This window comes from Enhydra lutris, unplaced genomic scaffold, assembly GCF_002288905.1.
Source record: "Enhydra lutris kenyoni isolate GAN:26980312 unplaced genomic scaffold, ASM228890v2 scaffoldscaffold3, whole genome shotgun sequence".
NCBI classification, from domain to species: Eukaryota; Metazoa; Chordata; class Mammalia; order Carnivora; family Mustelidae; genus Enhydra; species Enhydra lutris.
The window spans coordinates 50079521-50219575 of NW_019154087.1; the positions used below are offsets into that span (position 1 = coordinate 50079521).

At 37.5% G+C, this 140055-nt stretch overlaps 3 protein-coding genes across 3 annotated transcripts in view; 2 read left to right on the plus strand and 1 right to left on the minus strand.

Annotated features, from left to right (window-relative positions):
* Positions 1–17286: 17286 nt before the first annotated feature.
* Positions 17287–121086, plus strand: LOC111155743 (relaxin/insulin like family peptide receptor 1). The gene is made up of 18 exons (XM_022516122.1): positions 17287–17578; positions 49225–49362; positions 79796–79894; positions 83728–83833; positions 88851–88922; positions 92474–92545; positions 96667–96738; positions 96825–96896; positions 97488–97562; positions 104964–105035; positions 107418–107489; positions 108576–108647; positions 112038–112109; positions 112962–113033; positions 114876–115105; positions 117208–117618; positions 118609–118827; positions 120742–121086. Exons 1-18 carry the CDS (start codon positions 17530–17532, stop codon positions 121041–121043), a joined length of 2277 nt encoding a protein of 758 aa, XP_022371830.1. The 5' UTR covers positions 17287–17529; the 3' UTR covers positions 121044–121086.
* A 7613-nt stretch (positions 121087–128699) lies between these two features.
* On the minus strand, positions 128700–132060 carry LOC111156286 (chromosome unknown C4orf46 homolog). Its single transcript, XM_022517067.1, has 2 exons — positions 131845–132060; positions 128700–130224 (listed from the first exon to the last, which is right to left on the minus strand). The coding sequence occupies exons 1-2, from the start codon at positions 132028–132030 to the stop codon at positions 130069–130071; spliced, it is 342 nt and encodes a 113-aa protein (XP_022372775.1). The 5' UTR covers positions 132031–132060; the 3' UTR covers positions 128700–130068.
* Positions 132061–132537: 477 nt separating this feature from the next.
* The window catches only part of LOC111152885 (electron transfer flavoprotein dehydrogenase), a 32755-nt gene continuing 25237 nt past the window's right edge, over positions 132538–140055 (plus strand). Inside the window, exons 1-3 of the mRNA XM_022511605.1 lie at positions 132538–132755; positions 139015–139155; positions 139566–139795. Of these exons, the coding sequence (XP_022367313.1) occupies positions 132722–132755; positions 139015–139155; positions 139566–139795 (405 nt within the window). The 5' untranslated portion in view covers positions 132538–132721. The remainder of the gene's footprint in view (positions 132756–139014; positions 139156–139565; positions 139796–140055) is intronic.

Consider the following 140055-nt stretch of genomic DNA (forward strand, 5'->3'; position numbering starts at 1 on the left):
AATTAAAATTATTTATGTGATCAACAACTTCTCTTTTATTCCGTAATCCATAACGTGAAATAGGAATGGAGGGACCCATTGTCAAAATTTGCTAAAGGCCAAGCAAACTGGACAACTCAAAAGGCTTTTATTATAAGCAAAATTCTGTGAAATAGAATGTCCTAAGGCATTTAGACTATAAATGTCCACTGAGGAAAAATGAAGTCTGCTTTATGAGGGCAATTTGAATTACAAGAACATTAAGGTCATTAAACAACATTAAAAGGCATTACAACAGTTTTAATATGTTTTAACAGTTTTAAGATGCTACACACTCATTTTCAACAAAATATCTTATTTCTCAGAATTGTAGAAAATTATCTTATTGAATCTAGACATGTTTCCTTAGTTTTAATATTTAAGCCATGCTTACCACTCGCTACAAATAAACTTAGCAGGACAAGAAGAAATCCCACTTTGAACAATGTACTCCAAACTTCCGCTCTCAGACACTCAGGATAACAGTTGAGCTAGATTCTGAAATATTAAATTCAGCTTTTGAGATCCAGGTGTAACAAATACATCAATCTGACAAAAAGGAAAAGCATTTCTATACAATAAACAGTGCAGGTAGGAGGTGGTCTCTGCAATCAAAGACCTTGTAAATGAACACATTTTTAAAGATTCACTTTAAAGGAATACTGTGTGGGACAGCAGTATTTTCTTTTTTTTTTTTTTAAGATTTTATTTATTTATTTGACAGACAGAGATCACAAGTAGGCAGAGAGGCAGGCAGAGAGAGAGGAGGAAGCAGGCTCCCTGCTGAGCAGAGAGTCCGATGCAGGGCTCAATCCCAGGACCCTGGGATCATGACCTGAGCGGAAGGCAGAGGCTTTAACCCACTGAGCCACCCAGGGGCCCAGTATTTTCAAAGTGGCAGCCATGTCCTCATTGATATACCGACTCCTAAGAGCCAAGAACAGAAAAAGGCAAGTTGACATGTGGGCATCAATTCCGTTGGTACAGGCACAAAGCCAGCTACACGAGTTGCAAGGCCCAATGCAAAGTGAAAATGTGGAACTCCGCTTTTTTGAAAAACAGAGCAAACTGCCATTAAAAGTATGAAAATGTAAAACCTTCTCTTTTTTCCTGTGGCCGCTCTCTCCCTTTGTTTGTCTCTCTCTTGACTCGTCACAGTGTTTTTTATTTCCTGTTTAATATTGTTCTAAGTAAAGAGAAATTAAAATTTTATTTTTTTAAAGATTTTATTTATTTATTTATTTATTTATTTGAGAGAGAGGGAGGGAGGGAACGTAAGCAGGGGGAGCAGCAGGCAGCGGGAGGGGAGGAGCAAACCCCCTGCTAAGCAGGGCACCTGATGTGGGGCACCATCCCAGGACCTCTGGACCTTAACAAACTGAGCCACCCAGATACCCTGAGAAATTAAAATTTTAAGTTATTAGCATGAATTTTGTCATCCATCTTTACATCATATAATGCTGGTTTTAAGTGTAGATATAAGAACATTTAACTTGTATGCAAAATCACCAAACTTACAAGATTTGTGTTTTGTAGCTCCTATAGGAATACTTAGTAAAACAGTGGAAACACTGCACAAAACTAACTTAACTGTTTTTATGTCACTTCTTGACACAGCATATTCTGCAATACTCTCCGTCTTTGACTTAAAATCAGGAAGAGCTGAAAGGAAAAGGAAGTATGAGTCTCTGTATTTTTCAACTCTCATTCTATGTCATGTTTTTCCTGGTGAATGGTTAGCTACTACATGGAAGTAACAGGGGTAAGCAAGGATATGCTGCTAGGGTCCCTAGGATATTGGTGTTTCTTAGATGCCATTATCCACTTTTGAAGATTTTACGTATGTATGTATGTATGCATGCGTACATTTGTTTATTTATTTATTTGAGAGAGATAAAGCGGGGAAGGATCAGAGGGAAAGGGACAAGCCGAGTAAACGCTGAGCACAGCGCCCTATGTGGGGCTTGATCCCACAACGCTGAGATCGTGACCTGAGCCAAAATCAAGAGTTGGAGACTAAACCAACCGAGCCACCCAGGCGCCACAGCCATTGCCCACTTTTGGAGCAAGTCCAGTTGGAAAGGAACATGAGTCCCTCAGGGCTTTCAGCACTGCACCTTCTCAGTCACAGGGGTGGCATGCTTCCTCTGTGCTCCCTTGCGTCTCACTCAATTTCCTTTTCCTAAACAATAACCAAATCTTCCTGTTCCCAGTCTCCACTTGACTGGGAGATTAGAGATTAGATTTAGAAATTTCCCCTTTAAAAAAAATTCTCCCTGTGCCAATCCAGGAAATGTTGGGGTTCCAGGGTCCCTGAGGGAAATGTAGGGGAACCGGCTACTCTAGGCCAGAAGAAGGTCTTTGCTTAAGTTTCAAGAGACGGGTTTGGCTTCTGCAAGTCGGGGAGGTCCATAGGATGGCAGGCTCTGTAAGTCCTGGGACCTGTGCCCAGCTCTTAAGCAACATCTCAAAGGGGAAGAAAAGTTCTAATGCCGAAGTTAGAGAGCTTCCTAGGTTCTGAGCCTTACACACCTGGCTTAGAAAGTAAGGATAAATATCCACTACCTGTGACCTTATAAAAGAGCCAGACTCTGAAAACAGCATCACTGCCTTAAGCACCAGGGCTGCAAAGTGGTTGACATCTGCAATCACATACTGAAAAAGCAACGGTAACTACGGTGACCACCCAGGACATCCAGGTTCTGGTATTCCCATGTCATCCAAGGAAGAGAATAAAGTCAGATGGGTGTGGGTATAGACCCAAATTTAATTTATTTAGAAAAATAAAGGAAATTCACAGTCCCTGCATGAGTCTCATAACCACCTCTTAGTTGAGCTCAAGAAAAAATGCATCTCAGTCTCTTTTTTTTTTATTGAGACATGAAATGATTTACATATAACTTTGTTACACACCTTTACAGTTTAAGGTGTACAATGTGTTGATCTGATACATACCTCAATATGATTACCACTGTAGCTTTAGTTAACACTTCGATGTCACATAATTATCATTTTCTTTCTGTGATGAGTACATATAAGATCCAGTCTCTTAGACATTTTGAAGTACATGATACAGTATTATTGACTATAATAACCATGCTGCACATTTGATTTCTAGAACTACTCATCTTCTAGTTTCAAATTGATGCCCTGAAACACCATCTCCTCAAGTCCTCCATCCCCCAGCCCCAGGTAACCACCATTCTACTCTCTACCTCTACACGTTCAGCGTTTTAAGTTTCCATATATAAATACCATAACAATATCTGTCTTTCTATATTTATTTTTACCTTTTCAAATTAGATCTCTTGAACATAAATCCCAGTCACACAATTTCCTATAACTGCAAAATTCTGAAACCTCTTTTAAATAACATAGGTAGATATTCAAATTAAAATTCAGAACTCAGCAAAAACAAACCTCCTTATACACTAGACATTCATAACTATTACTTACATCATTTGCTTCTAAATAGAGAAAATCTGTTCGGCTGGTAACCACAGCCTACTTATGCAGTTGAAATCACTTTTAGTTCAGTGTGAGAAACCATACATTAACTTGGAGATTCTTTAAGAACTATGTATATTTTTTTAATAAAGTAAATCAGTTAATGTAAATTAGTTCAGTAAATATTTCATCAGGATGTAATATGGCATTTTGCAATATTCCTTATTCTTATAACTATCAAAGTCCTTCTGCAAGAGAGTTTCACAATTATATTTGCTTCACTGCACTTAAAATAGCAATGTGATCTACGAGCAGGTGTTTCACTTGGAATTAAAGATACAGGAGGCCTAGGTTTGGTTCCAACAATAGAGCTTGGCTTTAGGTCTTCATAACAGAACTTTCTAAAATCAGTGGCCTCAAATGTGGTATTTAAAGTACAAGATTTCAAGAAAATCTTGTACTTTAAATACCACATTTGAGGTACCATCAAAAGCAAGCACTGTAAAACCAGTTGCTTATACCTATATGTATCTACCCCATTGCTCCCTCCATTACCAATTTAAGAGAACATTTAACGTTCTTAAAATTCCTTCACAGATTCCTAAGACATATTTTCCAAAACAAGCGATTAAAAAGATAAAATAGTTTTTATTTTAAGTCACTGATTGGTCTTCTAGACTACCTTGATTTCTTTTTAGCATCTGGCCCAAAGCCCAATGATAATTTTTAACCACTCAAAAATGTATTTTTCTGGGAATTAAATAAACATACTTTTTCCCTGCAGTCCCCCTGCATTGCTACTGTGGTTTGTTTTCCAAATCGCCAACTTGAAAAGTCACCATAAGAAGAACTCCCATTGTTTTTGTCTAATGATCTGTGCCGATGGGCATTCTTTACTGATGTGGTTTTACCCTTTCAACAGAGCAGGACCTAAACCTGAGGACAAAATTCTTCACTATTTTTTCATGTCTCGAATGAGACAAGAAAAAACTCTCACTCCTTCTAGACCAGTGGTTCTCAAACTTGAATGTGTCTCACAATCACCTGGAAAGCTTGTTAAACCATAGGTCAGTGGCCTCCACCCCTAAATTTCTGATTCAGTAGATGGGGCTGGACAATTTCTGTTTCTAACCAGTTCCCAGACCCACACTAGGAGAACCACTGTTAGAAACTGTTTTAGAGGTCCAATAAGAAATAAAAAGTGTTAAAAAAAAAAAAAAACTTAAAATTCTACTGAAGAAAATGAATAGTCATACATCTGACTCTAAAATTTATCAAGACCTCACAACATTTCTTTAAAAAATTTTAAACTTTTTTAATTTTTTTTTTTTAAAGAGAGAGAGAGAGAGAGAGTGTGTGTGTGTGTGTGTGTGTGTGTATGTGTGTGAGCAGGTTGGGAGGGGCAGAGGGAGAGGGCAAGACAGAATCTTAAGCAGGCTCCACGCGGAGGGCAGAGCCCAACATGGGGCTTGATCTCGCAACCCTGAGAACATGACCTGAGCTGAAATCAAGTGTTGGACACCTTAAGCAACTGAGCCACTCAGGCAGCCCAAACTCACAATATTTCTTAAAAGAATTTTAAATAAGTAATAATATTGTAAATATCTATTCTTTCAAATCTAAAATGTGTCTAACATTATTATATTGTATCTGTTTTTAAGTTTAAGCACAGCTATTAATTTTATTTTAGTTTTTATACGTTTTCCAAAGAACATGTATCTTTCATTTCAGAATAATAGAAAGTTAAAGACACTGTATAACCCTTGAAAAACAACTTAATTAAAGTAAAATTTTCTAAAGTCATACATGATTATATGGGTGTGGCTTACTACCAATTATTTGTACCTCTTTTAAAGACAAAGCCACCTTTTTTTCACTTCCAGTTTGTACAACATATTATTGTATCATCATTTATGAGATAATGTAAGAAACAGCATTTAATCAAAAAATCAACTTACCTTAAATCCTAAATCCAAAATGCACATACCATGTTAGAGAATAAAAAAGAGTAGCCCTTGAAATAAATTAGTGTCCCACATCAGTTTCCTAAATCTTGTGGTGTAAATTCATGTCCAAAGGAAATACTTTCCATTCATTAGAGATCTGAAACTTCAAAATATTAAACATGTTTGCCTGAGAACTTAATTTTAATTGACATTAGGCCCTGTATATTTGTTATGTTAATTTGAAGCACTTTTTTTAAATTAGTGTGTTTGTTGACAGCCTCTCACTGCTCAGCTCTCTGAACACTGACTCCTCTGCTGTACACTGATTGGTGCAGATAAAGAGAATTTTGTGGTGACAAAGATAACTTCAAGGTGACAAGGTTACTTCTCAGAACTTTGGGTTGTTTTTCCTATTGTGACATTTAATAATAAAACATGGTCTTAATTAAACCCTTCTCAAAAACTCATTTTAACCATGCTAAGACACCAATTCTACCAGCCTTTCAAAAGGAAATACATTTGAACTATGGCATGGAGACTTACAAAGAGCAAATCCTAATTACCATATAAAGTTAATTTGGGCAAAATTAACAAAGATGAGTAAATTGCTGGAGTTAAAGAATGGATACTACTTACTCTAAAGAAAGAAAAAAAGATAAATTCAAAAACAATCATCAAAGATATTCAAGTAAATAAAGTTTGCCATCAATTGACTAATTTGATGAAACACACCTGAATTCATTGCCTCTCCAACCCTACTCTTCCTAATGTTTTAATGCATCACTGTTTTCCCAAGCTTTCTCTTCCAGGAAGTCACCAGGGATCAGATTCCAGACACGCATGACTATCAGGAACAGTCTAAGCTGCCCCAGCTGCTGGCTAGTAAGTGTCTCAGAGGCAAGATGTCCAGCACACAAGGTGGGCTCATTTAGCATACACACTCAGAGCCTCATTCTCATCCCACTTGCCCTCCTTTCCTCTTTCATTCATTGTTAGTACTCAATAACTGTTAGTACCTTCATATTTAAGGGCCTCCTTTTTCTTAGTGTTTCCATTTTGAATTTTCATGATTCTACTCAGCTCGTCCATAATTTGTCCCTTTGTGCCATGATTAAAGCTGCTGTTCCTCTAGTACCTCCTCTCCACCTCCCCCTTGGTTCCAACACGTACCCATGTCCCACAGTATTCCACCCAGAAAAGTTCTTATTTTCCTATGGCAAATCTGGTGAGATATTTGAACCTTATCAATGTATGACTATTTGATATGTTTGCAGATTGACAAGTTGTGGAGAAAACCCAATTTCACATTTCAAAAAGTAAATAGCAGCCTATTAACAGTACAGGAATGAGGAGCTGCCATAAAATGTCTAAATTAAGATTTTTACCTCCAGACCCAAGTTTGATTAATTTCTGGAAGATACAATAGCTAAGAAATTCCTTATAGCTATTTCCTGATGAGTTAACATGGGTAACAGCCAGTTATCTGGCACATTAATTAGAAATCCCGGGAACTCAGATTTGACCTCAAGTAATTCTAAAAGAAGATTCAATAAAAACTAGGAGACACATTTTTGTTTTCACAACTAGAATTTCTTATTCCAACACCTTCTTATTTCAGTCACACAGCCTGAAGAGTGTTATCTCACCAGGAGGAGATTAATATGACAAAACTGATCTGTCTTCCCATAGCAAAATCATAAACTTAATTGCATGGTAATATACTGCTTTTTTAATATTTGCCTTTATGACTATTGTGATAACAGTAGTCACTTTTCATGGTCTTCATAAGTTCATGTATACCAATTCATAAAACCCGACAATATTCCCATGCAATGTACATTAGTTACTGTTTATTTACCATCTGTCTTTACCTCTGTCAATCTTTCTTTTTCTCAGTCCTCACCCCAACCCCTGCCCCATTTTCCTCTTACTTATACTCACTAACTCTGAACATGTTCTAAACATGTTCAGCCTTGGTGCTATTTCCTTCTATACTTACTGGTAGAGAAAAATTCTGGATTGTGGTAGACTATGTACCTGCCCACCGATCTTACTCATCCTGCATCCTCAAATAATGTGCTCTATACTACCTTCTAATCATCAAAATAAATGCATAATCTAGTCTCAGACAATTCAAGGCCCTGTTCCCTAGACACAATGCTTAATTTATGGATCTGAAAAGATAAGAACCAGAAGTTAACAGTAACCATTATGCCAACCATATAGACAAAATCTATCTAAAGTAATAAAGCCGAGAGAAGCAGAAGCAAAAAAAAAAAAAAAAAGTTAGAGAAAGGAGGAAGATACCTATAGAAATAGACAAAGAGACTTGAAGAGCTTGGCTGAGTTGGATTTCTGTCATTTGCCCTCCAAGGAGTCCTGACTAATACTAAAATGGGAAATGGTTTGTCACAAATAAGAGAAGCTAAAATGTGGGCATAACTGAGTTGATAAGGGGTGAAAAGCAATAAAGATTCTTCCATCCCATATTGGGAAGTTGACAACTTAGTTATTCAACAAAAAGGGTCCTGATTAAACTACCACCTGTCATGTCTTAGGACCAGCTCATGGCCCGCCACCTTCTCTTTTTCCTACTGTTGTGAAAATTAGTTATCCAGAGACACTATTGTCAGTTTTGGTCCCTGAGTGACCACAATGTGAGAAATAAAGTTCCATAGGGGTTGTTTTTTACCGCAACTTAACTCAGCATATGCTAGCTGATTCAGAGATTGGTAACTAGACATGGTGTGCTGTCATAACAACAAAAAGAGAATATGTAACATTGGCTTAAAAACCAAGTGACATACAGGAAAGAAACTGTTGTAGAAGCTGTAAGGATAGTTATCTGTTTTACATAGTGACAAAGCATTTGGTAATATTGTCACTAGTGGTAACCCAGCAAGCAGTGTACTAGTGAAGTTATAATCCTACAAGAGATCATAGAAATTTAGTATCTGCTGTTGCTGTTGCTGGTTGCCATTGTCTGTGTCTCACAAGATTTTACAAAAACCACATGAGCTTAGCAAAGAATTAGCCGGTTTGGAAAAAGAAGAAAGAAAGGGAGGGAGGGAGGGAGGGAGGGAGAAAGAAAAAAGAAAGAAAGAAAGAAAGAGAAAGAAAGAAAGAAAGGAAGAAAGAAAGAAAAAGAAAAAAAGAAAGAAAGAAAGAGAGGAAGGAAGGAAGGGAGGGAGGAAGGAGAAATGACAGAGCAATATATCTTTTTTTTTTAAGATTTTATTTATTTGACAGAGGGAAAGAGATCACAAGTAGGCAGAGAGGCAGGCAGAGAGAGAAGGGGAAGCAGGCTCCCCTCTGAGCAGAGAGTCTGATGCGGGACTCGATCCCAGGACCCTGAGATCATGACCTGAGCCAAAGGCTGAGGCTTAACCCACTGAGCCACCTAGGCACCCCAGGAGAAATGAAACAGAATCCAGAAATTTAGCACTTGAAGGCCTGAAAGAACTGTGTGCTTCTCAATCACAAGTAAAAAATAAAACTGAAAAATTCTCTCAGCACCAAACGAAAAAAAAAAATTCTCTTAGCAACAAAGGCCAATCAAAATCAGCCTTATAGTAAGGATCAAATTAATGTTACGGCCATTACATCCATTGTTAAAAATCTCTGAGGGGAAACTTCTTTTTTTTTTTTTTTTAGGATTTTGTTCATTTATTTGAGAGAGCATAAGCTGGGGGAGGGAAAGGGAAAAGGGGGAGGGGTAAGAAGGAAGGCCAGAGGGGAGAGAGAGAAGCAGACTCACTGCTTGGAAAGGGCTCAGCAGGGGGCTCAGCACAGGGACTCCATCCCAGGACCCCAAGATCATGACCTCAGCTGAAGTCAGATGCTTAACAGACTAAGCCACCCAAGTGCCCCTAAAGGCACTGAAATTTCTAAGAGTAAGGACCTAACTAAGATTGTGGTTCTGTAAATCCTTTCAGTTGGACCAAATGGCTCAGGGAAAAGTGGCTGTCCCAACAAAACTTAATAGACTCAAGTTAGTTGCAGTTAAGTCATTAAATACAGAGAGATACAGAGGCATGGGGACAAAAAAAAAGTAACATGATATATCAGGGAATTATGTCCACAAAACTTTTCTGAGAAGAGAACTATAGAGGTGGCCATCAACACATGAAACTGATTGGTATCAAATAAATAACACAGCTAAGTCCTTGAGAGAGATGTAGTGCTATAAGGACTATCAACCTGAGCTTAAAAAAATAAAAATAAGTAAATAAAAAATCTGAATGCAAAAAGGAAGCTGTGAACTCCTCTCAGCCCCCACCTCTAGACACTGAAGGGCATGTTTTTCAATGTCAGTATATGTGGAAAATCAGATAATGCAAAGGAAGGACGCTCCAGAGTGCAGACCAAGGCCACATGAACAATGGACAGGGGAGCCCCTCCCAGGGAGCAGACTCAGCCTAATTAAGGAACGTTCCCCATCCTCAGGGTAAGAAGCCCCATCCCAATGAAATCCCACTAGGATTTCAGAATTGCTACACAAAACTATCTTCAGGGTTTCTCTTCACCTTCTGCTTTCCAGTAAGAATGTTTATTGCAATTATCTTGTCCCTATTCCACCATCACGTATTGGGGAAATACAGCTTGTCTTTTTAGTTCATGGATGTTTAGTCAAGAGAAGCCACTGCTAGACATCATGTGAGAAGTACCCACAATATATCCCTCAGAGACTCTGACCTGAGGGCTTGATATTGTGACTGGATTCAACTGCTGGAACGTCTGCCTTAGAAAAAAGATTAGTACATTATACTTACAGGTAATCGGAAAGGCAGATCGAAGTTGTCATCAGTGCTGTTCATCAAAAATATTGCTGCTCTCCTCCTTCCAGGCACACGGTTGAATGGTTCTTCCCATACCAATTTTGAAATAAGGCCAATAGAATGTGAGCAGATATGATGTGTATCACTTTCAGGTAGAATCTTTAAAAGCCAGTGTGCAATTTACCATGTTACCTTTTTCCTACCCTAATGATCATGGATTCATGTGTCAATAAGGAACCTCCATCAGCCTGAAACCTGAAAGTCTGCAGTGATTAGAGCCTCCTACTGACCCATGATGGTCATGAAGAGTGAAAAACAAATTTCTGTTGATTTGAGCAACTGAGATTTTTGCAGTTACGTTTTATCACAGTATATAATCTAGTGCATATTGACTGAGAGAACTTCTAAAAGGAAAAAAAAAAACCTGTGTTAAGAAAGACCTTTTCTATAAAGATCTCTATAGGTCATATGATGATTTTTTTTTTTCACAGCACTGTAAAATCTAATTACATACCCAAACCAAAAGTTAGGGCCCTGACTAGGAAGAAGAATACCTAGAAAGAGCTAAAGAAATAAGGAAACCCTGACTTCTCAACCTTTCTCCAAGATGCCCCACAGGACAACATCTGCGTTACAGAGGTAACAATGGCCCCCTTCATCAAGAGCCAATCCCTGGAATGCATCCTGGCATTAATGGCAGATTAGCTCTGCCACACGAACGCACGAGTTATTCTACTTGCCTTGAAGGAGAAGCCAAAGTAGCAGCCTTTAAAATAAAGTTGGGGACTCCAGCACATGCTAAAAGGGAGACTTACAAAGGCAGTGTGTAGAGTCATTGACCAAGACTCTAAATTAATTTTTGATTAATAGCTGAGTGCCTCAAAGTCAAAGGCACTAGCAGTCCACCAGGGTTGTAAAGGACCTGAGCTGCCAGAGAGACTCTGAGCCTAGACCAAATCAGTAGTTCCTAAATTACAGTCAACAGATAGGGTCTTGGAGAAGTCTTTCCTTTTATTTGCAAAGACAAATGTCATCATTTTTATGAAACTAAATATATTTAGTTTAAAAGATTGTTTTATGTTTGAACATTCTATCTTCTCCAATTTTGTGGTAGTCAAATGTCCTTACATTTATAAAATGGTGGCCCAAAAAGTGATAAGTAAAGCTTTTGTTTTTCTTCATTTTTGTACTTGACCAAACTGTTTGGTAACCTTATGTTGTTCCTTTTGTTGTTATTAAAATTCTATTTAATTATAAAATGATCATTTTTCTTTGACCTTCAGATCTAAGAACTTCTGATGGAATCATAAAGAAACCTCTTGCACCATCTTCTAGAGCTGCACTGTCCAGTAGAGCTGCACATGTAGCCACTAGCTACATGAGGCTACATGTGGCTACTGAGCACTTGAAAGGTGGCTAGTCCAAATTGAGATGTGCTGCATGTGTAAGATACATATCCCAGATTTCAAAGACAATAAAAACAAAGGAACAAAATATCTATTAATAATTTTTGTACTGATCACATGTTGAAATGGTAATATATAGAATATATTGAGTTAAATAAAATGTATTCTCAAAATTAACTTTACCTGTTTCTTTTTACTTCTTTTAATGTGGCTACTAGAAAATGTTCAATTTCATGCATGGCTTATTTTGTACTCCTATTAGACATTCCTGTTTTCACGTCAAAGTCTGAAAAAAATAAAATAATATAAAGTCAAAGTCTGTTCAGAATCAACCATGATTAAAACTGTTATCTTTCTGGCAGTGGCTGGTGTTAGCAGCCTTTGCAGTCACACCAAACCCTAGTGGCTGACTTACATCTGTTACACAACAGCTGTATCTGCCTGGCTAAAGTCTGTCCTTTCTCATCTTCTGCATCACGTGGTCATGAGACCAGTCTTCTTTATTTGTCTTCTTTTGATTTTATCAATTGCTCAGAAATTGATATCAACTTTTTTTTAAGATTTTATTTATTTATTTATTTGACAGACAGAGATCACAAGTAGGCAGAGAGGCAGGCAGAGATAGAGGAGGAAGCAGGTTCCCCGCTGAGCAGAGAGCCCTATGCAGGGCTCAATCCCAGGACCCTGGGACCATGACCCGAGCCGAAGGCAGAGGCTTTAATCCGCTGAGCCACCCGGCGCCCCGAAGTTGATATCAACTTTTAATCCTACTTTTAGTTACCTAGTCAACCTAATGTCTGACACTCAGCAGCTGATTACCCCATAACTTTATGATACCATTTCTTCTTATATTTTGGGCTAGAAACATCCAGAACCACCATTTGCACATGTTTACACACACTTGTCTTCGAAGTGAAATGTTGCCTCTATTACTCTCTGTCAGCCCATGACCTTCTCTGCCTTCCACACTCACTACCCAAATTTTCTTCCCTAAAGAAGCTTCCCTAGTTGACTCCACCTAGTTCTATCTTCCTTGATGCCCTCTTATACCTTCTTTACTACCTTATGGTCAATGGCACCAATTTACATTCACTGAGAAATTTGGTAAAATTAAATTTTAGGTAAATCATATATATATGCATTGCATGCTAAATTACAAGTTTTTTTGAAGCAGAGTATTGTGTTTCATAAAACGACAGCGCTATAATTAATCTAAAAGATCAACTATTGGGGTAACCGACTGGCTGTCAATAGAACATGTGACTCTTGATCTCGGGGTAGTGAGTTCAAGCCCCGCTTTGGGTGCAGAGATTACTTAAAAATTAAAAAAAGTAAAATTAAACAAATAAATGAAAGATCAACTATTTATTTCACAAGTGAAACAACTGAGGACCAGAGGCATTTAAGTGACTTATCAGAGGTTACATGTGTAATCAGTGGCAAAATTGGGACTGGAACTGCCTGCCCATCTTCTACTGGTACTACTGGAACAAGCCACCTTTACTTTTCTAATCTACTTTTCCTTCCAGCATGTCGGAGATGCCTCTCGCATAAACGAGGTGGTCTCAGGTGGGCCATGTAGAGGCATCAGCGGCAGACCGGTAGGATAGTGTGTTCAAGAGAGAACAATGGGATTGTGAAGTTAGGGCTAAGAGCATTAAATCTCCTGCAAGGTCGACCCCCATGGAGTCAAGGGTTAGAGTGAGCCAGGGTTAGAGGCAAGGCTTCTCTGTCAGTAGAGGAGCTGATGTTCAAGCTGGGATCCTAAAGCAACTGAGGGCGATCGCAGATGAGCAAGCGCAATGCGCATGTGCGGAAGAAGGCAGGAAACCGCAGGCGCAGGGAGCCCACAGTCTGTTGTAAATGAAACAACAGCTTCAGTTTTGAGATCCCATCCACTGGCTCAATCAACAAACGACGTTTTCCCTTTAATACTGTTGGTATTGAACCACAGAGGCTCATTCCAGAGAGAATGAGCCTGAAACTTGAATGTCGTTGATTACAATAGTTTGGGGGAACTAAGTAAGGCAAGGTTAATAGTAGTAGGTTCTGTACGTAGTTTTCACCTAACAAAAGCCAGCAACTGATATTCTGCATAAGATCATGATCAATAGATAGATAAAAAGACAGATACAGATAACCCTGTCCTCACCTTCCTCACATTATCAACTTTACAGAGGATTGTTCAAGTCTGTTGCATACCTATTATATCCCTCAAAGACAACACATGAATCCAAATGGGACTTGGTTGATTATCTGCTAACTGACATAATAGCTTCTGATCACTTCCATCTAGGGTGAAATGGTTTAGATTCTGTATAAAATGTCTTTTGAAATACCTGTAGCTATTCATGGTTCTGTCCCAGTGCATATTTTGCTTGATATCATTCTCCAGAAGTCATTTCACTTCAGAATTGTGCAATTAATGCTAAATTGAGATGGCTAAAATTGTCTTGGTATGACTTAGAGATGATGAATATCTCAAGAGTGTTGCCTGACTGACAGCTGTCAGTTAGGAATGGATCCATAGGATGAACAATTTGAGCGTACACATTTTAGCCCTGGGATTGTACTTATTCTTAATTCATGAGTTGTTTACTATTGCCTGAATAGCTCTACATCCTGAGTCTCTGACTGAGATTTTACCAACCTCTTTCAGTTAGACTTTCCCAGGTCTGAAATCAAACATTCAAAGGCGGTTTCCAGGATTGGAAATGACGGTAGCAAATAGGCTGAGACGTGTAGACAAAAAGCCCTTAAGTGTCATGATCTAATTTTAAAATATGATGCTGAAGAATGTACTAGTGTATTTCAGTGAATGGAAACACCACAGATTAGAAACTTGAATCTATATAGTGCACACAGATTGATGATGCTTGTCTGGCTCGATTCATTAAGTTGTCCTAAGAAGTAATTTTCAAATGGAAAGTTTTGTTATTATTCAGAGAGCCTAAGTAAGATTTTTCGAAGAGATTCCAAGGTAAGAAAGGGTGTTAACTATTGCCTGAGTCAGCACCAAATCTAATGTGGAAAACCATGAAGTACTCAGCCAAAGAGAGGCAATGACGTCACAGAGTCTACCAGGCCCCTAGTAAACGTTTATAATTGAACAATATAAACAGGAAGAGAAGGCTAGAAACATACACCCTCTGTGTGCATTTAAAACACTGTAATGTATGTCCTCAACCTGCAGAACAACAAAATGAGGAAACACATTTTCATTAAATTTTAAATGAGAAGAATTCTATTTTGATTATTTAGTAAAAATCAATACTCAAATATTGTCCAGGCCAAGTCTTTTGCTACGATGCAACTGGTGTCCACCAGGAGCAAGTTTGCCCCCCAGGGGACATTTAACTATGTTTAGTGACATTTTTAATTGTCCCAACTAGGGAGTGCTATTGACATCTAGTGGGTAGAGGCCAGGGATGCTGCTAAGTATTCTACCAATGCAAAAGACAGCACCTCACAATGAAGAATTTTCTGGCCCAAAATACCAATACTGCCTGCTCCAGTGTGTGGTAGAGGCACTCTATGTTCACTCCTGGGTTTTCCATCAATATACCTATACGAGATTCTTATTCCAGATTCACTGTCTTGGCTTAAAATAAGAAAGAAGTGATATTCTTTAAAAAAAAAAAAAAAGAAGAAGAAGTCTGAAATTGTTCCTTCAGAAAAATAACTATTTTAGTAAAAGGTAATATAGTCTCAGTAAAATGAGAAGTTATTTTGAAGTTTTACATGGATAATTTGAGATTAAAGATACAACAAATGTATATTTTGTTGAAGACTACTTCCTGGCAATCGGCCTACTGATTGTATATATCTGCAATAATCAGCTCAGGCAAAATGCTCAAAGCTAACAAAATAACCTCAGGATAACTTTGAAAACTCAGTGTCAAGAGCTAAACTTTATGCTGGACAATTCTCAAAGCAAGTTCCTCAGCTTTATAGTTCAGAAGTTGCCTATGGATTCCCCCTTCGGATATTGCTCTTGATATGTCCCTCAGAATCCTTTTAGGAAACACTATTTCTAAAATAAATAAAAGGGGCACCTGGGTGGCTCAGTGGGTTAAAGCCTCTGCCAGCGGCTCCGGTCATGATCCCAGGGTCCTGGGATAGAACCCCACAATGGGCTCTCTGCTCAGCAGGGAACCTGCTTCCCCTCCTCTCTCTCTCTGCCTGCCTCTCTGCCTACTTATGATCTCTGTATGTCAAATAAAATAAAATAAAATAAAATAAATAATCATTAACCACTTAAAACATTTCAAGTATTATTACAAAGAATAAGCACTTAATAAACACTTAATGAGAATTAAATGAGTGTTCAAATTCAGTTAACCATAAACATTTCTACTAAAATAACAATGTCTTCATTAAATAAATCTACTGACATACAAAGGACTTGTAAAGTCCAATACCTTTTTTTTTCCTTTCGTGGTATTAATTACCTCTACAGGAAAAAAGAAAAGTAGTGTTAATATAAACCTTGAGCCACGATTTAGAAATTGGCTTTTTTTTCTTTTTTTTTAAGATTTTTTTATTTATTTATTTGGCAGACAGAGATCACAAGTAGGCAGAGAAGCAGGCAGAGAGGGGGGGAAGCAGGCTCCCTGCTGAGCAGAGAGCCCGATGTGGGGCTCGTGGAACTCAACCCCAGGACCCTGAGATCATGACCTGAGCTGAAAGCAGAGGCTTTAACCCACTGAGCCACCCAGGTGCCCGTAGAAATAGGCTTCTTATGTTGAAGTCAATGATATAGAGATATGTAATTTAAATAGATTCTACATGTAGAGTGATTAGGAGGCATTAACCTCACAAGACAATTTCTCCCGGGAACGTGCTGTACAGTTGTTTTAAAAATAAATTATTACACACTACAAAATAAGAATGACATAGCCTGGTTAAAAGAGAAAGCATTGCATGGAAATGTTCTTTACATTTGCAAGCTTTTTTTTCTCTGCTGATTAAAGTCATCATCATATGAATGGCAGCCATTCAGTAATCACCTATTATGTACTAGAACCAGACATTCAGATTGCTCAGGGCTGGACATCACTGCTACCTTGCTGAATAGATATTTTCCCCCAGAAAACCAAAGCTCAGCCAAGAGCAGGCACCTACACAACTAACAATTTGAATCAGACTATGATTCAAACCCAGGAAGGCTTTACTCCACAACCAATGACCTATTGTGGTCTCCACTTGTAGTAAAACTCACAAGCTCAAGAAAATTTAAGATTTGTTTTTTATTCCTTTGTATTTATTCTTTGCACAATATCCTATCATTCCAGTGCCTAAACTCAGATCACAAAAGATTGCTATAGCTACATTTTTTTAATTCTTGCCTTATAGTTAATTACACAATGGCATTTTGCCCCTTGTACTTCTGTTCTTTTCTCAGTCCCAAGTCACTGAGGGAAAAAAAATTTTTTTCGTTTGTAATATATCTCCTGGTTTCTTTCTAGTAGTGTGACTTTGATCAGCTCAGACATTTGTCAGTTCACACACACCGTCATTTGTAGACTGTTGCCGGACATAGAAAAAAAGATGTTTAGAGTCAACAAGAAGAGCTTGTATGTTCTCTGTCTGAAACTTTTGCTCACTGCTCAGCTTTGTCTGTGTTCACGCTGGGGTGTGTGTGTCTGCTGTGGCAGGGCAGAGCGGGGTAGTGGGGGGGGTGTAAAGAAGGATACTAAGACTTTTAGAGGAGGAGGGTGGGAGGAGAGATTCTGAGAAACAGAAAGGAAGAAAGAAAAGAAAAGGGAATGGAAAGAGAGGGAGAGGAAATGAGAGAGGAAGGAGGGAGGACTGCTTTGTAGCTGCTAAGATTGCAGACAGAAATAGCACACAACCACCGTGAGCTGTGTGCAACTCAGAAACCAAGACCAAATTGTACTCACTTTTATTAATCAGTTGCTCACAAAGAAGGAAATGACATCTGGTCCTGTCTTCTTCTACATCTTAATTTTGGGTAAATACTGTAAGTATGCTCACTACTTAATTTTATATACCTTAATAATATTGTATGAATTAATCACAATTACAAATGTTTATTACTTACATTTATGCTTTTAATATAAACTGTTTTTTTCTGATAAAATTGTAATCTTACTTCAGAATTATTCTTAAGTCATTTCTGGTATTTATATTGGAAACTGGAATATATTGGCAGAGGCAGTAATTAAGCAAGATTAACATGACATACAAACCTATGCTTCCTAACAACCAATTTGTTTAAGCAACAATTATTTTATAAATAATTTGATACTATTTCAAGAGAAGTAGTCTTTAAAGAGATTGTGTTCAAGTAAGATCCCCATGTGAAATATCTGGTAAAGTCTACATTTATTCTGGTTTATGTGTAGTTTTAATGCTTCGTGGCCCCAGTCTTTGTGATTTGATATCATAGGTGTGCCTTCTCACTGAGAAATGCATTCATAAAACTCCTTTTTTATTTAAAAAAGATCTCTCACTTTTCCTTGAAAGAAGAGCAGAGAAAAGCACAAAGCAATGAAAAGCACAGACCAGGAGCCCAAATGGGCATTTTTTGTTATAATGACGATTCTTGCTCTCTCTTTGTGTGCTATAGTTTACTTTTCAGGAAAAAAAAAATGTAAATCAAGAGAGTCATTTTGCATTCAACCTTACTTAAATGGTATTATGTAAGTAGAAATAAAATGTTTATATTTCCTAGATAATAACTGATGAGAAAGCCAAAACATATTAAGAAGGAAAACTTTCTGTGGATCTGTAATACCTTCTGATGCTGGGAGGGATTAAGCTTTAACAAATTTAGAATTCACATGCATATTTACATCCCTTGATCTCTTAAAAGTTTGCAGAAGTCGGTTTTTACTAAGATAGTCTATTGACAATGCCTCCAAGTAAATTTCCCTCTGAACTCTCCCAGTTCTGATGCCATGTCCTGCATCAAAGTGATTTTTCTTTTTTCCTCTCCTCCCTTGACCTCCAGTATGCTTTACTTTAATGGTCATATGGGAGAGACAGCTTCAAAACCAAGGCAACAATTCAGAATCCTGAAGAAACATTCTAGCTCCTAGCTTTCTCTGCCTCTAATCTTGGTAACTATGATTTCATTTTTCATTCCAGTTTTATTTAGAAATAATTGACATACATCATTGGAGAAGTTTAAGTCAAAAAGAATGATGGTTTGATTTATATATATCGTGAAATGATTATACAACAGGCTCAGCTAACATCTGTCTTCTTATATAGATACAATATAAAGGAAAAGAGAAAAGAATAAAGGGGAACAAATTGTTTCCTTGTGATCAGAACTCAGGATTTACTCTCTTGAGACCTGTCCTGTACATCAATCACACTGAAGTGGTGGCTGTCATCATCTTGTTGGACATGACGTCCTTAGCACTTACTTCTCTTGTAGCTGGAAGCTTATATCTTTTGACCACCTTCCTTCACTTCTGCCAGCCTCCACCCCTCCCCCATTATTTCTGGTAACCACAAGTGTTATCTTTTTTTTCCATGAATTTATTTTGAGACTTTCCTTTTTTTTTTTTAAGGTTCCACATATAAGTGAGATCATACAGTATTTGTCTTTCACTGTCTGCCTTATTTCACTAAGCATAATGCCTTCAAGGTCCCTCCATGTGTCATAAATACTAGAATTTTCTCGTTTTTATCACTGAATAATATCCCATAGTGTTTGTGTATATACACACACATATGTATATGTATATATGCTTATATATATGCCACCACTTCTTTATTCCCTCAACCATGGATGGACATGTAGGTTGTTTCCATGTCTTGGCTATTGTAAATAATGCTGCTATGAATACCAGGGTGCATATTAACAAGTGCATCATATTAACGAGTTAGGGTTTTCATTACCTTTAGATATATTTCCAGAAGCGCAGTTGCTGGATCATGTAATAGTTCTATTCTTAATTTTTTGAGGATACTTCCATAGTGGCTATGCCAGTTTGCAATTCCACCAACAGCGTTCAGGGATTCTCTTTTCTCCACATCCATGCAGGCTTTCTTATCTCTTGTCCTTTTAATGACAGCCATTCCAAAAGGTATGAGGTGGTATCTCATTGTTGTTTTGATTCACATTTTCCTGGCATAGGACTAGTGATGTTGAGCATCTTTTCATGTACCTATTGGCCCTACGTATGTCTTCTTTGGAGAAATATCTATTCAGGTCCTTTGCCCATTTTTTAATTGGGTTATTTGGCTTTTTGCTATTGAGCTATGTGAGTTCTTGTTATGTTTTGGATATTAAGCCCAGGTCAGATATACAATTTGCAAATCTTTTTCCCATTCTGAATGTTTTCTTCTCATTTTGTTGATGGTTCTCTTTGCTGTGCAGAAGCTTGTTAGTTTGGTGTAGTTCCACTTGTTTCTCTTTTATTGTCTTGTTTGTGCTTCAGGTGCCATACCCAAAAAATCATTACCAAAATCCATACCCAAGAGCTTTGTTTCTATGTTTTTTCCTAGAAGTTTCATGGTTTCAGTCCTACATTTAAGACCCATTACCCATTTTCTTAAGTAGAGGATCAAAATCCAAATTGCAAACCATCACTAAAAATTGAATGTTTCTCATTACAATCCAAGCATTTAAGCTACCAGAGTTTTTAATATTTGTAGCCAAAACACTCGTAAATCAATAACATTTTACTGTTTCCTATTCCATTTCAGTGAAATGAATAGGTTAAATAAACTAAAGGAATACTTCCAAGTTAAGCATTCTAATATGGAAAATGGAATTCTAATATGAGGAATTCAAGGATATGTAAAAAGTGCTCATAGCAGGTTGAAAAGCAACTTTAGCTAATGTGTTACTAGCCAATTCAGCTGAGTAAAAGAAAGTTCCCTGTTTACATATTCTCTTTTGTTAAAAAAAATTACTTTCATGAATAGAAAATAAAAAGTAAATGATAATGATGATGATGTCAAAACCTTCCAACTTTTTAAAATTTAAGTTATCTTGTGATTTAAAAAAATTTTTTTTTGACATTGTAGTGTGAGTAAGTACTTAAAGAGTCCAATTTCTCATCCTTCCACACCATCTGCAAAAGATAAAGGTACAAACATCTGATGCAGAGTTTGGCAAGCAGGATTCCTGGCTATAGGGTGTCAAAGGAGTGGGGAGGGTAGAAGGGCATTTGGCAGGAACCTCCAATTAACAACCAACACCCATAATTCACTTCCTACTTTATCTCACCATTCAGCTCCACCAAGAGGATTTTCTATGCCCAAAGCAAAAGAAGTCAACAACTATGTAGGGACAAATCTTAAATCTCTGTAACTACCGTATGTTGGTTATTGTTTGTTTGTGTTTGTTTGTTTGTTTGTTTTTTAATCCACTCTCCTACTGCCTGAGAAAGGCTATGGGATCTCCTAGAAGACTGCTTGCTCAGGGTGCTTTGGAGCACCCCCACGTATTGGTCCTAAGATTTGCAGCAATGACTTACCTTCGCGAGCCTTAGTTTGTAAAATTGCAATAAAATTTTTCACCCTACCTACACCCCAGAGCCCTTATGTTTGCTTTTTTAATACATAAATTACCTCCTTGAATCCTTAGAACAACTCTATTATGTAGAATGAAACACACAACGAAGGCAAGACCCAAGGACATTCAGTACCTTGTCACAAGATTCAGGCTCTTAAATAACAAGACTTGAGATTTGAATGCTTTTAAAGCCTATACTCTTTCCACTAGACCATGAACACTCTGAGAGATCGTGTGTGTAAAGACAATAGCAATTATTAGTTATCTTTTCAACCAAAAGTACTTATTGAATGCCAGTTACCTTAATAAGCATGAGACTTAAGGGTGACTACAGCATGATCCGTGCTCTGAAAGGGAGAATGGAGAAGACAGAAAGTTAATCTAGGATTACCAGTGAGACAAGGGCAAAAACCTAAGTGTACACAGGTTGGGGCAACATTAAGATTTAGAAAAGGTTTTCTTTCACCCTTGAGACTTTCTAATTCTCCAAAAATTCCTCTGTCTGTAGTCTAGTTAGCTATATTGTGCCAGTGTTGATTTATTAGTTTTGATAATGTACTGTGGTTATGTAATATTTTACCATTAGGGGAAGTTGGGTAAAGAGTACATAGGACCTCTCTGTGCTATTTTTGCAACTTCTTGGGAGTCTATAATATTTCAAAATTAAGAGTTAAAAAACAATCCCCAAGAAGAATTGTATCTGAAATCCTTATCAGCAAATGCTTTACTTATTACCTAAATAGTATCATTAAACAAAAACAATCATTTTACTTAATACTTCAGAGAGACAGGGAACCAGTGAGGAAATAGGAAACAGAAGAAGCCCAAACATAAACTTGATCCACTGCAGTGTTTGCCAAGAACTGATCCAGCTGGGAAAGTCCTCACTTTTAGATTCCAAATGGATATTCACAAGACCATCTGGGCTTCTTCTTAGGTCTTACAACAGGTATATCTTCTAGCAATTTTTCTCTAACCATTAAGAAGGAGAAAGGAAGAGGTTTCCCCAGAACAGACCATCAGGATATGAAAAAAAGAGAATACTGACCTATTTACCCACCTCCAAAAGATGAGAGAATAAACTCTCCAATATGCAGATTACAGAATTATCTATTATTCCACTCAATATTTTTGAAGGTTACTAATACTTTTGTATTGTTCTTTCTTTGAGTTTGGAATCATATTTTTAAATTTTAAATAGAAAATTAATAAGTCTGTGCAAATACATCATCATTATCTGCATAAAGGGAAACAAAGTACTGCATTTGTGAACAAATAGTTTTCCGAACATAATTTCACACTTTAGGACAAACTTATTAAACTGAAATGTACTTGGAATTGGGTGATCTACTTAGGTTGCCTTTTTTAAATTTTTTGTTTTGTCTGAAAAATTATAAACAAAATATACCATTTTGATTTCAAGCACTATGATTGTGGTTATAATTGTAGTTGTTATATTTACCATTTAATGAGAGCTTTCCATGGACCATGAACTATGTACTAAGTGCTTTATAAACACTATCTGATTTTATGCCCATAAAAGCCCAAAGAGATATTCTCATTTTGCAAAAGAGGAAACAGAAAATGAGAAATACTGAGTAGCACGTCTGGGATCATTTCCTAGTAATTGTTGCAAAAGAGATTTCATTCCAAGCCTATCTCCTTGAAAAGCCTGTGTTAGTAAAACATGATTTTTGTTCTAATATTTTCTAATACTATGATATCTTAGAATTAAAATAGTCCTTAAAAGATTGATCTATTGGGGAGGGTATGTGCTATGGTGAGTGCTGGGAAGTGTGTTAACCTGGCGATTCACAGACCTGTATCTCTGGGGCTAATAATACATTATATGTTAATAAAAAATTAAAAATTTTTTGGGGTGCCTGGGTGGCTCAATGGGTTAAGCCTCTGCCTTCGGCTCGGGTCATGATCTCAGGGTCCTGGAATCGGCAGGGAGCCTGCTTTCCCCCACCCCCGCCTGCCTCTCTGCCTACTTGTGATCTCTCTCTCTCTCTCTGTCAAATAAATAAATAAAATATTTTTTTTAATTAAAAATTTTTCAAAAAAGAAAAAAACACAAAGTTTGCACAACCTGGGGTAAGGTCCTCCCCATCCCAGGGAAGCTCAAGAAACCCATGCCTGGTATATATGGGTCTCCTTCTATGAGCTGGTTCCATCTGCTCTACAGATTATCTGCCAGCGTACACCAACAGAAGAACTAGGATACATATGTAAGTAATTTGAATGTATAGAAAATTAAATTCAACCTGTATTGACCCCAGGATTTTGCTTAGAATGCACTTTTATTTTCAGAACTTGACACAGAACTATACACATAAAAGTACCAATAAAGGGGCGCCTGGGTGACTCAGTGGGTTAAATACTCTGCCTTCGGCTCAGGTCATGATCTCAGGGTCCTGGGATCGAGCCCCGGGATGGAGCCCCGCATGGGGCTCTCTGCTCAGCAGGAAGCCTGCTTCCTCCTCTCTCTCTGCCTGACTCTCTGCCTACTTGTGATCTCTGTCTGTCAAATAGATAAATAAAATCTTAAAAAAAAAAAAAGTACCAATAAATATTTACTCAATTCCTAAGTTAGCCTACCTCTCCGTCCTCCTGGATATATTCTCCCCTCCTTATCCCCACAACTCCAGCAACTCTATTTCTTGTCCTGCATGTAGGGGATCAGGTACTTTCTTATTCTCTTCAATTTTATATTTTCACCCATTACTCTGATCAGAACAACCAAAAGCTTTTTCCTTCTTTGGAGATAAACAGGAATCAACAAGTCATTGATATTTTAAATTTGGCTTTTATTGTCTATCACAGTAATGCCAAAAGCCAAGCTAAGAAGAAAAAAAAAAAATAGTATCAAGTGAGATCTCCTGTTACTCGTGTTAGAAATTGGTATTTTCCAGGGGGCACCTGGCTGGCTCATTGAGTTAAGCATCTGACTCTTGATTTCAGCTCAGGTCATGATCTCAGGGTTGTGAGATCAAGCCTCATGTGGGGCTCCATGCTGGTCGTTCAGCCTGCTTATTTAAGATTCTCTCTCCTGCTCTTTTTTCCACCTCCCCAAGACTCCCCTCCCCGATGCACACATTCTCTCAAAAGAAGAAAGAAACAGTTGTATTTTATAATAATTTGGCTGTTTGATTTTTTTTTGCTAAGTTGATTCATTTTATAATTATTTCAGTATTACCTAAATTAACTAGAGTCACCTTATTTCTTAAATCTTCTATAATAATAAATATATCTTTTTTTAAGTAATCAGTACTCTCAAAAAAAAAAAAAAAAACCCCTCTGAGAATTAGTCTTTGTGAGGACTCTTGGGGATTTTGCACCTGCTGCTGTACAACATGTGGAGTCCTTGCTTCTGGCAATTGTCCCGGCTCCTCTCTCCACTCTCTGTCTCCATCATTCCTCCTCAATTTCCCCTCAATATTGTCCCTGGAACTCAAGTTCTCCTTCCGTAGTGGAGAACAACACAGTTCTCTGGCCTCAGCTCCTGTCTCCAAACTGAACTCCAGGTCCATCTCTAGTCAAGGCACTCAGTTGAACCAAACGCCACCCATATTATCAGCTACAAAAAAGGACAGCAGATAATCTTAAAAGTTCTTTAGCGGTAAGATTCACCCTTTTTAAAAGGCAGCTAAGAGTTAAAATATTTATTTTGTTTTTATTGGAGAACTGAATATGCATTTGAACTGAGAGGTTGTACAATTGCATGAGCTAATTCATTAAAACATCTAATTATGTTGCTGTCCCTTAACCATCATTTCTCCTAATTAATATACTTAGAGAAAAATACTCTTTTCTGTTTCCAGCATCTGAGTCTCCAGTGAATCGCTATCTAGTTAGTTTCATCTTATGTCTCTCAAATACTTTTTTAATTGACGTTTCATAAAATTAGGCTTTCGAGTTCAATAGAAAGTCAAAGTTTCTAGAGTAGCAAGTTCTCATTCTTTTTTTTTTTAAAGACTTTATTTATTTATCTGACACACGGAGATCATAAGTAGGCAGAGAGGCAGGCAGAGAGAGGGAGGGAAGCAGGCTCCCCGCTAAGCAGAGAGCCTGATGCAGGGCTCGATCCCAGGACCCTGAGATCATAACCTGAGCGGAAGGCAGAGGCTTAACCCACTGAGCCACCCAGGTTCCCCCGCAAGTACTCATTCTTTACATAAAAAGACACTGAGGTCATATAGCTGTGTTCCCTTTTGTTGCCCGGTGTATTATTCTTTACTCACTCTTACCATATGGTTTCACTTACTTGTGGAGCATAAGGAATAACATGAAGGACATGGGGAGATGGAGAGTTAAAGTGAGATGGGGGAAATCAGAGGGGGAGACAAACCATGAGAGACTGTGGACTCTGAGAAATAAACTGAGGGTTTTGGAGGTGAGGGGGGTGGGGGGTTGGGTGAACCTGGTGGTGGGTATTAAGGAGGGCATATATTGCATGGAGCACTGGATGTGGTGCATAAACAATGAATTTCATAAGCATGAAAAGAAATGAAATAAAAAACAAATTTAAAAATAAAAAGTATATTTTTTAAAAATGGGCCTCCAAATTTCATATGTAGGACAAGAAGTGCAGGAAATATGAGAGGCATAGAACATCACCTTAAAGTAGAGAGAAACTACGCTGAGGTTATTAAAATAAATTACTTATCCACCAAAATCCTGGCCTCCAAGATTAAGACTTTGCCAATACACTGAGCTTAGTATAATCATTATTCACTTACCTGCCTAGAGATAAACCTCTTAATTCATTCTCACAGCCAGGTAGAGAATGGACAGAGAGAGAAGGGTCTGATCACATCTCTCCAAGTCCATGCCTGCAGTCAGACCCTAAGGAACTTCAATGACAGTGGCTTTTATCAATCTCGGAGTAGATTAAGATCCAGCGGACACTTTCATTATCTGTATTCCCTCTCCAGTCCATGCTCCCATGTTCTTCCTCAGACAACTAAATTGTTTTTAAAGATTTATTTACTTATTTTGGAGAGAGCGAGAAAGCAGAAGCATGGGGAAGGGCAGAGGGAGAAGAAGAGAAGCAGACTCCCCACTGAGAGTGGATCCCAACTCAGGGTTTAATCTCCAACCTGAGATCATGACCTGAAACCATGAGTCAGACGTTTAACCGACTGAGTCACCTAGCACCCCACAACTAAATTGTCTTCAAAGATACAGCCCAGGGCACCTGGGTGGCTCAGTGGATTAAGCCTCTGCCTTCAGCTCAGGTCATGGTCTCCGGGTCCTGGGATCGAGTCCCGCATCAGACTCTCTGCTCAGCAGGAAGCCTGCTTCACCCTCTCTCTGCCTGCCTCTCTGCCTACTTGTGATCTCTATCTGTCAAATAAATAAATAAAATCTTAAGAAAAAAGAAAAAAGATATAACCCTTTCCATTGTATGCCCTGTAGATACTGAATCTGACCCTTGGAGCCGTCCCTCTAAGATGCGGTAATCAGAGGATTGCTATGCAGGTGTCCACTGAAGCTGTGGTGGGAGAAACTTTGTCAACTCCTCAGGAGTAATTTATAAACTATTAGAATCTTCCAGACATTTCTAGTTTCCAGAAAGATGCTTTCTTTTCTCTAGGTACACCCAAATAACTTGGACATCAAATACCTATAATACCTATAAACTTAACCTCTTCCATCCCCTCTCCCCCCACAAAAAAGAATACTGTGACTTCTGACTTCTATCTTTCTGTCTGTGCTGAGGTGCCAGAGAGGGCAGATACAGTCGAGACAGTGTTCATGTTGAATAGAGTCCCCTGAATTGCTTTTTTCATCGCTCACCCCACCTCAGCACACACAATTTCCTGAGATGGAATAACATGTTTTCCGACTTCACAGAGATTGAAAGGACACTTAGAGAAGCAATGTGAGGCATCTTCGCTGTTGTGCGAAGCTACCCAAAGGCATTAGCAATTTATGATTTGGTAGCAAATAAGTCTCACACTGGTAGTAAGCTACCTGCTACCATGCCAGTCTGATTTCCTCTTTATGGGTGGGGTGAGATGGTCTTTGCATTGAGATGAAGTGGGTGTGTGAAAATTGAATGCGTCTCCCTGACCATTTAATAGGCTGCCTCCCTCAGGCTTCGATCCTGCCGTGTGTTCACTTTCTCCTCCTTTTCATCTCTTTCACCTACAGTCTGCTTAGTGCCAACTGGAATCAGCGGCATTTCCTTGCCTGGCCTCCAAGATGCCCAGATATTGCTTTCCTATTCTAATCTACCACTTCCTTTTCCCCCCTCACCACCACCTGATTTCTCCTTTTTCGTCTCTATTCCTCAGCCGCACCACACCTCTTGACGTAACACACACGAAGAGAAACTCCAGCCTCTCGGTCCCCAATCTTACAACCAGAATTCTTATTTCTGCTTACCTCTAATCCTTGAGATCCTTTCCTCATGAGTTAGGAAGTTCATAGAGGATAGTTTCCTATTAAACACACTTTCTGCGGGTAACATATGCCCCCATTTTGCAGTTACCTGCTCTCAGGGACTTTATGGCTAATATTTGCCGCATTCAGTAAGGCGGTTCCAACATCTAATCATCACAGCGTAAGGGAGCTATCACCCTGCGGGTTCCTTTAGGTGTTGCCATTCAAGCAAATAAATCTTACTTTATAGATTTGAAATGAAATGTTAGCAAAACGTGCTGTTGGACACAAAGTGACACATTTTGAACAAAATTTATAAATGTACATGCCTGGATCTCCTGAGAGACATCCCATAAGCTACCGCACAAAGCTGTTTTGAAAGCTTGTATCCAGGTTTCATGACGCAGGTATAAATTAATGAAAATAACTGATTACATTCTCAGGTGCATCAGGCACCAGCTTCTGAGAGCACAATTGGTGCTGCCATGACGTACACCCAGAGAACCTCTGGTCCTTGTCTTTCCTTTTCAGCCTCTTCTCTCCTCCAACTCACCCTCGGCCTTCTGATATTTTAATAGGCTTTTCCCAGAGCAGGCTAGAAATATCTTTCAAGATATGCCATTTTTACTTTCCTAGTTGTGGCTGATTTGTTGGAAACTGCAAAACTGCTTCATGGTTTATAAATGTTTCTCCTTTCTCACCCATTTCCAGCTTAGACAAGAAGACATCATCATGGGGCGCCTGGGTGGCTCAGTGGGTTAAGCCGCTGCCTTCAGCTCAGGTCATGATCCCAGGTCCTGGGTTCAAGCCCCACATCAGGCTTTCTGCTCAGCAGGGAGCCTGCTTCCTCCTCTCTCTCTGCCTGCCTCTCTGCCTACTTGTGATTTCTCTCTGTCAAATAAATAAATAAAAATCTTAAAAAAAAAAAAAAAGAAGAAGACATCATCATTCATGCTTTCTGTTAGATTCTCTTAACCTCCACTTAACCTCCCTCTTTGTGTTAAAATCAAGAGAGGTGACTAGTTTAGCTAAGTTAAATTTAGATTTTTATTTCTCCCCTTCCGCCTGTAACCCTCGCCCTTGATCTTGAAAGCTCCCTGGAAAGAAGGATTGTTTTTGTTTGTTGAAATTCAATAACTTTTCTCAGCAACGGAGCATTCATCCCCAGAGTTGACCTGAAAGAATATAGCAAATCATTTGTCCATCAAATCCATTTTAATGGAAAAAAAATCTATACAAATCTTTTTGTAGTGCTGCTGGCTCTTGGCATCTCTTTCAAAGTTTCTATGTTGGTAATATATAGCGGGTTCAATATTATTCTCATGGTCCATTATAGTCATTACCTGGGAGGAGCGGCACAAAGAAATTAAATAGACTTATTCCCTTTCTTCTAGGAGTTCACAATCTATGACAACTTTAATGTCTGTCTTATAAGATAGATCCGAATAGGCACAGGCTAGAATTATTAACTTAAAGATGTGAAGAGATAGATCAAGACCAAACATTTTGTCATGATTAAATTCCCTTGACATTTTGCCTTTGGTACAGCTCTAATGAATACCTGAATAGATAACTAAGGAATGAATGTGGTACTGACCAAGAAAAATGGAACTTAACAAAGCAGTGTGTCATGAAGGAGTCCAAGGAAGAATGATGCTACGTCGCATGGAATAAAAATAAGGGGTGTGTGCAGACCGAGAATAAGTGTTGAGAGAGAAGAGAATTCAGTGAAACTCCCAGCAGTCCATGAAGGAGAGGCAGCAGAAGGAACAAGCTGAGGCAGGATGTGTTGGTGATGGTTTTAGTGTAACCTTTATAAAGCTGTTATATGTGATCCAGTCTCGGAATGGGTTCACATTTAATGATGCTCATATAGAACAAGGGCATTCACTTTTACTCATGCCTCTGAAAAGATTTAAAGAATCATCCACTGTATATGGTCTACACAAGTCTTATTGAAGTAGAATGTAATCTCTTCTCTAGATTTCTCTTCCTCCAGATTTCTCTCTTTGATGCAAGACCATGTAGACCCCTCCTGCCTCCTTTCCCCCATCACTCAGCCCTCACTCCTGATACAACACGCTCCTCTGCCACACGGTCTCTTTGCACACAAAATCCATTTTCGATTCTGACCACTTTTTTCAGGAAAATTCATCTCTTAGTATTGGGGGCTTTTTTTCGCCCTCAGGAAGTAGAGGGTAGGGGAAGAGTTCAGAGAAGAAGGTTAAAAGGCAACGCCAACATTATTGGTCATGAAATTTAAGGATTCAGGAGAAGGTGTAAACTATTACACACATATAGACACACACACAAACACACAGAGTAATAGCTTTGCCCCGCCATTAATATTAAGTATATCAAAACCAGATGGGGGTATAATATACAAACTTTCATTTTTAAGGCACAAATCTCAGATGTGCAAAGTTGAAATTTTGTGTCCGTGACGAAACTCAGAGCTCATGACTCTCACCAAAAAAAAAAAAAAAAAAAAAGATAGACATTTAAATTTGCTAATTCAAAGCAGCTTCGTTTAAGAATTGGCAACTTTATCTTTTAAGTACAATCTTAATCCCTTAAGAATTGTTACCCAGTCCACCCACAAATTTCCCCCTCTGCCCAGTAGCAGGTGGGTTCAGAGGAAGCTTCTGAAACATGGAAGTGGAGGGCAGGTGGAAGGATGAACATCTGCAGCAACTTTGCCAGCTCCATGTGAGGTTTGGCTCCTCTGTCGGGTGTTGGCACCAGCACTCACCAAAACGTTCAAACACTTCCTTATTCTCCAGCTGGCAGGGCCGGATAATCCACATGCTTCTCTCCCGGCAATAACGCCTCTCTCCATTGACTGTCTGCTCATAACCAACCTTCTCCGGAGAGCATAGGAAACCCTCAAATGGCCTTCACCTGTCAGAAGCCCAGAGAGATTCGGGGCTGAGTCAGCCCCTGTTTTAGCTTACCTCGCCACCACAGCTCCCCACCCCCCTAGCATCACATAGGACCCATGGCTTCTGCTAGAGACGAGCCCTTTCCTTGTGCTGCAAATTAGGATTTGGGACAAGAATCACCTCTGTTTGGGCAACCCCCAAACTCTCTCGGTGATTTCTACCTCCCCTCTTCCCCAAAGGAATTTTAGATTCCACACTGACAAGGTGTTTCATGCTCACATCTTGTTCCCACCAAGTTCAAGAAAACAGCTTTGAGAGTATCACACATGCTTACCCATCTCTATAGGTTGGGGAAACATTCAGTTCTCTGAGTCCTTCAGTATTTGGTCTTGACTGTCAAAACCAAGATGGTAGCATTCAAAGAAATGAATAAAAAGGAAAAATATGCTCTCTCAAGTATCTGGCTTTTGCAGTTCAAAGACATGACTTTTAAGTTTTGGAATTTAGGCAAGAACTTGACTATTCCAGAAAGGCCCTTCTGGGCTCTACCTTCTTTGAGCAATAAAGGACAGTCCAATTGCCTTGTATTAGTGGCAGAAGGTAAAAAATGAATAACTAAGAAAGAAGAATATTTGGATATGTGATAAAAGCATGCAGCATTTGATAAGCAGGAATTATATACACAAAACCATAGTAATTTGAAAAACTAATTACAATGCCATATTTTAGTAAAATAGGAAATCTTTGAGAATTTGCAAAATATTTAATGTCAAATATTTACCTAGATTTCCCAATAGTGGTAAGTGGATAAAGTGAATATACATGTTTATTCTCACTTTTGAGCAAATTCTAAAGGAAAATCAGATTATTCACAATTTAAATAATGGCAAATAGTGTTATTCACTTTATCAAAGGAATATCTTCACTTGGTGTTTGTTTTTTTTTTTTTTTAAGTCACATGAAAATGTACCTATTCTACCTGGATTCTAACCCAAATATTATGACTACATCCTATATTCTTGCTGGTACCATTTCTTCCCACCTTTTCATTCTGTTGTCCAAGCCAGTTCCTCTTATTATACTTAGACCTATCTTTTGCATAATTTTTATTTTTAATCTCTTTGCCCTACATTTTACTATATGTTTTCCTTTCCTGTTTTTCTAACCAACACTGATCATAATATTATCGATGAAAACGCCAAAATATAAAAGTATTATTTGAATTGTGAAAAATCCCAAATCATTGTGTTTACCTATTAACTTTCTTCTAATAGAGTGTGTGGAACAATAGAGTTTGTGCTCAACACTAGGAAGGAACCAAGAGGAGTTTGCATGGTTCTCTCAACACCAGAAGCTACACTATCACAAACGCTCTTCTCCTGTCGGTCCCCAGGAACCTACACTACTTTTAAACTTATTCTGGGGAAGTTGCTGCAAACGTTTAATATATATTATAATGTGCCATATTCTATGTACTTAGATACATAAAATGTGCCAGACCAAAGTTACCATCTTCTGATTATTAACATGAAGTATTTATATTACTGAAGTTGTAACTAGAATCAGTTACATTATTGAAGTTCTGGTTGAAGATAAACACTTGAAGGTATTGTCTAATTAAATCCTCACATGAATCCTGGAGGGTAAATATGTGCTCATCTCCCCACATGAGGGACATGTGTGTCCACATGTGGGACTGACGCAGATTGAAGAATTTGCTAAGATCACTGGCTCCTAAGTACTTAATTTAGAATTTGAACTCAGGTATATCTGACACCCAAGTTTGAGTTCTTTCCACCCCTCATATAAACACCCAAATCATAAGACATAATTATTGCATATTGTCTCTCATTTTATAAAACAAACATTTTTATTCCCAATTATAGATGAGCAAACTGATCAAGCAAGTTGAACTCAGTTCAGATCCACCACTGACTGTCTCCTGGGGAAAAGGAGAAGTCACTGGCAGGCACAGATAGAGTGTGGGCAAGGCCACAGAGGCAGGAAAGGGTATGGTATGTGCAGGAAATGATGAGAAGTTGGGATGGTTTAAGAATAGTGCAGAAGCAAACGCTTGCAGATAAAGTTACAGACGATCATTAGAACCAGATTATAAAGTCTTTGTAAGCCGCTCTCAAGAATGGACTCTGGACTATAGTACATAAGAGATTGTAGCAGAAGTTATGCACAGAATGCTATAATGAGATGGATTGTTTTGGAAGTTACTCTGGCAACTTACCAAAAATGATCTAGAATGTGAAACACTGAAAACAATCCCTAAAAGAAGTGTCCACTGCACTCAAGTCACTAGAGAGGCAGAGGCTATGACCAAGTGAAGTCTGCTGCTGCTGTTTACATTGTTTTCATAGAACCTTAATATACTTTTAATATATTTTCTCCCTGACTTGTACCTATAAAATACACAAAATATGTGTGGAATACAAGATAAAGTTTTTGTCTACTACCCTGATTATGATATGACTGGCTTTTTTGACATTGTACTCCACAAATATCCAATAATTATCCCTACTTCTAGCTCCCAAAAAAGTCTTTTGATCCACTCTGTGCCTGTATTTACATGTTTCCTATTTTTCTTGTGTTATTTTCTCACTGTTTTCTTTAATAGCATAAAGCTTTTGGATCCAAATTAAAAATAAGGCAAAAGACAAAACACAATAGAAACATTGTAAGAAACGTACATGCAATAATGGACAATGTGTTTATTTGAATCCAATGGAAGGTACTATCTAGAAGTACAATCTCTACTCCTTAATGAATAAGTAACTTTGCCACACAAAGCTGTTACTAAGAAAGTGTCAGTAAACAAACTTAAGGGATTTTACTCAGAACTCACAATACACAGTAGTGGGAAAACAGAATCTATTTAAATAATGTAAAATAACATTCATAGGGCCAAGGCATATCTGTAAGATATAATTTTATTCTTTGTTTTAATATATTTGTGTTTTAATGAGTAATACTACACATGATAAGTTTGAAGCACAAAGGTACAATTCATTATTTTATTTCTTAGAGTTTCCTTGATGAAGGTCACAGTAAGAATGGGGTGAAATGGTGCTGAAAGTTTAGGGCACATTACTGATCAGGCATCAGAGATGCCCTCAACCTTCAGCACATTTCTAGTCTCCCTAAAAACTGCATATCCATGGTCATGCTATTTAGAAAAGTAGCTTGCCCAGGACCTTTTCAAAATAAGAGTATATTTTATTATTCCTGCAAGCATTGAGCTAAAGGAGATAGAGTGAATTGGCCAGTTAGCTCAGTTGGTTAGATCGTGGTACTAAAAGGGATACACAGCTGAAAATGAGCTTCTTTTGCAGATATTGTAAACATTATATAAAAACCATTGCTAACAGCTTCTGTGACTAGAAATGTTATAATCACTAGTCACAGAAAACTAAAAAATAGTTTCTATATATTTATGAAAAAACAAGAGATTCACTTTCAGCTGGACAAACCTTTCCACTGGATAAATTACTCTCTGGTATAAATTAAATGCATATTTGGAAACTACATTAACTCTTGAAAATGACATAGTCAGAAAACCGCATACATTCTGGAGTTGGAATATCTGTGTACTACGTAGGGTTTACAGTGGTGAGCTGAAGGAATGCCACACATCGAGAACGCACAAAGTTTTCTTTACGGTTTTCCTAAGAGTAAGTTCCATGCCAATTTGTCAATCTAGGGACACGTAGTTTTTGGATTTTTGTTCACTTGATTAATACAGATGTATATATTCTAGATTCAAGTTTTAAAATCCAACCTCTCTTTGGGATTTTTACCATCATTTGGTGACAGACTACAGTTGTGATAAAAACAGTATTATTCCACCACTAGCTATACCAAAGAGCTAGTTGAATTTCAAATATTTCTCCTTGCAGCTCTTTCTTCCCTTAATTTTCTGCTCCTTTCATCGTTTCTTCCCCTTTCCTATACACACACACACACACACACACATCAGTCTAGTCATTCCATAGATAGAAATTGTGGTCCCTACAGTTGCTATGAGTCTGGTAAAAGAGGTAATGTCCTTTGAAGAAACAAAGATTTGGTGGCTACGCAAGGATCAGGCCCAGGATGTGTTTGGGACATTTACAGAAATTGGGTCCTAACTAGCTAAAGCCAGAGCCTGGAAAAAGAGCCACAGACATCTTTATAGTACCACAATTTTAAAATACTATTCTAAATGTTTCAAATACATGGACAATTATTCATTCTCCCTTTCCTTTGACTAATTTTTTTTTTTTTTTAGTTCCTACAATAACCAATACAAGCATCAGAAATCAATGGCATACAAAACAAAAAAGATGCCTTGCCTATGGGAATTTACATTCTAGGGATGATATTCAAATAGTAAAAAGAGGGCCTTTGGGTGGCTCAGTGGGCTAAGCATCTGCTTTTGGCTCAGGTCATGATCCCAGGGTCCTAGGAACATGTCCCCACATTGGGCTCCCTGCTCAGAGGGGAGTCTGCTTCTCCCTCTGCTCCGCCCCCTTGCTCATGCCCTCCCTCTCTCTCTCTCTATCTCCTTTGCTCTGTGCATGTGCAGAAATAAATAAATAAATATTTTTTTAAAAAGATAAACAATAAATAAAATGTCCCTGATAGTATAAGTGTTGTGAAGAAGAGGAAGGGGGAAAAACCAGTATTATAAGGTAGTAACTAGCAAGGAAGGTGAAGAGACTTGAGTTAGAGTGATCCCAGTTCCTGCAAGGCAGGGATATTTATGCTGAAACCTGAGCTATGAGCAATAGTCAGGAAAGACCCAGGGAAGAACAATCCAGGCATCCAGGTGGATAGAACAGCTAACTCAAAGACTCTAAAGTAGGAACAAACAGCCCATCCAGAGGACAGTCAATATGGCTGAAATTAATTGAAGCAGGAAAAGTGTAAAAAAACCAAATCAGGAAATAGGAGTGGCTCACTCACGTAAGGTCAAAAGAGGAGGGTAAAGAGTTTGGATTTTTTTTTTTTTAAGATTTTTTTATTTATTTATTTTCGAGGGAGAGAGAGAGAGAGAACAGGCAGACAGAATGGCAGCAGAGGCAAAGGGAGAAGCAGGCTCCCCGCCGAGCAAGGAGCCCGATGTGGGACTCCATCCCGGACGCTGGGATCATGACCTGAGCTGAGGGCAGCGGCTTAACCAACTGAGCCACCCAGGCATCCCAAGAGTTTGGATTTTTCTCCTAAGAATAATGGGGTAACATCATCAGTTTTGAAAAAGGGTATTTTTGTGATATGATTTCTTTTTGAAAGATCCCTCTGGGTAATATATGGAGAACAGGTTAAAGAGAAGCAGGAAGTCCAGGTGAGAGACAACTGCAGCTAAGGAAAGACAGTGGCAGACCCTATGAGGGGAAAAAAGAAGCTGAGATGAGGAGACATTGGCACATTCAGGATAGCTTTGAAGAGAAAGTCCCCAGCCCTTGCTAAAGGATCAGTAAAGGAAGGTGAGGGACACAGAGAAGAAGAATCCTTTATCCCTAAAATATGAGAGAAGGCAAAAGGAATTAAAAGAGTCAAAGATATGCTGAGGGAATTTTCTTTTAAAGGAAAGAAGAATATGTAGGAAAATTGCCATGTAAAGTACAGATTCTCTGCTTACTCATTCAATTCTGGAGGCATGATGCTTTCCCTTACCTGCCACAGATGAGCATCCAACCCATTTATCGGTCTAATGAGCTGGTACAGATGGGCAGGTCAACAGGCAGCCACTCAGAGGGAGCCCAGCTGGCAACAGCCATACTAGAGTATGACCAAAGAAGAGAAGATGAATCCTTTCTCACTACCTAACCTGGTGACCTGAATTAGTAACCAGCTCCCAGTATAGGCTTCAGCTTAATTTGAGATGGCAGCATGGACAGAAATAGGCAGTCAGGTAGTCAACAACACAAACAGATACCCACAGAGAGCCACTTCGTTAGAAACCAGTTGTGAAAGGTTTGAGAGTGGGGTGCCCTACAAAAGATTAAAGAGAGTATTAACTAATTCCTGATAGACATCAATAAGAAAATAAAGGTATCAAAATGTCTACTGGTTATCAGGAGGTCTTAGCGTCAAAGCGGGGTACATGTGACTCTTAGCATCTCGACCAATATTGTAAGCCCATAATGCTTACAATTTCATGGATCCATGATTGATTGGATGGAAGGGATTCTATTAAATATATTCTCAGCACAGTTGTTAGTTACAATAGAAATAATCTGGAAACTAAAAACAATGGACTTAGAAAGAAGGGAAATTTGCACATAGTACACATGACTTCTGTGAAAGGCAGTGAAGAACAATTTCACATCCATTAGCTTCATCTAATCATGCCAAAAAACCTGGAAGGGAGACATTACTTGTACCCGTGTTCTAGAAGAGGAAACTGAGAAGTTACAAAACCTGCACCAAATTCACAATGGCACAACTAGGAACTTCCAAGAATAACTCCCCCCACCCAGCAGCAGTCACACTTAGCCTGGGCTGAGAACACGCAGCGCCCGTGAGGGGAGCAAGCCTTGAGGACTGCCGTTGTCTGAGGTTGTGGTAATTCTAAGGAAGGGCACAAGCAGGAAAATAGTCAGATTTAAATAAGCCTCTTTGATTTTGCTAAATAATAAGTAGGTATATGGAAAAGCATTAAAATTAAGTCCATGACGGATGTTTTAACAAAATAGCCACCATGGGAATTCTAAAAAGGAAGCAGTGGTTACTCGACCCAGCCGGCAGACACGCAGTTAGTCAACAGTCAGTAGTGCCTGGAGTAGCCCTGCAATGATATTCAGAGTCTTGCCTTTTATATTTCTCCCTCGGAGGTAATAGCCCCACTGCGTACGTTGAGACATCCATGTCATACCCAATTAAACCCTGTCCAACTCCCATGGTATATACATATGCCTTTGAAATTGTCCTTTGGGTTAAAGATGGGAAAGAAACTACAGACTCGGAGTCGTAAACACACAGATGATACGGAATGACAAATCTTATAAACAATATGTCTGGCATTTAAAGTTGTTTATGTCTCACAGCCATAATTCTCAGAAAACCTAAAGCATACATACATCTCTCTCTCTCTCTCTCTCTCTCTCTCTCTCTCTCTCTCACACACACACACACATATGGTGTCCAGGTAATTTCATATAATTGTATGTGTATGTGCTCAAATACCAGCCAGAAGGGAGGTTAGAGATTCTTCAAATAACAAACATTTTTAAGTCTGGGAACTTGACCAAGCTTTTCAGCTATAGTAAGTTTAAAAGATTAAGATATTTACCAAACTATTTCAAATTTTGGAAAAATTTTAAACCTATATAAAGATGACAAAAGCAGTAAATGAACACCCCTATACCTTTCACCTGGATTCACCCATTGTTAACATTGTCTCACACTTGCTTTCTATCTCTCATCAAACATACAAACTTAAACATGTTTTTCTTGCTGAATGATTTGAGAGTAATTTGCAGACATCATGATCCTTCTCTTCTACTAAATACTTTAGGCTGTATCTCCTAAGAATTATGTTCTCTTATCCCCCAAGCAATGATTACATTCAGAAAAATCTAACACTGATAAAATCAGACTATCTAACATAAAGTCCATATTCATATTTCAATGATAATCTTATTATGACCTTTATAGAAAAAAATTATTTTTTTCCTAATCCAGGCTCCAATCCAGGATCACACCTTGCATTCAACAGCCACAGCTCTGTCTTTAATCTGAAGACAATGACGTGAGTTTTGAAGAACGTTGTTCTGTAGAACATTCCTTAGTTTGGGCTTGTCTGACTCAAGGGTGTGCTTTTATAAATACCTAAAATAATACCTTTTTTTTTTTTTTTTCAAACACAAGACTGTTAAAGAAGTTGTCATAGAAATATACCAGAGGAAAGCTACGTGCTATGCTTGGGGGATCATCTCCTGTTAAAATGTCTCCTCGTATTGCATCATTTTGTCTTTAAAATAGGGCTTGCAGAACTCCATTTCCATATCTCACTTGTTCTTTTCGTTGTTCTCCACCAATTTTCAAACAAAAACATCACACTTATCTATCCTGACTGACTTTCAAAGTCATTTCTTTTTTTTTATTTTAAGATTTTATTTATGCGACAGAGATAGAGAAAGAGCATGAGCAGGGTATAAGGAGAAGCAGGCTCCCTGCTGAACAGGGAGCCCAAGGCAGGGCTGTATCCCAGGAACCCAGGATATTGATCCCAGGACCCCTGGGATCATGACCTGAGCCAAAGGCAGATGCTTAACTGACTGAGCCACCCCAGCTCAAAGTTACTTCTGGAGCCTTAATCTAAGCCTACACTTTGCCTTCATCTGTTGGCAATGATTTTCATTTTCCTAGGTTCCTTTACCTAGAGATGCACTCGTAGTTCTCATGCTCCCCTCCAGGGTAGGGAGTCTACATCGCTATTTTCATCAATCCCCTCTGCATCAGAAATGCATTTGAGGTGCCCCAAAGAGAAAGATCAAGCAACAATGGCTTAAACAAATAAGGATTTATTTTTCTCACATGAACACCATCCAGAAGTAAGTGCCTGCTGACACTGGATCAGCTGCTCGGCCATACCATTAGAATCCCAAGCTCTTTGTTTCACTCCACCATCTTTTGTGCATTGGTTATTGTGTTAAATGATTATTTCCTAAGGCATGCCAAGATGGCTACTGTAGCACGACATTAAGTCCATGTTCAAAGATGACATGAAACTCCATCTTTCCCCTTTAATCAGGAAGGCAATAGATTTTCCAGAAATTCTGCCAAGAAAACTTCTACTTCTTAGATCTCATTGGTAGGAATTTGGTCACATAGCCTGCCTAACAGCCAAGGCAGCACGGAATGCGGGAACTAGGACTACCATTATTGTTGAGTCCTGCCATCTAATTTTCCAGTACTGAATACATTGTCACCACCAAAAAAAAAAAAAAAAAAAAAAAATGGGGAGGGGGGATTCCAATATGAAAGGGAAGGGGGAAATAGATAATGAGTAGACAACTAGAAATTCCTCTATCTCCTCCCAATCACCGTTTAACTGGATCCATTCTTTACTTCTCAATTTCATTCTATATTTCTTCTTAATTTTTCTTCATTTATCTTCTCTTCCTAGTACTTCCCCTTGAAAAATGAATTTTCAAACATTTTTGTTAACATTTTATCTTCCACCCAGAATCAAATAATATTACAACAGCTGGTACTGTCTTCTCTCTCAACATGTGGGGAAACCTGAAATCCAACAAGAGGAAGTGATTTGTCCACATTTGCCCATCAATTTGGAGACATACCCAAGAATAAAACATAACTCCACTGAACATCAGAACTGATATTAAGTATCAGAATAAACGGTGCATATTTGTCCACTTGGTTCTGTTCTGTTCCTCTTGCCTATATCTTGACCACTTAAATATAAAGTTCTCCACAAGGATTCATCAATTCAGTTGTTTATTTCTGGAAACTTCTCTAAGAGGAAAGATCATGAGAATTGTGTTTCCCTTTTTCTTTTTAATTTTTTATTTACTCTCTAAATATGAAGAAAGGAGAAACCAGGGTAAGAAGTCATTGTCTTCATTGGTAATCATTGTGCCATATGAACCATGAGTTTGAATTTATAAAACTGCCATCTCCAACACACCTGCCAAAAAACAATAGGAAAATGTCTACTTAGATGCATTATGTTCAACTTTGACCTTGTGGGGAAATATCCAGGGTAACAAAAACATAAAACACCCTGATGAAGTACTCTCTCTTCCTTGTACTGGAAAGATTTCAAAAAGAGACAGATCTCCCAGAATAGAACTCAAAGAGGAAGTCAGTCAGAAGGGATAATTGACCTTGATCATGAAGGGTAAGATTTAGAAAAAGAAGATATATAGGGATGCTATCATAAGCCACAAAAAGGAAGGCTGAAATATGAATGACTTTTCCAGGGGCTCACAAGCAGGTCAATATGGGGGATGCGTTGAGGCACTGTGTTAAGAATACATGCTCTGAAGGGAGTCAAACCTGAGTCTGCATCCGTTCTGCCACTTACCCCTTCTTTGATCCCACACAACTTACTCCTCTACGCCTTACCTTCTAAACTGCAAGGTCATGGTAATATTAGTAATTACTTCATGGGATTGTCATGAGGATAAAATGAAGCAAGGCATATGAAGTGCTTAGCCTTGTGCCTCACACAGTGTAAGTACTCAGAAGCATGAAAGAAAGAACTGCAGATCGGAGAGAAAGATTAAAGTAATGGATTAATGGTTTAAAAAACTAAATTATGATGAGTTGCGACCTCTTTGACTATAAGGCTAAAAGTGTAATCAAAAGGAAACCACTAAAAATTTATTACCTGGACATGATATAATACAGACTGGAATCTGTTGAGACAGTAGGAATGGAAATATGGTGCTGAATGGAAGAGCTATTAAGAAATACAACTGCCCTTGATTTAGGGTCTCTATTTCTTGGCTGCTCCACTAGCGTAATCAATAAAACTGACTGCTGTCCTACCAGTGAGTAGGAATAAAATGTGCTGGTTGGATAGTCAAGACAACAGTTTTGTCATGATTTGAGAAATATGCTAGAAATGCATAAATAGAGAACTCAGAAACCTTGGGAAATATGTGTTGGGAAATATGTCCATCCATTCAATAAATTCTTACTGAATACTTATTATGGCAGAGTACTAAGCCCTAAGAAATGTTTATAATAACATCTCACCCAGTTGAAAATCACTTATGCTGGAACCTCAAAAATTTTCATTCTTAAAAACCATTTAAAAAACAAAAGGAGAAGAAGGAAATCTTGTCCTTTCTAGGCCCTTGTTCCATCTTTTTGCGACTTCTTCAATTTCCTTCATAAGTGTTCTGTAGCCTCTGGTGGGAGGGGCTTCGGTCCACTGCCGGATCCTTCACACGGGAAACCACACCACGCTTGCTTTGTTCCTGGTTCTCCATCTCCGTCGTATCTGTTGTGGAGGCATCTGCTCCCCCACGGTATCCTGCAATCTGCTTCACATGGGTCAGTCTGCCTCTTTCTCCTTTCCCTCAAGAGACCTCTCCCAGTCGACTGGCTCATTCCTGGCAACTTCTGTCTGCTCTGGCGAGTGCTGTAAATTTCAGGATGCCCTTCCACTCCAGTCCAGGATTTCATAAAGTAAGACAATGTAAAAAGGAGCCCTCGGGTCTCTATCCTGAAACACATGTCCATTTTATTTTACTGAGGCTAACCCATGTGGTGGGGGGGTGGTGAAAAGTTTCATAGAAGTTTGTGATCTCTTTACTCACCCAGGGCATAATTTCCTACTATTTTTATATCTTCCCTCCAGATTATTTGGTCCCAGCCCAAGAGAATGGAGGTTCCATCCAATCCATTCCCTCCTGTCTTCTGATGAATCCTTATATCTTTGGGAGGCAAGAAAATTACCTCATCATATGCTAAATCTGTCAAGGTTCTACCAGAGAAAAAGAAGCAATAGGATATATACTTTTTTATTTTTATATATTTCTCTCTCTCTCTCTCTCTCTCTCTGTGTGTGTGTGTGTGTGTGTGTATGTATATACACATATACATACATACATATATAAGGTGATTTTTATGTTCATATTATTTGCATATATGCTCATATATATGTATGTGTGTATGCATATACATGTATAGATTGATAGATATAGAATGATTTATTGCAATGAATTGGCTTACTCAGTTGTGGGCTCTGTCTGGTCAAGTCTGAAATTCACCAGGCTAGAAACTCTTGGGAAGGAGCTGACACTGTGGTCCACAGGTGGAATTTCTTTTTCCTCAGAGAAACTCAATTTCTGCTCTTAAAGTCTTCAACTGATTGGATGAGGCCCACCCACATTATCAAGGATAATTTCCTTTACTTAAAGTAATTGTGGATGTTAATTCCATTTACAAAATGCCTTCGCAGTAATGCCTAGATTAGTACTGGAATGAAAAACTGGGTACTACAGCCTAGCCAAGTTAACACATAAAACTAACCATCACATATGCATTCTCAATCTGTGGTTTATGTATAAATTTGATGTTCTAAATTCTCCACACAAATCAGCTTTGGAGCATAAAGAAAAAGAAGTGTCTCTCCTCAAAATTCTGGCTCTTGCAAGGGTGCCTGTGTGGCTCTGTCAATTGAGCACCCCAGTCTTGGTTTTGGCTAGGTCACGATCTCAGGGTCATGGGATCAAGCCCCAAGACCGGCTCTGCACTTAGCATTGAGTCTGCCTGAGATTATTTCTCTCCCTTTTCTTCTGTCCCTCATGCCATGATCTCTCTCTCTCGCAAATAAGTAAATAAATGTTAAAAAAAAAAAATTGTTGCCTCTTGCAATGGAAATCCAGGCTTTCAATAATAATGTTTCAACTAAAACTTTATAAGTCAATTCCAGTAGGAATGTATTTCTTGGTTCTCAGCAATGAATATCGCTGAAATAAGTGAAGAGCCCATGCAACAAAAAATTTCAGGAAAGGAAGAAACCTCAACCATTTTTTTCAAACTTTATCCCACCAAGCTCTAAGACCCCCACAAATAAGCTAAGACTCTCTTTTCTTTCTCCAAATTTTTATTTAAATTCTACTTAGTTAACATATAGTGAAATATTAGTTTCAGGTATAGAATTTAGAGATTCATCACTTACATACAATGCCCGGTGCTCATCATAACAAGCCCTCCTCAGTCGCCATCACCCATTTGGTGCATCCTCCTCCAAGTCCCCCCACCTTTCCTTGGCAACCATTAGTTTGTTCTCTACAGTTAGGAGTCTGTTTCTTGGTTTGCCTCTCTTTTTTTTTCCCCTACATACATTTTTTTCTGTTTCTTAAATTCTACATGAATGAAATCATATGGTATTTTCTTTCTCTGACTTATTTTGCTGAACATAGTAATACTCCCTAGCTCCATCCACATTGTTGTAAACGGCAAGATTTCACTCTTTTATATGGCTGAGTAATAGTCCGTTGTGTATATATGCCACTTCTTCTTTATCCATTCATCAGTCGATGGACATTTGGGCTCTTTCCATAATTTGGCTATTGTTGATAATGCTGCTATAAACATCAGGGCGCATGTACCTCTTTGAATCAATATTTTTGTATCCTTTGGGTAAATACCTAGTGGTGCAATTGCTAGATTGTAGGTTACTTCTGTTTTTAACTTTTTGAGGAAACTTCATACTATTTTCCAGAGTGGCTGCAGCAGTTTGCATTCCCACCAGCAGCGCGAGAAGGTTCCCCTTTCTCTGCATGCTCACCAACCCCCATCATTTCCTGTATTGCTAATTTTAGCTGTTCTGGCAAGTGTGAGGTGATATCTCATTGTAGTTCTGAGTTGTATTTCTCTGATGATTAGTGATGTTCAGCATCTTTTCATATATCTGCTGGCCATCTTAATGTCCTCTTTGGAAAAATGTCTATTCATGTCTTCTGCCATTTTTTTTAATTGGTTTATTTGTTTTTTGGGTGTTGAGTTTGAGAAGTTCTTTATATTTTTTGGATACTAAACCTTTATCAGATATGTCATTTGCATAACCTTCTCCCATTCTATAGGTCACCATTACATTTTTTGATTTTTTTATTTGTTATGCTGAAGTTTTTACCTTGGTAAAGTTCCAATGGTTCACATTTGCTTTTGTTTCTCTTGACTCAGGAGACATATCTAGTAAAAAGTTGCTATGTAAACCAAAATTTTTGAAAATAAGATGAAATTTATTGGAAAGATATTAAAGACATGAGCTTAATAAAAATATAATATATTTTGCTTAGTTTTTCTAGGTTCTTTTATCTTGGTTTTTATGGGAAGTTATCTTTAACAGTATGTTCTTAGGTTCTCCTAGGCTAATGATATAGAGAGGATATGAGTGAAATAGAGCATGAACTATTAAGCTGGTAAGAATGAATAGATAATGCTAATGAAAATTCTGTCCATCTCCAGTTAATTCAATTCACCACATATCATTCAGGTCTCATTCATTTATTCATTCATTCATTCATTCAAAATATTGGTTGCCATCTTATACTACCATGCTCAGCACAAGAAGTATGGCCACGATTTAAAACACAGTCTCTCCACCCCCAGAATGCTGACAGAAGAGACATACATGGACAAGGATTACAATATAGTGCAACAGGGGCTGTTGAAATGGGATATGTACAGGATGCTGAGAAAACAGAGGAGTATACAATCCAGCCTGGAGAACAAATAGAAGCTTTCAGAGGAAGGTGATACATGAATCCTAAAGAAAATATAGGGTATTGGCAAGTAAATAAGGAAAACACACTGCCTACTTTTTTAAAGATTTTATTTATTTATTTGACAGAGAGAAACACAGCAAGAGAGGGAACACAAGCAAAGGGAGTGGGAGAAGGAGAAGCAGGTTTCTCACTGGGCAGGGAGCCTAGCATGGGGCTCAATCCCAGTACTCTGGGATCATGACCTGAGCTGAAGGCAGACACTTAACGACTGAGCCACCGGCACTCCAACACACTGCCTATTTACTGCCATTTTCTTGGTAGGAAACAGCAATGTGCATGACACATTTGGGGACTGCAAACAGTCTGTCCTTGGGTCAGTTTTGTGTGAGGCCTTAAGTCAGACTGGAATCAGGATAGGCAGCAATAAATCATAATTCTTTGTTGTTGTTGTTGGAAGAATGGTGTGTTTGTTTTAGTTGGGAGAATGGTATTTTATTTTTTATTCAAGTATGATTAACATACAGTGTTATATTACTGTCAGGTGTTCAAAATAATGATTCAACAATTCTACATATTACTCAGTGCTCGTCATGACAAGTGTAATCTTTTTTTTTTTTTTTAAGAGAGAGAGCACACATTCATGGTGGGGTGGCGGGGGAGAGTGGGAAGAAAGAGCAGAAGGAGAGGGAAAAAGAGAATCCCAAGCAGGGTCCACACCCAGCACAGAGCCTTGGCGCAGGGCGCAATCTCACGACCCAGAGATCATGACCTGAGCCGAAATCAAAAGTCAGACACTAAACTGACTGAGCCACCTAGGCGCCCCACAAAATTGTGTTCTTAATCCCTGCCACCTAGAGAAAGGCATAATTCTTGGGAAACAAAATTTAATTTATCTGGAGCAGTGTAAGTTATGAGAAAGTCATAATAAAATGTTTAAAATGAGAAACTGGGCAGGGGCGCCTGGGTGGCTTAGTTGGTTAGGCGATTGCCTTCGGCTCAGGTCATGATCCTGGAGTCCCCAGATCAAGTTCAGCATCCGGCCCCCAGCTCCGCAGGGAGTCTTCTTCTCCCTCTGACCTTCTCCCCTCTCATGCTCTCTCTCTCTCTCTCAAATAAATAAAATAAAAAATCTTTAAAAATAAAATAAAATAAAATGAGAAACTGGGCAGAGGCAATATCTTTGAGAGCTGTTGAGCACCTGGATTTTGTCAGGACAAATGATTTTTGGGGGGAGGCTATTTTTTTCAACTTTATTGAGGTATAGATTAAAATTTTTTTCAAGAATTTTTTTCTGTGTATACAGAATGCACACATTTCAAATTCTCAAATTTGAAGTCCAAAATGTCCTTTTAAATAATACCTTCTTTTAAACATCTGTTTCGTTATTCATAGATTCATGGAACTAGTTCAAGAGGCCTGAAAATGTTTTGTGGCTGATTTTTTTTCTACTTTTGGCAGAATATACTTAAATCATCTATCCAGTTTTTTAGAACCTTCAGAGACCATCTTAGTAACCCAATCCATTGTTTAATAATCCTTGTAGTTAATAAATTATTCCTTCTAACTACTATGAAAGTCCTCCCTGGCATTAGTGGACATAATAAGGTGCAGCCGCTTTCCCAATTGTCAAAACAACATCAATCCAAAGATACAACAGCTACACTGGTCCCTCTGGCAATGTCCATCTACTTCTAAAATCTCTTAAAATCAACTGGAAAGTCTCCACTAGAAGATGAACGGCCACTGAGTATTAATCAAGTAATCGATTGCCTGTTCTGCAAGTGAGCTCATGTATTAGTAGTCTGCAAGCATGGAGTGCTTTCCCATTGATTCTTCAACAATGCTGAGTCCTGGGTTTCTCAACCTGGGCACTACTGACATTAGGACAGATAAATCTTTGTTTGTGGGAGACTTCCTGCGCATTGTGAGATATTTACCAGCATCCCTGGACTTTATTAGATGCCAACAGTAGCCTCCCCCAAGTCATGATGATAAAAAATAAAAATTTGATTCATTTGATCCCTGGGGTACAGTGAACAAATCATTCTTTTTTTTTTTAAGATTTTATTTATTTATTTGACAGACAGAGATTACAAGTAGGCAGAGAGGCAGGCAGAGAGAGAGGAGGAAGCAGGCTCCCTGCCGAGCAGAGAGCCCGATGTGGGGCTCGATCCCAGGACTCTGAGATCATGACCTGAGCCGAAGGCAGAGGCTTTAACCCACTGAGCCACCCAGGCGCCCCTGAACAAATCATTCTTGATTGAGAACCACTGACCCCATGCTACCTTGTTTCAAAAGGTCTAAAAAGAGCTAACTACTATTATAAATGAGATGTTTGATCTATGGCTAAGAAACCAAATTTTCACACATTTGAATTGACTGTGAATAACTTCAGAATATTTTTATTATTAAAGGAGTACTCACTTTATGGGGTCGAGCCCCGCATCAGGCTCTCTGCTCTGCAGGGAGCCTGCTTCCCCCTCTCTCTCTCTGCCTGCCTCTCTGCCTACTTGTGATCTCTGTCTGTCAAATAAATAAATAAAATCTTAAAAAAAAAAAGATATTTAAAAAAGGAGTACTCACTTTAAAAAAACAAGTCCAAATTTTCTTGAAGATGTAAACTGCAAAGTAAAATCTCCTGTTTGTCCTGCAATTATTGGTCCCATTTCCCAAAGATGACCACTGTTGACAGTTTGCTGTGAATACATCAACATTTAATAAACACAAATATTATATAGCCTTTATTTTATATAAATAAGATCAAACTATACAGACTATTGTTCAACATACATATGTGAATATATAGTTCTGAAATTACCTCATGTATTTAACAATCCTCTGCTATGACTTATATTTTTGTTTTGTCTTCAAATATCTTAAATAGTTGTTGGCAGTCATCATTTAAGATAGAAATTATTTTTTAAAATAAATGGACTGGGGGCATCTGGGTGGCTTTGTCAGTTAAGCACCTGCTTTCAGCTCAGGTCATGATCTCAGGTTCCAAAATAGCAGCATGAAATCACAGGCAGGTATGTCTAGTTAAAACATCTTCAAACAGTAACTATGGCTCAAGGCTGACAATTCATCAAAGAATTTTTCTGAAACCCTTGATTTTTATTTTTTTTAAGCAAGCTATATATCCAATGTGGGGCTCGAACCCATGAACCCTAGATCAAAAGTCTCATGCTCTACCAACTGATCCAGCCAGGTGTCTCTGAAACCCTTGAATTTTAAATTTTGTTCTTAAGAAATTAATACAGATATCAAAAGTCAGTATCAACACAGATTAACCTTATTTTATATATACTTGAAGTCTCTGAAGTGTGTGGTGTTTTACCAGTGACATCCCATGGTTTACAAATCCTTTGACTTCATTTAAATATGTTGAAAAAATATTGATAATTTTAAAATAACTTCACAAGTGAGAAAACTATTTACAACATAACTCATTATTACATAGATTTAACTATTTCCTCCTTCAAATGATATGCTCTGAAACAACTAAGTACAGTCAAAACCTGACATAGCTAGATTTCTTCTCTATAAAAAATGTCACTTGTCATTATTAAAATGTTCTGCTGCATGTTACAAAGAAAATACACACCTTTATTCTTTTCATGTCTTGGTGACAGATTACAAATACTTTTTTGAAAAAGTAAATGTTATTGACAGTTCAAACTATTCTGTTCTTACTTCTCATAATTGACAGTATTCTAGAAAGTTCCAAGCATGTACAAACTTGATAAGAATAATAAGCAACAGAATTACATTTGGAGTCTCCAATAATCCTTAAAGTTTATATAAATCAGAGGTTTTTAAGTGGTATAGTTAACTTATATCCACAGAAAACCCACATGTGGATATTTATAGCAACTTCATTCATAATTGTCAAAATTTGGAAGCAACCAAGACGTCCTTCCGTGGGTATATTCAGACAAAGGAATATTATTCAGTACTAAAGAGACATAGAGGACCTTAAATGCAAGTTACTAAAGCCATAAAAGTCATAGGAAGACATAAAAAGTCATAATAGAGAACCCTTAAGTGCATGTTACTAAGTGAGAAAAGCCCATACGGAAAGGGCAGGAAATTCATTTCATTCAATGAGGTTTGCACAAAATCTTGCACAGAGCCTCACACATAGGAATTATCTAATCCATGAGTGAGCAGGGTCATGTACTTTCCTGATGTTCTCTATGTCTTCTTCCTCTAGTACCAGACCAATCTTGATTCTGGGTAAGAACTCAATAAATTCCTAATTTTTTAAATGACTGGCTGAGGGATTTTTGAAAAAGAAGAAGGGAATTGAATAAAACTGTAAAATATGGCAGACATTTCATGGGAAAAGGATTGAGGTGGGAGAAGGAAGAAGAGGAGGGTGGGGCTGGGGGATGGACATTCCACTTGGGAAACAGCAGGAAAAATGAGAAAAGGCAAAGAAAGGAGAATCCTGGCATCTTCTGCGGACATGGGAAAGAACGTCCCAATAGCATGGAGGTTCTTGGAAAATAGTTGGCGTCAGGCTAGTAAGCAATGTGGGGCTCCCATATAGAGGGCTGTACCTGCCAGAATGAGACTACAAGTTTTAGGATACCGGAGGAAACCGCTCTTTTACATGGTTTTGTATTAACCTTCTCTCCTCGTTCCTCATCAGTGGTTCCCGGGAGTGGGCAGGATGTCAAGTGCTCCCTCGGCTATTTCCCCTGTGGGAATATCACCAAGTGCCTGCCTCAGCTGCTTCATTGCAACGGTGTGGACGACTGTGGCAACCAGGCGGATGAGGACAACTGCGGTGAGTGAAGCACCCATAGTCACTGCAGGACCCTGGGCGGAAGCACCGAAGGTGAAGTCGCTGAGACCTCTCATAACGAGAAGCGAGAAAGGGAAAGAGAAAAACTAAATCGAATTACAAAATAGGTGTCACTTAATGAAATCATCCCTTTCTTTTATTAGCTTAAAATATCCATTCTTTTCCATGTAGTAGTCTCACAGCCAGAATTTCAGGAAAGTGGTGACTGTGCACAATGGTTAGGGGTTTTAACCCGCAAACTGGTCCAGTTAGCGTCTTCCCGGCAGAAGGGTGTAGAAACTGAGAATACCGGCTCTGGAGCCAGACTTCCGGGTTTGAACCCGGGTACAACAAGAACCAATGATACAGTCTTGAGAATGTTTTTTAGCCTCTGTTTGCCTCCGTTTCCTCGGGTTAGAAAAGGGTTTGGAAACTGATCCTACATCAAGAGAATTTGGTAAGATTGGTAAGAGAATTTGGGAAGATTATATATAAGGCATACAGCAGGTGCTAATTAAGTGTTCACAGCTATTGCCCTTTGTTATCTTTTGTTTACCACAGTTCTGAAGGACAAATGAGACCTCCTAGAAAAGAACAAACCATAAGTCCAGTTTACTTATTACTTAACCAACGATCATATTTATAATCTCCTAAGACCAACAAGTAGGGCTTGAGGCCAGCTAGAATATCTGGAAAACTTGGCTTTCGGTAAGAATTTTGTTCAAATTTCTGAACCCTCAAAAGCACAAATTAATAAAAGAACTTCGGTTGGCTGGATTTGACTCACCAGGAAAATGAGCTTTGGTTAATAATGTAAAATAATGAGATTTCTCACTCATGGAGAAATAAGGTGCTGTTTTTGGAGGATAAAGACATGCATAATAATTTTAAGTGCTGCATAAATAATACACTGAAGGGGACTCGATGTTTTCATTCCTACAAGTAGTAGAGACTTTTTAAGGCACCACTTTGAAGGAGTTAAACTTCTCACTTTGGAACATTGTCTCTAGGTGGTGGAGGTTAACTCAAAACACACTTTCTGAACTGGTGAGCTTAAGCTAAAATTGCCTTTGATTTGGGTGGCTATACATATGTGTTTTCTTTTTTGAAAAAATATGTATTTTTTAAACACATAAATATAAAATATATATAAATATATATTATAGATAAGAATATTAATATAAAATATATGTAAGTATATATTTTAATATATAATATAAAATACATATCCTATCTTGTTAAAATATCTGAATACTGAACAAATTTAAGAAAAATAAAAAAGGAGTGTTCTGCCCATTGCCAGACACTTTCCTCTCAAGCTTGGAGCAGTTCAGATAGAGAGACTGGATTAAGAGCTTGCCACCAGTGGAAATGTTGGAAAAAACTTGGAGGGACAGGAAATTTGCCACCAAAAGTAGTTTCTCAGTGAAATAAAGCTTGGGAGCTCTTGCTTTAGTGTCAAATTTTAAGAAACCAAGTAACAAAAGTAACAATCCTCAGAGTAATAATACTTAGTTACTCAAGTTTTTCAGGATTTACCATCCAACAAATTCAGATAGAGGCACTATGACATTGGAGTGTGAAGATCAGGTTCAGGAGATCTGGGTTTCATTTCTCCATATGAAGAGGGTCAAAAGGGCTGTTTTCGTCTCTGTGAAATGAGAATGATAAAAGTATCTGTGTCCACCCAGTCTTGGAAAGATTCAGTGAGATCTTGTATATACGATGCTCAGCCCAGGCCTTTACACATAATCAGCATTCAGTAAATGTTAAGTTGTGTATCAGCGAGCTGTTATTATTACATACTTAGTGACATAAGAAGTAATCATTTATTTAGCTGGCCATTCTGTGGGTCAACAACCCGAGCTGCGTGCAGAGGCGATTAGCCCCACAGTTCTCAGCTCAGTTGGACTTCTCATGCATCTGCGGTTATCTGTGGATCAGCTTTGTCGTCATGCCTGGGACCTTGGCTGAGATAACCAAAGTCACTCAGCTCCAGAGTAGTTCTCCCGCAGGCTAAGCCAAGCTTGTTCTCGCGATAGAGACATGGCACCCAGCAGTGAACTGGAAGAATACAAGCACTCCTGACTCTTAGTTTCAAAAATGGCACACTCGCCCCCACGTCCTTGCCAAAGCCAGTCACAAGGTCAGCCACGTTTCAAGGGGTGAAATGGATGCCTCCCCCTGCTGAGAAAAGCTGCAAAGTCACACTGCCAGGGTCTTGGGCAGAAGGAGGGCAGCAACTTCTGCAAATTCTACTACACGTGTTCTTATCATCACCCCCCATCCCCCCCACACCGCAAGCACTGGTACTAACTCTCAGCGACTCAGAAGCCCCACCTGATGACTTTAGGAAGTCCTGTTAGTTAAACAATTTAAGTATTTCTAGGAATAACCATAGTTTGTCTACTTACTTATTAAAACAGCAGCTCATATTTGAAGGAATTATATTTGCTTTTGTAGTTATATGTTTATATAAGTAGATGTGTGTGTGTGCATGTGTGGGTGGGGGGGTGCGCATACATCCTATTGATTATGGGATAGTCAGGAGGTGGATGAGATTTCCCACATCTCCTGAAAATGTAATTATAGTTTATTTGCATGGCGGGGGTGTTAACTGTGTAGATTTGTATATTTGCATCTTAATTATGTTAGTTATCCTGATTAATTATCCTGGCGAATTTTTTTTAAGATTTATTTATTTGACAGAGAGAGATCACAAGTAGGCAGAGAGGCAGGCAGAGAGAGAGAGAGAGAGAGGGAAGCAGGCTCCCTGCTGAGCAGAGAGCCCGATGCGGGACTCGATCCCAGGACCCTAAGATCATGACCTGAGCAGAAGGCAGCGGCTTAACCCACTGAGCCACCCAGGCATCCCAATCCTGGCGAATTTTTAATAGAGAGAATATAACAGGGAAAATATTAAGGCCTATTTCTTTATACATACAATTTGAATTCTGATGACAAGCTTGGGCTTAACACTTATGAAAACAATATCAATCAGAATAAAAATCGGGTTGGAGACGTATCTATACATCATGATTTCTTCTTTTTCCACTTCTTTGACTTTTTCTTCCTCCCAGTGTTTTTTTAACTCTCTGAAGATCTAAGGGCCATGCTCTCTCCTTCCATCTCATCATATCCATGTGTCTCCCCACTTCTATTCTGCCCCCCCAAACTGTCCCCATCCCTTTTTTCACTCTCTCTCAACTTCCCTTTCTATTTCATGCTCCTCTTTTCCTCTATTCTTTTCTATCTCAAACCAAGTTCATCACAATATTCGTAAATTAGGCTTTAATTATCATTTAGCTCACTTCATTGAGTTTATAAACTGGTTGTTAAAAAGATTTTAATATCTTTACCTCCAAAGAAAAAACCCCAAGCAGATGCTTTTATTCTTATTTAAGATTTTATTTATTTATTTGACACAGAGAGAGAGAGAGACAGAGAAAGCAAGTAGGGGAAGGCAGGGAAGAAGCAGACTCCCCACTGAGCAAGGAGCCTGATATGGGACTTGATCCCAGGACCCTAGGATCATAACCTGAGAAGGCAGCTGCTTAATCAACGAGCCACCCAGATGCTCTGCTTTTAATTTCTATGTAGTACTCAATTAGTTACCTGCTACTCCTACTGCCCCTTTGGGCTGTGTATCCCAGAATAGTGGCTTATATTTTATGGTCAGTAGACTCTGAGGTTCAAGAAAATCTTCAGAGGGTTTTGTGAATTCCCTGGAAACTATAAAATGCTGTATATTTGTGCACATGTAGACTTTCAATGAAAACAGTGTCCATAACATCAGCTTTGCAAAAGGTTTTAGTTTTTAAAAAGCAAAAAAGCTTCCTAATCTCTGCCATTGACTAAAACAGATTCTCCCCAAAAACTATTTAATCCTGAGTTGGATTCAATTTCCCCCAATTAGCACTCCAGATTCACTCATGTAAAATTATTGTATTGTCAGTAGTTTACAAAAATAATCACTACAACAATAACGAATATTCTTTACCTTCTTTGATTTCTCTTTAAATAGAAATAGAAGGGCACCTGGGTGGCTCAGTGGGTTAGAGCCTCTACCTTCTGCTCAGGTCATGATCTCAGGGTCCTGGAATCGAGCCCGCATCAGGTTCTCTGCTCCGCAGGGAGCCTGCTTCCCTCTCTCTCTCTGCCTGCCTCTCTGCCTACTTGTGATCTCTGTATGTCAAATAAACAAATAAAATCTTTTAAAAAATAAACAAATAAAAAATAAAAAAAATAAATAAATAGAAACAGAATTGCTGAAAGATTCTCAACCAGGCATCAGAAATTTCATGCTCAGATCCTAGAAGTGCCTCTTTCTATCTGTTATTACCTGGGCATATCCTTTTTTGGCTCAGTCCCATTTTCCTTATTTGTGAAATCGGAATAATGTAAATTTGTTGTGAAAAGTAAGTGAATTGCATATATATATGCAATTCATTTACATTATATATATATAATGTAAATGAATTTACAGACCAATTTCCTGCAAATCAGATTATTGATCCCTATATTCAGTAGTTACTCTGGAGTTTACATCTTTTTAATTCAATCCCAGGAATTGTTTATATTTGATTAGACTTGAAAACAGGGAAATCCTGGTCTGTGAGTATGAAGGGGAGTATAAAGCAAGTTAAGTCAAAATAGTATAAACAATCTGTTCTGAAAGTTTTGCTAATTTGTTGTCTTAAGGACCTCTGACATGACCAGAGAATTCATTCATAAAAATAAAATATTCAGGTCACAGATGAAATAACTCAAGTTCTAGCTATAGGTGTATATAAAGACCTTAATCTTGGCATATGAAAATGAACAGCATTTTGTTTAATCAAAAATACTAATTACCAAAAATACAAGTGACATTTGAAAAGAAATTAATATTAAAATGTTTTTATTAGACCAAAAAGAGTATGCTATTTTAAAACCTCCTTTATTCACCATTGGCAACATTTGAAAACCCTTAAGTCCAGTTTTGGAAATATGGGTGAAATCATAATCTCTTCTTATGAAACATATCTATGTAACAAATGCTATGTTAAACTATTCCCGATATTATGTCAGAAATATATCTCTCTGGAAATTCATCTAGACCAGCAGATCTCCCAGTGTTGTTCTGGACCAAACCCCTCAGCATTAGCCATGAAGTTGTTAGGAATGTAAGTTCTCAGACCCCAGCGCAACTTGATTGAATCAGAAACTCTGCCAGTGGCTCAACGATGTTTCTGCAAGTTCTTCAAGTCATTCCGATGCACACTAACCACATTTTGAGAACCACTGACCTACACCCAAGTGAGCAGAAAATAAGGAATGCATATGAAATAGTAGCATCAGTAGAAATAAACTAGAATCAAGGTTTCCATACACTATGCCAGCGTGCTCACTTGCTAACAAACTCCAATATCATCATTACCAAATGTGTTCATTTCCATAAGAAACTCTAACACTGTTTTGGTTGTAGTCATTTAGAAATACCAAAAAAAGGGGCACCTGGGTGGCTCAATGGGTTAAGCCTCTGCCTTCAGCCCAGGTCATGATCTCAAGGTCTTGGGATTGAGCACTGCATCAGGCTCTCTGCTCAGCGGGGAACCTGTTTCCCCCTCTCTCTCCGCCTGATGCTCTGCCTGCTTGTGATCTCTCTCTCTGTCAAATAAATACATAAAATATTAAAAAAAAAAAAAAAGAAATACCAAAAAAAAAAAAAATTGAACTCTGGTCAAAATCTCAACAACAGTCAGCTGACATGCTGTTGCTGTCCATGAGTGAGTAGGCTGAAACATTCCACAAAAGGTAACAGAATTTTACCACCACCTTTAGGACTCTGGTGATAAAAATGATGAAATGCAGTTATTTCTGTTGCATCTTATTACTGAATTCCTTTCACCACCTGTGGGTTTGTTTTTTTTTCTCCTCATTTTATAGTATTTGTGTTCCCCGGCTATTAGTTTTTAAGATATTCGTGTTTATATTCTGTTTAATGCTAATTAAATTAAGTGAGAAAGTTGGTTTTCAGAATATGTAAAACTCATGCATATTTGAATAAACAGCATTAAGTATATTTATGATCACATAAAATATAGTATCTTAACATATAAGTAAAAGAAAAATCCACAGCCAAAAATTATTTTCAGGGGGATCATTTATGACTTAACAGTATATTGTCAAATAAAAAATCTTCTTGTAATGGAAGGGGGTGACTTTTCCTTAATTAGATCTTTTAAAATATATCCAAAAATATGCCTCTAAACTATTTGACATTGACACCAATGATAATTATTAAAGAGGAAAAGTAAGTCCAATGAAAATAGTAGTAATAAAATCTAGCAGTCACCAAAAAAAAAAAAAAAAAAAAAAAAAGGCACCACTAAATAAATTAAACTGATTCCCCACATATTGAGCTGGAATATGAACTAAATATATTTAGGGAAAAAAATACAACATTCATATTATCACAGGCATTTTAAAGAAGCACTCTGATTTGACTATTGAATTCCCAGTTTTCTTTTAAAAAATAATTTCTCGATAACGGAATAGTTTACTAAATAGAAAAATAAAATTAAATGTCTCAGTATAAAAAGTATAACACATCTACTCAATGAACATTTTTCATGGACACAATGTGAACAAAAGAAATAGATTTAAAATTTTCCATTGCATTCACAAAAATCCCTTTCTTCCTAAAATATTTGGGCAATACAAAAATTTTTTTTAATATTTTATTTTTATTTATAACAGAGAGAGATAGCAAGGGAAAAAACACAAGCACGGGGGAGCTGGAGAGGGAAAAGCAGGCTCCCCACCGAGCAGGGAGATATGTGGAGATAGATCCCAGGACCCCGGGATCGTGACCTGAGCCAAAGGCAGCTGCTTAATAACCAAGCCAACCAAGCACCAGCACCCTCCCCCCTTTTCCTCTGTCTCTTGTTTGATATATCTTTCAAAGAAATATTTACTATTTTTTAGAGCTCCTGGACACAGGGAACAAAACATTTGTCATACATTTGTAAAAATCAATTGCACCATTTTTATAATAACTTTGAGCCTGACTGATAAGCTTCAACATGGAAATGAATAATTTTTCCCCTGAGTTATACCATTTGATATAATTCTCATACAATTTTCATATGCTTTTGCCACGTATCACTAACCCATTTTTCTTCTTAGAACTGTCACAGATGCAATCAAACAGGCTAGAGACCAAAAAAAAAAAAAAAAAAAAATGTCTTAAGGAATCATTAGAGCAGTATTTGTTGCAAGAATGACAAACCAAAAAAAGAGGGACCTTTCACTTTTTCAGCTAAAACTCTGATACTTGGGAGAATACATCTGGGTAAATACTGAGGGAATTGGATTACAAAAAGGTGAGGACCCTCACTGAGAAATCATTTATGTCCATTTTAAGCGGAGTGCTAACTCAGTAGTAAAAATTAAATATTAAAGTAGAATAAAATTCTCAGATACTATAGCATTTATTCACTACCTCTACATTCTTATTTAAAAAGCACTCTGCATTTCCAGATTAGAAAGTTGCTTGCTTTCCTTCTTTTGTATTATAAGCAGATGGTCATACAAAGAGGATTCCCCACTGAAGTTATGTCCACCCACCTCATCCCCCTGTTGGAGCCCAGTTGAATTACTCTACCATGAAGACCTGAGGTCTGATGCCGCCCCTCTGTAGACTCCTTCTTTGACCATTCCTCACTTTAGCAGAGGACAAGGATGTCTACAGGAAAAAGGATGAAGACATTTGCTATTCTCTTTCCATGTTAGTGTTTCTATAATCCACAGGGGAAATAGAAATTTCTTCTAATACATTTTGAGTGTTATAGTAAGCTAGTAACTACTAAAAATTTATGTCCACCTACAACCTCAAAATGTGACCCTATTTGGAAATAAGGTCTTTGCAGACATAATGAAGGTAAAGAGTTTCTGGTTTCCCCCAGCTTCTGCTGCCTAGGGAAAAGTAAGGGCAAGAAGACCCTTCCATTCTCTCCCTCTCTGGTACAGGTATCTTGTGCAGATGTGGAACAGCAAATCCCACCCTTCTTTTTTTGTTTTTCCAAATCTCAACCCTCAAATATAGGCCTTTGAAAATTGAATGCTTAGAATTTGACTCCTTTTGTTATCTGAAAACTTCTGCTTGTCCTTTCCCCCAAGGTAATAAAAGTGGAAAAATTTAGCTGCCTGCCGTAGGAAAAAGGACAGAGAATGCAAAAAATTCAAGGGAAGGAAAACTTTGTTAATACCCCAAAATATTTTCCTGTCACTGGCTTGGTGCTTCCTAACCTATGAGAATTAGATATACAGTAATTTATTTATGAGTGTGATGGTGATGACATATATTTTAAAATTTTTAAAAGATTTTAAGAATGTTTAAAGTGTATTCAAGGACTCCTTTAATTTTTAATTGGGCCTGAATTGAAAATTCTGGAACATCAAATATTCCTTCATTTCCTAAATACAGCTCTTCATCCAGTTGTCAAAATGATGGCAATGCCAGGCATGTAGAACTTAGCTCATTTTAGAATATTCCATTTAAAGTTGGTGGCTAACCTTTTTTAAGGTTAAAAACGCAAGAGAAAAAGTGACATGGGTCATGAGTATGTGTTAATACATAACCATGCATTGTATGTTCAAGAATACCTGGTTTTCATTTCTCATTCTCAAAATAACATTGGAAACACCTAAGTAGCTGAACCTTTGACTTATTTTTTTAAGCTTTTATTTAAATTCTAGTTAGTTAGCACACAGTGTGGTATTAGTTTCAGGTATACAACACCTGCAATTCAACACTTCCATACAATACCCGGTGCCCATCACAGCAAGTGCCCTCCTGAATCCCTGTCATCTATTTCACCCATCCCCCCCCCCCCCCCCCCCTCCCCTCTGGGAACCATCAATTTGTTCTTTAGAGTCAAGAGTCTATTTCTTGGTTTGCCCCTCTCTCTTTTTTTATCCCCCCTTTGCTCAACAAACCTCAATTTTTTTTTTTAAGATTTTATTTATTTGTCAGAGAAAGAGAACAGAAAGAGCACAAGCAAGGGGAGCGGCAGGCAAAAGAGGAAGCAGGTTCCCTGCGGAGCAAGAAGCCCAATGCAGGACTTGATCCCAGTGAAAGGGTCCGTAGACAAAAGGACGAGATTGATATAAAGCGAAAGTTAAGCAGGGCTTTATTTCGCGCCAAGCATCGAGAATCAAACTGACTGGCCAGGGCCATCTCTTGCAAAGAGGCGACCCCTCCCAGCCTCACAGACTAACTTTTATAGAGTAAAGGCCATGTGGTTGAGCCTGGGCACACACAGGTGGCCAATTGAATTACATTCTACCCCATGATAGTCATCTAATTCAGCCTATGACCTTGGCTAGAATTGGCGCTTTTGTCTGGCGCCCAAAAGGCCGGGGCTCACACTCCCTGGCGGGTAATACGTGCACTTTTACTTGATTGGACGTCTCCACCTGGCCGGACACGTCCTTGTATCTGGGCTCCGTTATTTTTGCCCAGCCTGACATGTCCTGGTATCTGTGCTCCGTTATTGGGGCTATTTGGCCGTATTTCACCAGTTCTGTTTCTAAGCGCTTTCCTCTTGGGGGAAGGGGCAGGTTCAATCTAAGTTTACTGCATAAACAACAAAATGGCTCGCTCTGGCTAAGTAGGCCCTTACACCGAGGGACCTGAGCTGAAGGCAGACACTTAACTGACTGAGCCACCCAGCTGTCCTGACAAACCTCAATTTAACTTCAAGTTTGTTTATCCAACAATGCTTAGCACTGTTTTGGTTAGCTTCACCAAGACTTCCATCTCAGGACACTTCCTAGTAGATAGGCCACAAAGGACAGTTTCTTCAAGGGCATTAATTTCCTTTAAAATAGACCGAGGATAACGTCACACCCCTTAATTTCTTCAGAATTGCCTCCAAAGACATTAAGGCCCTACAAAGAGGTTAATGCATTCTGTCCAGCAAACTACTGTTGTCACATAGTTAGCTGGGAGAACTGCTCTGCCTGGCCAGCCAGCATCCAAAGGTTTATTCTAATGGCCCAGGGCACATTTACACTGGGGATCATTACTTTCTGAGAAAAAGATTCTCCTTATGTCCCAAGAATGGATGCTGAGGATTGAGTAAATGTCTAAGAATCCAGAATGCTCTACTTTATGTAAATCCAGGCTTTAAAATTATTCATTCATTCATCAATCAGCAGGTATGCTCTGTAACCCATAGTACTTACTCCTTCATTTTTTTTTAAGATTTTATTTATTTATTTGACAGACAGAAATCACAAGTAGGCAGAGAGGCAGGCAGAGAGAGAGAGAAAGAGAAGGAAGCAGATCCCCACCAAGCAGAGAGCCCAATGCTGGGCTCCATTCCAGGACCCTGGGATCATGACCTGAGCCGAGGGCAGAGGTTTTAGCCCACTGAGCCACCCAGGTGCCCCACGCCTTCATTTTAATAAAAGAGGAAGACTGTTCAGAGCAGCATCCTTATATCCTCCTTTTGCTGGCCTCCTCTCAGACTCAAGTTCCTTAACTTTTGATTATTCAAAATCCAAATATCAAAGGTACCCAGGAGTGGCTCCTGCAAATCTGTGGGAACTCTGGGAAGCCAGCTCTCAGAACTAACTGCAGCACTTCCCCAGGGGCTGGTGAGAGGCGTGAGAGTTCTGAGCTCCACCCCCTGAAATGCTGACCTTGTAAGTGAGTCCAGAAATCTGCATTGTTAACAAACACAGTAGATGAACATCACACTCATTAACATTTTGAAATGATTCACTTCCCAATGTACAGACAATTTTATTGCCGTATTTGGAACACCTAGAAAGTGATTAATGAGTGCAGAGCAGTGGTTTTCAAACTTCAGCAGATCAGGCTTATTAAAACCTACAGGGCTCGGCCCCATCTCCAGTTTTGGATTCAATGCTTCCGGAATGAGGCTCAAGAATTTCCCTTTCTTCCAAGTCCCTAAGTGATGCTGATGCTGCTGGTCCTGGAACTACATTTTGAAAACCAGTGATCTAGGCATACTCTTTCTTGTGCAAATGTAAAAACAAACACTTTCCAAAATGTATGGCATCTAATAACAAGAATTCAACAAAATTCAAGATATTTCTTTAATGCCTGCCTTCTCCTTTCCTCATGCCAACACGCACTATTAATCCTAAATGCAGATATAGGACACAGCATTTCCAAACATATTTCACCACAGAGCTCTCTTCTCATGGAGAATCCCAGGGAATTATTTAAGGGAAGCCTAACACAACACCATAGCAAATTAATGCATTCAAGAAACTTGGACCTGGGGCTTGCCCAGCTGGTATGTGACTCTTGATCTTGGGGTCATGAGTTCAAGCCCCACGTTGGGGATGGAGCCTACTTAAAATAAATAAAAACATATTTTCAAAAAGAGAAGAAAGAAAAGAAACTTGGACCTTTTGATTAGCATCCAGACTTCATCCCCTGAACCCCCACCCCTGTCCTGCACCCCATGCCAGTGCCAGGAGAATCTGAGAGTATGGGCAGGGGAGGTGCCTTTGTTGGGAATTCTAACTAATGTGTAATCTACTTTTCCATAAAACTAAATTATAACAAATACTTGGTGCAAGTGAAATAATGTTTTACTATTTCCTATACCACATTTTAAATATGTTAAAAGTACCTCTATAGTCACTGAAGTATATTTAAAAATGTGTTAAGTTTATAAGATTATTTCCTACTATACTCTCATAAGGAGATCAAGTACACATATAAATAAGCATAGTATGAAGCAGATTACAGTTAGTGTAATAAGACAGATAAAAGCAAAGTGCCCTTAAATGAGGGACCATTTGCATTAATCTCAGTATTAACAGTCAGCAACTTTGCTAAAAGAAAAAAAGTATGCTTCCTCTGATGGACAGGATTTTTCTGTTATTAAACCTAGCAGTGCTCCACTGCATATGGGAAGGGTTCTAGCTGACTGGGGTGAATTTCCTAATGCAGTTCTCCCAAAACTTGCTCTAAGACTCACCTGGAACACCTATGGAAAATACTGACCCCTAGACCCCATATTGACCAGATAAATCAGAATGTCCAGTAGAAGAGCCTGGAAAACTGTGTTTTCAGTAAATGCCCCAGTTCCCAAGTTTTATTGTAGAAGAAGAGACTGGGTTTTCTCTGGGTGTGTTTGAGGATAGAACCTCATTCATTCATTCATTCATTCACTCAGCAAATATCTACTGAGCCCAGGCAGCATGTGCCACCAGATTTTTCTTGGTCTGTATCGTTAATTTTTATCCACACTATGTTCAATAACAAATATTCAACGGAGTAAATGGATCAAATTGGTTTTATTTAACGATTCATGAATCAAGCAGCATCCAAACTTGTAGGTAGAAAGAAGCTCTGTTGAGCTGTAGAAAAAGAAATGTTTCTAGGGGCGCCTGGGTGGCTCCGTCGTTAAGCATCTGCCTTTGGCTCAGGTCATGATCCCCGGGTCTTGGGATCGAGCCCCATAACCAGACCTGTTTCCAGCCCTGTGTCCAGCCCCATATCCACACCCACATCCAGCCCCACATCCAGCCCCACATCAGGCTGCCTGCTCAGTGGGGAGTCCATTTCTCCCTGCCCCCAACCCCAGGTCCCTCTCCCTCTCCCCCCTGCCACTCTCCCTCTTCCTCTGACCCTCTCCCTCTGCCGCTCTCCTCTGCTCCTGTTTTCTCTCTTTCTCAACTAAATAAATAAAATCTTAAATCTTAAAAAGGAAAAAAAAAGAAAAGAAAAGAAAATGTTTCTAAAGGCATAGAGGGAACAAAAAAAAGGAAATTATTAACAAAGAATTCATTGTTTTAGGCAAGGGTGCCCTCCTAAGAGAAACAGAAGGGGTTTATCAGCAGATTACCCCCTAGTGCTGACCCGGAAATTTCAGGTTGGCTGGTTCAAGGTCACATTCCTGGGGAGTTCAGACTGCATTTAGGTTAAGTATTAAGTCTTCCATTTGCTGATGGGGGGATTAGCACCAGTGATACCATTTGGGGCCTGGTGTCTCCTTTTTAACACTAGCACCATTACATCATTTTTTTAGTAGAAAAATCACTTTTTTGTAAACATATATATCTGTCATCAATGCTACTCATGCAGCAATACCAACACATAGGGACCCATAACCCCTACCACAGTGTTCTTTGGGGACAGTGTTCATTACACTACCCTGCAATACCTCAAGAGAAATCAGAGAATCAAACTTCAGTGGGATCATTACTCAAGTATGAAAAACCATTCTGCTCACTGCCCCAGACATCCTTAAAAATGAAGGAATTAAAATATAGAAACACATAGACCAAAAGCTGTTTTCTTAAAAATGTTAAATTTCCAACTTTGCAATTTTGGCTACAGTTCCTATGTTCTATGTTCCTGCCTTCTGGTGGGAGGAAGTAATGGGTGGGAAGAAGCAAATGCTTTAGGAAGGCGGAAAGGAAGGTAAAAGCTAATTACTAAAAAGCTTGTGTGTTTGAAGATGTTGCTGTTGAAAAAGAGATCTCCCCGGAAAAGATATGTACTATCTTGGGGAAGTATAAGCAGTTTTGTCCTGTTTCTTTCTGCATTCTAAAATTCCCAACATGTATCCTGATATCACCCCTCTTCTCCTCTTTTTTCTTTTTTTTTTTTCACTCTGTGTGTACATATATGTGTTTATGTTGTGTTGAGGTACAATAAGGTAGAAAGGGAGAGAAGAGGAATAGGATTAAGAAAAAGAAAAGAGGGGCTCCTGGGTTGCTCAGTCAGTTAAATGTCCAGCTCTTGGTTTCTGCTCAGATCATGATCTCAGGGTAATTGGATTGAGGCCTGCCTAGGGCTCCGCACTCAGAGGGCAGTCTGTTTGAGATTCTCTCTATCCCTATCCCTGCCCTTCCCTGCCCCCACTCCCACCTCTCTCTCTCTCTCTCTCCCTCTTCTCTCTCTAGAATAAATAAATAAATCTCTTTTTTTCAAGATTTTATTTATTTATTTGTCAGAGAGAGAGTGAGAGAGCAAAAGCAAGGGGAGCAGCAGGGGCAGAGGGAGAAACAGGTTCCCCACTAAACAGTGAGCCCAATGTGGGGCTTGATCCCATCCCAACAGGATCATGACCTGGGCTGAAGGCAGATGTTAACTAACTGAGCCACCCAGGCACCCCAAATAAATAAATCTAAAAAGAAAGAAAGGAATGAAGGAAGAAAGAAAAGAAGGAAACGGGAAAAGAGAAACATAAATAACTACACAGTGTGAATTTGTTTGACCAAAATGTTGCAACCAAGGCCATATACAGTGAACCTCTTAAAATAGAGAGCAGTGGTGAGGGACAAAGGATTAGCCCAGGGCCCCAAACCCGGGATTTTAAGCACTGCACTATCAGTTAATGGTAAAAAAAAAAAAAAAAACCCAGCACATTGAAATAGTTCATTTGTTAAAGTTCAGTTCAATACAGGGCTTGCTAAGAACCAGAGGGAACGAGGGGCATATGGGTGGCTCAGTGGGTTAAAGCCTCTGACTTAGGCTCAGGTCCTGATCTCAGGGTCCTGGGATTGAGCCCCGAATCAGGCTCCCTGCTTAGCAGGGAGCCTGCTTCCTCCTCTCTCTCTGCTTACTTGTGATCTCTGTCAAATAAATAAATAAAATCTTTAAAAAAAAAAAAAAAGAACCAGAGGGAACGAAAATCAACATCTACTGGCACTGGCCCAACCCCCTGATCTCCTAAATTTCCTCACAGCAGTGTAACACTAACCACAGAAACAGCCCTGTGTTCTGGAATGCTGTCACCTCACCTGATTTCCATGGCTGTTTTCTGAGGTCTGGGTCACATGTCAGGAACATGAACATGAACATGGGGTGTGTACATCCTCCTCCTACAAAGCCAATAAGGCGCTGGCAGGCTGCAAGGAGAAAGTCTTCAGACCTTTGCAAACCACTGTGTCTCTTGCTCTGTAGATACACAACAAAGTTGCTTATAAAAATAATTTCTGCCTCAACATATCCAGAACCAAATGATTTATCTTACTTGTTTTATCCATAACATTTATAAATGTGTAAAAAAAATCATGTGAAAATTAATTTGTTTTTAAATTAATTTTTAGTAATATTTTAATGATTTACAATGCTTTCACTGATTCCGTAAGTAACAATAGCAATGGATGTAGATTCCAGTTGATAACTATTTCTGGTTGTTATTTTAATGAATTTTTGTATAGTTCATACAATTCTGATGTAAGAGCCTCGATGAAGGAAATAAAATAGAAAACAGAAAAATAGGTAATAAACTGTAATAACTAGGTATTTAAAGCCGACATCACACAAAAGTTGGAATTCTATAGGTAGATTACCAACTGATAAATCATGTATTTGGCCTAGAAAAGAGAATATGAAAATAATTTTATTATTTTAACTCCTTAGTAATTTTTAATAATCTGTTACACTTCAACTTCTTAGAAGCAATTTTCCATCTGTAAATGGGATGACAATAATGATCAAAGAGGGTTATGTGGACAAAATAAAGCACCTAAGGTAATTGCTAAGTACAAGTTTTCTCAGTGCTAAGTGCTAATACTCAATTTCTCTGTTAAAATGGGGGAATCAAGAGATACCCGAGTGGCTCAGTCAATTAAGCGTCTCCCTTCAGCTCAGGTTATGATCCCAGGATCCTGGAATCAACTTCTGCAATGGGCTCCTTGCTCAGCTAGGAGCCTGCTTCTCCTTCTGCCTGCTGTTCCCCCTGTTTGCACTCTCTGTCTCTCTCTCTGACAAATAAATAAGTAAAATCCTTTTTAAATTAAAAATAAACAAATAAATAAAATGGGGGAATCAACTCTCTCACAGAATTTTCCTTTTTTATGCCCAAAGATATGAACCAAGTTTTTAAAAGTAAAAACTTGCCAAAAAGCCAACAAACAAGCCAGACCAGGAAAAGGGGATAAGACAATGTCACAAACCAAAACCTGACAGCCAAGGAAACAAATAGAAAATTCGGCACTTAATCTTAGCCAAAAGGCTGAGAAGCAATACAAATAGTTCTAAAGCCCAGAAGAGTAGTATGTTTTGTAAGGCTCCTGACCCTGTCCCCAGAACCCACATGAGAGATGCAGAAAAATGTTGAAAGGTGTCATCGTTTCTGTAGCAAAACCACAAAAGTCAACTACACCAAAGCTCATAGTTTCAGAAAAAATGCACTACTTTGGCGTCACTCATGAGGTTCCACTTAAGCTCCCCAAATGCTGTAAATGTCCAGTCACACTTAAACCATATTTTAATCCAATAATTCAAACAGTCTCTGTATCTATCAGGGTTTAACGCATAAAACAGTTCCCATTATAGATATGTTAAACAGAAATCGTATACTTAGAAAATTCCCAGTAAGTCTATAAGAGTGGGCATCAGCAAGTCTCCCATTTGCTCCCAAGCAAAATCTTTTGGTATGTCAATCTTCATTTTCCAAGTCCAACTTGTGCCTGGCTTCTATGGTGTGTTTATAATAGGCTGGGAGTCAAAGAAGAATGCTCAAAATGTGGGACCTGGAGAGACATCACAAGTTGTTTACCTCAAGTAAAATAGCTAACGTGTCTCCAGCTACAGTCAAACTCAGGGGACAGAGGATGGGAGCTGCTTATGCTGACGAGAGACGTTGCATGGGGTTGGGATTTAGAGTATTCAAATTCAACTCAACACATTTAAATGCCCCTTTACAGTTCACAGGGTCTCTCTCCTTACAAATCAGTGTCCTGATGTTCACTTAAAGGAGATAACAACACATGAATTGGGCTTCTACTGTAACATTGGTAACCCATTGCATCAGATTCTATCTGATTTGAGGTTACATCAACTCTGAGATCACAAGAGATAAGATTATCTTGGAGTGGTCATAGAAGATCCCTGATTCTTTGAACTTTTTCGAACTAATAGTGTTAAACTCTGGGCTTCTCATTTCCTTGCATTAATCTCTCCAGGACATCTCTATAGCTCTCTTATTACAAAACCCTTGAAATTCCCCAGTTTCATTCTAATGATTTATCATAACAACCACTGTGCCAGAGTGTAGCCTTCTAAGAAGCATGTCATGAAGAAGCCATAAGTGATCTTTTTTTTTTTTTTTTTTTTACAGAGAGAGATCACAAGTAGGCAGAGAGGCAGGCAGAGAGAGAGAGAGAGGGAAGCAGGCTCCCTGCGGAGCAGAGAGCCTGATGCGGGACTCGATCCCAGGACCCTGAGATCATGACCTGAGCCGAAGGCAGTGGCTTAACCCACTGAGCCACCCAGGCACCCCCATAAGTGATCATTTAAGTAACTTCTTTGTCACAGTGTGCCATAACATTTCAGAGTCCTATTTTCTGATAGTAACAGTATTGCCTTTATCTTCAAAACCAACCAGGTCAGATCATCAATTCAATGTTTCCATCCTTGAGAGTCTGTTATCTGCAATCCCCTCTGGGAGAAGGAAACAGAAACCACTCTAGATTGGGGTTTGCAGGGGGAGCCCTTAAGAAAAAGAGATCTCATACAAGGAAGAAGATGTTCATAGAGTTGTTATAAAGGCTATAGAAGCAGGAGTCAGGAATGGGGGAAAAAACCACGATCATTGCAAGTTCAAGATCAGGAAGCATCTGCTGCTGTTGCCACTAGTCACTAGTGTGTCACTAGTGCTAGTCATCTCTTTACCTGTGAAAAATGAACACTGAACCTGGCTTCAGTAACCGTGCCAACTCATGCTAGATAACCACAGGACTGGTATCTCAAACTTCCAGTCTCACTTGCATGCATCCAAATGGTAGAAACTTATCTGTAACAAGAACCCTAGCTGCTCGAGTTCTGGAAAACATAGATTTGAGTTACCAACTTCTAAAGAACATGAAAGCATTCTAAACCCACTATAGAAAGAGGAGGAGCAAACTGCACAAAATCCACCCTGGTCTCAATAACTTGTCTCTATTTGTCTATACAAGCTCAATCTTTCCAATTTCCTCCCTTCTTCCCGTTTCTCTGCCTGAAATGTCATCCTCATGACGTGAGAGGCTGGGGAGGCACCTTGAACTGGTTCCTTGGTATTTGATGGCTGGTATTTGCTGTTTGTAAGATGTTGTTCCTGGCCACCTAGTTACTGGTACCAAGCTGGGATCTCATGCTGAAGTCTGTGGTTGATAAACTTAAGGGCCATCACTTATGTCCCTCTGAATTGAGATACCATTCTATTACTTTGCTACCTTTATTTTGAAGTCAGACAAATCAGACCAAAAAATCAGACAAAATAAAGAGTTTTAAATAAATAATTATATACTTAACAAATTATTTTATATAATAATTATATATTATTAAAATATATATTATAATTATATATTAACTATAATATATAATATAATATAATTCTATATTACAACTATATATTAATAAATAAAATTAATAAATAAAGTCAGACAAAATAAAGAGTTTTTAGACAAAAGAGTTTTAAAACTAATGAAACATGCTAAAGGAAGGAGAATATTTTAAAAACAATATTTAAATAATCTCTCCAATTTTTCACTTTTCCTGGGATTTCTTTATAAAAGGAAGTCTAATTTTACAAGTATAAATAGCATTTATGGTACTGTGCATTTCCTTTTCCAAAGATGATCTTCATGGAGGCGTTAATGAGTGTGAAAAAATAAGAAAATTACCAGGAGAAGAGGGGAAATCATACGAATTATATTTCATCAGACATGAGCAAATTCCCAGAAATTTAACCTTTCAGTTTCAGGCAGTGTGATAGATTGTGGAGACCACTCACCAATCCAGATAATTTAGAAGGAGTAACAAGATTATATAGAAAAATATAATGAGTTGCATTTTAGAAATGTTGAATTTGAGATGCCCGTAGTAAACCAAGCACGTATTATCACAGTAGAAAAAGTGCAGGCTGGAGCTATAATTTGGAAGTCCTCTGATCAGAGCTGGAACCATGGATATGATCTAGACAATGTCATCAAATCCATGCAACTGTACAAAGTTCTAATATCTGCATTCAAGTCTCAGATTTGAATTACACATCTATGGTAGAAATAATTTATAAAATCAGTGCTAGATTTGGGACACCTGTGTGGCTCAAGTCAGTTAAGCATCTGCCTTCCGCTCAGGTCATAATTCCAGGATCTTGGGACCAAACCCAGAATTGGACTCTTTGCTCAGCAGGGAGCCTGCTTCTCCCTTTCCTCCCCACTCCTGCTCGTTCTATCTTTGTCGCTATCTCTGTCTCTCTCTCTCTCTCTCTCTCTCTCTCTCAAATGAATAAGTGAAATCTTAAGAAAAAAAAATCAAAACTAGATTTAACACTAGTTTATAAAAACAGGATAAACTTTATAGTTTTTATCATCCACTCATATGTTTATGCATCCTTAAAGAGTCCTGGCAACATTACCAAAAAATTTTAGAACCTCTGGAAAGGATCACATTTGACTCTCCCAGTAAGGTGAAGGCTTGTGCCATCTGCAAAGACCTCCAGAGAAGCTGTCCCTACACCCCCATTCATAGTCTATTTTATCATGTGATTGGTTTCATTTTCCCTTATGTATAAAAATAACTAAAAGGTCATAAGGAATTCTGTGAACAAAAATTATTTTCTTTCTTTCTCTCAAAAGAAAGACTTTTACTATTTTGAGGGTTTTTAAATGATACAGGAGTTTAATATCAAAATCGGAAAATCTAGATGAGAAAATATGTAAGCATTCAGAGGAGAATTTGTCTTTTTTTAATTTTTTTTACTTTTTTATTTTTTAATTTATTTATTCATTTATTTATTTTTATTGACATATAATATATTATTTGCTTCAGGGGTACAGATCTGTGAATTATCAGTCTTACAAAATTCACAACACTCACCATAGCACATACCCTCCCCAATGTCCATAACCCAGCCTCCCTATCCCTCCCACCCAACCCCAGCAACCCTCAGTTTGTTTCCTGAGATTAAGAATCTCTTAGGGTTTTTATCCCTCCCTGGTCCCATCATGTTTCATTTTTTTCCTCCCCTAACCCCCACGAACCCCCACCCTGCCTCTCAAATTCCTCAAATCAGAGAGACCATATGATAACTGTCTTTCTCTGATTGACTAATTTCACTTAGCATAATACCCTCTAGTTCCATCCAAGTCGTTGCAAATGGCAAGATTTCATTTTTTGAAATATATATATATATATATATCACTTCTTCTTTATCCAGTTATCTGTTGATGGACATCTAGGTTCTTTCCATAGTTTGGCTACTGTGGACATTGCTGTTATAAACATTCAAGTGCTTGTGCCCCTTTGGATCACTACATTTGTATCTTTAGGGTAAATACCTAGTAGTGTGATTGCTGGGTCATACAGTTGCTCTATTTTCAACTTTTTGAGGACCTTCCATGCTGTTTTCCTGAGTGGCTGCACCAGCTTGCATCCTCACCAATATTTTTCATGTCCTGACTTGTTAATTTTAACCATTTGACTGGTGTGAGGTGGTACCTCACTGTGATTTTGATTTGTATTTCCCTGATGCCAAGTGATGTGGAGCACTTTTTCATGTGTCTGTTGGTCATTGGGATGTCTTCTTTGCAGAAATGTCTGTTCATGTCTTCTGCCCATTTCTTGATTTGATTATTTGTTCCTTGGATGTTGAGTTTGATAAGTTCTTTATAGATTTTGGACACTAGCCTTTTATCTGATATGTCATTTGCAAATATCTTCTCCCATTCTGTTGGTTGTCTTTTGGTTTTGTTGACCATTTCCTTTGCTGGGCAAAAGCTTTTGACCTTGATGAAGTCCCAATAATTCATTTTTGCCCTTGCTTGCCTTGCCTTTGGCAATGTTTCTAGGAAGAAGTTGCTGTGGCTCAGGTCGAAGAGGTTGCTACCTGTGTCCTCCTCAAGGAATTTGATGGATTCCAGTCTCACATTGAGGTCTTTCATCCATTTTGAATCTATTTTTATGTGTGATATAAGGAAATGGTCCAGTTTCATTCTTCTGGATGTGGCTGTCAAATTTTCCCAACACCATTTGTTAAAGAGACTGTCTTTTTTCCCATTGGACATTCTTTCCTGCTTTGTCAAAGATTAGTGGACCATAGAGTTGAGGGTCTATTTTTGTACTCTCTATTCTGCTCCACTGATCTATTTGTCTGTTTTTGTGCCAGAACCATACTGTCTTGATGACAACAGCTTTGTAATAGAGTTTGAAGTCTGGAATTGTGATGCCGTCAACTTTGGTTTTCTTTTTCAACATTCCTCTGGCTATTCAGGGTCTTTCTGGTTCCATATAAATTTTAGGATTATTTGTTCCTTTTCTTTGAAAAAAAATTGATGGTATTTTGATAAGGATTGCACTAAATGTGTAGATTGTTCTAGGTAGCATAGACGTTTTCACAGTATTTGTTCTTCCAATCCATGAGCATGGAACATTTTTTCCATTTCTTTGTGTCTTCTTCAATTTCTTTCATGAGTATTTTATAGTTTTCTGAGTACAGATTCTTTGCATCTTTGGTTAGGTTTATTCCTAAGTATCTTATGTATTTGGGTACAATTGTAAATGGGATCAACTCCTTAATTTCTCTTTCTTCTGTCTTGCTGTGTTGTATAGAAATGCAATTGATTTCTGTGCATTGATTTTATATCCTGACACTTTACTGAATTCCTGTATGAGTTCTAGCAGTTTTGGAGTACAGTCTTTTGGGTTTTCCACATAAAGTATCATATCATCTGCAAAGAGTGAGAGTTTGACTTCTTCTTTGCTGAGTCAGATGCCTTTTATTTCTTTTTGTTGTCTGATTGCTAAGGCTAGGACTTCTAGTACTACGTTGAATACCAGTGATGATCGTGGACATCCGTGCCATGTTCCTGACCTTAGGGAAAAAGCTCTCAGTTTTTCCCCATTGATAATGATATTCACTGTGGGTTTTTCATAGATGGCTTTGATGATATTGAGGTTTGTACCCTCTATTCCTACACTTTGAAGAGTTTTGATCAAGAAAGGATGCTGTACTTTGTCAAATGCTTTTTCAGCTTCTATTGAGAGGATCATATGGTTCTTGTTCTTTCTTTTATTAATGTATTGTATCACATTGATTGATTTGTGGATGTTGAACCAACCTTGCAGCCCAGGAATAAATCCCACTTGTTCATGGTAAATAATCCTTTTATTGTACTGTTGGATCTAATTGGCTAGTATTTTGATGAGAATTTTTGCATCCGTGTTCATCAAGGATATTGGTCTGTAATTCTCCTTTTTGATGGGATCTTTGGTTTAGGGATCAAGTTCATGCTGGCTCATACAATGAGTTAGGAAGTTTTCCTTCCATTTCTATTTTTTGGAACAGTTTCAGGAGAACAGGTATTGGTTTTTCTTTAAATGTTTGGTAGACTTCCCCTGGGATGCCCTGGGCTCTTTTTTGTTGGGAGATTTTTGATGACTGTTTCAATCTCCTTACTGGTTATGAGTCTATTCAGATTTTCTATGTCTTCCTGGTTCAGTTGTGGTAGTTTATATGTCTCTAGGGATGCATCCATTTTTCCCAGATCATCAAATTTTCTGGTATATAGTTGCTCATAATATGTACTTATAATTGTTTGTATTTCTCTGGTGTTGGTTATGATCTCTTCTCTTTCATTCATGATTTTATTAATTTGGGTCCTTTCTCTTTTCTTTTTGATAAGTCTGGCCAAGAGTTTATCAATCTTATTAATTCTTTCAAAGAACCAGCTCCTAGTTTCATTGATTTGTTCTACTCTCCTTTTGGTTTTGATTTCATTGATTTCTGCTCTGATCTTTAGGATTTCTCTTCTCCTGCTGGGTTTAGGCTTTCTTTGCTGTTCTTTCTCCAACTCCTTTAGGTGTAGGGTTATACTGTGTACTTAAGACCTTTCTTATTTCTTGAGAAATGTTTGTATTGCTGTATACTTTCCTCTCAGGACCACCTTTGCTGTGTCCCAAACATTTTGAACAGTTGTGTTTTCTCATCATCTGTTTCCATGATTTTTTTCAACTCTTCTTTAATTTCCTGGTTAACCCATTCATTCTTTAGTAGGATGCTCTTTAGCCTCCATGTATTTGAGTTCTTTCCAAATTTCCTCTTGTGATTGGGTTCTAGCTTCAGAGCATTGTGGTCTGAGAATATGCAGGGAATGATCCTAATCTTTTGGTACTGGTTGAGACCTGATTTGTGACCCAGGATGTGATCTATTCTGGAGAATGTTCCATGTGGACTAGAGAAGAATGTGTATTCTGTTGCTTTGGGATGGAATGTTCTGAATACATCTGTGATGTCCACCTGGTCCAGTGTGTCATTTAAAGCCTTTATTTCCTTGTTGATCTTTTACTTAGATGATCTGTTCATTTCAGTAAGAGGGTGTTAAAGTCCCCTACCATTATTATTTTATTGTCAATGCATTTCTTTGATTTTGTTATTAATTGATTTATATAATTGGCTGCTCCCGTGTTAGGGGATAGATATTAAAAATTATTAGAACTTCTTGTTGGACAGACCCTTTAGGTATGATATAGTATCTTTCCTCACCTCTTATTATAGTCTTTGGCCTAAAATCTACTTTACCTGTTATAAGGATTGCCACATCAGCTTTCTTTTGATGTTCATGAGTGTGGTAAATTGTTTTCCATCCCCTCACTTTAAATCTGGAGGTATCTTTGGGTCTAAAATGAGTTTCTTGCAGACAGCAATCGATGGGTCTTATTTTTTCTATCCATTCTGATACCCTGTTTTTGGGTTTTTTTGTTTGTTTGTTTGTTTGTTTGTTTGATTGGGGCATTTAGACCATTTACATTCAGGGTAACTATTGAGAGAGATGAATTTAGTGCTATTCTATTGCCTGTAAGGTGACTGTTACTGTATATAACCTCTGTTTCTTTCTGGTCTGTTACTTTTAGGCTCTCTCTTTGCTTAAAGGACCCCTTTCAATATTTCCTGTAGGACTATAAAAAAATTAAGAATTCTTTTAATTTTTGTTTGTCCTGGAAGCTTTTTATCTCTCCTTTCATTTTCAATGATGTCCTACCTGAATATAGTATTCCTGACTGCATATTTTTCTCATTTAGTGCTCTGAATATATCATGCCAGTCCTTTCTGGCCTGCCAGGTCTCTGTGGATAGGTCTGCTCCCAATATAATAGTTCTACAGTTTTATGTTACAGATCTCTTGTCCCAAACTATTTTCAGGATTTTCTCTTTGTCACTGAGACTTTTAAGTTTTACTATTAGATGACGGGGTCTTGACCCATTTTTCTTGATTTAAGGGGGATTCTCTGTGTCTCCTGGATTTTGATGCCTATTCCCTTTACCAAATTACAGAAATTCTCTACTATAATTTGCTCCAATATACCTTCTGCCCCTCTTTCTCTTTCTTCTTCTTCAGGGATCCCAATTATTCTAATATTGTTTCATCTTATGGTATCATTTATCTCTCTAGTTCTCCCCTAATAGTCTAGTAGTTGTTTATCTCTCTTCTTCTCAGGTACTTTATGCCCCATCCTTTGGTCTATATCACTAATTCTCTCTTCTGCCTCATTTATCCTAGCAGTAAGAGCCTCCGTTTTTTTTTTTTTTAAGATTTTATTTATTTGACAGAGAGATCACAAGTAGGAAGAGAGGCAGGCAGAGAGAGGGGTGAAGCAGGCTTCCCACTGAGCAGAGAGCCTGATGTGGGGCTCGATCCCAGGACCCTGAGACCACGACCTGAACCGAAGGCAGAGGCTTAACCCACTGAGCCACCCAGGCACCCTAAGAGCCTCCATTTTTTATTGCACCTCATTAAAAGCTTTTTTGATTTCAACTTGGTTAGATTTTAGTTCTTTTATTTCTCTGGAAAGGGACTTTATTTCTCCAGAAAGGAATTCTCTCTAGTATCTTCCATGCTCTTTTTGAGCCTACCTAGCACCTTGATAATTGTCATTCTGAACTCTAGTTCTGACATCTTGTTAATGTCTATATTGAATAGGTCCCTAGCCATCAGTACTTCCTCTTGTTCTTTTTTTTTTTTTGAGGTGAGTTTTTCCACCTTGTCACTTTATCCAGATAAGAGTAGATGAGAGAACAAAATACTAAAAAGGTAACAATGACCCCAGAAAAATATACAATATCCAAATCAGAAGAGACCCAAAACTGAGGGGAGAAGAAAGGAGAAAAAAAAAAAATAGTGAATAGAACAGTGTCATACATAGACTGGTGAATAGAACAGGGCCACACACTTGATTTTGGGTGTATTTTGGTCTCTTAGAAGAAACTGCCTCCCCAAACTTTAAAGAAAGAAAAACTTATATATATATATTCAAAAATAAGGATAAACATGATGAAGGGATGGAATAGGAGTGTAAAGATGAAATTTTTTTTTAAATTCTATAAAAGGAATCGATAAGAAGTTGGTTGAAAAAAAGAAGAAAAAAAGAGGGAAGAATGTGATAGGCTGGAGACTAAAACAAAGCCGTGTGCTTGATTTAGAGTATATTTTGATCTATTAGAAGAAACTGTATTCCAACATTTTACAGGAAAAAAAACCTATATGTATACAAAAAATAAGGTTAAATACAATGAAGGGACAGACTATGACTATAACAATGAAAATTTTAAAAGATTGTATTTATTTATTTATTTTATATCTTTTCAGCGTAACAGTATTCATTGGTTTTTGCACCATACCCAGGGCTCCATGCAATACGTGCCCTCCTTAATACCCACCACTTGGCTCCCCCAACCTCCCACCCCCTGCCCCTTCAAAACCCTCAGGTTGTTTTTCAGAGTCCATAGTCTCTCATGGTTCACCACCCCTTCCAATTTCCCTCAATTCCCTTCTCCTCTCCATCTCCCCATGTCCTCCATGTTATTTGTTATGCTCCACAAATAAGTGAAACCATATGATAACTGACTCTCTCTGCTTGACTTGTTTCACTAAGCATGATCTCTTCCAGTCCCGTCCATGTTGCTACAAAAGTTGGGTATTCATCCTTTCTGATGGAGGCATAATACTCCATAGTGTATATGGACCACATCTTCCTTATCCATTCATCCGTTGAAGGGCATCTTGGTTCTTTCCACAGTTTGGCGACTGTGGCCATTGCTGCTATAAACATTGGGGTACAGATGGCCCTTCTTTTCACTACATCTGTATCTTTGGGGTAAATACTCAGTAGTGCAATTGCAGGTTCATAGAGAAGCTCTATTTTTAATTTCTTGAGGAATCTCCACACTGTTCTCCAAAATGGCTGCACCAACTTGCATTCCCACCAACAGTGTAAGAGGGTTCCCCTTTCTCCACATCCTCTCCAACACACGTTGTTTCCTGTCTTGCTAATTTTGGCCATTCTAACTGGTGTAAGGTGGTATCTCAATGTGGTTTTAATTTGAATCTCCCTGATGGCTAGTGATGATGAACATTTTTTCATGTGTCTGATAGCCATTTGTATGTCTTCATTGGAGAAGTGTCTGTTCATATCTTCTGCCCATTTTTTGATATGATTGTCTGTTTTGTGTGTGTTGAGTTTGAGGAGTTCTTTATAGATCCTGGATATCAACCTTTTGTCTGTACTGTCATTTGCAAATATCTTCTCCCATTCTGTGGGTTGCCTCTTTGTTTTGTTGACTGTTTCCTTTGCTGTGCAGAAGATTTTGATCTTGATAAAGTCCCAAAAGTTCATTTTTGCTTTTGTTTCCTTTGCCTTTGGAGACATATCTTGAAAGAAGTTGCTGTGGCTGATATCAAAGAGGTTACTGCCTATGTTCTCCTCTAGGATTCTGATGGATTCCTGTCTCACGTTGAGGTCTTTTATCCATTTTGAGTTTATCTTTGTGTATGGTGTAAGAGAATGGTCGAGTTTCATTCTTCTACATATAGCTGTCCAGTTTTCCCAGCACCATTTATTGAAGAGACTGTCTTTTTTCCGCTGTATATTTTTTCCTGCTTTGTCGAAGATTATTTGACCATAGAGTTGAGGGCCCATATCTGGGCTCTCTACTCTGTTCCACTGGTCTATGTGTCTGTTTTTATGCCAGTACCATGCTGTCTTGGTGATCACAGCTTTTGTAGTAAAGCTTGAAATCAGGTAACATGATGCCGCCAGTTTTATTTTTGTTTTTCAACATTTCCTTAGCAATTTGGGGTCTCTTCTGATTCCATACAAATTTTAGGATTATTTGATCCAGCTCTTTGAAAAATACCAGTGGAATTTTGATCGGAATGGCATTAAAAGTATAGATTGCTCTAGGCAGTATAGACATTTTAACAATGTTTATTCTTCTAATCCAAGATCATGGAATGGTCTACCATCTTTTTGTGTCTTCTTCAATTTCTTTCATGAGTGTTCTGTATTTCCTTGAGTACAGATCCTTTACCTCTTTGGTCTCTACACCTTAAAGAACTGGAGAATCAACAACAAATCAAATCAACTCCACACATAAGAAGGGAAATAATCAAGATTAGAGCAGAGATCAATGAGGTAGAAACTAGAAATACAGTAGAATGTATCAATGAAACTAGAAGCTGGTTTTTTGAAAGAATCAATAAGATCGATAAACCATTGGCCACACTAATCCAAAAGAAAAGAGAGAAAGCTCAAATTAATAAAATTATGCATGAAAAGGGAGAGATCACAACTAACACCAAGGAAGTAGAAACAATCATCAGAAGTTATTATCAACAGTTATATGCCAATAAGTTAAGCAACCTAGATGAAATGGATGCATTCCTGGAAAACTATAAACTCCCAAAAATGAACCAGGAAGAAATTGACAACCTGAATAGACCAATATCTAGTAACAAGATTGAAGCAGTGATCAAAAACCTCTCAAAAAGCATGAGCCCAGGACCTGACAAATTCCCTGGGGAATTCTACCAAACTTTCAAAGAAGAAATAACACCTATTCTCCTGAAGCTGTTTCAAAAAATTGAAGCAGAAGGAAAACTTCCAGACTCTTTCTATGAAGCCAGCATTACTCTGATCCCCAAACCAGGCAAAGACCCTACCAAAAAGGAGAATTTCAGACCAATATCACTGATGAATATGGATGCTAAGATTCTCAACAAGACCCTAGCAAACAGGATCCAACAGTACATTAAAAAGATTATCCACCATGACCAGGTGGGATTCATCCCTGGGTTACAAGGATGGCTCAACTTTCACAAATCAATCAATGTGATAGAACAAATCAATAAGAGAAGAGAAAAGAAACACATCGTCCTCTCAATTGATGCAGAAAAAGCATTTGACAAAATCCAGCATCCGTTCCTGATTAAAACGCTTCAAAGTATAGGGATAAAGGGAATATTCCTGAACTTCATAAAATCGATCTATGAAAGACCCACAGCAAATATCATTCTCAATGGGAAAAAGCTTGCAGCCTTCAGGAACACGACAAGGATGCCCACTCTTATCACTCTCGTTCAACATAGTATTAGAAGTCCTAGCAACAGCTATCAGACAACAAAGAGAAATAAAAGGTATCCAAATTGGCAATGAAGAAGTCAAACTCCCTCTCTTCGCAGATGATATGATTCTTTATATGGAAAACCCAAAAGACTCCACCTCCAAACTACTAGAACTCATACAGCAATTCAGTAACGTGGCAGGATACAAAGTCAATGTACAGAAATCAGTGGCTTTCTTATACACTAACAATGAAAATACAGAAAGGGAAATTAGAGAATCGATTCCATTTACTATAGCACCAAGAACCATAAGATACCTGAGAATAAACCTAACCAAAGAGGTAAAAGATTTTTTTAAAAGGAATTGATAAGATAAAATAGTTAAAACATTAAAATAGGAACGTGGGGAAAAAATTTTAAATAGAAGAAGAAAAAAATAAAAAATTTAAAAAATTCAACTTTGAAAGACTAAGGAATCATGGGGAAAAGGCCATGAATTCTATGTGCTGTATTCCCGTAACTCTGAAGTTTTGCAGTTCTCATTGATTGGTGAACTTGGTCTTGGCTGGATGTTCTTATTGATCTTCTCGGGGAGGGGCCTGTTGCAGTGATTCTCAAATTTCTTTGCCCAAGGAGGAATTGCACTGCCCTTGCCAGGGGCCAGGCTAAGTAATATGCTCAGATTTTGCTCTTGGTAGCTTTTATTCCCTGAATGCTTTCCATACAGCTTTGGAGGAGGACAATGAAAATGGTAGCCTCTCAATCTCTGACCCAGAGGAGCCCATAGCTTGGGGTCCCACTCCTCAGTGCATCCTCAGAGAAAAGCAGTCAATCCCTTCTGTCTCCCAGGTCTCCAGCAGCACTCGGTGCTCACCCAGCCTGTGACCGAGCGTTTCTATCTCTGGCATACAGCCCCATTTGGAGTTTTCAAACCCAGCAGATTCCTGCAGCGTGCTCCCACACCACTCCTCCCACAGGAGGAAGGAAGTGGTCTCCCTGGATCTGCCACTTGTATGGTCTCTGCTTAAATAGCAGTGGCCTGACTTTGCCTCAGATCAGGATTTAAGGTAACCTCGAGCTGAGAGCCCACTCCTCAGCTCTGTCTCTGCAGCTGGATTCCCTGCTTTGATACCTGGGAGCTCTGCCACACTCAGACACCCCTGGTGTTTTTGTGACCCCACGCGTCATGAAACCACACTGTCCCCACAAGGGCTGCACCCCCGGCTTAGCCTCTGGAGTGACATCCCTCCGTGGAGTAGACTTCTAAAAGTTCTGATTTTGTGCTCCGCTGCTGCTCCACCGCTTCCCAGGAGCCAGCCCCTCCCCCTGCAGTTTATCTTCCTGTATATCTCCTCTCCCCATGTCCTACCTTTCAGAAAGTGGTTGCTTTTCTGTTCCTAGAATTGCCGCTCTTCTTCTCTTCGATCTCCTATTGAGTTTGTAGGTGTTCAGAATGGTTTGATAACTATCTATCTGAACTCCTGGGACTTGATGATATTTAGGTCTCATACTCCTCCACCAACTTGCTCCTTTCCCCCCTCCTCCCCCAGAGGAGAATTCCTCTTAAAACCATCCCTGACACCATAGTGCCCTTTAAAAAGGGGGGGGGGATGCAATCATGCTGAGCATGTTATTTTTTTTCTTCTTTTCTTTAACAGTCATGACTGTCTCTCCATGTCAACACACCTCCAACATCAATTTAAATGACAAAAGAAGATTGAAGGAATCATAACTAATATTCTAGGAACAGTGTGCTGTATTTCAATACTTAAGAAAGTACTGTTTCTTTAAATGTGGTTCAAATACTACTTGCAGAAGACTCACCTACAGAAGAGGCACCTACAGTGCCCATAGTGGAGACTTGGGGACCCATCTCAGACCTATAAAATCAGGACCTCTAGGTGGGGGAGCCAGAAATTTATATTTGTCAACAAGCTCCCAGATGATGTTTATCTTACTAAGTCTGAGAATCTCTTGTTTCTTTTAAAGAGAAGAACTATTTTTCCCAACACACCAGATTTTTTTCTGTTTTCTTAAACTTTCCTGCTCTCTGATTTTTATTTTAGGAGACAACAATGGATGGTCTTTGCAATTTGACAAGTATTTCGCCAGTTACTACAGAATCACTTCCCCATATCCCTTTGAGACACAAACATCGGAATGCTGTAAGTAATCAAAAGGATTGAGTCTCCTTTTCCATGAGTTCATAAAAAGATACCATGTTTTTAAAAGTTGGATCCAACATATTTATTTGAAAAGGTTAGCTATAGTCTTCTAACAGCAAACTCTATTAGAGATGCAGCCTTAATTTGGGGATTTTATTTAAAAGTGACTCAAGGATCTTAGGTATAAAAGCAACATATCACACTAGATATTGTGAACAAAATTAATGTCCATCAGCCAGGATTACTACTTTATGTCCCTTTTTCACAATCATAGGCTCTGATACAAAGGAAATTGTAGAAAAGGAAGAGCAGAGGAGCTGTTTGCATTTTAACGTCTGCAAGTAAAAAAGCTTCTGGAGTCTAAACTACTTCAGAACTACAAAAAATCCTCATTAATTATAACCTGCTATGCTTAGTCACACACTGAAAACCTCCAAAAACACTGAAGGGGTGGTAGGAGGGTACAACCTCAGGACTGACTGTGATACTTTAGAACAGGAAGACCTTGTAAACAACTCCTTTTAATAAATTTTGTTTATTCTAATAAATTATGGAAATGTAATTTTGTGCCTTGGAGCTATAATTTTGGTCCTACTTTTACAAAACTTTGGTTAAATAGTGAAGGAGAGGGGGGCCTTTACTAAATTTTTCCTTTATGTTCTATCACAAACTGTAAAATCAAGCTTTTTAAAAAAAGGTTTAATTTTTGTGTCTTCAATATTCAAATGAGATTAATAAAAAATACTAACAGTCCCCAATTTAAAGAAGTGTACATCCATCCTGTAAACACACAGGCTACTCAGCAATCTGTCTCAGCCTCACATTTTCTCACAGAGACCAAATTATTTGATCCCTAAAACCTTCTGGGAAAGAAAAAATGTAACAGGTGTAATTTACCTGCTAATACAATGCAAAAAAATTAAAGAATTATGCCATGTTATCTCAAAACACAGGGTTTTTTTCTTGTTTTATTGTATTGCCTTTTCTTTTCTTATCTCAAATTTTAAAATTAAGAAATTTTCATTTCTTAAATTTTAATTGAATCTTTCTATATCTCCTTATTCCTAAATGGATTTTATGCAGTTTACAATAAAAATCTGGCTGCTAACAGACTTAAGTCGTTAATATAACATATAAGATAAAAATTCAACAGTGAATGGAAAAGAGAATGGGAAGAAAAATTATGTAAGGAAATCCTCACTGAGAAAAGTTCAGTATCTGTGTCCAAAGCTTAGTTCTGAATTTTGTAGTCATCAGGCTAAAGAAGGAAGATAATGGGTTACATAACTTTTATAGTCTGGCTTGTAAAGCAAAGACAAACAAATGAGGGAAAAAACAGATCAAGTCAGCAAGAGAGATAACTTTTTGCCTAATTCTGAACTCTGGGAGAAGTGTGTCCTTAAGTATAACTACATAGGAAGAATGGAGCTACACAGTAAATGATACACCAAAAAAAAATTTTATCAGTTTTTAGTAAAAAATAAATATATAATTTTCAATTAGAGTTCTTATAAAGATAGTTCAGGATGTGGTGGTAATAAAAAACTAAATGTCTTTTGCAAGCATAAAAGCAGTATGAAACAGAATGGAAAGAGTAGTGTAAATTTGGGGATGAAACTTTAAGTTCCTTTTGTACTACCTTATGTAAATGATTATTATAAGGATTTATTGGAAATTAAACTGAGAATGGCTTATAATAATTTTTGGCTGGGTGAAAGAGTGTGAGGAATTGGCTTTTATAAAGTCACCTCTCAAGAACAATATCTTGGAAAATATATCTATCATTAACCAGTGTATTATTAAAGTTTAAACTTGAGGGATATGGAAAGTACAAAGATTTAGAATTATTTGTTTACTCAACCATAATTTCACCACTCAGAGGCTACCGGCATTAACTTGGTGGTGCATTATTCATCTTTTTTATTTTAACATTGTTGAAATTTCCTGTACAAACCATTTTAATCATATTTTCACTTAGCATTTTAGCCCAATCAGGTATCCATGCTGTTACAAGCTGTTTTTGAAAATACTATAGAATATATTTTTAAGTGAAATAATGTGCTTAATCATTCTTTTGATGTTGGATATTTAGGTGTTATTTTTTCATTTTTCCTTATTACAGGTAACCCTGTTAATCAACATACATGAATTATCTTAACTCTATCAATATAAACAGAAAAAACACATTGGAAGTAATGTTAATTTCACTCCCTCCATTTTTACCCTTCCTAGTCTTACTCTCAAACCCTTCATCCTCTCTCCCAATCCACACCCTTCCTTCCCCACAACACTCATGTTAGACGTGGCTTATAACTTGGAGACAGAATCAGTTTTCAGCTTCAGAGATCCATAGCCAAAATGGTTACTTACAACCATAAAACTGTTTAAAAGTTCTTGGCGGAGACTCTGTTTACAAAAAACACAAATCCTAAGTTATGATTTTGATCTCTTATAACCCTGAAAAATAGGAGAGTTATCTGGGAGGAGAGGAAGAACACCTGTCACCCCATAGCTGAGCAAAGGGATATTTACTAGGTCAAAGTCTTCCATTTACTACCCAACTGTGCTCATTAACATTCATCCACCAGCTTTGTCATAGAAATCTCTTCTTTGCCATTAGACAATTTTCTGCTCTGTGGAAGCTTGACTGTAAAATCATATACTGGAAGCCTACCAGCAGAAAATTCTCATAGAAAGTTTTGTTTGTTCTGTGATGTTTTAAAATATTTTGAGTTGGCAATTCTCATTTTTCAAATAGGTAATTATCAACAGAACATTGTATTTCTGGCTTCTTTGAGAAAGTTGGTTGACTTGGCTACACATGTTCCTATCCTAATATGGCAACAGGAGAAGCAGGTCCACTGGGACATCTGGATAAGGCCAACACCTATTTTGCCAGTGCCCTGTAGACTTGAGTCTGTAACCTCTGCTATTCAGGTCAGGGTTTCAAAGTAAATGTAGAGGGAAAGCACTTCTCGTAACTCTTGTTCATCAACTATTCCCCACAGAGGCAGGAATCACACTCTATTATACTGAATAACAATCTTATTCTACTATTGAGCTATATGAACACATCATTGCAAGTCTCTAGTAGACTTTAGAACTATGGGATCACATCTTTAAGACTATGACTGCAGCCCCACAAGATGGCCAAGGGCAAATATCCAATTCTCCCTCTCCCCAACATTAGCAGTGAGAATAGAATGGTTGGCTATGCATAAAAAAAGTTCACTCCCATAAATGACTTTTTAGACATCCTTACATCCCTACATAAGCCAAAAGAAGATCATTTAAAAAAAAAAAAAAATCCTTTAAAGAACTCCTGAATTTTCCAGGAAAAAAAACAAAAAAAGAATTCTACCAACACTATGGTTCATGTTTAGTTCTCTTTCTCATCAGCTAAAAATAACTTAGTCTTCCATTAAGAGTTTGATTATGCTATTAATACTTTAGTCTTAAATAGCAGCTTTAATATGGACATTAAAGCCCATCACACACTATCATGTCACCTCTGAACATAACCACTCACCTTGGGTGAGTAAAAGCAGATGACGTCACTCATTTTGCAACAAATGGAAAAGAGCAGTCTGCTATTTACAGAAATGCATGGGCTGGTAAATGTGTCTGTTTTATCTTAATTTTGTAGCATCATTTTAACATTAAATTAAAAGCAAACTTTGTAACCTTAATTTAAAGCATTGCCCATATTGCTTGGGTAAAACATACTTTTGTACTAAATAATTTTCTCATAGCTTTTCATTTCTTTCTTTTCATTACCTTCCTCTTCCTGGTCCCTCACTATCCCCATTCCTTACAACTTCCTTCTTATTCAGTGGTCGGTTCTGTGCCCATGCAATGTCTTTGCCGAGGTTTAGAGGTTGACTGTGATGAGACCAATTTACGAGCTGTTCCATCAGTTTCTTCAAATGTGACTGTAATGTAAGTAGAAAAGAATGGCTTCATCCTGACAGCCAGAATAGCACCTGTAAAACTGTATCATAATTAAGGCCTTGTCATTATTAATGCATTTTTATTCAAAGATGATGTCAGTGTTCTCGGTCAATTATAATGATTGCTGCTATTTATTTTACATTTATTAAATGCTAGGTTCCACTTTAAATGATTCTACATATTAATTTACTTAGTCCCTCATAATAATCCTATGGCGTATTTAGATATATTAACTTATGTAAACCCTCATAATAATCCCATTTAATATTTAGTATTATCATATTTTATCTAAACAGAAGATGTCATCATTTGTGTGCTACTAAAGAAAGACTGCCAGTTAAACTATTATATAGAGCTTTCTTATTACAAGAACTGACATTTATTGAAAGAGCTCTTTTAGACTTTGTTGGAAACACTCTTATCTCTAAATAAAAAAAGAAGACAAGTGAAATAAATGGGATAAAATATTCCCAGGACTTACTTCACATTTAAAATCTAACTCTTCTGAATCACATTTGGCTCAGAGATGTTGATGTCTCCTCCCGCAAATAACTCAAACTTCTGTATGTAAAAGAAACTTATCCTCATAATAAGTGGTTTGTTGATCCAGTACTAATTTGAATTCAGCAAACTTTAGCAACACAGTCACACACATTTGACTAAAACTTTTCAAAAGAAATCAGTGGAGGGAAGATATTTTAATCTGATGTTTCTGCTGAGTTTTTTGTTTCATCCAGATGTTTTAGTGCCATATGGCTCTGACTTTTGAGTACATGAAGACAGAATAGGAGTAATTCTTAAGTTTACAAATATGGGCAAGTCCTGCCTTTGCCAACCCAAACCACATAACATGGCAACTCATATGCTTGATGTATAAGGAGCAGAGAGAGCTAGAGCTCAATTTCTGTCAGCCAGGATGCCATTAAATTAACAAAATCTGGGAGGGTTTACTCAATCAATGGTGACCTGCAGAATTTATCCAAACTGGTAATGAGCTAAAAACATCAAACAGGTTAGACCACAAAGACTTGTTTTCCCCAAGGGAGCTGACAGTCCCACCTGAACTAAGGCTGGCATTCTAGCCTATCCTCAAGTCACCATAGCTCTTTTACATACTAATTAGCCTTAATAGAAAACAATAATAATATTTTACTAGAATAAAATAATAATCTGAGGTTCTGTGGAGAGTTTCCATGATTTAAATCATGACTGGACCTGCTTGGTGTAAAAATTGAGATGATTTCATTCTATTTTCTTTTTTTTTTTTTTTAAGATTTTATTTATTTATTTGACAGAGATCACAAGTAGGCAGAGAGGTAGGCAGAGAAAGAGAGGGGGAAGCAGGCTCCCTGATGAGCAGAGAGCCCGATGCGGGGCTCGACCCCAGGACTCTGGGATCACGACCTAAGCCGAAGGCAGAGGCTTAGCCCTCTGAGCCACCCAGGTGCCCCAGATTTCATTCTATTTTCAAAGAGAAACATTTATCACCCCCACTGTTCGTATCATATTACCAGAAAGTCAGTCAAAGAATACCCTTAGGCTGCCAGTCTCATTTTTCCCTTTCATACAAGTAAGAACTGAATCTGTTCTTCCACAAATTAACTAACCTTTGCATAAGAAAGGAAGAGAGGGAGAGAACTGGAGGAATGAAAGAAGATAGGAAATGACTAACCAGAGAGCACATGTCTTTAAAGAATACCCAAAGGCATTCTGATTCGAATTAAAATGTACTGGCTTCGGAACATTCATACATACATTCATAAAGAGGTGTGTGCAGTCCGGGCCACCAGCTTTCAGTCCTTGGTATAGAGAAAAAAACTGGGATGGGATAGCTCCTCATGACGATGGGCTACAGGAAAGCAAGGGAGAAGGAAATGTCCAAGATGATTTCAGGCTTTCCAAGTAATAGAGTGCTAGGAGGATGGGGGACTTGGTGACAGGAAGTGGGAAAGATTAGGACTCCAATCTTCGATGCCTTTTCCAACTTTGGGTTAACAGATCAGTCAATAGAAATTCTCAACAGGCATTCGGAGATGTAGAAATAAAGCTCAGGAGTCTATGTCTGTAACACTTTATTTTTTGTTAAAAAAATAGCAATTTCTTGTGCTTTGGTTTGAGCAGTTTGATTCAGGCTGTCCATTTCTACTTTACTCTGCAGTAAACGTTAACTCCAACTCAGCATCACAATCCCCCCAGTCTTCGTTCAATTCCACAGAGAAAGGAACTGTAGGCTTTACAGCAAATACATTAAAAGAGTAAATATCAAATTTTATTACAGAGCCCATTCCATATTTTGAATTGGAACTCTCATAGGGAAATGTTGGAAATAGACTAAATCATATATAAGTATCAAAGAAACCAATAATCCCAGTAATATTTATTGAAGTGGGAATTTTTAAGACCTTTCACATAAATGCAACTGAACAAAAGAGACGGATAAATATGATGATTTATGTCTTGTTTGGGCTTCCTAAACATTAGTTTTAACTGTGTGAGTGTTGACTGAAAGATCCTCGAATTTAATCACTAAACTACACAATCTAATTGTAAGAACTTTATCAAAACTATAGCTAACTTTGGCAATAATAATTAAACTAGGTAGTTTCTCTCTTTTGCACACACACACCACTTTGTAAAGAGTCGGACTTGGAATATTACATTTTAAAACACAAAAATTTGTCATATTAAGAAGTTTTTTTGGCTTGTCCTGTTCAGTAAGAATAACACTTCCATTTCAACAGGGTATTATGAAAATACGGAGAATGCTATTTGTTAAAATATTTGACATCATTTAGAAAGAAGTCACCTATAAATCCTAGGCACGATCAATAAAAAACCAACTTTCTAAGAAACATAACTTAGGAATCCTTAAATGAGCCTTCCTTCCCTCCAGTGTAACCTTTCCACTCATGTGCAATTCGCCTCTTCTTCCTGGATTCTCTCATAGAATCCCACTCGTGTCTCTTTGAAGCACATCATTCTTCCTTGTTCTATAGTGATTGGAGTCTTAATCTTCTTTACCAGAAAAAGGGAAGTGCCAGAAGCTCAATGGAGTTTTTCTATATATCCTCCAAAGTTCCTAACAGATACCATAAACCCTGAACACTGTTTTTGAAATGAAGTCACATGAAAATAAATAAAAAATAAAACAAGATGATAGCCTTTTTAGCCCTAGGCTATAAAACTAAAGTTATCATCCAAAGAAACCCTCTGTTTATAGACAAAATAGATTCTTTGTCACCCAAATAGAGTATAAGCTTCTTAAGAGCAGTGATATTATCCTTCTTTCCCAAAGTACAAATGGAAGGCATTCAACATACATTGAGAAAATGAATGAATGCCTGAATGAATGAACATATTTTTGAAAACACACTAAGCTTTTATCAATATTTTTAAATCAAACTCAAATATTCAACCGTTTGTTTTTATACAACAGAAACATGTACTACACAATGTAAAGCAGAATTGAAGATCCAAGCCAAGTGAGAAGGATTAGGAGGACAGGAATTCTCAATTAGCTAACATAAGAAATGAAAGAACGTTTAGAGAAAGCCCGGCAGCTACGAAAGATTTCAAGAGAAAGTTCGTAGTTAATCAGCCTTTGGCATTCATTCATTAAAAAACCACTAATGACTGTTATGTACAGTCCAGAACTTAAGTTTTCCTTTTTCTTTTCATTACTACCCTCCAAGCTCTTTTAGATATTTTTTTTCTATTTGTCCCCTCCTGTGAAATTTTAATATTATACATATACTCTTCTATATCTGTTTATGTATACCTGTTCTTCATCCATTTAAAAAGGTAAAATAAGATTTTTTTCTCCCTCCTTAAGAACCAGTTTTCACACCTCAGAGCAATAACATCCCCATCGATAATACATGGTCTCCTAGACTCTAGAATAACATTTCTCAAATTAGATTCCAAAGATGTGTTCTGAGGGAGTCTGAGAAACTATTTTGCTTTAAGAAGTCTTCACTATCAAATTTAAGCAACTCTGGTCCAAACCAATATAACAACTAACACTGGTAGTGCCTACTGTATGATGCTGTTGTAACCGAGTCCTTTTTGCCCGTCAGGCATCTCCAAGTGTTTATCCCACAGTGGTCAACCTAGAGACAATGTAATCTATTGCTCACTTAACAAGAAACATCTGCTCCATCGTATTATATAAAGACAGTAACAATTGCATCATATTATTACAGGTCATCCAGTAGAAATCGATGCTTTCACAGTTAAAGAGATTGACAAGGAAATATTGTGTATGGTTCTTGCAAGGGACTCCAGCAGCAACAGTTTGGGTGTTTGTCCATTTGGCTTGGTTTTTTGCTTCTTTAAGTTTGTTCCTACTGCCTTACACTGCTTTTCTTTAAGACATTAAAGGTTTAGGTCATTTCCAGTACAACCACAATTATGTGCACCTAGTTTGTGCCAAACTGCATATTAAATTGTGATTCAAGGGGAAATCTTTCTATACAATTTCCTAGAAATTGAAATGAAATCACTTATTGAATAAAGAAGGTTCAGTTGTACTTACCAAATGACAGTTGCCTTCAAATTAATTTTAAAAGGAAGTAAAAGTAGTGGAATGTGAGCAATGAAATATTGAAGAATATAAAATTACTTAAGCTCTTATATGTTCTTTACACAGAGAACAGTATTTTTATTGTCACTTCAAAATCAAGATGGTTTCTGGTGTCTGTTAAATAAAAAGAAAAAAGGAAAATGAACTGATAATTATTTTCCCAGTTACATTATTTTGTGTTTTGTTAGAATTACAATGTTGTAGCCTAAATTTAAGACAAATATCTTTAATAATACAAAACTAAGTTAGACTTAGTTCAAATAGTACTATGGATGTGAGAGTAACACCATGAAATAAAATGTTTCCTGAAAGGTGGTACTACACTAAATCAAGCTTGTAATTATTTACAGTGTTCTGTAAACTGCTGTAGTTTAAAAGTAAAGAAAGAAACACTTTAAGAACCAAAATTTACATTTATTTCAGGTCACTTCAGTGGAACTTAATACGAAAGCTTCCTCCTGATGGCTTCAAGAAGTACCATAATCTTCAAAAACTGTAAGAAAAAATTTAATTCCCCGTGTTAAAATTAACACATCATTTTGGCCTGTCTTTTCCCACCTCTGCATAGAACAACACTATATCACCGCTTAAGTCCAATCCGTCCTCGGAAAATTATTTAGCTGGTAGCTAGAGACTACCAGGTAACTTTTTTTTGAGGAGTTCTAGAAGTCGTTCTAGAAAAATCACACTTGCTCCCAAAGAAACTGGAGCATGCAAGATATGAGTTCTCCTGGCACACACTAGCCTGTGAAGAATTTTCTTCCATATGTTTGCAAATTTGTTCTCCACCTAAGAGAGCAAGTCATGGTGGTTGGAAACCCCAGAGCATGTTGTTTGGGGGACTTAATTCCATTTTCATATCTGCCATGCAGTTTTTTATTTTCGATTCATGTAGTATCTGACATGCTAGATTCACATCAGTTCAGCACTTTCATGTATACTCCAAAAATCCATAATGGTGCAGTTTGTGCTTACCTGTGATTCAGTCCAACTCTGTGACTAAATCTTATCATACTTGAACTGTTGGGTTTAAATATCCTCAGCCTGAATCATGGTCTTTAGAAAACATCTGAGAATTCCTAGATTCATTTTCATACCTATGTCAGTTTTAGTTCTGGTCTTACACTGAAGAAACCTCACACATAGTTGTATATGTATCTGTACGTTCTTCTTTTTATATGTATCTTATGTATCTTCTACGTATGTGTCTGTACAGAAATAGAACAAAATCAGAATAAAAATTTATCTATTCCATTCGATGAAATGTACTCAAAACCCAGATAATCTGCAAAAAAGTATGTTTCATATTTAAAAATAAAAATGTCACTAAAAATGACATTCAAAATTACTGGATGTTTAACAATCAAGAGAAGAGCTTTTCAAAATTAGGCCTTACGTAAGTATTTCAAGAGAATGCTTCTGTATTCTATTTTCTGATTTTTGGAGGCTGAAGAATTTTTCTGATCTGTAGCACCACCTTATGTCCACATGTTTAAAAGGAGTTAATTCTCCAATTTTAAACATCAAAATTCAGGTTTATATAACACAGTAGTTTATCATTTTTACATAATAAACATTGAACTAATTTTTTAAGATTTTATTTTTAAGTAATCTCTACACAACGTGGGGCTCACACCCACAACCCCAAGATCAAGAGTCATGTGCTCTACTGACTAAGCCAGCCAGGCGTCCCAAATTACTTCTTGAACAGCCAATTTGTTCTAACGAATAGATCAAAATAGCTTAATTACAAAAAAAAATTCTACTTGATTATTAGAGATATAGCTTTGCTCAAACTTCATGCAATACAGTCTATTAATCATTAATCATGAAAATACTTAGAAACAAATATATACATGCGTAAGCTTCTCTGCATATTAGCATTCCCTATTTTGTAATTGAAATCACAATATGTTCTGTGAAATTGTTAAGTGCATAGTAAATTTAATAACATTTTTATAATCAAATTTAGGTTTTCTTACATGTTGGAGAAATAGGGAATCCCCATTAGTCAAATTTCTAATTAACTAAGAATTTGTTCATACTGAGAGTGCCTGGTTAAGTGTCTCTTTTTTTTTTTTTTTTAAGATTTTATTTATTTATTTGAGAGAGAGGGCATGAGAGGGGGAAGGGTCAGAGGGAGAAGCAGACTCCCCGCTGAGCAAGAAGCTTGATGCAGGGTTTGATTCTGGGGCTCCAGATCATGACCTGAGTTGAAGGCAGAGCAGACACTTAACTGACTGTCTGACTCTTGATTTTGGTTTGTCACGATCTCAAGGTTGTAAGCTCAAGCCCAAGGTGGGCTCTGCGCTCATCCAGGAGTCTGCTGGAGATTCTCTCTCCTTCCCTCTGCCCCGTACCCTGTGCTCTCTGTCTGTCTTTCTCTCTAAAATAAACACATAAATCTCTTAAAAAATGTGTTCAGGGATGCCTGGGTGGCTCAGTTGGTTGGACGACTGCCTTCGGCTCAGGTCATGATCATGGAGTCCTCGGATCGAGTCCCGCATCGGGCTCCCAGCTCCATGGGGAGTCTGCTTCTCTCTCTGACCTTCTCTTCGCTAGTGCTCTCTCTCACTGTCTCTCTCTCTCTCTCTCAAATAAATAAATAAAATCTTTAAAAAAAAATGTGTTCATATTGGTTTCTACCTTATTCCTCCTTGTATTTATAAAAATATATATATAAACTTCAAAACTCCCTAAAGGACAATGGTGACCTGTATTCAGTACAAGAAGTCAGGCTTGAAGCCCTTATTTGTCATTTCCTACAACCTGGGGCCAGTACATGCAGAGGGACAAAGCTTTGCAAGGGTGCATTTGATGCAATTGCTTGCGTTCTGGTATCTGTTTCCTTTGACCTCCAGTTAACCCGAGGCCAATCATCCTGGATGACTTGTTAACTATTTAAGATTGCATTCTTGTCTTGACGTGCCAGTCTAATTTATATTCTTCTGGTCCTGAGTCTTTTTACTTCTTTTTTTTCTTTTGCCATAAATACTCCTTCTAAGCTTCATCAAACACTTTTGGAGCAAGGCTTGGGGTGTCAAATTAATAAAATTAAAGCTAACTTGTTGGGTAGATTTGTGATTAACATGGAATATAATCCAGGACCTTAAAGATGTCACATACTTGTACTTTTGCCAGCGTTATGCTAAACGCCGATCTTTCTATTATAGCAGGAAATGTTAAAAAGTCTGATTTCTGGGCCTGTTGGATTACTGAGTGCCTTACTATGCCTTAAAGTTTTACTTAAGGAAGATTCAAATATTAAATTTTTAACTATTACATATTCATCTTTATAACTAGAATTTCGAAGTAAAATTTGCCTAATCATAAATGAAGTTAACAGCAAAAGAAAATGACATGATATCTAGTTTCACTCAATTATCGTTAGGTCTACCTTTTTTTAATTAAAAAAAGAGGCTTAGGGGTAACTGGGTGGCTCAGTCAGTTAAGTGGCTGCCTTCACTTAGGTTGTGATACCTGGGTCCTGGGATCTAGTCTGTGTGGGGCTCCCTGCTCAGTGGGGAGTCTGCTTCTCCCTCTGCCTGCCGCTCCCTCTGCTTGTGCTCTCTCTCTGTCAAATAAATAAATAAGATCTTTTAAAAAATAAATTCATGGGGCACCTGGGTGGCTCAGAGGGTTAAGCCTCTGCCTTCAGCTCAGGTCATGATCTCAGGGTCTTGGGATCGAGCCCCGCATCGGGCTCTCTGATCAGCAGGGAGCCTGCTTCCTCCTCTCTCTCTCTGCCTGCCTCTCTGCCTACCTGTGATCTCTGTCAAATAAATAAATAAAATCTTTTTTAAAAAAATAAAAATAAAAAAATAAATTCATAAAAAATAAAAAATAATTAAAATAAATAAAAAATGTTTATTATGGTAAAACAAGTAGTATGTAAAATGCACCATCTTAACCAATTACAAGGGTGTATTCAGTGATCCATTAAGTGCATTCCCATTGTGCTAGGAGAACCACCACCCACCCAAAGAGCTCTTTAGGACTTGCAAAACTGAAACTGTGTCATTTTTTTTTTATAATTATCTTCACAGGTGTCTGCAAAACAACAAGATTAGATCCATACCCATCTATGCATTCCGAGGACTCTACAGTCTTACTAAACTGTAAGTACTTGCACAATCAGTTCACCAGTCCTGCAGTTTGTCCATTGCGCAGCAGCTCTCCTGCCCACAGCAAGGGAAGGGTGGGCGCAGCCCTGTCCCTGAGGGGTTCCAGCTCAGACAGGACCATGCTTGAGTCCTGACTCCAGTAGTCCTTATTTCTTCTCATCTTCATCAATACTTCTTATTGTCTGGGAGTTTGTTGCTTGGGGATTTTTTTTTTTTTAACAGCCATCTTAATGGGAATGAAATGGTATTTCATTATAGTTAAAAGCAAAGCTTTTTAAAGACCTGACGGAAGTAAAAAAAAAAAAAAAAAAAGCAAAGCTTTTTAAAATTGGCTTTCTCAAAGTTCATTTCATTGAGTTTTAACTAAGCAGCTGAACCTAACCTCCTGTAAGAATTAATAGCATGGAAATATAACCAAAAATCTCTTAAATCAACAACTTCCTGTATTTTTTTCTTTTTTTTTCTTTTAATTATTTTTTTATTAACATATAATAATTTGTTTCAGGGTACAGGTCTGTGATTCATGTCTTAAACAATTCACAGCCCTCACCATAGCACATAACCTCCCCAGTGTTCATCAGCCAGCCACCCCATCCCTCCTACCTCCCCTCCCTTCCAGCAACCCTCAGTTTGTTTCCTGAGATTAAGATGCTCTTATGGTTTATCTCCCTCTTGGGTTTCAAATGAAACAACTTCCTATATTTCTATTTCTGCCCCCCTTGCCTTCTGTCTTATACCACCTTTTTAAAATCCTAATCCAAGAAACTCATTCCAGCCAGATTCCTAGTTTGTGGCATGAGGGTTTGGGATTGAGGAAAGGCTGTCTAATGATTTTACTAGCAAAATGAAAGAAGGGCCTTGGAGACTCAAAGTCTTAAAAGTAACCACTTTTGACAAATCCTCTTTCCCTTCTATCCCATCCCTGTTCTTTACTGTCTTGGCAAATCACCCAAAGTCAATACTGGATTAATTCCCAGTAGACTCCTGACTATCTTTCTCTCTAATCCTCCATGAATCTGTTTAAAATTTAGTAAACCACATCTGCTTGGTTTAATGTTCAGTGGATGTGAACAATAGTCCAGGCTTGGTTTAGAGTTCCACGGATGTGAAGAATAGTACCACAAATTTTAAAGGGTTCGCCATCTCCTTCCATAGTTATTCATAGCACTGGAATATTGTTTGGATATTAAAGATGTCACACACTTCTAGATTATCAGCGATAATCATTAGATTCCTGCTTTTCATTCATCCATAAATATTCATTGGCCATTGCAGTGTGTAAATTTTTCAGCCAGACACCATGGGGAGGTGGCATAGGAAGATAAGTCGGACAGGCTTAGGAATTCCAGCAGCTTACACCCTAAAGTTTCAGGCAAAGGGCTATGCTACCACTAGAGAGAGGCATGCCTCTTGCACTCTGGAAGCTTATAATCTAGGGTGGGGAAACAAAACCAGTTTTGTGATAAATCAGTTATATGCAAAATAATTAGAAAATGATAAAAGAGGTTACTTAATTAAATCCTAAACCTGTGTTGTTCAGACCAAAACTGCTATTAAGATTCACTGAAAGGGGTGTCTGGGCAGCTCAGTCAGTTAAGCATCTGATTCTTCGCTTTGGCAAAGGTCATGATCTCAGGTCATGGGATTGATCCTGGCATCATCGGGCTCTGCACTCAGAGCAGAGTCTGCTCAAGATTCTCTCCCTTTCCCTATGCCCCTCCTCCTGATTGTGCATGCACTTGCTCTCTCTCTCTCTCTAAAATAAATAAATTAAATAAATCTTTAAAAAAAAGATTCACTGAAATGAGTGACCATTTGGGATCTAGAGTAGTGAGGGATGACTCGGGAAAACAGACAGGACTGGGCTAAACAGATGAGTATAAGATGTGGGAGGGAGTCAAATGCCTTGTATCTAGGGGATTGCTATTGGCTTTTAAAGGAGACCCCTGAGGCACATGCACCCCAATGTTTATATCATCACTATTCACAATAGTCAAAATATGGAAAGAGCCCAAATGTCTATCAAAGGATGCGTGGATAAAGAAAGTGTTAATACACACACACACACACACACACACACACACATAATGGATTATTACTGAACCATCAGAAAGAATGAGATCTTGCCATTTGCAATGACATGCATGAAACTAGAGAGTATTATGCTGAGGGAAATAAGTCAGTCAGAGAAAGAAAAGTGCCATATGATTTCACTCATACGTGGAATTTACAAAACAAAACAGATGAACAGAGGAAAAGGGAGGGGAAAATAAAATAAGATAAAATCAGAGAGGGAGGCAAATCACAAGACACTCTTAACCATAGGGAACTGAGGGTGGCTGGAGGGGAGGGGGTGAGTGGGTGATGGGTGTTAAGGAGGGCAATGGTTGGGATGAACACTGGGTGTTATATGCAAGTGATGAATCATTAAATTCTACCCCCTGAAACTAATATTACACTGTATGTTGACTAACTTGAATTAAAATAAGATCTTGAAAGGAAAAAAAAAGTAAATAAATAATGAATAAATATAAATAGATAGATAGATAGATAGATAGCCCTGAGGTGGTCATGAGGAAGTGTTGTAGCTATTCTTTACCCTTCCTGTGACTAAATGGGGCTCCAGGTTTACAAGGGAGGGAAAGAAGTGGCTCTAATACAGGACGTCATCTCTTGTTATCCCTAAGCAAAAGTCAAACCTGGTAGGGACAGGGGAGACTACCGGCAGGAGAAATTTTATAACATGTCAACTCTAAAAATTGTCAGGAAAGAGAGAAATCAGTGTGGTCCATGTATCCGCTGGAAGTAAAATTTCAACTAAAACTTGCATATGAATCATAGGCAGAGAGGAAAAAGAAGAGAAGTCAGAATGGTAGGCATGAACAGAGGTGCTGTTGTCAGAAACAATATGCGCTGAGTGCTTATGACATGCGTTGCCTCAAACGTTACCTCAAACATTACCACAACCTAATAAAGTAGACACTAAAATTACTTCCATGTTAGAGTTGGGAAAACTGAGGCTTTCAGAAGTTAACTGCTTCATTAAGGTCACACTATTAATAAGTAGCAAAGCCAGGACTTGAACTGACAGCAGAGAGAGCAGCACATTGCTTGCTAAAGAGACTGAGGTAGAAATAAACATGGCGAGAGGGCGGGAGCAACGTAACAGAACAGAGTTGGTTCACTCTGCAGTAGGGTTAGAAGTAAAGTTGGGTAGGTAAAGTGGGGTCAAACTCTTTGGTAAGGCATGCAATGTCCTTTTTTTCTAGAACAGACCCCCGCCTGCCTCCCAGATTCACTCCCTGTCTCTCTTCCCAGCCCCTTCATGGTGAGGCTGCACTGAGATACCTGGTGATCCCTTCCCTTGTTACTCTCTCCTTCAGACTTCTTGCTTTTGCATAAGCGATCTCCTCCGCCTATATGAACTCCTACCCATTCTTTGCTTTGCAAATGACATCTTCATCCAAATCTCTGTCCATCCAGTTGTGCCCTTTTAGTAAAGGCTTCTGTGTCCTGACTCCTCTGTGCCCTGCAGTCCCCACCCCCAACAAAGCTAAGTGCTGTCCACGCAATGTCAGAACAACCATACCTTGTGCACATCTCTCTTTTCCCACATTGCTATAATAACCTGTTTGTATTCTGCCTTCCCTCTAGACTCAAAGCCCCTCAAAGAAAGGGATGATACACCTAGCACAGTGCCACAGAGTAGGTGTGCAAAACAATTTGATTAGTAAAGGCATAGGTGAATGAATAGAGTGTGATTGATTGATTGATTGATTGATTATAGGGGAACTAAAAGCTACACATGAAAAGGTAAGTGACCAAGTCCTTTTAGAGACCCCAAAGAAGGAAAAAGTTGTGATAAGAATAGCATATAAGAAAATCTAAGATGGATGACTATTGTTTTTCCTTTCCTTATTATAAGATATCAAGAAAGTAACACATTTGGGGCACCTGGATGGCTCAGTCAGTAGATCATGCAACTCTTGATCTCAGAATTTTAAGTTCGAGTCCCACATTGGGTGTAGACGTTACTGAAAAATAAAATCTTAAAAAAAAAAAATTCAAGGAAAAAGAAGGTAACACATTTCTTGTGGTCATTTCTCTTTTCTCAGGTATCTCAGCCATAACAGAATAACTTTCTTGAAGCCGGGTGTTTTTGAAGATCTCCACAGACTAGAATGGCTGTATGTTTAATTTACACGGCATTTTATAGAATTGGTTTTTATATTCTAAATATATAAATGAATCAATTTTTTCTTCTGGCTGGCAGGATAATTGAAGATAATCACCTCAGTCGAATTTCCCCACTAACATTTTATGGACTAAATTCTCTTATTCTCTTGTAAGTACTAAAAATTAAAGCAAATATTTCAATTGAAGGAAAAGACATGAATAAAAATTCTGCTTTAAGTTTAACAGTATTAAATATGGAATTGTTAAAGCCCCAAAAAGGCCTTTACAACTACAAACCATCTCTTAATCGTATTCTAATGGCTATTTTATAGTTTTAATAATCTTATAAGGTCTTCTGTCTTCTAGGATATCAGCCCATCAAAAATAAATATAGCCTAATTTCCATATTTTATTGAAATATTCTCAAGTACACCATTACTGCCCATATTAATCTTGATAAAGAAAAATAACATTAATTGAAAATCAATTTCTTCTCACTACCCACTTTTGATGGGAACAGGCTTTCCTTCAGTTACTAACTTTGCTGCTTCTTCCATATGACAACTATCATTTGTCGAATTTTATTACTAACAAGCAATCACTTAAATATAACAAGACTGACAGAGGGAAAAAAAGAGAGAAGACAACTAACGTAATAGATTTTTGTGGTTTTATAAAGAATAATGATAATACCATGTTTGACTTAAGATGAGAGAAGAACCAGAAAAATGTGACTTCTTTTCTTCCTTTTCTTTTTCAGAGCATTGATGAATAATGTCCTCACCCATTTGCCAGACAAACCTCTTTGTCAGCACATGCCAAGACTGCATTGGCTGTAAGTTGATGAACCTTTCTTTACATAAGTTATCTAACTTCCCTGGTTTTGCCTAGTACACTTTGGATATTAGGTTTTTAAAAAATGATATGTTGTTAATGTCATATCACATTTCCTCAAATAACTTTAGTATGATTTTGTTATTAAACGTGCCCATTATCCAAATTAACTCTTCTAGACTCTTGCCAAGATGAAACACCTCACACGCACACACACAAAAATTGGAGGCAGGAAGAAGAAAGACAGAAGGGATGTCACAGTAGCTGTAGAACATCTCTTCCTTCCTTCTGTCATCTATTTTCACCTATTGATTTGGTACAGAAAGACTAAGTCACTTTAGTCTCATTTCTAAATTCTGCCTAATGAGAATATGATACTTAGAATTTATTTTTGAAGTCTAATCACAATAGAATATGTCTCATGGAAATGTTTACACAGTAACTTTGCTTATGGTAATAAGTATCATTCTACCTGTTCAGAACTCAATTACCCAGTAAATTTGCCTACTTAACATGCAGGTAAAAAATGAAGAAACAAGTAACCAAAATAACTATTTAAAAGTTCAGTAAACCACATGTACAGTATTATATGAAAACTTTCTCTTTCATTTTGTAGGAAATTCTCAGAAGCTTTTTTTGTTGCTTGATTTCTAAACTCACAGCAGAGTAGAAGAGCCAGATTAAAAGTTGAGGGGAAAAGGACACCTGGGTGGCTTAGTTAAGCATCTGCCTTTGGCTCAGGTCCTGATCCCAGAGTCCTGGGGTAGAGTCCCACATTGGGCTCCTTCCTCAGCGGGGATTCTGCTTCTCCCTCTGCCTATTGCTCCCCCTACTCTCTCCCTCTACCCTCGGCTCAAGTCATGATCTTAGGGTCCTGGGATTGAGCCTCTACTTGTGATCTCTGTCTGTCAAACAAATAAGTAAAATCTTTACAAAAATAAAAAATAAATTTTAAAAAATTAGAGTGAAAAGATAAGTTCAGAACATTAGTGTGAAGTGACAACAATCGACCTGATAATAAAGCAGGAGTGAGAAGTGCTATAAAAAGCAGACATAATAACTCAAACACACTAGTTTGGAACCATTTAGAAGAAGACAAACATCCCCAGAATCATTACTGAGTCCAAAGGGCATTTTGGTATGACAGCATAGTACCCTCCCTTGTTGACAAGGTAAAGTATTCAAAAAAAGGGTAATTTAAGTTCAATATCCTTTGTTGTAATTAAATTTTATTTCAAATGAAGACATTAAACAGTTATTACATCCTCAGTAATCCAAGCTTAGTAATAAAGCAAAATTGATTAATATTTACATAAGTAAATTAGCAATTAAAAACTCATGTGCTGAGACCAGAAGCAAATGTAGGAGATATTATGCAATACATTAATAAGCATTTCTTGTGCTTTTAAAAAGGCATCCTAATATACATCTCAGATAAAACTTTATTTTTTAAAAGATTTTTAGGTATTTGAGAGAGATAGAGCATGTGGGGTGGGAGGGATGGGATGGTGAGGGGGTGGGTAGTGTAGGGGAGGGCGCTCACAGGGAGAAGCAGAGCAAGGAGCCCCATAGAGTGCCAGATCCCAGGACCTCAGGATCATGACCTGAGGCGAAGCCAGATGCTTAACTGACTGAGCCACCTAGGCACCCCTCAGATAAATCTTTAAATGATTAAGATTTATTACTAAAGGGGCACCTGTGTGGCTCAGTCTGGTAAACATCCAACTTTTTTTTTTTAATATTTATTTATTCAGAGAGAGAAAAAGCATGTGTGCAAATGGAGGGAGGGGCAGTGAGAGAGGGAGAGAGAATCCCAAGCAGACTGTCCACTGAATTGGCTGCCCCACTATGCGGCTCGATCCCACCACCATGAGATCACCACCTGAACCGAAATCAAGAGTCAGAATCTTAATCAGTTGAGCCACTCAGGCACCCTAGGTTAAGCATCCAACTCTTGGTTTCAGCTCAGGTCATGATCTCAGGGTCTTGAGATCGAACCCCAGATTGGGATCTGTTCTCAGTGTGGGGTCTGCTCAAGATTCTACTTTTCCCTTCCCTCTCCCTCTACTGCTCCCCCTGCTCCCGCATGCCAGTGCGCGCTCTCTCTCTCTCTCTCTCTCTCTGTCTCAGAATACAATAAATAAATAAATTTAATATAAAAAAAGATTTATTAGTAAAAAAGTGGACATTTACAATTTCATCACTAGTTACTATCTTTAAATTTTAGCTATCCAAACAAGTCATTTCATATGCATTCCTGACAGTATTATCCCAATGTTAATGCTAATAATAATAATTTTTGCTTTATAAATATTCATTTCTGCTAAAACTAATCACAATACTTTTATCTTGCACATGAACTTTTATTTAGCAAAGTATAAACTGAAAAATCTGTTTCATGTGTTGGTAAAGAAAAAATTATTTAACTGATTTACTGGGAAAATATGCATAAAATAAAAGACATATGACAGCCCCGGATAATATGCTTACCAGATATGCGACAGACAGCAGATTAAAATCTTTACTATCATTGTTTCAAAGCAAAAAATAAAAATTGTAAACACCACAATAAAAGTTTGGAAATTCAAAAAGTTGGAAATATAATTAATAAATAAACCACATGAACAGATGGGGCAATAGCCAAAGGTGAACCAAAAATCAAGACAGTAAATTAAACTTATTTTGAATGGAGATGAAGTAGGTTTATAATTATAGGTGGGAGAAGCTAATATGAAGAATTTGAAACTATAGAAAATGATGAAGATACATTATGGAGCAAGGTGCTGGAAGACGTGGGCCCAGATGGAAAAATAAAATGTGATGCACACACAGCATTTAGAATGAATGGACTAACTCTACTTCAATCAACACAGCTCAGTTTTAAGAACATAATATGAATTCTAAAGAAAAAGTTACCAAAGAGTACATATATCATGATTCTATTCCAACAAGATGCTTAGGATATGGAAAGCCACAAAACAACATTGATTCCTTTGTATGGATGAGAAGGAACTTTATCATCTACAAAATAATATTGAAAAAATAGACTTTAGAAAAGGGACTATAACCAGGGATAAAGAGGATATCACACAATGATAAAGGGGTATGTTCATCAAGAAGACATACTAATCTTAGATGAATAAACAGTTTCAAAATAAATAAAGTGATAACCATAGAACTATAAAGAAAAATAACTTGGAGTCAAAAGACATCACTTAAAACCAACAAATCCACCGTATGTAGGTATCTGATATTCCTAAGATGAACATTATAAAAAACTTACAACTGATCAAAATCATATGGTGGGAGAAAAGTAGAGGAGCATAAAGAAATACAATATATACTCATTTTATCATTGCTTATAAGATAAATTATAACAGGAAATTAATAAGTATTGTTATTCTCTAAAAAAGAGAAGATATGGTGTATTGGGTATGTTATAATTACAAAGATAACCAATTCTAAAGATAACCTTTCTAAAGATTAAAAGAAAGTTTTTTTAATTTATTGAGAGTTTTTTAACCTATAAAAACCATATAGTAATATTTTTAAATAGCAGACTAAAGTCAGATATGTTAGTCATATCAGTACACTTAAGCAGGCTTAACTTAACTTTTTAAAAAGAAAAGAGATCATCAAGTTGGCACACAAACCAAAGCCTAATTCAGCGCTATTTACACAGAAAAAACGAAACAAAACAAAACAAAACTATAACTAAGTGATTAAGAAAGATAAAAAACAAAAGGCTGGTCTACAATATTCCATGTAGATGCAAAATAAAACAAAACAAAAAACAGACATCATATTTTTTTCATCTAAGTAGGTAAAATTCTAGCCAGTTTGCAATAAACAACACTAAGAAGAACATTCAAATGCTATAGTGTGAAATTCCTCACAAAAGATATTACATTATAAATATATATGCACCAAATAATTCGTGTAGTAACCAAAAGGGATATGAAGAACTAAATAGCATAACTAATGACCCAACTCCAATTTATGTATATCAAACTGCAGTGTCCCTTTTCAATAACAGAACTGATCTATTTGGGACAGCAGTGTCTCCAGCAAAAATACAATATTCCCAGACTTTCCTGCATCTTCATATAACCACATGACCAAGCTCCACTAAAGAAGGTGGAAGAAGTATAGTGTGGAACTTCTGGGAAACCTCCCTGAGGTAAAATAGGCAGGCTCTTCCTTTCTTTCTTTATCCAGAAAACATGGATACGATGGCTCAAGCTTTAGCATCATCCTGGACCATGAAGACAAGGGCATGTAAAAAGTGAACATGAAACAACTTCATAAAAATACCATGCTGTCCCCAGACTACTGAACTGTAGTTATGTATTTATGCTCTTATGGTTGGGTGTGTGCTAGACGTACCTGCACCTAATTCTAACAAATATAAACCTGAAAGCAAACAAGAGCCAAAGAACATTCACCAAAACTGACCATGTGTTTTAGGACATATACATACTTAAGTCAAACTCAAGAAAATAGACGGAGGAACTAGCTTGAAACAGGACAAGGTTCATCCTCTTCTTGAGACTAGGAGACCAGGTGTATGTACAGGTAAGTGTGTAGATGTTGAGTAGAAGGTCAGGGGCTTTTCCCTGCCTCATCCCCTCAATTTCCTCCTTGAAATAGGAGCCAGAAATCTTTCATAAGTATGGGGAGGATGCAGAGGTTAAGCAGATTTGCATGTTTAGAATGCCGCTAGGGGTAGGTGAGGAAGCTAAGAAACAGGCAAGATTATTGGTATTGTTATTGTTGTTCTTCAGCTCAAAGAACCAGATTTTCAAGTTTATGCCTCAAACCGGGTTCCTGTGTATCAAGGACTAAAACCTCTCATTTTAGGAAGAAAGCCAAAACAAATTCCCAAATAAAGGTTAAAAATGAACTCAAGGGGCGCCTAGGTGGCTCAGTGGTTTAAGCCTCTGCCTTCGGCTCAGGTCATGATCCCGGGTCCTGGGATCGAGCCCCGCGTCGGGCTCTCTGCCCCGCGTCGGGCTCTCTGCTCGGTGGGGAGCCTGCTTCCCTTCCTCTCTCTCTGCCTGCTCTCTGCCTACTTGTGTTCTCTCTCTGTCAAATAAATAAATAAAAATCTTAAAAAAAAAAAAAATGAACTCAAAATTAAACTAAACTGACAATTTAATCAAAAGTCTCTAACTGATGTCTCGAGGTGTGCCTCTTACTGCTTTTTACAAATTAGTAAACTAATACTAACAAATATTTTTGTCAGCTTAATAAAAAAAAGATGCCATAATAGTAGGTAACAAGAAAAATATATCGACTCACCCAAGGATACTTTGTGAGGCTTAAGGAAGTATCACCACCTGGTGGTAGTTTCATGGTAACAGCAATTAAAAAGGAAAGAAGTGGACGGTCTCTGTCACTGACAGTATATATTGAGAGACCAGAAGCTTTGACCAAAACTAATGACCAAAAAAAGAAGTACTATAAGTACTTAGTTTCCAATTTAATAGGAGAGTAGAATTTTTTCTTTCAAAGGATGATCTAGAATCAAGATTTAAGACTTAATACAATATTCCATATAGTACGGAAATCCTGTCTACAAAAATTCTTCAGTTATGATGTATTGCTTCTGTACATATCTGTAGCAATAATAAGCTATTCTCTGGACACTAGATTTTGAGCTGAAATTTGAAATATTTTGTGACCTTCATCCAGTAAATCTAATGTTGCAACCTGATACAACGTAGAAAAACCTTAGGATATCTTCTACAGCCTGACTTCAAATAGAGCTCTCCTATTTTGCACTTTTCTTATACGAATACACCCTTTTACTCAATTGACTTGATTTCTAGGCCCCTTACACCCTGGTCTTCCAGATTATTCGATATGTCTTGATTTGTCCAAGTCTATTTTTATTGCAATGCCCAAAATAGAAGTATCCCAAATACAGCCTAGCCAGCAGAATATAGGTACTTCTTTTAGTGTTACCCATTTTGCCTGGCAGATTTTAATACCTGTGTCACACTTCAGTTCGTATACTTTAGTTGCAATTGTTCTTGAATGGCTCCATATTATTGGTTACCAGGAAACTAAGTATTGGGGTAGACCGAACAGATTTAAAGACCTACTCCTGAAAGTATATCCCTAAGCTCCGCTAACGCTCTGATCTACAAACCTCCACCATAAACCTAACAATAAGATAAAAGACATACAATAAAAGAATGCCTTCATGATCACCATAAAGAAGAGACACTCAAACATACATTTTTGGCATGTTTTACTTCTCAGACCAAACTCCTGCTGGTGACAGCATCACACAGCAAGAGAGCGTAAGCAGGGTCTATGTGCATCTCTCTGAACTGGAAGTTGGAAAGCCAAAGACAGCATAGTCTGCGTGGCAATATAATAAAGCAAACAGTGGTGTTCTTGGCGGTAAAAGGTTATTGAGAATTTTCCTAGGGTGTGTTTAGGCAAGGGAGGTAGAGGTGAAATTCTGTTTGGGCAGCAGAAGCTTCTGCAGCAATAATAGAATCTTCTGCAGACATAGCAAATAGGGTCACAACACTTAGAGAAATGCCATTGGTAACTCTAGACAGATGGTTTTTGGTTGTTGTTGGTTTTTTTTTAAAGATTTTATTTATTTATTTGACATACAGAGATCACAAGTAGGCAAAGAGACAGGCAAGGGGTGGGGGGAGGGGAACTGGGCTCCCTGATGATCAGAGAGCCCAATGCAGGGCTCGATCCCAGGACCCTGAGATCATGACCTGAAGCAAAGGCAGAGGATTAACCCACTGAGCCACTCAGGTGCCCCTGTTGTTGTTTTTTAAGGAGATGGGAGTTTTTTAAATATATCACAAGGGGGTGCTGTAGACAGATGTTTAACACATATCACTACTAAATATCTGGTAAGGAAGTGGATATTTATCATAAAAAATTTTTTTTAATTTTTCTTAAAGATTTTATTTATTTATTTGACAGACAGAGATCACAAGTAGGCAGAGAGGCAGGAGGAAGCAGGCTCCCTGCCAAGCAGAGAGCCGGATTCTGGGCTTGATCCCATAACCCTGAGATCATGACCTGAGCTGAAGGCAGAAGCTTTAACCCACTGAGCCACCCAGGTGCCCCTATCATAACAAATTTTTTAATTTGACTTCTCATTCGCTTCACATTTCTCAAGGTAACATATGTACTCATATGAACATATGATACAGATATAACAAAACATTTTTACTATGAACACAAAAAAAGAAGCATTACATATATGTATTATTTTAGCTCTCATGTAAGTGGCTACATGTGGGACTCTATATGAAATAAACAGTATGTGAAAAAAGATATTTTATTAGAAAGCGAATAGTTCTTGACCAATTTATTTCTATGATTAAAATTTAGCTTTATTGTTTTTGTTTTTATGTTTCAGGGACTTTGAAGGCAACCATATCCATAATTTAAGAAATTTGACTTTTATTTCCTGCAGTAATTTAACTGTTTTGTAAGTAGAGTTTTACCCTTTTGAAGTGATATCATATCTCTTTACAAACAAATTTAATCATTTATGTGAACATAAGTTAGCATAAACATGCACAGTAATTATGACAAATGTTCACTTATGACTTAAAGTTTTCTGAAACCAAAAATTTTGCATTGGCAAAATTATTGAAGTTCACACCAAGCTTGATCAAGATTCACAACATGCATGGATCATCACAACCCTTCTGTAGTATATGAGACCTGTCTTTCTCAAACTTAAGTAATACCCATTTTAAAGGAAAATTTTCATTGACCACCTCAAATCTCTCCTTGGATCTCAGTTTGAGAAACACTAAATTAGTCTTAATCTGTAAGAATGTTTGCCCTTTGCAAATTACAACTGTAAAGATGGTGGAAAAAATTTAATTACAACCAAAATTTTTTTTTAATGTGGCAGAATGTCTACACTCCTGAAGATATAATTGAAGACACCAGGATAAATTTTAGAATGTTATTGAGTATAATTTCTCCTATGTATTTCTGTTCTATTTTAAAGACACACTGCTTTTTCCATGGAAAAGCATGATGGAAGGATGATGGAGCTTCTTTCAGTATAAAAACACAATTGCCTCATTTACGGGTTATTTTTTCAGAATAGTGTTTTTCCAACTGTGGGTTGAAACTCACAAGTGGGTGATGAAAGCAATACGGTATCTTCTGACTAGCTTATCTAATGAAACAAAGCTGAATTGAACTAAATTGAATTGAATTGAATTGAATTGAAATATCAGAAAGCAATTCAGATGGTTAAACGTACTGTTTCTTAAATCTTGGGTTCTGTGGATGTATGTTAAGCCCAATGTTTTTAAGAGCAGTTACCATGGGCAAAGTTTGAAATCCACCAAAGTAGAATCTGTCTAGAAACCACCCCAGAATCCATCTTGAAATCCATGCTAGAAACCATAATACTAGGACCTCTGTGTATAGGCAATGCAATAGCTATCCCTGATACAAAAAAAATTTTTTTTCTAGTATCATCCTGCATTCCAATGGGTTCAAGCCCCTGAGATGTCTGAATTCTTGCACGATGAGCTCAGCAGTCTTCAGGTGCAGGATGCCTCATGTCAGTCACGCAAAATAGTTCTTACTAACTGCTGGAAAGAAACCAAGTGGCACCTGAAGGACATAGACCAAAACTTGCAGCTTCTTTGCTGTTCTACTTTTATATGTTTTTAAAGAAGCCTCTGTGTGAGGAAATCATCTGTGAGTTTCCTCTTGGCAGTTGCTTGTGCTTTCCTGGTCTAGAGATACTGGCTGGAGGTGGTAATGTTTGGAGAACTGAGAGAAAATAAATGCTTCAGGATGGAACAAGGCCAACCTCTGAGCACATCACACATTTAAAGAATTGAAAACATTTTGAGACCTTTTTTAAGATCTTATTTATTTGTCAGAGAGAGAGAGAGAGAGAGCACAAGCGGGGGCGGGGCAGGGGGGTAGCGGGTAGCAGGCAGAGAGAGAAGAAGGCTCCCCACTGGGCAAAGATTCCATATAGGACTGGATTCCAGGACCCAGGATCATGACCTGAACAGAAGGCAGAGGCTTAACCAACTGAGCCACCCAAGCATCAGGCTTTTAAAACTTTTCCATGAGTTACTCCTTTATGCTGGCTCATAATACATGAGATCAGTGCAGAAATGAACTCGTCAAGAATTACATACAGTCTGTGGAGCTCCTGGGTGGCTCAGTCAGTTAAGCATCTGCCTTTGGCTCAGGTCATGATCTCAGGTTCCTGGGACTGAGCCCAGATTAGGGTCGCTGCTGAGCTGGGAGCCTGCTTCTCCCTCTCCCACTCCTCCTGCTTGGGCTGTCTCTCTCTGTGTCAAATAAATAAATAAATCTTAAAAAAAAAAAAAAAAAAAAGGAATTACGTACATCCTGGTTCAACATCTAAAACTAGAGATCTCCTGAATTGGTCCAGTTTAGATTAGACATCGTTAGAAAACTCCCCCCCAAGTTTCATCGCCTACCAGATGAATGAGTGCTACTGTGCACCTGCGCCCAGGGTGTTCTGTTAGCGAGAGAAGCTAGGCAGATTAAATGTGCTCTCTGTTGCAAGAAATCAGTCTGTAGTCTCAAGAGTTCACTTTTCACTATTTCCCTTGCAGAGTTCTTCCCTACTTTACTTAAAATTTTGAATAATATTTTATTTTTATCATCATTAAAGATTTGAGAAATTTAAAACTAAAATCAGACTGGATAAGTTTCTGTACTACAAAATACTTGATGTGAAAATGCACTATATATAATTATATTTTTTTTTCAGGCTATTAGTCTTCTTTCCAAAAACTCATTTATCACTTACCTCAAGGAGCCACAACATATTTTTTTTTCTTTTTACTTTCAGGGTAATGAGGAAAAACAAAATTAATCACCTAAATGAAAATACTTTTGCACCTCTCCAGAAGCTAGATGAGTTGTAAGTTTGATAAGACTTTTCCTTCTACTGTTTTAGTTCATACTTGTTACACATATATGCTTCTGTACATTTGAGAAATATTTATCTCTTTTCTAACCATTATTTATATATACTTCGAGCCATAAATGACCTCAGATAGCTTACAAAAATATACATAAATATATATGTATATATGTATATATGTATATATATAAAATAACTATTTGAAGAAAATGAGATAAAGGAAACATAGCTACAAGGAAATAATAAAGTCAGGGTAAAATTAATAAATAAAATATATCCTACATCACTCTGTCCCACTGCTAGAGAAGAACAGCACATTGTTTTTATGTTCCTTAGAGAGTTAGGATTCAGAGAACATAAGATAAAAGACATACTTTGCTAATTCCAGAAATAAAAGATAATGTTGGATCCACAAAGATATTAGATGTCCTTGGATAACGTCCCGACCTATAATAATGGAAGAGAGACATAAGTTAAATCAACTGTTTACACTGTCCTTCTTTTTTAAATCAATGACTCAGTTCCAAAGGGCATTAAAACAACTCTCTTATAAACCAAAGCTTTGTGGCCTAAGCACATAGTAGCTGATTGTCAGAATAAAATATATGTTGAGGGATGGATGAAGTACATGTCCTTCAGACAATTATTTTATATTTTACTATTAATTTCCTCTATTGGATTTTGCTAAAGTTTGCAAACTACAGTCAACCCTTGAATAACTTGGGGTAGAACTGTGCAAAAATTAAGTCTCCAAATCATATTCCTACTCTAATGCAAAAGGAAGAAGGGAATGAAGGGAAGAGGAAAAGAGGCACAACATTTATATCAATTAAATTAAATTAGAAAATTGAAACAAGATCAAATACCATCAAGCATTTGCCTCTGAAGAAGTGATGAAATGGGATAAATTATTTTTATATTTTCCCACTACACTTGCTTTTCTAAAACTTTTAGACTTCTGGTAATTAATGTACCTCACTAATAGCACTGTTAAAAAGTTGTATAATCATTTCCTAACAAATTACAGAACAATGAATAAAGTCTTAAGAAACTAATATGACATGGTTGCAATTGTTTCCCTAGGGATTTAGGAAGTAATAAGATTGAAAACCTCCCACCGCAACTATTTAAAGATCTGAAGGAGCTCTCACAACTGTAAGACTGATACTAATTTTGTCATTTCACTTGTTTTAATGTCTTTTATTTTTTTAATTTTAATATATATAACTCAAAATTTAACATTTTAACCATTTTTAAACGTGCAGTTCAGTGACATTAAGTACAATCTTGCTGTACTACCATCACCACCTTCCCTCTCCAGAACTTTTTCATCCTCCCAAACTGAAACTCCATACCTATTAAACAATATCTCCCCATCACCTCCCCTGACCAACATCTCTGTTCTGTATCTATTAATGTGACTATTCTAGGTACCCCATATAGATGGAATCATTTAATAGTTGACCTTTTGTGACTGGCTTATTTCACTTAGCATAATGTCCTCAAGGTGCATACATTTTGTAGCATGTGTCAGAATTTCTGGATATTATTCTGAATAATAGCATTAATTCATAACAATATTGTTCTAAATAGTAATTTATTGTATATGTATGTATATAGATACATATGTATATATATACATATATATGACATATACATATGTATACATATGTATAGAGAATATGTATAGAGAAAAATCCATTTCTGAAATTTGTTATTTTACAAATTCTTTGTAATTTCTTTGTAAAATTTCTTTGAAAATATAATATGCACATATATATACATACACATATATATACATATACATATATATGCTGCTATGAATATGGGTGTATAAATATCCGTTTGAGACCATTCTTTCAAATCTTTTCAGTATATAGCCCAGAAATAAAATTGCTGGATCATAAAATAATTCCATTTTAATTTTTTTAGGAAGCGGCACGCTGATTCCCAAGCACCTACACCATTTTCATTCCCATTAGCAGTGCACAAGTATTCCAATTTCTCTACATCTTCAACAACAGTTGTTCTTTTCTCTTTTTGGGGTAATATTTATCCTAACAGATGTGAAATGTCATTGTGGTTTTGATTTGCATTTCCCTAATGGTTAGTGATGTTGAACATCTTTTCATGGGCTTATCGGCCATGTATCTTCTTTGGGGAAGTGTCTATTCAAGTCTTTTGCCTTTTTTTTTAAATTGGGTTTGTTTTTGTTGTTGAATTGTAGGAATTCTTTATATATTTTAGATAGCAAATCCTTTTCAGTTATATGATTTGCAAATATTTTCTTCTATTCTGTAAATTGCCCTTACACTGTGTTGATAGTCTCCTTTGACATACGAAAGTTTTTAATTTACATGTAGTCAAATTTTTCTATTTTGTTGTTGTCATTGCCTATGCTTTTGGTGTGGTATACAAGAAATCATTGCTTAATCCAGTGCCCTGAAGTTTTTCCTTTATGTTTTTTTATTCTTCTAAGAGTTTTCTAGTCCTAACTTCTATATTTAGGTCTTTGATCCATTTTGAGTTGATTTTATACATGAGGTAAGATAAGTTCTAAGTTCGTTCTTTTGTATGTGGGAGCAATCTGGTTTTCCCAGCTCCATTTGTTGAAAAGACTGTCCTTTTCCCCATTGAATTGTCGTGGCACCACATATACAAAGGTTTATTCCTGTGCTGTCTATCCTATTCTACTGGTCTCTATACTCCTCTTTATAACAGTACCACCCTGTTTTGATCACCATGGCTTTGTAATAAGTTTTGAAAATGGAAAATGTGAAGCCTCCAACTTTGTTCTCCTTTTTCAAAATTCTTTTAGCTATTCAAGCTCCCTTAAGATTCCAAGCAAATTTCAGAATGGATTTTTCTCTCTATGCCAAAAAATATTAGGATTATGATAAAGATTGCACAGAATCAGTGGGTCACTTTGGGGAGTATTGACTTTTTTTAAAATATGTGTTTATTTATTTTAGAAAGAGAGCACAGGAGCGGAGGGGAGGGCAGAGGGAGAAGGAGAGAATCTTAAGCAGACTCTGAGCTTAGTATGGAGCCAGACACGGGGCTCAATCCCATAAGGCCAAGATCACACCCTGAGATCAAGACCTGAGCCAAAACCAAGAGTCGGATGCTTAATCAACAAACCAACTGTGCCACCCGGGTGGCCCAGGGGAGTTTGACATCTTGACAACACTAAGTCTTCTAATCCATAAACATACAACGTCTTTCCATTTAATGGTGTCTTTTTAAATTTCTTTTGGCAACATTTTCTTTTCAAACACAAGTCTTTCACTTCCTTGGTTAAGTTTATTCCTTAATATTTGATTCTGTTGATGCAATTGTAAATGGAATTATGTTTCGAATTTTCTTTTTGGCTTGTTCATTGTTAGTGTATAAAAACTCATTCAGTTTTTGTGTAGTGGTTTTATATTTGGCAACTTTGCTGCATTTAGTTATAAGTTCTAACAGCTGTGTGTGTGTGTGTGTGTGTGAGAGAGAGAGAGAGAGAAATCTTTAGGGTTTTCTACACATAGTATCATGTCATATGTGAACAGAGATAATTTTACTTCTCCCTTTCGAATTTGAATGCCTTTTTTTTCCTGGCCTAATTTCTCTGGCTAGACTTCCAGTACTATGTTGAATAGAAGCAAAAGTGGTCCTCCTGGTCTTATTACTGATTTGGGAGGAAAAGCTTTTAGTCTTTCACCATTGAGGTTGATGGTAGTTGTGTGCTTTCCATATATGGCTTGTGTTGTGTCCAGATAGTTTCCTTCTAGCCTTAGACTGTTAAGTCCACTTTGTTTCTTTAATACAACTGAACTTTCCTTTTCATTCTTCCTCTCTTTCCTTCTACAATCACTGCCTCCCAGAAGATCCCCCATTTAACTAAGAATCTAACCTAGAATAAATTTCTCAAAGAGAATATGCCCTGAGAAGCTCCCTTTAATCAATGATTCTTATCTCAAGGTGTTGTTTGTTTGTTTGTTTGTTTGTTAACAAAGACTCAGAAAATTTTTCCATCAAAATTGAGCTGCACTGTCTCTCTGATCTCTCTCTCTCTCTTTGTTCCCGGCTATCGCCTTTTGCTTTCCATTTCACGCCTCACAAATCATTAACACAAATGTCACTCTTTGGCATAAGATTTATTGTAAAAACCATTCAGGGTGATTCCATTAATTCAAATTTGACAAAATGAGATGGTTTTTCATTCAACTAAATGGGATCCTAGGCAAAAGGTGAGGTATGTGTGGTTTCTTGCCGAGACCTCTACTGCTTCCGTGGTAGAGCCATTTCTTGACAAGTCCACTTTTGTTCTTATATTGTCTCAGTTCCCCATCACTAACAAAATCATAGTGCTAATTAAAAGCCAGGCACAATTCTAGGTGTTTTATCTCCATTAATTCATTTAAATATTTAGTGAACTCTGTAAGGCAAGTGCTGTTCCTACACTTTTTTGTTAATGTTTAAAAGTAATCCAGTCAACAGATACACTTTCTCTTAAGAAGTCTCTAGAAATGACCTATTGCTGCCTTTTTTTTAAAAAAACAGGAATCTTTCCTACAACCCAATCCAGAAAATTCAAGCAGATCAATTTGATTATCTTGTCAAACTCAAGTCTCTGTAAGTATATACCTATGGGGATAATTTTATGATGAAATTGTTATTTATACACTAATAACTAATAAAGTCTATAAAATTAGATTTGTAGAATCTTTCAAATCAGAAGCTTTATTCCCAGGATATGAGTTAAACACTGCAGAACCGTATGGGTACTCACTAGGCTATAAACAGATAGTTTTACCTTACATATTTATAAACTAAAAATCAGATAATGATTTTATATTTTTCTATAATCACCAGGAGCTTATATTGGATTGTTTGCTTTGATTCTCTGACGGCAACTCTGCATATTCATTTCTCCATTAGTACTGGTATCTAAAAATTTATTATAGCCACTTTTATCCCAAAGATGCAATATTCTGGATTATGTAAATCAGTACTCACACCACACACACACACACACACACACAAATCTGTTATGGTCTAAGAATTGCCTTTAAAAGATAAGTTCAGTTCATTTAATTTAAATGTACCCTCAGTAAAATGACATCTTATTAGAAAAAATATATTATTTAAAAATTATTAGAAAAATTTCAAATCTCTCTGCTTTTGTAATATTGTCTGAAAGATAATGTGTGTTCATTTATTCCACAAACCCTCATTGAGAAGTTACTATGCACAAAGCATAGGATCTATAAGGATCAAAAAAATTCAAATAAAGGAGATATCTGTGTATAAATGCCGGAATCAAAAAGGAGTTAGGAAGTAAGTGCATAGGGCAGGCTGAGTATGAATGTTTGGTTCACAATCAGTGTTAACAGACAGCATTTTGTTAAACTGCCCCTCACAAAAACTCATTTTATTACACTCTTGTAATATATGTTATTTTGATGATTAATTTGATGTTTTTAGCAGCCTAGAAGGAATTGAAATTTCAAATATCCAACAAAGGATGTTTAGACCTCTACTGAATCTCTCTCACATGTAAGCAGATATTTTTCTTGTTTTTCACCCTGATTTCCATCTTTTATGTTTCCTCGTGCACTGTGCTAATACATCCATACCCAAAGCATCCAATCTATCAAATTTTCTCCTGACTCATTTGTCTAATTTATTATTCCTAAAGTGTTGCTATTGGGCGGGATGATTTTTAGCACTCCAAGGTTTAGTAGAATCAAAGGTGATTTTTTAAATGTCAGAGAACATGAGGCTGGAGGGAAGGTACTCAGTCTTATAAGCTCTCCTTAGCTCTAACACCATTCATACATAGGGATGTTTGCCTGATGAGCTAGTAATTCACACACATGGTGTAAGTGCTACCAGATGAAGAAATAGGAACTTATATAAACAATACAAAATAATTGTAAATAATTAATTGCTGTAAATGGAGGAAAGCATGGGAAATACTCCTCAGTAAAAAATGCCGCCAATGGCAGGACGTGATTGAAGCAAATTGGTATGGATAAAATGGCAAACTTTGAAAAATCTCTTGAAAAATCTTTTATTCAAACAATGTGTATTATGGTGCCATTGATTCTTTATGATGGAAACATCTTTCTTTAATTGAGGGCAGTCTTACAGCAGATGTTAGATTGATCTCAATGCCAGGGTAATTAAGTCCCAACAATTTAGAAAGTGTCATGTCCAGCAACACCCCTCTATAATTCTGCTTATATTTTAAGTCTAATGCAGGACATTCTTTTGGTTTTCCATAACTCTTCAGAGAGAATACTTAATAAAAGTTTCGTTGATTGCACACAACATAAAGCACTCGGACGGATGTAAGCCAAATACAGTTTATTGGGAGAAAATGGTATAAATCATAAAACCATAGAAACATAAAAAAATCATAAAACCCAAGAAACAACTCAAGGAACAGACTTGAATTGGGCAGAAACCATATCAGATCTAAGGGATTCAGGCAGCAAGAGTTAAACAACAGGACGATATACTGTAATTGTCAAGCTTTTATCTTGTGTTATTACTACAGCTCTCTACACTATAAAGATCATTTAGATTTTTTGCCAGAATACGTGGCTTTAGAGGAAAATACATCTAATTTGAACTTCAATTTCTACATTTATTAGAAAATTTCATAGTAAATAATTTGCCTCCGCTGAAGATTCATCTCTTCCTATGGTGGTACTGTTACGTAATGCATGGAGTTGACTTGAGAATTGATTCCCGATACCGAGGAGATGCTCAGTCAATAGTGTAGGTGTTGCTGGTAATACAGTAGCAGTTACTGATTATCTGGGTGGTGTCTGTATCAATAAAACAGGTCTCTCTATTGATGAAAAAATTAACTCAACAAATATTTATTGAACACCTTATTATGTACCAAAATCTGGTCGAGAGATAAGCATGTGAACAAGAAGTTAGAGCTCACATAATGACTTCTGTTGTAGAAAAGCCATGGAAGCCAGAGGAGAAAACATTTGGCTCTCTCCTCCCCTGAGGGCTGAGAAGCAGGATTAGTTGGAGCAACAAGAGGAGCACATAAACACTAAAAATCCAATAAAAGTTTCCTTAGATGGATTAATTCTCTCGATCCCATGCTAATGGTTTATTTATGTTTCAAGACATGTCTAACACTTGTATATTCATGGTGCCTATTTGCTGCTCTGACCCACGCATTCTTTTGCAGTGAAATCAAGTTTACAAGAATTAAAATTTCAACCTTTAGTATCCTTAGTGTTTTACCTTCCTGTGAGCCTCATATTAAGATGTTTTCTTCCTCCTGATAAGATGTAGAAAAGAAATACGAATGTATTGTGACACTGAATTAAATTTGAAATCTTATTTTACTTTCTCTTTGTGCATCAGATATTTTAAGAAATTCCAGTACTGTGGGTTTGCACCCCATGTTCGCAGCTGCAAACCAAACACTGATGGGATCTCATCTCTAGAAAACCTCTTGGCAAACATTATTCAGAGAGTGTTTGTCTGGGTTGTATCTGCAGTTACATGCTTTGGAAACATCTTTGTCATCTGTATGAGACCTTATATCAGGTCTGAGAACAAGCTACATGCCATGTCAATCATTTCTCTCTGCTGTGAGTATTTCCTGATTGAAGAGGAATTATAGTTTTGAAATACAGAAGAGCACTGCTATGAGAAAATAAGGAAACAGAGTGGTAGAAATATGAGATTTTACATTTTCCTCTTTTCTGCTTCTATGTTGTTTTCATATTCACTATAATGAAAATAAAATGACTCTGGTAAGAAGAAAATAAGTTTTTAAAACAGGAAAATTCAGTTACCTTACACAGATTAATGAAGCTCTTATTAGTTTTGTCTTGTAAAGAAGCTCTCATTCATTAGTTTTCTTCTCTGAAGACATGTTTTGTTAAAGCATGTAAACTCTTTTACTATGAATAAAATGACAACCTTTCACAGTCACATTTTTATATCCAGGGTTGTATTTACTTTTTTGTTTGCATCTCTGGGTCCTAGATATTGACTTACCTGATAGCTGGGTTCCTGGTCTCTGAGCTATGAAAATCTCTTCCATTCGTAATTTGAGATATTTGAATAAAAAAAATGTTTTTAGATAGTATTAAAATTTTTAAGTTTTTGAAATGTGATTGCAGAGTACTGTGTTAAATGAGGACTACAAAGAAAAAAAAGTAAGAAACCAGTGGTCAGGCTGTTTATAGTGTGGGTCACATGGCCTGTAATGTAGCCATACTTTCTCCAGCGAGTATCAATCTACACGATGTTTTGCTTTATGTTTACGTGTCCAGGCTCATTCAAAGTCTATTGTCTTATTGTTTTATTCATTGCAAGCTACCTAGGAAATAGAAGTCGGAAACTGGTTACTACTTCATATTGTTAATTACAAAATTTTGAGTATGCTCAATTGCTCTGGGGAAGGCTAGAGTATAACTTCAGTTTTCAAGAATTAGGACCAGCCTCATCATTTATACAGTGATGTGATTTCAGAAACCTTGTGTAGAATCTCTGTGTAGTAAAAAAAAAAAAAAAACTCACCTACTCTCGGATATGAAATATGTGCTTAAAAAGCAAAATCACCAAATAGGGCATCACACTGACAACTGATTCTGGGGATGGGAGAGCCTAAAATGAGACAGTGAAAGATGTAAAAATGGGAAGAGAGAATCAGAGAGAACAGATTTGCTTAGACCAGCTCTGGGTAAATAACTCAAGCCTTTCAAAATTATACTGACTATAGAGCATTTATTTTTTGGTTAAGATTTTATTTATTTATATGAGAGAAAGAGAGAGAGAGCACAAGCAGGGGGATCGATGGGGAAGAGGGAGAAGTAGGCTCCCCAGTGAGCAAGGAGCCCCATGTGGTGCTCCATCTTATGACCCAGGGATCATGACCTGAGCTGAAGGCAGAGGCTTAACTGAGCCACCCCAAGTGCACCTATGGAGCACTTCTTAATTGTTCATATCTTCTAAATTGTAGACCCCAAAATTCACAGTCATTAGTCTACCACAACAACTTCTGAATTATTTTCCCTAGAATTTTGGATGATATTCTTAGCTTGTTAGGCTAGGACCATATTTAAACAGAAGATATGACCCTAAAAATAACATCCCCATATTGGTCCCTAATCAAAGGCTCAACATAATTGCATTTTTTTAGATTTTATTTATTTCAGAGTGAGCGAGCACAAGCAGGGGGAGTGGTAGGCAGAGTGGCAGGCAGAGGGAGAAGCAGCCTCCTCGCTGAGCAAAGAGCCCAACTCCAGGCTCAATCCCAGGATCCCGGGATCATGACCTGAGCCAAAGGCAGATGCCTAGCTGACTGAGCTACCCAGGTGCCCCTCAACATAATTACATTTTACCCATTTACTCAACGCCTCTAGGTAACAAGACCAGAATGGAAAACAAAATAGACAAATCCCTACTCATACAGACCTGAAAATTTCAAAAAAAAACAAAAAACAAAAAAAAACAGAGGACATGATTACGTAATTAGCTATAAGAGGGTGCTATAAGAGTGGTTATTGAAGAGAGCTGCTGAAGAGGTCCTTACCCATAAATGAACTGCTAGAATAAAAAGTACCTCCTCCCAAGTGGAAGTAAATTAGATATTTTTTGCTCATACTGAAAATACTACCACTTATTGTTAATTCCATTATACCTATTTATTTCTCTAAATTTGCAACATCTCCTGATCCTATAGGTGCTGACTGCCTCATGGGAATATATCTGTTTCTGATTGGAGCCTTTGACCTCAAGTTTCGTGGAGAATACAACAAGCATGCACAGCTGTGGATGGAGAGTATTCACTGTCAGCTTGTGGGATCTTTGGCCATTCTGTCCACTGAAGTATCAGTGTTACTTCTAACATTTCTGACACTGGAAAAATATATCTGCATTGTCTATCCTTTTAGGTGTTTAAGACCTAGAAAATGCAGAACAATTACAGTTCTGATTCTCATTTGGATTACTGGGTTTATAGTGGCTCTCATTCCACTGACCAATAAGGAATTTTTCAAAAACTACTATGGCACCAATGGAGTGTGTTTCCCTCTTCATTCAGAAGATACTGGAAGTACTGGAGCCCAGATTTATTCAGTGACAATTTTTCTTGGTGAGAAACTCTGTATTATAAGTCCTTTTATTCAATTCCTAGAATAAATCAAAATGTCAATCTCATTATTTCTTCTAATGTTTATAAATTTTTATTTCAGGTCTTTTTTTTTTAAGATTTTATTTATTTATTTGTCAGAGATAATGCATGCAAAGCAGGGGAAGTGGCAGGCAGAGCAGGCAGAGGGAGAGAAGCAGGCTCCCTGCCAAGCAAGGAGCCAGATGTGGGACTCAATCCTAAGACCCTGGGATCATGACCTGAGCTGAAGGCAGACGCTTAACTGACTGAGGCACCCAGGCTCCTTTTTTTGTTGTTGTTAAAGATTTTTATTTCATATCTTCTAACCAGTTTTTCACATTGACATCAGGGATGGATTCTGTCAGAAAAACCCTAAAGGGTTTTTTCTTTCCCCATGAATTACCACTTTATCATATAAGTTCCAATATGCTCCTTAATGACAAAACGGTAAATACTTGTATTTCATGCAGTCACCCTAATAATACTAAATAAAACATATTTTAACTCTTTGCACTTATAATATGAACAAAGTGAAAATAGCCACATAAGTCTTTGCCTTGAAAATAGACATACAAGAGTTTTTTTCTTGTAAAGAATATTCTCAGAGGGAGGTTAAAGAAAAAAATATATATTATAAAATATATATTTTATATATAAATATATACATAGTCTCAAAGTATAACTTAAATTAATTGAATTATTTTTAAAAACTATAATGATTAATTTAAAAGACCCAGGATATTCACTGAATCACTATAATCTCATTTTAATATGCCATTTTAAAATTAAAATTCCCTCATTCCTCATCAGTTCAACATTACTTCCATTTTTTGAAAAATTCATTTTTGTGTACTTTAGTGATTCGTATGTAAAAATAAAAAACATGTTCATGTTCAAACAGCTAAGAGTATGTATGTTTGTTTTGAAAGTCTGCTCATACACATCAATAATAATCTTTGTGTTCTAAAACAGGTGTTAACCTGGCGGCGTTTATCATCATAGTTTTTTCCTACGGAAGCATGTTTTACAGCGTGCATCAAAGTGCCATAACAGCAACCAAAATACGGAATCAAGTTAAAAAAGAGATGATCCTTGCCAAACGTTTTTTCTTTATTGTATTTACTGATGCATTATGCTGGATACCCATTTTTGTACTGAAATTTCTTTCATTACTTCAGGTAGAAATACCAGGTACGACTTTTTTTTTTTCTTTTTGTAAAAAATTAATAAATCTGTCTCTGCAGTGTTCCTCTAAGAAGGAAAATTAAGATTCTTAACACCAACTCATTTTAAGAATTTTAAGTCAGAGTTGTATTGCACTTCAGGCTCTGTTCATCAATCGAAAGTTTACTGGGAAGCAGCTATTCAGTTATTTCTGTAAATGCCTAAAACACAATTTTTCCAATTACCATTGGAACAAAATAATGACTCAAATAAATAACACACTATGTTTTGTAATTCTGATAATGCCATGCTTAAGAAAACCAAACAGGTAAAAATGATTATGAAATATTTACTTCATTTTTTTCTTTTTTTTTAACTTCATTTTTTTTTTCGAGAACATAAGACATTTTTCTTCCCAGAGTACAGAGCGATTTAGAGAACATTATCCCAGACTGTGAGAGATGATTGAAGGTGCATTCCTAGTATTTAAAAATATTGTACATCATGCTCATTAGGATAGCTACTATCAAAAACACGGAAAATACCACAAATCGGTGAGGATCTGGAGAAATTGGAGCTCTTGTGCATTACTAGTAGGAGTGTAAAATAGCACAGCTGCTATAGAGAACAGCATGGTGGTTCCTCAAAAAATTAAACATAGAAATACCATATGACCCGGCAATTCCAATTCTGGGAATTAAAGTAATTAAAAGCAAGAACTCAAACAGACATTGGTACACTCATGTTCATAGCAGCGTTATTCACGATAACCAAAAGCTGGAAGTAATACAAGTGTCCATCAATGGACACATGGATAAATAAAGTGTGTTGTACACACACAATGGATTATTACTCAGCCTTATAAAGGGAAGAAATTCTGAAGCAACGTAAGACATGAATGGACTTTGAAGACTTCATGCTAAGTGCAATAAGCTAATCATCAAAGGAAAATATTGTATGATTCCACTGTATTCGACTACTCTAGCAGTCGAATTCATAGAGACAGAAAGTTTGTGAGTGTGTCACCAGGGGTTGGGAGGAGAAGGGGGTAAAGAGTTATTGTTTAAAAGGTATGTAGTTTCCGCCGGGCAGGATGAAAAAGTTCTGGCGGTGGATGGTGGTGATGATTGCACAACACTATGAGTGTACTTACTGCCACTGAACAGCACACTTAAAAATGATAAAAATGGTAAATTTTATGTTATGTATATTTTACCACAATAAAAAAATGTGCAAAATGCTATTAATTATGAGTGCAGCATATAGTCACATTTTTAAAAATTATAAATATACAATTTAAATTTTGTTTTATCCCATGGTTGGTGATAATAGTATCTTACATTTTATAAGCAACAAAGAGAGAAAAGAGCATCAATTAAATTATAAGAACAAATCTGAGTTATTGGTAGTTAACTCTGACTACAGTAATTTTTAAGATAAGTTTAGCCAGCAATGTTTTTACCAAAATAAACATCTAGTCAAAAGCCTAAAAGTGCATACCTATTTTTAAAACCAAAGAGATAGCAGAAAAGAAATCTATATATTTTGATAAATACTGTATGTACTACCCAGCAATTAAAATATTGTAAAAGGTGTGATTTGAATGCTAAATGATACTGTTTTTCCAAAAATGAAATCATATCACAATAATATGTAATCACTTGGTGGAAAATGTTTCTACCTAATGGAATACATTTATTGATTATTCAAGAAAAGCTACTTAGCGAAGAACCCTGTTTTTTTGCGGCACCAGCACTCCCCTCAAACACTGGCACCCTGGAAAGACATCCTGGAAACACATTAGACTTGGTATTTAATTGTGTGACATCAAAGGGAAGAAATTAAGACTCAAAAAGGGGTTGGGGAGGAAACAAGGAAAAGGGATTTCTATACCTTGTAAACATCCATGAACACTAAAACTACTACATTTTTCTCTTCTAGGTACCATAACCTCTTGGGTAGTGATCTTTATTCTGCCTATCAACAGTGCTTTGAACCCAATTCTATATACTCTGACCACAAGACCATTCAAAGAAATGATCCATCAGTTTTGGTATAACTACAGACAAAGAAAATCTGTTGACAGCAAAGGAAGTCAGAAAACATATGCTCCATCATTCATATGGGTAGAAATGTGGCCACTACAGGAGATGCCACCTGAGTTAATAAAGCCAGCTCTTTTCACAGACCCCTGTGAACTGTCACTAATTTCTCAATCAACTAGACTCAATTCCTATTCATGACCGACTCTGAAAACCATTGCTACACAGGGAATATTGTGGGATGTTTCACGATGGATTCATTAGTATAAAGTGAATGCCACAAAATTAATAATTTATAATGGCTAAGATAAAGCCATTACAAGGACATGAGGTTGTTTGGGAAAAAATCAAAGTGATGGGGGCCCGTATAAAGGGAAATAAATTGTGTCAATAATATGTATATACTAGTACATATTTTGCATAGGAAATTAAGGGAAATCTACTTCAGAAAGATTTATTCATTCTTTTACCATGCATTTATTGAGGACCCATTATGCACGTAACACTGCAGTAAATTTCTGGAAGTGCACAGTATAGAACCTTTTCAATTTGCAATGTTAAATTATGTGTAGCTACAACAGAATATACAAAGGCCATCTGCAGTACTTAGTTTAAGGTAGAGCTTTGTCTGTCATGCACATCAGCAAACATAAAAATCATGAACACTTGTAAATAAAGGTTTAAGGTTTTGGAATACTAATATAATGAAAAATGAGGAATGAAAAAAATGTCTGATTGTTTGCAAAATAGATACTTGTTTTAAGAATTCCTCTTACCTTTCTTGAAGTCCCTGACTACTTGAGAGGTAATACACAAAATTACTCTGAAAAAAGATGTTCGGATATAAACTCAAAATAGCACTTCTCTATACATCCTCACATTTACTGTCAACTGATTTTCAGCAAAGATACCAAAACAATCAAATGAAGAAAGAAATGTCTCTTCAACAAATGATGCTGGGACAACTGGATATTCACATGCAAAAGATTGAAGTTGGACTCCTACCTTACACCATACACAAAAATTAACTCAAAATTAATCAACAACCTAAATATAAGGCATAAACCTCTTAGAAGAAAACATTTGGGTTAATCTTCAAAATCTTGGATTTAGCAATGGATCCTAAGATGTGACAACAAAAGCATAAGTAACAAAAGGAAAAAATCAATAAATTGGACTTCATCTAAATTAAAAACTTTGTACACCAGAGAATGTTATCAAGAAAGTAAAAAGACAGGACACCTGACTGGCTCAGTAGGTGGACCATGTGACTCTTGATCTTAGGGTTATAAGTCCAAGCCCCACATTGGGTACAGAGAATTACTTAAAAATAAAATCTTTTTTAAAAAAGAGGTAAAAAGACAATCTACATAATGGAAGGAAATATTTGCAAATCATATATCTGAGAAAGAGTTAATACCCAGAATATATAAAGAACTCCTACAACTCAACAAGATAAACAATCCAATTTAAGTGGGCAAAGGACTTAGAAAGACATTTCTACTAACAAGATACACAAGTGGCTGATAAACACTTGAAAAGTTGCTCAACATCAGTAATCATCAGAAAAATGAAAACTAAAACTGCAATGAGGTAGATTACACTTTACACATACTAGAAAGGCTATAATTAAAATAACAACAACAAAAAAAGTATTGTCCAGGATGTGGAGATTGAAACCCTTCTGCTTTGCTCATTGGAATGTAAAATGATGCAGCTGCTATAGAAAACAATTCGGTTGTTCTACAAAAGCTGATCATAGAATTACCATGTGATCCAGCAGTTTCACCCTTAAACCCAAAAGAACAGAAAACAAAACTCAAACAGGTACTTGTATGCAAATGCTCATTGTGTCAGTTATTTACAGTAACTGAAAGATGGAAACAACCCAAGTGCACATCAACTAATAACAAATAATAACAAAGTGTTGTATATGCGTACAATGGAGTATTATTCAGCCATTTATAAGAAAGAAGTTCTGACACATTATCTACAACATGATGAGTATGAAAGAAGCCAGACACAAAAGGACAAATACTGTATGTTTCCACTTCCAGTAAACAACTGCGTGAATATGCTAAGCCGTTGAATTGTATACTTTCAATGGATGAATTTTATGGTGTGTGAATTAGATCTCAATAAAGCAGTTAAGAGGGAAAAGAAAGGAAGAAGAGCTAGAATGCACTGATTCAGGAAGTTAAGGAAGGAAAGTCTGCACGTACATGTTTTACTTCAAAGAGGAAGTAGTTGTTATCAAGAGATGGACTTACCTTCCTTTTGCATGGCCAGCCAGTTCATGAGATATTAACTTTTTAGCTACTTATTGTTCTGGTCTCTGACTGAGCTATTGGAATTTTTGCTCTCATAATTTGAAATCTTTAAATAGGAATAAAATGTTTTCAGGTACTTTTAAATATACCAAAAATGTTTGAAACATGAAAATACTGGAATCAAAAATATATTTATTGAATAAAAAATTGTATATATTTCTTTTGAAAGTAAATTGCCTACAGTTTAATTCTATTAAAAATGTGGATTACTTTGAGTCCTTTCTGTTCTTACTTGTAATAATGCCAATAAATTTTCTATATGAGGGATATGGTTATTGTTTCAGCAAAAAAAGTCAGAGAATAATAGAAAGCTATAGTTCTGCTTATGATATTCAATTCTCAAGGACCTGGGTCGTTCAGTCAGTTGGGCATCTGACTCTTGGGTTTTAGTTCAGGTTGTGTTCTCAGCATTATGAGATCGAGACCCACCTCAGGCTTTGCACTCAGCTCGGTGTCTGCTTGGGACTTTCTCTCCTTCTCCTCACTGCCCCCTCCACATGGTCTCTCTCTCTCTCTCTCTCTTAAGTAAATAAATAAATCTTTTAAAAAATATATTCAATTCTCTAACTACTCAGACTATACAATTTTTAAAGCCTACAAAAATGAAAATACATTGGAATTCTCTTATGAGATTATTTTAGGATTATTATTCCTTTTTTTTAAAGAATTTATTTATTTATGACAGAGAGAAAGATCACAAGTAGGCAGAGAGGCAGGGCTGAGCAGAGAGCCCAATGCAAGGCTCCATCTCAGGACCCTGAGATCATGATCTGAGCCAAAGGCAGAGGCTTAACCCACTGAGCCACCCAGGTGCCCCCTATTTATTATTCTTAAGAAGTCTTATTACTAGTAAATAATGGGAAAATATTTTTCCTTTTTTTTTTTTTAAGATTTTATTTATTTGAGAGAGAGAGTGCAAACATGCATGCTTGCTCACAAATTGGGTTAGGGAGCACAGCATGGCAGAAGAGGAGGGCAAGGGATAGGAACAAGCAGACTCCCTGCTGAGTGGGGGGAACCCTACATGGGGTTCAACCCAGAGATCATGACCTAAGCTGAAATCAAGAGTCAGACACTCAACCGACTGAGCCACCCCAAAAAATATTTTTCTAAAAAAGAATTTCTGCAAAAGAAAAAAGCAGGGGCACCTGGGTGGCTCAGTCAGTTAAGTGTCTGACTCTTGATTTCAGCTCAGGTCATGATCTCAGGGTCATGATCTCAGGGTTGTGAGATCCAGCCCCAGGTCAAGCTTATATGGAACTCCGTGCTGGGCATGGATTCAGCTTAAGACTTTCTCTCTCCCTCTTGCTCCGCCCTTCTCTCTACCTCCACATGCTCTCTCCCCCCACCCCAAAAAAAGAAAGAAAAGAAAAAAAAAACGATAATCATGAAGACTACATAAAATGTAATCCTACAAAAATTATAATTCTAACCTATGTTTATGGGTCTTAGAAATGCAGTGAATTTACAAAATATACACCTCAAACTACTTTTTAGCATTTAAAATATTTTCAAATAATTTTCTATAGACAACTTGGTTTGTCTATTCAGTCTACTTAACTTCTTCCATCTTTCCGCCTCCCCAAATAGAGTAACTTCCACTTAATTTAATTTGGTAAGTAATTACTAGCATACTGTGTAACTATTTCCTACTAACTTCAATGGAAGTTACAGTAGAAGCACTAAATTAATGCAGATACAAGTCATGGTTTTCTCTTTTACAAAAATAACTTTGGTCCAAAACTCATGGACTATGCTCTAGGTCAAATCAATCCTCTAAGTTAAACTAAAGTGTTTTAAAATGTAAAAATAAATATCAGAAAGACCTCAACTCTTTTTTTTCTATTTTTAGTTTAAGGGCTCCTATTACATCCAGCTAATACCTAATCTCTCACAAGGAAATTACTTATTTACTGCCTTTTAGCAATTTAGACACTGATAAAATTGAAGGAAAACAACAAATGGGAAAGGGATATATGCAGCCAGAATGGTGAGGTCCATGCATGTCATTGCTTAATAAACTAAGTAGTAAATGAATTGATAATTCAGTGTGATGGAGTGAAGCACTCTAGGTAAGACACTTCAAAAATCTATTTTTTACTAATGTACTCCTCTTTTAAAGAGAAAACCCTTCACTAGAAACCTCATTTACTCTGTTTTAAATCCTTTTCTTAATCTACATCCTGACAGTCTTACCTACTTTAAAATCTGTGGTTTCAATTACTATGTATATACTGATGATTCCCACATTTTTGCCTTTAGCTTATTCTCTTTCCTAAATTAGTCACTTATACGTACAAATGTCCCTAGACATTACCACTTGGATATCTCACTGGTTTTTTAATGTCATTAATATGGACCCTGACTCTGACATCTGCATCTCTTCCAGACCCTATCTGGGTGAATGGTACCAACAACCTAACCTAGAAATCTTTGAGTCATCCTTTGGCTCTTCCTTTTCCTTTATCCACTATATCAAAATCACCTAGCACTACCTTTATTCTATGTAATAAACAGCTCTTAAATCTGTCTACTTCTCTTCATCCCATTTCCTAATACCTAAGCTTGGGCCAACATCATGTCTCATCAACTATATTTGCAATAACCTTCTAACAAGTTTCTATACCTCCAGTTGTAATTTGCTCAAGGGATTTGTATAGGTATTTAGAGCTCCCAAATTAATCTAAGGGAAAAAATTGAATATTATAGTTACTACCACCAGTATTCTATGATGGGTGACTGAATGGACAAATGTGTTCAGTTCCATTTTTAAATGGTGTGTTAGTCGGAATTCTCCAGAGAAACAGAATCTATATAAAGAGATTTGTTGTAAGAAATTGTCCCACATGATTATGGAGTCTGGCAAATCCAAAATCTGTAGAACTGATGTCCCAGTTCAAATCCAAAGGCCAGAAGATATTGTAGAACTAAGAAAAGCCAGTGTCCTCATTCAAAGGTCATCAGGCAAGACAAGCCACTTTTTCAAGGCCATAGGTAGAATGGTATGACTCAGGGGAGGAGCAGCCTTTTGTTCTACTCAGGCCTCCAACTGGTTGAATGCTTAACCCACTTTACCAAGAGCTATCGGCTTTACCCAATCTACCAATGTTAATCTCATCTGAGAATACCCTCAAAGGAGCACCCAGGTTTGACCAAAAATCTGGATATCCTGTGACCCAGTCGACACATAAAATAAACCATCATCATTGGGGAAAGTAAAAAAAGTGAGCTTGAATATTAATAGGTCTAACCAAGAGTTAGGTGGCTAGGTATGGTAAAGATAGGCATATTAATTTTGGTTTAAGAGACCCATAGAAAAATCATTTCATCTCAGCCTGTTTCCTATTCTGTTTCTGTAGACAGGAATAGTATCACTTTCCTCAAAAAGCTAATATGAAATAATGCTTACAAAATTCCTAGCATAGTGCCTGACAGATATTTCATACTCAGAAGTTTTGAAACACATTGTCTTTAATATTAAAAATTTCATCATACTGGGCGCTTGGGTGGCTCAGTTGGTTCAGCTTCTGCCTTTGGCTCAGGTCATGATCCAAGGATTCTGGGATCGAGCTCTTTGTTGGGCTCTCTGCTCAGCGGAATTTGCTGCTCCCCCTGCCTGTGCTCTTGCTCTCTCTCTCTCTGGTTCTGTCAAATAAATAAATAAAATCTTTTAAAAATTTTTTTATCCTATTGACTTTGGCCTCTTAAGTCTTTTAATTATATTAGTCAAAATACTGTTTTCCTCTGAGGTTTATATAGAGCTGGTAATGAGCTACTAAGAAAAAATTTGAGTCTCTAAGAAAACATGGGGGTTTTTAAAAAAATTTTATTTGACAGAGAGGGAGCAAGCACAAGAAGGGGGGGAAAGATAGAGGGAAAAGCAGACTCCCTGCTGAGCAGGGAGCCTTATGTGGAGCTCTATCCCAGGACTCTGGGATCATGACCTGAGCCGAAGGCAGACACGTAACAGACTGAACCCCCCAGACCCCCAAAAATGTTTGTTCTGAAGCCTTCCCCAACCCCTCCCTGAAGCAGAGCAAAAAAAAAAGGGGGATGCTTTAAAAAAAAGGGGGGGTAGGGGTTTGTTTGTTTGTTTTTAAGATTTTATTTATTAGACAGGGAGATCACAAGCAGGCAGAGAGGTAGTGGGGGGGGCAGGCTCCCTGCTGAGCAGAGAGCCCTATGTGGGGCTCCATCCCGGGACCTTGAGATCATGACCTGAGCTGAAAGCAGAGGCTTAACCCACTGAGCCACTCAGGCACCCCTAAAAAAAGGATACTTTTCCAAAAAGCAACTCTTAAAAATAAGATGAACTTCTCTGCGGGCCACACATGGCAACAGAAACTGTAAACAAAGCTGAGCTCTGGGCCTACCAGACTCTTAACTCAGACTAGCAGCTGAGTTTTAGTGCTGAGGAAAAAAGTAAGTGTCCACAGAAAGCTCACTGCTTAAAATCAGGGGTTAACCTCAGCTGACCACAATTCAACAAAATTAGAAATGAACGAACACGATTTTTCTTTTCCAACATAAAAAAATATATACATGGTTGGAGGAGGAAGTCACACACACCAAAATCAAAGTAGTACAGATCATACTTATGATAAAGCTATAACAGAGGTTACAGGGAATCTTATCATAGGGTTAGCAAATAGATCAGATTAGAATGATCTCAGAACCAAGCATTTATATGGTATTTGAATGACAGAGATAGCATTTGAAAATACTGATACTTGGAGGAACACCAAGACACATGCAAAAATAAATAAGATCCCAAAATAACACCATAAGCAAAATTCAGATAGATTAAGCACCTAAACATTAAAAACAAAAATGTTTTAACTTTTGGAAAGATGTAAAGGAGAGTATCCTTTCAAAATAGGACCCAGAAAGCACTATTAGGAAAAACTGGTAAGATTTCATTAAAAACCTTTATTTACGAAAATTCCACAATCAAATATGAAGATGAATCACAAACTACAAAAGATAGTTAAAACACAGAAAACAGATCATTAGTATTCAAAATATGTAATACCTACAAATTGATACGGGAAAAAAAATAATAGAAAAATGGACAAAGCTATGGCCTCAGAAATCACACACTGCATTTCCTGAATCTCCCAGTAGTTACACAAGTAGTTACACAAGTCAGCACTACTTAATGTACTTAATGTACATGGGCATAAACACCAGGAGGCGGACTGTTGTGGCCATCTGGAGGCTAGCTGCCACATACATGAAATAGTATTTTGTACTGCTTTGATACATATGCATTAAAAATATAAGAACACAAACTAGGATACATATCACTTCTAGAACAACAGTTACCTCTGGGGAGAGAAGAAGGGATGGGATCAAAGAGGTAACAAAACTTTCTAATGTAACTAACATTTACAAATATACATAGATTTGAAGAAAGTATAACTAAATGCTAACGTTTATTAAATCTGCATGGTGAGAATATGTCCTCTAATAATTTACTCTTATGTTTTAAATATTTGAGTAAAAGTTTTAAAATAATGAACCCAAAGAAAAGAAATAAAATCTGCTTTGAACATGTTTATTTCTGTATATTCTGCAAATTGCAATTTTGATGACATAAGAAAAATATTTTTCTAATATCAAAATAAGTATCTCTTTGGTAGAAACACACCTCATATGCTATCTTTAACTTAAAAAAATTAATCAAGAACTATGACCTAATATACTAAATAATACTATTCTTTGTCCATCCATTTGTTCCCACTATAGAGCTTTAGAATATAGTTCTATACACATCTCCATATCTACAAAAGAATTAAGATACCATATCAAAGATGCCTACCCGTTATGGAGAATTAGTTGGCTTAATCCCTGACATATATGACATAAACCAGCAAAAAGAGATAGAACAATCTAAGATATGGGACAAGTAAATTAGAACATTGTCATTAAAGTCAAATAATATGAAACCAATCACATCATTTAAATTTGATGCATTAAAAACAAAGTATCTTTAGAATGATTGTATTTAGAATTTAGAATTATTATGTGCAAAGTTCAAAAAGCAGTAATACAGAGCCTTAATTTTGATAAGGCACTTTAAAGAGAACAATCAAACATACAACATCACATAGCAATTAACCTGAGAAATAAAAAGGGAAAAAAAAATTATATATATATAATCTTTCCAGACAGGCTTTCATTTTCTGAAGTAAAATCTTTTTATAAAGCATCATAAGGAATAAAAAATATTTATCATACACTTTTAAAAGTTATCAGTTAAATTGCAAATTCCTATAAAGAAAAGAATGTCTTCCTAAAAAGTCTGTGAGGTTCTAATTCAAATATTTTTTAGAAAAACAATTCTAAGTTTCATGTGAAAAAAAAAAAACAGCTTTCAACTGTATTGTCAACTCTTTTATTCAACAAACATTTACTAGCTGTTGTGTGACACTGTCATTGTTCTAGGTGCTGGGGATAAAGAAGTAAGACACAATCATTAGTTCCAGGGAACTTGGCGGGGTGGAGCTGGGCCAACACTGGTAACCTTAGTTACTTCCCTTGGTCCATAAAATGAAGCTCAACTTCAAACGCTGGCATTTCTGACATCTTCTTAGAAATCAAACAGAATAATGATCTACATGTTTTTTTCTACTGGTAACACTGTAGCATTATTAACGTTATCTACTGATGAAATTAACTTTCATAAAATAGACTTTTAAAGTTTAGAGGACAGAAAGTATTTAAAGATAAATATCATCCAGCATGAAAAACAGAATCAGTATTCTGCTTTCACAAAAGTGAGAAAACCAAGAAGATTTCATTCTGAATATACAGAACTGCTGGAGACAACCATATACTTATGGTACATGTGCAAATACCAAAAATGAGTAAGTATGAATTATTACACAGCCAAATCAGTTGTCAGGCTTCAAAGAATCATAGCCTTCTTTCAAGAGGTCCCGCCATGTTTTAAGGAAACGTGCATTTTCTGTACATTTGAAGGCAAGCTCTTCCACTTGAGCGGATACTGCAGATGTGGCTTCAAGAAGTTTGGTTAATGAAAATGCTGCCTAAAATTTTAAAAAAAGATAGAGAGAGAGAAAGTCAAATAATATGTTCATCTTTCAGATTTTCATCTCATTTTATAGTCTAAAAATAGCTTAAAACCCTGACTCCCATGCCCAACTTATTTTCCATAAATGTAAAAAAATCTTCAAACTCAACACTAGCTTCTTCAGGGAACCTAAGAAATTCCTTAAAGTAAGCTTTGAAGAAATATGTGTGCTGGAGAGATACCCATTATGCACCAGACCTAACAAGTCAGTACTTTTTTCTTTTTTTTTTTCTTAATTGAAAATATACCAGGGGAACCTGGCTGGGTCAATCATAGAAAGCAAGTGACTTTTGATCTCAGAGTTGTTGAGTTCAAGCCCCACGCTGGGTGTAGAAATTGCTTTAAAAAAAAAAAATTAAATCTTTAAAAGAAAAAAAAAGGAAGAAAATTCACTAGACTCATTTAGCTCAAAAAGAGGACTTGGAGCCCTTGACACTAAGTACCAGAAGCATCTGAGGGACTTACTTCTTGACAAACAGCTCACTGATATTTAGGTAACAAGGGCATCGTCCCGCTAATTTTACTTGTGAACACTATTTAGACCATGAAAATGTACAGACCAAAGAACAGATACTCTAAACGGCCAAATAACATCAACAAAATCAAAACAAACCAAAGCAGCATACAAAAAATATCCATCTCTTCGTGGAATTCACTTCTTATTCAAATGATTTCTTCACCTAGAATATAAAATTACACTCTTCCTAGATAACCTATCAGCAGTCCACTCAACATATTCTCTTGATACCAGTCTCCTTCAGCAAATACTGAAGCTGTACCAGCACTTTAGACATCTTAAAAAAAAAAAAAAATGCTTATTAAGCAACGAGAGATAATCGAGGTCATTCCGCAGTTTCCAATCTGCACAGGAGGAGGGTCTATTCCACAAAGTTCTCCCAGGAGTATTACATCCTACATACCTCATTCACTCGACTCAGCCAAGAGTCCTTATTTACTGAAACTTCGCTGGGGGTGGGTGTATGTGTGTCAGTGGAATTCGAGACTCAACAGAAACCACAGTGTGCCCTCTAGCAATCACAGGGAGGTCTCGGACCTGGCCGTTGAGGAAACCAATCTAGACTACAGGCGCGGTTAAGTAACCCCTCCAAACTGGGTCCAGCGCAAGGCAAGCCTGAGACACGCAATAATAGCATTGCCAGCTGGCCTTGGCAGGTGGCCAACTAGAGCAGCGGGATCTTAAGACCCAAGGAAAGAAATCACAGCCTGATCCTAAGCACCAGCAGACGAGGAGGAGGAATAGAGGGCAGACATCGCCAGCACACGTCCGCGCAGCAGAGCTCTGTGGTTTCAGGTTACGGAGGATGATTGAAACCAGAGGCGAGACGAAAAGAAAACAGCGAGGGGTGGGGAAGGTGGGGAAGGGGGGGGGAATCCTCGGGGATGGTGGACACGGGGCCTCGGGTCTCCGGTTTACTTAACCCACCCCCCAGCCCACCGCCTTGGGGGCAGAAGGGCGAGATGCGGATTCCTGGTCCTTCCCTCCCTTGCACAGCAACGGTCTCCCAACGAGGGCCGAGTGGGGCCGCGGCCCCGGGACCTGTCGAGCGACACTCACGTCTCCAATCTGTAGCTCCACTTCCTCCAGAGGGTCCACCGTTCGGCCGCTGCTCCTGCTCGGAACTGGCCAGCCCAAACTCACTGGAACGCCGGGGGAAGACGCTGACGAGGCGTCTGAAGACGAGGGAGAGGAGGGGGGCGGCGGGGGCGGCGAAGAAATCCGCAGCTCCTCAGGGTCTGCCATTGAGCAGGGCTGGGGCGGCAAAATCGGACCTTAGCAGCCGAACCAACACCAACTGTCTTTCAAACTGCTCGCGCCCAACACCCAGAAGCCCCGCCCCCCCTCCTGAAGTCCCGCCCGGTCTCCTTGCGGGTCTTTGCCCAAGTCCGCGAATACTAGGTCGTGTTTTCGGGACAGCCAATCACCTTGGGCGGTACATCGCTCCGGCGCAAATCTCCGGTCCGGCTCAGAAGGCGCTTGAATAGAGGACTACAACTCCCAGAATGCTGTATGCGTCGCTACACCGCCCACTACTTTTGATGCGCACGCGTGTACCACAGGATCTGTGGGTTTCTCTCACCTGCTCTCCCGCGTCCTCACCACGCCTTGGTGAGACGCAAACGGAGAACCAATCCTCAGCCTGAAGCCGGGATCGTGCTGAGACTTGGAGTCCCTTTCCGTTTCCTTTTTCGGTACGTGACCCGGATGTCTCTGCCGGCCGTAGCGTCTTGTGCGGCGCCGGCGCAGAGCAAGAAAGAGGCGGGAACACCGCGAAGCCTAAGCATTGGGCAGAACTGAGAGGCAAACTTCAGCGGAGGTGTTTGTCATTCTCGGCAGGTGATGGCGCCCCCCGCGGTCTAGAGGTTCAGCACCCGCGGTGAACTACTGACAGCCCTTGCGTTGTCTCCCACCGACAGTCCTGGGACCAGAGAATATGTTGGTGCGGCTAGCCAAGCCGTCGTGCCCGGGTGAGAGGGAACTCCGGTCGGGGATAATTAGAGGAAGGTCGAGGAGTTAGGGCAAAACGGACAGGGCTACAGCTGTGGGGGGCTCTAGACACCTACCTCTCTTCACCTGCTCTCCTGGAGTCCTCAGGTTAAACTCGGGCCAAGGTCACGCCGTCCATACCTGGCAGTGGACCCTAGATTCCTCCCCATAGAGCTGTCCCAATTGGAAGAACTGACAACTAGGCTAAAGGTCACGGGCGGAGGAAACTTACCAACACGGCCCTCCCCTGGACTCCCGAACTGAACCTTCCAGATCTGGTCCTAATTCTTATCCCAAAGCTTAGGTGTTTTCTTTTGCATTGTTGGAAATGGATAAAATAATATTTGCACAGTTTTTCTTCTTGGTCGTGTCCTGACTTTAGTCTTTGCAGCCATCCATCCCAGTCCATTAAGAATTTGAAGTCTGATCTGTCACATCATGATTAACATCCATATGCGTGGCCCAAGTCACCAGTTTATATCTGGAGCCAGGAGTTTTTCTACATTGTCTAAAATTAACTTTAGAGGCTTATCATGTTGTGGGTGCTCCTAGAACCATCACAATGACTTGTGAAAATACCTCATTACCTTTTCTTCCTCTTAAGTAAAAATAATGCAGTTGGGTGGTCTTTGTTTAGCTTTACTTTTTAAAAAGGGTTTAAACATTCAAAAAGATTCACTACAGGATCTTGCATTTTGTCACATTTGGTTTAGTTTTTTGGTTTAGTTTCTTTAATTTTTGGTTACAGAATAAACAAGTATCCATATTGCAACTTCAAGGATGTTCTTATTATGTACATTTCATGCACATAGAAATTGTCAGATTTGGCCACCATATGTTAAATTTGAATTTTATTTAAAGTTCCTGATACTTGGGCATGTATTACTACACCTAATGTGTAGATACACTTTATGTTTTGTGAAATATCAAAGTAGTAAGATGGTATCTGCCCTACTGCCTAATTTAGCTGAAATCATTCTTGGGCCAAGCGTTAATTACATTCCACCAAAATTAGCATTTCCATTTTCTTTTTTTTTTCTTTTTTTAGAAGATTTTTTTTAAGGTTTTTTATTTATTTGCCAGAGATAGAGAGTACAAGTAGGCAGAGCAGCAGGCAGAGGGAGAGAGAGAAGCAGGCTTTCCGCTGAGCAGGGAGCCCAATGTGGGGCTGGATCCCAGAATCCCGGGATCATGACCTGAGCCGAAGGCAGCCACCCAACCACCTGAGCCACCCAGGCACCCCAGCATTTCCATTTTCCATGGATACTTAAATCGTTGTCATTTTCATAGCTCAGTGTTAACACTACTGGCAACAAGGAGATGGACACAAATGTGTTGGCAGTGTGACTTTGATATGGTGATCTTATGAGTTCAATGGACTTTTTGACCTTACTTCTCTACCAGAATTCAGCCAACATGCCTAATTGTTCAAATATCTAAAGTGGAATGTCAGATTTGTTTTCAGAAAGGGAGTAAAGGTTGTGACTTTTTTTTTTTTTAAGATTTTATTTATTTATTTATTTATTTGACATACAGAGATCACAAGTAAGCAGAGAGGCAGGCAGAGAAAGAGGAGGAAGCAGGCTCCCTGCTGAACTGAGAGCCGGATGCAGGACTCAATCCCAGGACCCTGGGATCATGACCTGAGCAGAAGGCAGAGGCTTTAACCCACTGAGCCACCCAGGTGCCCCAGGTTGTGACTTTTTATCCCGTGGTGGAAATCGAACTACCCAGTTCCAGATATTCTCAAGAAAATAACTAGCTGTATAAGCAGTAGAATTACTTTTATCTGATATCGAATCATCAGTTTTCAGCAGCAAATGATAACTTCTACACACTAAACTACAATTCATCATAAGACAAAGATTTTAATATCTCTTAATAATAAAAATACAAATGATTAATTATTTAATATTCTCTTGAATGATGGTAATGCTATATTTGAACTCTAGAACTAAATTCTCCTATAATACCTTTATGTGTCTTAATGTACATTTTTTCAAGACTTAGGATATATGAAATAATAATTTAAAAATTATTCCCAATACTATAATTTTTAGTGTGCCTTTGCAAGTAGAGAAAATTAATTTCCTTGCCACTGTAAGATTATCAAAAGTAGATGATTTTTTTTAGTGTTTAAAAGCCTTTAGAGTTCAGCCACTCTAAATCTCTTCCCTTCCTGTATTCATCACAATCTTTAATTACTGATGTCTGATGCCAGATTTTTGCTTTAAAAAAATTATTTTATTGGAAAGAGTAAAATATAAAAATATGTTCATTCTGCAGTTGAGTGCTAAAGAATAGCCCATGCAAGGCTGTATGTTCCCATTTAATCAGAAAAAAGAAAGAAAGAAAATTCTTTTTTCATCACAGCTCGGTTTCCATTACTTCACAAATCATTTCATATCCAGTTGTAGTCTCAGAGCTTGACTGATGTTGGAAGGATTGAGAGCTTGGGTGGTGGGATCGTCTGAATTCCTATGTATTCACTGTAAATGGGGATTGTAGCTGCCCCTCAATTTCCATAAAGTCATGAAAGGTAAGGCATGCTATCATAATTAAAAATCTTAACTCTTCATTATGTCCATTAAAATGTAAATTTTATTACATTTTACATTTCAAATCCATGCAAAAGTCTTTGTTGATCTTTATTATTTGTTACAGTCCATGTTTAGAAACTTATTCATTTGCAGATATAATGCTTATATTTATATATAATATTCATATTCAAATTCACATATTCATCCCTTCTTCCCTCTTCCTAAACCCATAGCAACCACTGATGTTTTTAATGTCTCTATAGTTTTACCTTTTCCCGAATCTCATGTAGTTGAAATCATGCAGTATGTAGATTGGCATTTTCAGATTGGCTTCTTTCAATATGCATTTAAGTTCCCTCCATGTTTTTTCATGTCTAATAGTTAATTTCTTTTTAGCGCTAAATAGTATTCCATTGTATGTATGCACCTCATTGTATCTGTTTATCTAGTCACGTATTAAAGAACATCTAAGTTTTGACAATTATGAATAAAGCTGCTATACACATTCATGTGAAGGGCTTTTTTTTTTTTTTTTTTAACCTGGACATTTTCTTTCTTTTGTTTTACTGTGATAAGAACTCTTAACATGAGATAGACCCTCTTGGCAAATTTTTAAATGTACATTATTATTGACTATAGGTACGGTGTTCAACATCAGATCTCTAGAGCTTATTCATCTTGCTTGACTGAAGGTTTTGGTCTGAGCATTAATTTTCAACTCATTTGGGTAAATGCCAAGGGGTACAACTGCTGGATCATCTGTTAAGATATGGTTAGCTTTGTAAGAAATGCCAAACTGTCTTACAAAGTGCCTGTACCATTTTGCATTCCCACTAGTAATGAATGAGAGAGCCAGTTGCTCCACATTCTTGTTTTCTCATAATCTTTTTTGTGTGTGATTGTAAATCTTCTATTTTTAATAATAGTTTTACTGAGATATGTCATATACTCTACAATCATACCCTTTAAGATATAAAATCAGTGGTTTTTACTATAAACACACAGTTGTGCAACCATCACAACAATCTATTTCAGAACATTTTCATCACCCTCAAAAGAAACCTCACACCCATTAGCAATCACTCTTCAACCTCTCTAGCCCTAGGGCAACAACTAATCTATTGTCTCTATAGTCAATTCTGGATATTTCATACCCATGGAATCATAATATGTGGTCTTTCATGGCTGGCTTCTTTCATTTAGCATAGTGTTTTCAAAGTTCATCCATAATATAGCATTTATTACTACTGAATTTTGTTGCTGAATAATATTCCATTGTATGAATATATCACTTTTTATCCATTCACAAACAGATATTTGGGCTTTTTCTATATTTTGGCTGTTATGAATAATATATCTATGAAGATACATATATAAGCTTTTGTGTGTTTTCATTTATCTTAGGTATATACCTGGGAGAGAGTTCTGTGGAAACTATGTTTAAGGTTTTGCGGAACTGGCTGTACCGTTTTTCCAAAGGGCTGTACCATTTTACATTTCTACCAGCTGTGTATGAGGGTTCCTCTGTCTTTTCTTGTCTCTACGACTTTGCTACTTTCAATATATACTAGCCAGGCATTTTGTAGAATGTCCCTTATCTGAATTTGTCTGATGATTTCTCATGTTTAGACCAAGGTTACAGCTTTTGGAGAAGTATGCCAAAGAGGTAAAGAGCCCTTCTTATCACATCAGGGAGTGTGTGATACCAAAATGTCTTGTTGCCAATAATGTTAAACTTAATCATTTGGTTAAAGGGTCTCTGTATTTCTCCACTGTAAAATTAATATTTTTCCCTTTTGTACTCATTGGAAGCTAGTCACTAATTGCAGTCCACACTCAAAAGTGGAGAAACGAATAATCTGTGGATGTATCAACATAATCTTTTATACTTTGACTTTTTCTATTAAAATCATAGGCCATATGGACGGGGCACCTGGGTGGCTCAGTGGGTTAAAGCCTCTGCCTTCGGCTTGGGTCATGATCTCAGGGTCCTGGGATCGAGCCCCGCATCGGGCTCTCTGCTCAGCAGGGAGCCTGCTTCCTCCTCTCTCTCTGCCTGCCTCTCTGCCTACTTGTGATCTGTCTGTCAAATAAATAAATAAAATCTTTAAAAAAAATCATAAGCCATATGGAATTCATTTTGATAGGAAGAGAAAGGTATGATTTTTTCCAAATGAATTTCTCCCTATCTTTGACCATTTAATAAGTAGCCGTTTCTTTTCTCTGATTAGAAATGGCATCTTTAGCATATGGAAAATCCTTATGTATATTCTGTTTCTGAAATCTTTATTTCTTTCGTTTCCTTTGATTATTCCTTCTCCTAAAACAGACTCATAATTACTATAACTCCAATACAAGTTTTTGTATCTGGGCTATTCCCAAGGGAGTATTCTCTGTCATTATGTGTGTGTGTGTGTGTGTGTGTGTGTGTGTGTGTGTGTGTGTGTAATGGGAAAAAGTATCAAGGAGAAGAGTACCAGAGAAGGGAGACAGAAACTGAAGATGCAGGTGAAAGGGAAGGCTTCAGATGGATTGATGTCCCTCCGAAATTGGGAGGGCTAAGCCTTATCATCATCATTCTAAGTGAAAAGATATCTGTTGTAACCTAGAAAATGAATGAAGAGTGGACACAAATACAGATTACATTAGAGGTTGTTGCCAAGGAAATAGGAAAGTTCCCATTTAATTACTTCTTTCTATGACATTTGGTGTGTTATGGTCTCTACTTCAGATAGGGGAAGGAAGAGGTAGAATTGAAGGTTCAAGGACAAGAGCTTTAATGAACATTATTGTAGATAAAGCCTTCCACACTTCTGTTTATTTCTATTTGCTTACTTAATGAATATGTACATTTTTAAGGCTCTCAGAAGATATTGCCATATCGGAGAGTCAGTTTTTTAAAAAGCTGACCATAAAACCTAGTTTGCCCATGTTGTCCCAGCATAATCATTAATACTGTCCCTTATTACTCTCGAAAGTATCTAGTTTAGGGACGCCTGGGTGCCTCAGGTGTCTGCCCTTGACTCAGGTCATGACCAGGGTTTGAGTCCCAAGTCATGACCTGGGATTGAGTCCCCCATCAGGCTCCTTACTCAGCAGGGAGCCTGCTTCTCCCTCTGCCTGCTCTTCCCCCCCGTTTGTGCACACATGCATGCGCTCTCCCTCTGGCAAATAAATTTTTTTTAAAAAACGTATAATTTGGTTGATAAATTTTAGGGTTTTCCTGTTCATAGGTTAAGCTTGATATGAGCTAAATTGAATAAATTAATTTATTAGATACTTTTTAAATATAGTTTGAAAACATTGGTTTATGAGAAGAAGCTAAGTTGTTCATCTAGGAAATAGTACAGTCTGTTTCAGGTCATATCACAAATAATGGCTCAACAGCCTAGATCTAACCATTCACTGTCTGCAGTGTTGATACGGTGAGAATATAAAAAATTTTCAACTATAAGATATCATGTGGGTCATACAATTTTAAATCAGTTAGGTACCTTAGAGATCATCTAGTGACCCTTTCCTTTTTTCGGATAAGGAAACTGAAATCTAAAGAGGTTAATGAAGGTCTTAGGGCTAATTAATAGAAAATTAAAGAGAAACCAGATCTGATTCCTAATCCTAGAATTTTTTCCTTTAAAAAAAATGGTTTTTTAGTCTACTCCGAGAAAAGCTAATTGAAAAAATACCAATTTTTGTGCAGCATATCAGTGCTTTCATGCCTTAAAAATTAAGAAAAATCATCTACCTGTGGGTCATACAAGATGGTCTTCAACTTCTGTTGTACCTCGAATTACTACCCACTATACTATTTATCCCCGGGATAAGGACAAACGATGGGAAGGTAAGTAATAATTTCTGTAGAAGTGTTGAAGCTTTTTTAGATACTTTATATCATTTTGTGGAAATATTTTTCATGATAGTATAAGATCATCTAATAATATTTCATAGCTTTACCAAATCTATTACATATTGATATTGAGATAAGAAAATATCTGCAAAGTTTTTAGTAGTAAATCTCAAAGTCAAAAGTGGTTTATGGAAGCAAAAATAAGATAGACACTGGAATGGAACCTAAGAGAACATCCAATTAATACAGTAATATATTTAGTATAATTCTCATGCAAAGCAGAGGGGCAATTTCTGTAAATGCTCTAAAGCATAGTGAGTGTTTGTGACCTAGTTTGTGATTTTTATCAGATCATATTCATCCCAGAATTTTCATGTATTTTTTAAATCATTTTTTCCTCCCAGGAGTGAACATGGAGAGGTTTGCAGAAGAAGCAGATGTAGTTATAGTTGGTGCAGGCCCTGCAGGACTCTCTGCAGCTGTTCGTCTAAAGCAGTTGGCTACTAAACATGAAAAGGACATCCGTGTGTGTCTAGTAGAGAAAGCTGCTCAAATAGGAGCGCATACTCTCTCAGGGGCTTGCCTTGATCCACGTGCTTTTGAAGAATTATTCCCAGACTGGAAGGAGAAGGGAGTATGAAAAATTGGTTTTTATACAAAATGTAATCTTTATCGTATCTATTTCCAAACTACTAGAATATAGAAAACCCTTTTTATGTAATTCTGTCTCTTAGAGGATTTTTATAGATAAGTATTTTTTAACTTAAAAAGGGCCAAAAATTGGGGGCGCCTGGGTGGCTCAGTGGGTTAAGCCGCTGCCTTCGGCTCAGGTCATGATCCCAGGTCCTGGGTTCGAGCCCCACATCGGGCTCTCTGCTCAGCAGGGAGCCTGCT

Bases quoted from the DNA above. Each gene is read 5' to 3' on its own strand.
- LOC111155743 (XM_022516122.1), top strand. From the start codon at position 17,530: ATGACATCTGGTCCTGTCTTCTTCTACATCTTAATTTTGGGTAAATAC. The intron at 96,739-96,824 runs GTATGTTTAATT...TCTGGCTGGCAG, and splicing joins CTCCACAGACTAGAATGGCT to GATAATTGAAGATAATCACC. The intron at 118,828-120,741 runs GTACGACTTTTT...TTTCTCTTCTAG, and splicing joins ACTTCAGGTAGAAATACCAG to GTACCATAACCTCTTGGGTA.
- LOC111156286 (XM_022517067.1), bottom strand. From the start codon at position 132,030: ATGGCAGACCCTGAGGAGCTGCGGATTTCTTCGCCGCCCCCGCCGCCC. The intron at 130,225-131,844 runs GTGAGTGTCGCT...TTAAAATTTTAG, and splicing joins TGGAGCTACAGATTGGAGAC to GCAGCATTTTCATTAACCAA.